Source organism: Argopecten irradians, chromosome 15 (assembly GCF_041381155.1).
Source record: "Argopecten irradians isolate NY chromosome 15, Ai_NY, whole genome shotgun sequence".
NCBI classification, from domain to species: domain Eukaryota; kingdom Metazoa; phylum Mollusca; class Bivalvia; order Pectinida; family Pectinidae; genus Argopecten; species Argopecten irradians.
The window spans coordinates 23,548,314-23,670,302 of NC_091148.1; the positions used below are offsets into that span (position 1 = coordinate 23,548,314).

The 121,989-nt window shown below is 33.8% G+C and overlaps 3 protein-coding genes and 2 pseudogenes across 4 annotated transcripts; 1 reads left to right on the top strand and 4 right to left on the bottom strand.

Annotated features, from left to right (window-relative positions):
• Nucleotides 1–32,869: 32,869 nt before the first annotated feature.
• LOC138308687 (uncharacterized) lies at nt 32,870–46,593 on the bottom strand (annotated as a pseudogene).
• Nucleotides 46,594–54,777: 8,184 nt separating this feature from the next.
• On the bottom strand, nt 54,778–56,361 carry LOC138308688 (uncharacterized). Its single transcript, XM_069249721.1, has one exon. The coding sequence runs from the start codon at nt 56,359–56,361 to the stop codon at nt 54,778–54,780; it is 1,584 nt and encodes a 527-aa protein (XP_069105822.1).
• A 10,289-nt stretch (nt 56,362–66,650) lies between these two features.
• On the bottom strand, nt 66,651–68,583 carry LOC138308689 (uncharacterized; annotated as a pseudogene).
• Nucleotides 68,584–81,242: 12,659 nt separating this feature from the next.
• LOC138309654 (FAS-associated factor 2-like) lies at nt 81,243–103,427 on the top strand. Its single transcript, XM_069250871.1, has 14 exons — nt 81,243–81,326; nt 85,998–86,066; nt 88,029–88,144; nt 88,753–88,867; nt 90,689–90,719; nt 93,871–93,971; nt 95,444–95,529; nt 96,043–96,134; nt 96,793–96,891; nt 97,855–97,933; nt 98,935–99,016; nt 100,139–100,228; nt 100,647–100,790; nt 102,754–103,427. Exons 1-14 carry the CDS (start codon nt 81,270–81,272, stop codon nt 102,931–102,933), a joined length of 1,341 nt encoding a protein of 446 aa, XP_069106972.1. The 5' UTR covers nt 81,243–81,269; the 3' UTR covers nt 102,934–103,427.
• Nucleotides 103,428–115,625: 12,198 nt separating this feature from the next.
• LOC138309019 (uncharacterized) lies at nt 115,626–121,599 on the bottom strand. 2 transcript variants are annotated; one of them, XM_069250113.1, is made up of 2 exons: nt 121,447–121,599; nt 115,626–116,622 (listed from the first exon to the last, which is right to left on the bottom strand). In XM_069250113.1, the coding sequence occupies exon 2, from the start codon at nt 116,610–116,612 to the stop codon at nt 115,947–115,949; it is 666 nt and encodes a 221-aa protein (XP_069106214.1). In that variant the 5' UTR covers nt 116,613–116,622; nt 121,447–121,599; the 3' UTR covers nt 115,626–115,946. The 2 variants fall into 2 exon arrangements, with proteins under 2 accessions (XP_069106214.1, XP_069106215.1); XM_069250114.1 differs by lacking the exon at nt 121,447–121,599 and adding an exon at nt 120,950–121,028.
• Between the last annotated feature and the right edge of the window lie 390 nt (nt 121,600–121,989).

A 121,989-nucleotide genomic window follows, 5' to 3' on the forward strand; every position in this document is an offset into this window, starting at 1 on the left:
GTATGTTAAATGTAATATTAAAGTGAACACAAGTCGTAAGGTATAGTAATCAGAGGGTATACAGTATGTTAGAAATGGTAATATTAAAGTGAACACAAGTCGTAAGGTATAGTAATCAGAGGTATACAGTATGTTTAAATGGTAATATTAAAGTGAACACAAGTCGTAAGGTATAGTAATCAGAGGTATACAGTATGTTAAATGGTAATATTAAAGTGAACACAAGTCGTAAGGTATAGTAATCAGAGGTATACAGTATGTTAAATGGTAATATTAAAGTGAACACAAGTCGTAAGGTATAGTAATCAGAGGTATACAGTATGTTAAATGGTAATATTAAAGTGAACACAAGTCGTAAGGTATAGTAATCAGAGGTATACAGTATGTTAAATGTAATATTAAAGTGAACACAAGTCGTAAGGTATAGTAATCAGAGGTATACAGTATGTTAAATGGTAATATTAAAGTGAACACAAGTCGTAAGGTATAGTAATCAGAGGTATACAGTATGTTAAATGGTAATATTAAAGTGAACACAAGTCGTAAGGTATAGTAATCAGAGGTATACAGTATGTTAAATGGTAATATTAAAGTGAACACAAGTCATAAGGTATAGTAATCAGAGGTATACAGTATGTTAAATGGTAATATTAAAGTGAACACAAGTCGTAAGGTATAGTAATCAGAGGTATACAGTATGTTAAATGGTAATATTAAAGTGAACACAAGTCGTAAGGTATAGTAATCAGAGGTATACAGTATGTTAAATGGTAATATTAAAGTGAACACAAGTCGTAAGGTATAGTAATCAGAGGTATATACAGTATGTTAAATGGTAATATTAAAGTGAACACAAGTCGTAAGGTATAGTAATCAGAGGTATACAGTATGTTAAATGTAATATTAAAGTGAACACAAGTCATAAGGTATAGTAATCAGAGGTATACAGTATGTTAAATGTAATATAAAGTGAACACAAGTCGTAAGGTATAGTAATCAGAGGTATTCAGTATGTTAAATGGTAATATTAAAGTGAACACAAGTCGTAAGGTATAGTAATCAGAGGTATACAGTGTGTTAAATGGTAATATTAAAGTGAACACAAGTCGTAAGGTATAGAATCAGAGGTTTACAGTATGTTAAAATGTAATATTAAAGTGTACACAAGTCGTAAGGTATAGTAATCAGAGGTATACAGTATGTTAAATGGTAATATTAAAGTGAACACAGTCGTAAGGTATAGTAATCAGAGGTATACAGTGTGTTAAATGGTAATATTAAAGTGAACACAAGTCGTAAGGTATAGTAATCAGAGGTATACAGTATGTTAAATGGTAATATTAAAGTGAACACAAGTCGTAAGGTATAGTAATCAGAGGTATACAGTATGTTAAATGGTAATATTAAAGTGAACACAAGTCGTAAGGTATAGTAATCAGAGGTATACAGTATGTTTAATGTAATATTAAAGTGAACACAAGTCGTAAGGTATAGTAATCAGAGGTATACAGTATGTTAAATGGTAATATTAAAGTGAACACAAGTCGTAAGGTATAGTAATCAGAGGTATACAGTATGTTAAATGGTAATATTAAAGTGAACACAAGTCGTAAGGTATAGTAATCAGAGGTATACAGTATGTTAAATGGTAATATTAAAGTGAACACAAGTCAATAAGGTATAGTAATCAGAGGTATACAGTATGTTAAATGGTAATATTAAAGTGAACACAAGTCGTAAGGTATAGTAATCAGAGGTATACAGTATGTTAAATGGTAATATTAAAGTGAACACAAGTCGTAAGGTATAGTAATCAGAGGTATACAGTATGTTAAATGGTAATATTAAAGTGAACACAAGTCGTAAGGTATAGTAATCAGAGGTATACAGTATGTTAAATGTAATATTAAAGTGAACACAAGTCGTAAGGTATAGTAATCAGAGGTATACAGTATGTTAAATGGTAATATTAAAGTGAACACAAGTCGTAAGGTATAGTAATCAGAGGTATACAGTATGTTAAATGTAATATTAATTAAAGTGAACACAAGTCGTAAGGTATAGTAATCAGAGGTATACAGTGTGTTAAATGTAATATTAAAGTGAACACAAGTCGTAAGGTATAGTAATCAGAGGTATACAGTATGTTAAATGTAATATTAAAGTGAACACAAGTCGTAAGGTATAGTAATCAGAGGTATACAGTATGTTAAATGGTAATATTAAAGTGAACACAAGTCGTAAGGTATAGTAATCAGAGGTATACAGTATGTTAAATGGTAATATTAAAGTGAACACAAGTCGTAAGGTATAGTAATCAGAGGTATACAGTATGTTAAATGTAATATTAAAGTGAACACAAGTCGTAAGGTATAGTAATCAGAGGTATACAGTATGTTAAATGTAATATTAAAGTGAACACAAGTCGTAAGGTATAGTAATCAGAGGTATACAGTATGTTAAATGGTAATATTAAAGTGAACACAAGTCGTAAGGTATAGTAATCAGAGGTATACAGTATGTTAAATGGTAATATTAAAGTGAACACAAGTCGTAAGGTATAGTAATCAGAGGTATACAGTATGTTAAATGTAATATTAAAGTGAACACAAGTCGTAAGGTATAGTAATCAGAGGTATACAGTATGTTAAATGGTAATATTAAAGTGAACACAAGTCGTAAGGTATAGTAATCAGAGGTATACAGTATGTTAAATGGTAATATTAAAGTGAACACAAGTCGTAAGGTATAGTAATCAGAGGTATACAGTATGTTAAATGGTAATATTAAAGTGAACACAAGTCGTAAGGTATAGTAATCAGAGGTATACAGTATGTTAAATGGTAATATTAAAGTGAACACAAGTCGTAAGGTATAGTAATCAGAGGTATACATATGTTAAATGTAATATTAAAGTGAACACAAGTCGTAAGGTATAGTAATCAGAGGTATATAGTATGTTAAATGGTAATATTAAAGTGAACACAAGTCGTAAGGTATAGTAATCAGAGGTATACAGTATGTTAAATGGTAATATTAAAGTGAACACAAGTCGTAAGGTATAGTAATCAGAGGTATACAGTATGTTAAATGTAATATTAAAGTGAACACAAGTCGTAAGGTATAGTAATCAGAGGTATACAGTATGTTAAATGTAATATTAAAGTGAACACAAGTCGTAAGGTATAGTAATCAGAGGTATACAGTATGTTAAATGTAATATTAAAGTGAACACAAGTCGTAAGGTATAGTAATCAGAGGTATACAGTATGTTAAATGGTAATATTAAAGTGAACACAAGTCGTAAGGTATAGTAATCAGAGGTATACAGTATGTTAAATGGTAATATTAAAGTGAACACAAGTCGTAAGGTATAGTAATCAGAGGTATACAGTATGTTTAATGTAATATTAAAGTGAACACAAGTCGTAAGGTATAGTAATCATCAGAGGTATACAGTATGTTAAATGGTAATATTAAAGTGAACACAAGTCGTAAGGTATAGTAATCAGAGGTATACAGTATGTTAAATGGTAATATTAAAGTGAACACAAGTCGTAAGGTATAGTAATCAGAGGTATACAGTATGTTAAATGGTAATATTAAAGTGAACACAAGTCGTAAGGTATAGTAATCAGAGGTATACAGTATGTTAAATGTAATATTAAAGTGAACACAAGTCGTAAGGTATAGTAATCAGAGGTATACAGTATGTTAAATGGTAATATTAAAGTGAACACAAGTCGTAAGGTATAGGTATAGTAATCAGAGGTATACAGTGTGTTAAAATGTAATATTAAAGTGAACACAAGTCGTAAGGTATAGTAATCAGAGGTATACAGTGTGTTAAATGGTAATATTAAAGTGAACACAAGTCGTAAGGTATAGTAATCAGAGGTATACAGTATGTTAAATGTAATATTAAAGTGAACACAAGTCGTAAGGTAGGTATAGTAATCAGAGGTATACAGTATGTTAAATGGTAATATTAAAGTGAACACAAGTCGTAAGGTATAGTAATCAGAGGTATACAGTATGTTAAATGTAATATTAAAGTGAACACAAGTCGTAAGGTATAGTAATCAGAGGTATACAGTATGTTAAATGGTAATATTAAAGTGAACACAAGTCGTAAGGTATAGTAATCAGAGGTATACAGTATGTTAAATGGTAATATTAAAGTGAACACAAGTCGTAAGGTATAGTAATCAGAGGTATACAGTATGTTAAATGGTAATATTAAAGTGAACACAAGTCGTAAGGTATAGTAATCAGAGGTATACAGTATGTTAAATGGTAATATTAAAGTGAACACAAGTCGTAAGGTATAGTAATCAGAGGTATACAGTATGTTAAATGTAATATTAAAGTGAACACAAGTCGTAAGGTATAGTAATCAGAGGTATACAGTATGTTAAATGGTAATATTAAAGTGAACACAAGTCGTAAGGTATAGTAATCAGAGGTATACAGTATGTTAAATGGTAATATTAAAGTGAACACAAGTCGTAAGGTATAGTAATCAGAGGTATACAGTATGTTAAATGGTAATATTAAAGTGAACACAAGTCGTAAGGTATAGTAATCAGAGGTATACAGTATGTTAAATGGTAATATTAAAGTGAACACAAGTCATAAGGTATAGTAATCAGAGGTATACAGTATGTTAAATGGTAATATTAAAGTGAACACAAGTCGTAAGGTATAGTAATCAGAGGTATACAGTATGTTAAATGGTAATATTAAAGTGAACACAAGTCGTAAGGTATAGTAATCAGAGGTATACAGTATGTTAAATGTAATATTAAAGTGAAACACAAGTCGTAAGGTATAGTAATCAGAGGTATACAGTATGTTAATGTAATATTAAAGTGAACACAAGTCGTAAGGTATAGTAATCAGAGGTATACAGTATGTTAAATGGTAATATTAAAGTGAACACAAGTCGTAAGGTATAGTAATCAGAGGTATACAGTATGTTAAATGGTAATATTAAAGTGAACACAAGTCGTAAGGTATAGTAATCAGAGGTATACAGTATGTTAAATGGTAATATTAAAGTGAACACAAGTCGTAAGGTATAGTAATCAGAGGTATACAGTATGTTAAATGGTAATATTAAAGTGAACACAAGTCGTAAGGTATAGTAATCAGAGGTATACAGTGTGTTAAATGTAATATTAAGTGAACACAAGTCGTAAGGTATAGTAATCAGAGGTATACAGTAATGTTAAATGGTAATATTAAAGTGAACACAAGTCGTAAGGTATAGTAATCAGAGGTATACAGTATGTTAAATGGTAATATTAAAGTGAACACAAGTCGTAAGGTATAGTAATCAGAGGTATACAGTATGTTAAATGGTAATATTAAAGTGAACACAAGTCGTAAGGTATAGTAATCAGAGGTATACAGTATGTTAAATGGTAATATTAAAGTGAACACAAGTCGTAAGGTATAGTAATCAGAGGTATACAGTATGTTAAATGTAATATTAAAGTGAACACAAGTCGTAAGGTATAGTAATCTCAGAGGTATACAGTATGTTAAATGTAATATTAAAGTGAACACAAGTCGTAAGGTATAGTAATCAGAGGTATACAGTATGTTAAATGTAATATTAAAGTGAACACAAGTCGTAAGGTATAGTAATCAGAGGTATACAGTATGTGTTAAATGTAATATTAAAGTGTGAACACAAGTCGTAAGGTATAGTAATCAGAGGTATACAGTATGTTAAATGGTAATATTAAAGTGAACACAAGTCGTAAGGTATAGTAATCAGAGGTATACAGTATGTTAAATGGTAATATTAAAGTGAACACAAGTCGTAAGGTATAGTAATCAGAGGTATACAGTATGTTAAATGGTAATATTAAAGTGAACACAAGTCGTAAGGTATAGTAATCAGAGGTATACAGTATGTTAAATGGTAATATTAAAGTGAACACAAGTCGTAAGGTATAGTAATCAGAGGTATACAGTATGTTAAATGGTAATATTAAAGTGAACACAAGTCGTAAGGTATAGTAATCAGAGGTATACAGTATGTTAAATGGTAATATTAAAGTGAACACAAGTCGTAAGGTATAGTAATCAGAGGTATACAGTATGTTAAATGTAATATTAAAGTGAACACAAGTCGTAAGGTATAGTAATCAGAGGTATACAGTATGTTAAATGTAAATATTAAAGTGAACACAAGTCGTAAGGTATAGTAATCAGAGGTATACAGTATGTTAAATGTAATATTAAAGTGAACACAAGTCGTAAGGTATAGTAATCAGAGGTATACAGTATGTTAAATGTAATATTAAAGTGAACACAAGTCGTAAGGTATAGTAATCAGAGGTATACAGTGTTAAATGGTAATATTAAAGTGAACACAAGTCGTAAGGTATAGTAATCAGAGGTTTACAGTATGTTAAATGGTAATATTAAAGTGAACACAAGTCGTAAGGTATAGTAATCAGAGGTATACAGTGTGTTAAATGGTAATATTAAAGTGAACACAAGTCGTAAGGTATAGTAATCAGAGGTATACAGTATGTTAAATGGTAATATATTAAAGTGAACACAAGTCGTAAGGTATAGTAATCAGAGGTATACAGTATGTTAAATGGTAATATTAAAGTGAACACAAGTCGTAAGGTATAGTAATCAGAGGTATACAGTATGTTAAATGGTAATATTAAAGTGAACACAAGTCGTAAGGTATAGTAATCAGAGGTATACAGTATGTTAAATGTAATATTAAAGTGAACACAAGTCGTAAGGTATAGTAATCAGAGGTATACAGTATGTTAAATGGTAATATTAAAGTGAACACAAGTCGTAAGGTATAGTAATCAGAGGTATACAGTATGTTAAATGTAATATTAAAGTGAACACAAGTCGTAAGGTATAGTAATCAGAGGTATACAGTATATTGAATGTAATATTAAAGTGAACACAAGTCGTAAGGTATAGTAATCAGAGGTATACAGTATGTTAAATGTAAATATTAAAGTGAACACAAGTCGTAAGGTATAGTAATCAGAGGTATACAGTATGTTAAAATGTAATATTAAAGTGAACACAAGTCATAAGGTATAGTAATCAGAGGTATACAGTATGTTAAATGGTAATATTAAAGTGAACACAAGTCGTAAGGTATAGTAATCAGAGGTATACAGTATGTTAAATGGTAATATTAAAGTGAACACAAGTCGTAAGGTATAGTAATCAGAGGTATACAGTATGTTAAATGGTAATATTAAAGTGAACACAAGTCGTAAGGTATAGTAATCAGAGGTATACAGTATGTTAAATGGTAATATTAAAGTGAACACAAGTCGTAAGGTATAGTAATCAGAGGTATACAGTATGTTAAATGGTAATATTAAAGTGAACACAAGTCGTAAGGTATAGTAATCAGAGGTATACAGTATGTTAAATGGTAATATTAAAGTGAACACAAGTCGTAAGGTATAGTAATCAGAGGTATACAGTATGTTAAATGGTAATATTAAAGTGAACACAAGTCGTAAGGTATAGTAATCAGAGGTATACAGTATGTTAAATGTAATATTAAAGTGAACACAAGTCGTAAGGTATAGTAATCAGAGGTATACAGTATGTTAAATGGTAATATTAAAGTGAACACAAGTCGTAAGGTATAGTAATCAGAGGTATACAGTATGTTAAATGGTAATATTAAAGTGAACACAAGTCGTAAGGTATAGTAATCAGAGGTATACAGTATGTTAAATGGTAATATTAAAGTGAACACAAGTCGTAAGGTATAGTAATCAGAGGTATACAGTATGTTAAATGTAATATTAAAGTTAACACAAGTCGTAAGGTATAGTAATCAGAGGTATACAGTATGTTAAATGGTAATATTAAAGTGAACACAAGTCGTAAGGTATAGTAATCAGAGGTATACAGTGTGTTAAATGGGTTAATATTAAAGTGAACACAAGTCGATAAGGTATAGTAAAAATCAGAGGTATACAGTATGTTATAATGTAATAATTAAAAAGTAAACACAAGTCGTAAGGTATAGTAATCAGAGGTATACAGTATAGTATGTTAAATGGTAATATTAAAGTGAACACAAGTCGTAAGGTATAGTAATCAGAGGTATACAGTATGTTAAATGTAATATTAAAGTGAACACAAGTCGTAAGGTATAGTAATCAGAGGTATACAGTATGTTAAATGGTAATATTAAAGTGAACACAAGTCGTAAGGTATAGTAATCAGAGGTATACAGTATGTTAAATGGTAATATTAAAGTGAACACAAGTCGTAAGGTATAGTAATCAGAGGTATACAGTATGTTAAATGGTAATATTAAAGTGAACACAAGTCGTAAGGTATAGTAATCAGAGGTATACAGTATGTTAAATGGTAATATTAAAGTGAACACAAGTCGTAAGGTATAGTAATCAGAGGTATACAGTATGTTAAATGTAATATTAAAGTGAACACAAGTCATAAGGTATAGTAATCAGAGGTATACAGTATGTTAAATGGTAATATTAAAGTGAACACAAGTCGTAAGGTATAGTAATCAGAGGTATACAGTATGTTAAATGGTAATATTAAAGTGAACACAAGTCGTAAGGTATAGTAATCAGAGGTATACAGTATGTTAAATGGTAATATTAAAGTGAACACAAGTCGTAAGGTATAGTAATCAGAGGTATACAGTGTGTTAAATGGTAATATTAAAGTGAACACAAGTCGTAAGGTATAGTAATCAGAGGTATACAGTATGTTAAATGTAATATTAAAGTGAACACAAGTCGTAAGGTATAGTAATCAGAGGTATACAGTATGTTAAATGGTAATATTAAAGTGAACACAAGTCGTAAGGTATAGTAATCAGAGGTATACAGTATGTTAAATGGTAATATTAAAGTGAACACAAGTCGTAAGGTATAGTAATCAGAGGTATACAGTATGTTAAATGGTAATATTAAAGTGAACACAAGTCGTAAGGTATAGTAATCAGAGGTATACAGTATGTTAAATGTAATATTAAAGTGAACACAAGTCGTAAGGTATAGTAATCAGAGGTATACAGTATGTTAAATGTAATATTAAAGTGAACACAAGTCGTAAGGTATAGTAATCAGAGGTATACAGTATGTTAAATGGTAATATTAAAGTGAACACAAGTCGTAAGGTATAGTAATCAGAGGTATACAGTATGTTAAATGTAATATTAAAGTGAACACAAGTCGTAAGGTATAGTAATCAGAGGTATACAGTATGTTAAATGGTAATATTAAAGTGAACACAAGTCGTAAGGTATAGTAATCAGAGGTATACAGTATGTTAAATGGTAATATTAAAGTGAACACAAGTCGTAAGGTATAGTAATCAGAGGTATACAGTATGTTAAATGGTAATATTAAAGTGAACACAAGTCGTAAGGTATAGTAATCAGAGGTATACAGTATGTTAAATGTAATATTAAAGTGAACACAAGTCGTAAGGTATAGTAATCAGAGGTATACAGTGTGTTAAATGTAATATTAAAGTGAACACAAGTCGTAAGGTATAGTAATCAGAGGTATACAGTATGTTAAATGGTAATATTAAAGTGAACACAAGTCGTAAGGTATAGTAATCAGAGGTATACAGTATGTTAAATGGTAATATTAAAGTGAACACAAGTCGTAAGGTATAGTAATCAGAGGTATACAGTATGTTAAATGGTAATATTAAAGTGAACACAAGTCGTAAGTATAGTAATCAGAGGTATACAGTGTGTTAAATGTAATATTAAAGTGAACACAAGTCGTAAGGTATAGTAATCAGAGGTATACAGTATGTTAAATGGTAATATTAAAGTGAACACAAGTCGTAAGGTATAGTAATCAGAGGTATACAGTATGTAAAATGGTAATATTAAAGTGAACACAAGTCGTAAGGTATAGTAATCAGAGGTATACAGTATGTTTAATGTAATATTAAAGTGAACACAAGTCGTAAGGTATAGTAATCAGAGGTATACAGTATGTTAAATGGTAATATTAAAGTGAACACAAGTCGTAAGGTATAGTAATCAGAGGTATACAGTATGTTAAATGGTAATATTAAAGTGAACACAAGTCGTAAGGTATAGTAATCAGAGGTATACAGTATGTTAAATGGTAATATTAAAGTGAACACAAGTCGTAAGGTATAGTAATCAGAGGTATACAGTATGTTAAATGTAATATTAAAGTGAACACAAGTCGTAAGGTATAGTAATCAGAGGTATACAGTATGTTAAATGTAATATTAAAGTGAACACAAGTCGTAAGGTATAGTAATCAGAGGTATACAGTATGTTAAATGGTAATATTAAAGTGAACACAAGTCGTAAGGTATAGTAATCAGAGGTATACAGTATGTTAAATGGTAATATTAAAGTGAACACAAGTCGTAAGGTATAGTAATCAGAGGTATACAGTATGTTAAATGGTAATATTAAAGTGAACACAAGTCGTAAGGTATAGTAGTAATCAGAGGTATACAGTGTGTTAAATGGTAATATTAAAGTGAACACAAGTCGTAAGGTATAGTAATCAGAGGTATACAGTATGTTAAATGTAATATTAAAGTGAACACAAGTCGTAAGGTATAGTAATCAGAGGTATACAGTATGTTAAATGGTAATATTAAAGTGAACACAAGTCGTAAGGTATAGTAATCAGAGGTATACAGTATGTTAAATGGTAATATTAAAGTGAACACAAGTCGTAAGGTATAGTAATCAGAGGTATACAGTATGTTTAATGGTAATATTAAAGTGAACACAAGTCGTAAGGTATAGTAATCAGAGGTATACAGTATGTTAAATGTAATATTAAAGTGAACACAAGTCGTAAGGTATAGTAATCAGAGGTATACAGTATGTTAAATGGTAATATTAAAGTGAACACAAGTCGTAAGGTATAGTAATCAGAGGTATACAGTATGTTAAATGGTAATATTAAAGTGAACACAAGTCGTAAGGTATAGTAATCAGAGGTATACAGTGTGTTAAATGGTAATATTAAAGTGAACACAAGTCGTAAGGTATAGTAATCAGAGGTATACAGTATGTTAAATGGTAATATTAAAGTGAACACAAGTCGTAAGGTATAGTAATCAGAGGTATACAGTATGTTAAATGGTAATATTAAAGTGAACACAAGTCGTAAGGTATAGTAATCAGAGGTATACAGTATGTTAAATGGTAATATTAAAGTGAACACAAGTCGTAAGGTATAGTAATCAGAGGTATACAGTGTGTTAAATGGTAATATTAAAGTGAACACAAGTCGTAAGGTATAGTAATCAGAGGTATACAGTATGTTAAATGTAATATTAAAGTGAACACAAGTCGTAAGGTATAGTAATCAGAGGTATACAGTATGTTAAATGTAATATTAAAGTGAACACAAGTCGTAAGGTATAGTAATCAGAGGTATACAGTGTGTTAAATGTAATATTAAAGTGAACACAAGTCGTAAGGTATAGTAATCAGAGGTATACAGTATGTTAAATGGTAATATTAAAGTGAACACAAGTCGTAAGGTATAGTAATCAGAGGTATACAGTATGTTAAATGTAATATTAAAGTGAACACAAGTCGTAAGGTATAGTAATCAGAGGTATACAGTGTGTTAAATGTAATATAAAGTGAAAATTAAAGTGAACACAAGTCGTAAGGTATAGTAGTAATCAGAGGTATACAGTATGTTAAATGTAATTATTAAAGTGAACACAAGTCGTAAGGTATAGTAATCAGAGGTATACAGTATGTTAAATGGTAATATTAAAGTGAACACAAGTCTAAGTAAGGTATAGTAATCAGAGGTATACAGTATGTTAAATGTAATATTAAAGTGAACACAAGTCGTAAGGTATAGTAATCAGAGGTATACAGTATGTTAAATGGTAATATTAAAGTGAACACAAGTCGTAAGGTATAGTAATCAGAGGTATACAGTATGTTAAATGGTAATATTAAAGTGAACACAAGTCGTAAGGTATAGTAATCAGAGGTATACAGTATGTTAAATGTAATATTAAAGTGAACACAAGTCGTAAGGTATAGTAATCAGAGGTATACAGTATGTTAAATGTAATATTAAAGTGAACACAAGTCGTAAGGTATAGTAATCAGAGGTATACAGTATGTTAAATGGTAATATTAAAGTGAACACAAGTCGTAAGGTATAGTAATCAGAGGTATACAGTATGTTAAATGTAATATTAAAGTGAACACAAGTCGTAAGGTATAGTAATCAGAGGTATACAGTATGTTAAATGGTAATATTAAAGTGAACACAAGTCGTAAGGTATAGTAATCAGAGGTATACAGTATGTTAAATGTAATATTAAAGTGAACACAAGTCGTAAGGTATAGTAATCAGAGGTATACAGTGTGTTAAATGGTAATATTAAAGTGAACACAAGTCGTAAGGTATAGTAATCAGAGGTATACAGTATGTTAAATGTAAATAATTAAAGTGAACACAAGGTCGTAAGGTATAGTATCAGAGGTATACAGTATGTTTAAATGGTAATATTAAAGTGAACACAAGTCGTAAGGTATAGTAATCAGAGGTATACAGTGTGTTAAATGGTAATATTAAAGTGAACACAAGTCGTAAGGTATAGTAATCAGAGGTATACAGTATGTTAAATGGTAATATTAAAGTGAACACAAGTCGTAAGGTATAGTAATCAGAGGTATACAGTATGTTTAATGTAATATTAAAGTGAACACAAGTCGTAAGGTATAGTAATCAGAGGTATACAGTATGTTAAATGGGTAATAATTAAAGTGAACACAAGTCGTAAGGTATAGTAATCAGAGGTATACAGTATGTTAAAATGTAATATTAAAGTGAACACAAGTCGTAAGGTATAGTAATCAGAGGTATACAGTATGTTAAATGGTAATATTAAAGTGAACACAAGTCGTAAGGAGTAGTAATCAGAGGTATACAGTATGTTAAATGGTAATATTAAAGTGAACACAAGTCGTAAGGTATAGTAATCAGAGGTATACAGTATGTTAAATGTAATATTAAAGTGAACACAAGTCGTAAGGTATAGTAATCAGAGGTATACAGTATGTTAAATGGTAATATTAAAGTGAACACAAGTCGTAAGGTATAGTAATCAGAGGTATACAGTATGTTAAATGTAATATTTAAGTGAACACAAGTCGTAAGGTATAGTAATCAGAGGTATACAGTATGTTAAATGGTAATATTAAAGTGAACACAAGTCGTAAGGTATAGTAATCAGAGGTATACAGTATGTTAAATGTAATATTAAAGTGAACACAAGTCGTAAGGTATAGTAATCAGAGGTATACAGTATGTTAAATGGTAATATTAAAGTGAACACAAGTCGTAAGGTATAGTAATCAGAGGTATACAGTATGTTAAAAATAATGGTAATATTAAAGTGAACACAAGTCGTAAGGTATAGTAATCAGAGGTATACAGTATGTTAAATGTAATATTAAAGTGAACACAAGTCGTAAGGTATAGTAATCAGAGGTTTACAGTATGTTAAATGGTAATATCAAAGTGAACGCAAGTCATAAGGTATATAGTAATCAGAGGTATACAGTATGTTAAATGGTAATATTAAAGTGAACACAAGTCGTAAGGTATAGTAATCAGAGGTATACAGTATGTTAAATGGTAATATTAAAGTGAACACAAGTCGTAAGGTATAGTAATCAGAGGTATACAGTATGTTAAATGGTAATATTAAAGTGAACACAAGTCGTAAGGTATAGTAATCAGAGGTATACAGTATGTTAAATGGTAATATTAAAGTGAACACAAGTCGTAAGGTATAGTAATCAGAGGTATACAGTATGTTAAATGTAATATTAAAGTGAACACAAGTCGTAAGGTATAGTAATCAGAGGTATACAGTGTGTTAAATGGTAATATTAAAGTGAACACAAGTCGTAAGGTATAGTAATCAGAGGTATACAGTATGTTAAATGGTAATATTAAAGTGAACACAAGTCGTAAGGTATAGTAATCAGAGGTATACAGTATGTTAAATGGTAATATTAAAGTGAACACAAGTCGTAAGGTATAGTAATCAGAGGTATACAGTATGTTAAATGGTAATATTAAAGTGAACACAAGTCGTAAGGTATAGTAATCAGAGGTATACAGTATGTTAAATGTAATATTAAAGTGAACACAAGTCGTAAGGTATAGTAATCAGAGGTATACAGTATGTTAAATGGTAATATTAAAGTGAACACAAGTCGTAAGGTATAGTAATCAGAGGTATACAGTATGTTAAATGGTAATATTAAAGTGAACACAAGTCGTAAGGTATAGTAATCAGAGGTATACAGTATGTTAAATGGTAATATTAAAGTGAACACAAGTCGTAAGGTATAGTAATCAGAGGTATACAGTGTGTTAAATGGTAATATTAAAGTGAACACAAGTCGTAAGGTATAGTAATCAGAGGTATACAGTATGTTAAATGTAATATTAAAGTGAACACAAGTCGTAAGGTATAGTAATCAGAGGTATACAGTATGTTAAATGGTAATATTAAAGTGAACACAAGTCGTAAGGTATAGTAATCAGAGGTATACAGTATGTTTAATGTAATATTAAAGTGAACACAAGTCGTAAGGTATAGTAATCAGAGGTATACAGTATGTTAAATGGTAATATTAAAGTGAACACAAGTCGTAAGGTATAGTAATCAGAGGTATACAGTATGTTAAATGGTAATATTAAAGTGAACACAAGTCGTAAGGTATAGTAATCAGAGGTATACAGTATGTTAAATGGTAATATTAAAGTGAACACAAGTCGTAAGGTATAGTAATCAGAGGTATACAGTATGTTAAATGGTAATATTAAAGTGAACACAAGTCGTAAGGTATAGTAATCAGAGGTATACAGTATGGTTAAATCAGGTAATATTAAAGTGACACCAAGTCGTAAGGTATAGTAATCAGAGGTTATACAGTATGTTAAATGTAATATTAAAGTGAACACAAGTCGTAAGGTATAGTAATCAGAGGTATACAGTATGTTAAATGGTAATATTAAAGTGAACACAAGTCGTAAGGTATAGTAATCATAGGTATTACAGTATGTTAAATGGTAATATTAAAGTGAACACAAGTCGTAAGGTATAGTAATCAGAGGTATACAGTATGTTAAATGGTAATATTAAAGTGAACACAAGTCGTAAGGTATAGTAATCAGAGGTATACAGTATGTTAAATGTAATATTAAAGTGAACACAAGTCGTAAGGTATAGTAATCAGAGGTATACAGTGTGTTAAATGGTAATATTAAAGTGAACACAAGTCGTAAGGTATAGTAATCAGAGGTATACAGTATGTTAAATGGTAATATTAAAGTGAACACAAGTCGTAAGGTATAGTAATCAGAGGTATACAGTATGTTAAATGTAATATTAAAGTGAACACAAGTCGTAAGGTATAGTAATCAGAGGTATACAGTATGTTAAATGTAATATTAAAGTGAACACAAGTCGTAAGGTATAGTAATCAGAGGTATACAGTATGTTAAATGGTAATATTAAAGTGAACACAAGTCGTAAGGTATAGTAATCAGAGGTATACAGTATGTTAAATGGTAATATTAAAGTGAACACAAGTCGTAAGGTATAGTAATCAGAGGTATACAGTATGTTAAATGGTAATATTAAAGTGAACACAAGTCGTAAGGTATAGTAATCAGAGGTATACAGTATGTTAAATGGTAATATTAAAGTGAACACAAGTCGTAAGGTATAGTAATCAGAGGTATACAGTATGTTAAATGGTAATATTAAAGTGAACACAAGTCGTAAGGTATAGTAATCAGAGGTATACAGTATGTTAAATGTAATATTAAAGTGAACACAAGTCGTAAGGTATAGTAATCAGAGGTATACAGTATGTTAAATGGTAATATTAAAGTGAACACAAGTCGTAAGGTATAGTAATCAGAGGTATACAGTGTGTTAAAATGTAATATTAAAGTGAACACAAGTCGTAAGGTATAGTAATCAGAGGTATACAGTATGTTAAATGGTAATATTAAAGTGAACACAAGTCGTAAGGTATAGTAATCAGAGGTATACAGTGTGTTAAATGGTAATATTAAAGTGAACACAAGTCGTAAGGTATAGTAATCAGAGGTATACAGTGTGTTAAATGGTAATATTAAAGTGAACACAAGTCGTAAGGTATAGTAATCAGAGGTATACAGTATGTTAAATGGTAATATTAAAGTGAACACAAGTCGTAAGGTATAGTAATCAGAGGTATACAGTATGTTAAATGTAATATTAAAGTGAACACAAGTCGTAAGGTATAGTAATCAGAGGTATACAGTATGTTAAATGTAATATTAAAGTGAACACAAGTCGTAAGGTATAGTAATCAGAGGTATACAGTGTGTTAAATGTAATATTAAAGTGAACACAAGTCGTAAGGTATAGTAATCAGAGGTTATACAGTATGTTAAATGGTAATATTAAAGTGAACACAAGTCGTAAGGTATAGTAATCAGAAGGTATACAGTATGTTAAATGGTAATATTAAAGTGAACACAAGTCGTAAGGTATAGTAATCAGAGGTAATACAGTATGTTTAAATGGTAATATTAAAGTGAACACAAGTCGTAAGGTATAGTAATCAGAGGTATACAGTATGTTAAATGGTAATATTAAAGTGAACACAAGTCGTAAGGTATAGTAATCAGAGGTATACAGTATGTTAAATGTAATATTAAAGTGAACACAAGTCGTAAGGTATAGTAATCAGAGGTATACAGTATGTTAAATGGTAATATTAAAGTGAACACAAGTCGTAATGTATAGTAATCAGAGGTATACAGTATGTTAAATGGTAATATTAAAGTGAACACAAGTCGTAAGGTATAGTTAATCAGAGGTATACAGTATGTATAATGTAATATATAAAGTGAACACAAGTCGGATAAGGTATAGTAATCTCAGAGGTATACGTGTATTGAATGTATATTAAAGTGAACACGAGTCGTAAGGTAATTTCAGAGTCGTAAGGTATAGTAATCCAGAGGTCATACAGTCCGTTCAAGGTTCCGAATGTAATATTAAAGTGACACAAGTCATAAGGTTATAGTAATCAGAGGTATTACAGTATGTTTAAATGTAATATTAAAGTGAAAACACAAAGTCGTCAACTCAGGTATAGTAATCAGAGGTATTACAGTTATGTTAAATGGTAATATTAAAGTGAACACAAGTCATAAGGTTATAGTAATCAGAAGGTATACAGTATTTATTGAATGTAATAGTAAATGAACACAGTAAGGTAGAGTAACGAGGGTACATGTTAAATGTAATATATTAAAGTGAACACAAGTCATAAGGTATAGTAATCAGAGGTATACAGTAGTGTTATGTTAAATGGTAATATTAAAGTGAACACAAGTCGTAAGGTATAGTAATCAGTATACAGAGGTTCTACAGTATGATAAATGTATATATTAAATGCAAACACAAGTCATAAGGTTATAGTAATCAGAGGTATAAAGTATTAGAATGTAATATTAAAGTAAACACAAGTCGATAAGCGTACTAGTAACAGAGTATACAGTATATTAAATGTAATATTAAGTGAACACCCCAACAAGAGTAAGGTATAGTAAATCAGAGGTATACAGTGTGTTAAATGGTAATAATATTAAAAGTGAAACACAAAGTCATAAGGTATAGTATCAAGTATACAGTTATTAATATGTAATATAAATTAAAGTGAACACAAGTCGTAAGGTATAGTAATCAGAGGTACATTACAGTATGTTAAATGGTAATATTAAAGTAAGTATATTAATTCCACCATGTATAAGGTATAACAGTAATCAAAGGTATACAGTACAAGTTGAATGTAAAGTATATTAACCTCTGTAATACAGAGTCGTAACATAATCAGTATAGTGTACTATACCTTACACTTGTATAGTAATACAGAAGGTAACAGTATTTAAATGTAATATTAAAGTGAACACAAGTCGTAAGGTATAGTAATCAGAGGTATAACTGTAAATGTAATACAGTATGTGTTCACTAATACATTTAACATACAGAGGTATACATACCTTACGACTTGTGTAACTTTAAGTCGTAATTTAACATATAGTAATCAGAGGTATACAGTGTATTTAAATGTAATATTAAAGTGAACAAACAAGTGTAAGGTATAGTAACAGTAGAGTATACTAAGTACACACAAGTCGTAAGGTACTTAAAATGTTAAATTATAATAGTGTAACACACTCATACTATAGTAGGTGTACTTTTAATATTACCATAAATTTAACACTATACCTAAGATTATAGATCAGGTAAACAGTATGTACAACATTACATGTGTATATAATATAAACTGTTGTAAAATATTGTGTGTTAACATAAAGTTTAACATATATACAGAGGTATACAGTATATTAATATTTAGTGAACAATAAGTACTAATACCTACTTGTTTCACTTATATACCATTAAAGTTATTACTGTTACTATACACAGTTATGTTACAGTATACAGTAATGTAAATGTAATATTAAAAGTAACTTTACGACAAGTGTTCACACTTTTAATTAACATTTAAGTACTGTATAAGACTATGTATTATCAGAGGTTTAACACAAGTTGTAACTTTAATGTGTAATTAATAAAGTGAACACATTAAGCAAGTATATATTACTAAGTGTACTTTAATATACAAAATAAATGTGTATAACACGTTTATATACCTATATGTGTAAAAATGAACACAAGTTAAGGTATTACATACAGTATGTACACATAAATTAATATAACAACATACTGTAAGTTCAGAGGTATTACTTATGTGTTCAATTTAACATTACAAGTCTTAAAATTCTGATTACTATACAGTGATACCTCTAAGGTATAAATATAGTAATAGTACAGTATGTTAACTGTGTATTAATGTTAAAAACATAAGTATAGTAATAGTAAGTTCAGGTAATATTAAAGTAACACAGTGTAAGGTATATAATTACAGTATATAATATATTTTCCATTAAAATATGTACACAAGTCGTAAGGTATAGTAATATACATAGGTATACAGTATGTTACAAATGTAAAACCTCTGATAACTATAACACACTTGTGTCTAAAACTCTAACTATACCTTAAAGTAGTAAGGTATTAACACATGTGTAGTTAACACACTGTATTGTATTTATACCTTACATTGTAATATTAAAGTGAATTCTAAACCTATATTAATCAGGTTACACTTGTGTTCACTTTAAATGGTAATATTAAAGTGTAACCACTGTACTATACTTAAGACTTGTGTTATTAAATATTACAAGTAATACAGACTCTGATACAGTATAAATAGGAAAAAGTTATATACCCTATACATAAATATAATAAAGTAATACTATATGTAATGTAATACTAAGTAACACAAAGTCGAAGTGTTCACTAATATAAAACTGTATAATATAATACAGTATAAATGGTAATGTAACACAAGTCAAATACCTTACTTGTGAACACACAGTAAATATTTTTAAAGTAACAGGTAATATAATCACAGGTTATGTAAAGTATATTAAAACAAGTAATATTAAAGTGAACACAATCATAAGGTATAGTGTTTAATTGAGGTATAATAATTACAGTAACTTTAATATTACATGTAACAAATGTAAATATTAAATGAACACAAGTGTAATTTAATATACACAAGTCGTATAGTATCAGAGTGTATATACCTTAGTATGTGTTATATAATATTAAATGTAAACATATTAAAGTGAAACACAAGTCGTAAACTGTATTTTAATTTAGAGGTTAAACAGTACTATATACAGTTAAATATTATTAAAGTGAACCTAAGGTATAAATTAAGACTTGTGTTACTTTAATATTACATTTAACATACTGTAACAAGTATAGTATTTAGTAAATATTACATTAAACAAGTATATTAAATTTACTACTTAAATATACATTTAAACAAGTCTATACTAGTAATAAGGTACGACTTGTGTTGTTTAATATTAACCATTAGTCCTTAAGTTACAGTATATAATATTAGTAGACTTGTGTTCGACAATATTACCATTTAACACAGTGATTAGTACCAGTTTATATTACATTAACATACTGTAATTAAAGATTACATACATAAATTACAATTTATACAGTTGTATATTTTATTATTAAAAACATGATGTAACATTAAATAAGTTACTTTAATAATTAAATTATAACATACTGTATAGTATACTATACCTTACGTTGTGTTCAACTTAAAATATTTAGTAAATACATACGACTTGTATATATATTACATATATACAAGCCTTACACTTAAAAGTTACAATTACCTATGGAAGAAATAATTATAAATTTGTAATATTAATGTACACTGGACCAAGGTATAGTAAGCATTTAACTATTTTGTATACAGTATACTAAATACCTAAAGTGTTCAGTAAAGTAATAGTATCACACTGTATATTACAAAATATTAACAGTAATAAGTATTAACACAGTGTAACCTCTGTTACTATGTAATATTTACTAAGTACACAAGTTCACTAAGTAGTAGCTACTGTATACTTGATTACTTTTAAATAATTACAAGTCTGTATAGTAACATACCTTAACTTGTGTTCAAATTATATTAATTTAAAGTATACACTCTGTTAATATACCTTAATGTAATATTAAATGGATACAAGTAACATACTGTATACGTAACTGTATACTATACCTAAAAGTATACAGTATATTACTAATTAATGTTAATATAATTTAACACTGTAACCTCGTATAACAACTTTAATATAACATACCTCTGAATACTATACCTTACGACTTGATTATAGTATAGTATAGTGTTCAGTGTGTATAACATATGTAATATTACAGTACCTATGTAACACATAATAATCAGTAACATACGTATTACTATACCTTACGACTTGTACTAATATTAATATGTAACATTTTGATACCTTATATATATAATTACAACTGTGTACTATTAATTAACATACAAAACAAGTTCTGATTACTATACCACAGTATACTGTACTTTAATGTAATACAGTTGTAATACAGTATATTAAAGTGTGTGTTAACATAATAGTAATCATGAAAACACTATCGTAAGTAATACAGAATACTGTAAGTCTGATTACTATACAAACTGTGTTTCACTAAATATTACCATATAGTAATCCTCTGATTACTATACCTACGACTAAAATAAGTTAAAACACAACAAGTATTACTAAGTATAGTAATCAATACTGTAAACCTCTGATTACATACCTATATTTTTAACATATACCTTTAAATGTAATATACTATAACTACAAGTACTAAACATAATATACAGTATGTTAAATTAACATAAACTATAGTAATATAGAGTTTACTTGTAATATTAAATTTAACACAAAACCTATACTAGTAATTACGAGGTAACACTATAATAAAGTCAACACGAGTGTTAAGGTTATATATTAATTAATCAGAGATTACTAATGTACAGTATGTAACATGGTAACACATTAAACCTGAACAACAAGGTTAGTAATTGTGTATACAATATGTAGGTATACAAGTAATTATCAGTTCATAATATTACATTTACAGTATACCTTAGTGTTCACTTTAAATTAAAGTAACATTACTATACTCGATATAAGTACGAATAACACATCAGTTTGTTACTATTTAACAGACGTTTAAATAATAAGTCAGACACAGTACATACTTAGTATTAATATTAATTTATATTTATACCTCATGAGTATAATGTATTAAAAAAGTAAACAAGTTTAAGGTATTATCAGATTACTATACCTTACGACAGTTGATAACGAATATTTGAAAAACATACTCGTAAGGTATAGTAATTTACAGATTGTGTATGAACTTTATTAAGTAACACAAGTCGTAAGGTATAGAATGAGTATATACCTATTAAAATTGTAACACAAGTCATAAGGTATAATAATCAGAGGTTACTACATATGTTAAATAATATTAAAGTGAACACATTTAATAAGGTATATAATAGATTACTATACATTATTTAATATACATGTAACATATATACCTCTGTGAACACAACCTTACGTTGTGTAAAGGTATATAAATGTAAAGTAAAGTATAGTAATCAGACTTACATAATAATTTAAATTGTAAACATAGTACTATACCTTACGACTTATACTTTAAGTAAACAGTATCTCCTGTATATAATATAAAGTTGTGTACACATGTTAATTTAATATACCTTATAAGTGAACATTAAGTCGTAAGGTATAGTAATCAGATGGTTTAATAATACACGACAGTATATTACATTTAACAGCTTAAATTTAATAGTAACCTCTGATTACATAATATTAACAAGTACTGTAAGGTATACCTTACGACTTGTGTTCACTTTAATATTACCATGTACAGTATACCTCTATTACTATACCTTAGAGGATTAACAGTATGTTTAATGTAATATCTGTAAGTGAACACAAGTATACCTGTATTACCATAAAGTATAGTATATCAGAGTATCAGTTAGTGTTCACTTTAATATTACATTTAACACATACTGTAAACCTCTGAACTATAACACAGTTAAGTATTAAATTAAAGTGAACACAACCTCTCGTAGTAGGTATACCTTAATTAGTGTATTTACAGTATTGTAAATTGAACTATACATTTAAATATTGAACACACTATATTAGTGTCAAGTACATAAGTAATACAGAGGTAACACTTTAAATGTAATTAAAGTACTGTAATCAAGTATTATACAGAATTACAGTACTTTATTAAATTAAATCTGTAAGTAACTATACTAACTTGTGTTATTAATTAATATTAACACAAGTCGTAAGGTATAGTAATTACAGTAGTACCTTACACTGTACTTTAATATTACAAACTAGTATAGGTATACCTTACGACTTGTGTTAAAGTGAACTAAAAATGTTAATACCTTAAAGTGTGTTCACACAATATTACATTTAAGGTATACTAATCAGAGGTATACAGTATGTTAACCTAACTAATATTAATTTGAACACAAGTCTGGTATAGTACCTTAAGGTTTAATATTACATTAACACAAGTCGTAAGTATAAATCAGATTACTATACCTTACGTTGTTAAATGGTAATATTAATAGTGTGTAACACTTTACATAAATCTGTATCTGATTACTATACCTTAGGTATACATTCACTTTAATATAACATTATTGTGAACACAAGTCGTACTATACCTATAAAATATACAGTGTACATACTGTAACGACTTGTGTTAAAGTAAACACAAGTGTATACCTCTGATTACTATACCTTAATCAGAGTTCACTTTAGTTATATTTAATACTGTAATGTTAATAATTACGACTTGTGTTCACTTTAAGTCGTAAAGGTATACCTAATACATAGAGTATACTAACAGTAAGTTAAATGTAATATTAAAGTGAACACTTTAATATAAGTAGTAATCAGAGGTATACAGTATGTATAAATGTACCATAATATATAAAGTGATTACTATACACGACAAGTGTTCACTTTAATATAGTAATCAGAGGTATACCTCTGATTACTATACCTTACGACTTGTGTTCACTTTAATATTACCATTTAACACACTGTATACGTAAACCTCTGATACTATACCTTACGACTTGTGTTCACTTTAAAGTATTACATTTAACATTATCTGTATACCTCTTACTATACCTTACGACTTGTGTACTTTAATATACATAATACTGTAAAGTTACTATACCTTACGACTTGTGTTTAATTTAATATTAATATTGAACACAAGTAACCTATGTAATTACTATACACTTAACGACTATACCTTACGACTTGTTCACTTTAATATTACCATTTAAGTATACCTCTGATTACTATACCTTACGTTGTACTTTAATATTACATTTAACATACTGTATACCTCTGATTACTATACCTTACGAGTGTTCACTTTATATTACATTTAACATTTAACCTCTGTAATAGAGGTTACAGTTAATATTACATTGAATACAGTATACTGATTACTATACCTTAACTTGTGTTACTATTACATTTAACACACGTAAGTATAGTAACCTCAGATTACTATATTACTTACGACTTGTTACTATACCTTACGACTTGTGTTCACTTTAATATTACATTTAACATACTGTATACCTCTGATTACTATACCTTACGACTTGTTCACTTTATATTACATTTAATACCTCTGATTACTATACCTTACGACTTGTGTTCACTTTAATATTACATTTAACATACTGTATACCTCTGATTACTATACCTTACGACTTGTTACACTTTAATATTTCACTTTAACATACTTTTACTATACCTACTTGTGTTCACTTTAATATTACACATACTATACTCTGATTACTATACCTTACGACTTGTGTTCACTTTAATATTACATTTAACATACTGTAAACCTCTGATTACTATACCTTACGACTTGTGTTCACTTTAATATTACCATTTAACACATACTGTATACCTCTGATTACTATACCTTACGACTTGTGTCACTTTAATATTACCATTTAACATACTGTATACCTCTGATTACTATACCTTACGACTTGTGTTCACTTTAATATTACATTTAACATACTGTATACCTCTGATTACTATACCTTACGACTTATTACATTTAACATACTGTATACCTCTGATTACTATACCTTACGACTTGTGTTCACTTTAATACATTACCTTACTGTAACCTCTGATTACTATACCTTACGACTTGTGTTCACTTTAATATTACTTTAACATACTGTATACCTCTGATTACTATACCTTACGACTTGTGTTCACTTTAATATTACCATTTAACATACTGTATACCTCTGATTACTTACCTTACTTGTGTTCACATATTAATACTGTATACCTCTGATTACTATACCTTACGACTTGTGTTCACTTTAATATTACATTTAAACATACTGTATACCTCTGATTACTATACCTTACGACTTGTGTTCACTTTTAATATTACCATTTAACATACTGTATACCTCTGATTACTATACCTTACCTTGTGACTTTAATATTACCATGTTCACTTTTACTATACCTATTTGTGTTCACTTTAATATTACATTTAACATACTGTATACCTCTGATTACTATACCTTACGACTTGTGTTCACTTTAATATTACATTTATACTGTACCTTTAACATACTTATACTTGTGTTCACTTTAATATTACTATACCTCTGATTACTATACCTTTTTGTGTTCACTTTAATATTACCATTTAACACTACTGTATACCTCTGATTACTATACCTGATTGTGTTCACTTTAATATTACATTTAAACATACTGTATACCTCTGATTACATACCTTACGACTTGTGTTCACTTTAATATTACATTTAACATTTAATACCTACTGTATTCCTCTTTAATATTATTACTATACCTTCTGATTACTATACTTGTGTTCACTTTAATTACCCGTGTTTAAACTAGTGACTATCTTGCATCCTTACATATACACCTCTTAGGTGCCACTTTGACATGATGAAGTTTTTACGTATTACTGTGTACTCGTTAAGTGGCCAAAGGAACCTAGTGTGTATTCTTTTGTAAAGTCGAATTCGGTCAAAACAAAACGCTTCCTTGTACCTGCCATAAGACACGTTTTATAATAGTAACAAAATGCCATGGAGATATTCTGGTTTTAAAGAAATACTAGTAAAACCTATTCCAAAACCCTGCCTATTTTTCGTTAAAGTATACATTTTTCGCGATATTTTGCCAAAATTGACAAGCTACACAACAATATAACGAGTCTCTATCATACTTAAAGTTAACCTCTGTCCATACATAGTTTGCAGTTTTGGTCAATATTGACCAATGTTTGTGAGTGCTTGGAAACCCATACAGCGCATCCTTGAACTAACTTTATATGTCTCCAAAACCTGTATCTTAGTTGGTAAATACGCTGTACATAATCTCAGTAAATATTAAGTTGGGTAATAATTTTGCCTTTGTATTGTTTCTGATTTGACAATATTTTATTATTTTATGATTTATACTATGTTTATAATTCTAGTAATAACAATAAAATATTTTGAAATAGAAATGCTCAATTTTCACACATCAAAGAGTCTTATAGTATTAATCATATGATACAGAACAACTTACCCTTTTATAGTCTATACTTCCAAACAGTGTGTACGACACTTTCGTTTGTTAGTCCCCAGGATGACAAAAATGGAATAACCTAATTATACACCTGTTTGCTCTGTAAGAAAAAATGTCATAATTCTTTTTAAGTGTTTAAAGGCATTTGTCTTATTTTAGACTTAAACCTATTACCAATATCTCACCGATCGCCTTGAGGGGCACTTTTTCATCCCACGAGGACCGTGTGATATACATATACTTTTGTAGTAAATACTGTTGAGGATTCATACTGCTATTTGTTTTCTTATTAACAATGATTCAATATGTTTCAGGACACAAAGTCAGTTGAATAGATAACAGTTATGGGATAAAAAGGTTAGTGAACTTAGGCAAACGCTCGTTATGGACGAGCGGACCCGTAATGCCCTCAAGGTTTTGTTGTAATTCGTTCTTCTGCGTTTGGGGCCGTGGTGACCGACTGTTAAGATGCCCGACATGTTACCGCAAACCCTTCATTTGTGGGGGTAGTTCCCAAGTACTGACAGCTAGTCGGTGGTTTTCTCCGACTATTCCCGCATGACCATGGCTGTTTATAGGACGTTAAACTAATAAAAACCCAACCCAAACTCCTTGCACTTGTAGCTTTCTATAAATTGATGATTTCTGCAAACGTCAACTCATTTCAAAACAACATTTTATGATGAAAAAGAAAAAAGGGACGGAAACCCATTGGTACCTAATTTGATATGAAACATAGAAAAAAGATTGCAATAAACCTAATTATTGCGAATAAATGCAATATGTCAGCGAAGACATGCAAATTATTTGTAAACATAGCGTTTATTCGCAATACTCGTTTTTATTTTCGTGTCTAAATAGGCCCCAACGGGCTTTCATGAAAGATGAAATAAGGAAAGTAAAGAGGCAAAGAGTAGCAGTTTGTTTGAAATATATTTTATCCAATAGAGATATGCGCAGTACAAAAAAAAACATTAATTAACATGAATAATATAATAACAGTAATTGTTACGACAAAGAAAAAGTACCTGATTCCTCATTTGACCTACATCTATATCATATATAATCATATCTAAATGCAAACCTACACTTACAGTGCATTGCCTTACAAACTTCCTTAGTTCGGGGTATCCAGCCAGTATTCACAGGTAAGTGTGCTTCCTGGCGCACAATAATACAGAAATGGTTGTTGTTTCATACTGTGGTAGACTTTAGTCAGTAAGGTTGTTCTTCGTTAGTTTCCAGTGAACAAATGTAATTTTATAAAAAAAAAATACATTAAGATGATCTACCACGTACACAGGATAGAGCCACTTATACAGTTATCTTTAGATTTTGTAACACTATATTTTGTACATAATAAGCTGAAACAGTTGTAACTAGCAGTCTTTTCTGTTGGTAATCTTTTCTATTGTTTCCGTGAAATAGTTTTCCTAATCATTATGAATAACACATTGAACTTAACGGTTGACTGTGCGTTCAATTCATAAATCAATAGTATATGTTTCATTTTCTTAAAGTCTCAAAACTCACATTACATAATAAAACAATAGATAAGATTTAAAATAAATAAATGGGTGTATATCATTAGCCATGCATATTGATCACATAATATCAATAGCCATAGCGTGATCCCTAACATGAAGTATTCAGACGGCGGATATAGGCTTACATTTTATCCAAATATATGTTAAAATATATTCTTATGAAAATCATCAATACTATAATTAAAATATTTTTGTAAGATAAATATATATATCAACAGTTTTAACAAAAATAATCAAAACTAGATTTGATCAACATCTGGGCTCGGTTGTTCAAAAAAGCTTTTAAATAAAATTAATAGGAGTTTAACGAAATTAAAAAAATAATAATAATAATAATAATAATTTGTTAAGCTACAAGTTGTAATTGGTAATTTGCATAACATGCGAGCTAAATATCTAAAAGAAACGCCCACCTGGTATTATGATAGTCAGGATATCAGCGACATTTCAAATGACATAAACAAAGGGAGATAACTTCTGCTGCCTGTACAGCCTTCATATGTGTGGCGGTTGGAGTTACAATATTGCAACATTAAAGTTATATGTGCCGTACCTGGACAAAAATTTTAACATGTTATGTTTTCTTCTGTAACCTATTGAAAATTATAATGTTTGAAGAATTAAGCTGTGAAAATCATTGAAATGGGCAGACAAACATGTGTAATGCCTTATAAACACAGAATTTATGCACTGTAAAACTCATGCTCTGTAAGCCTTATGTATGATAGAATCAAACATGTAGAAATAACTTTGAAATTACTAACAACACTGTCAAAATGTGACATGAAATTATATAGCACAAAAAAAAAGCTTCATTGTTTGACTGTGTGTACTCATTTCACAAACTTGTAATTATATACCACCAATAAGCTACAGATTTGACCGTACATTGTATATACTCATTTCACTACACAATAGATGTAAATATAATGATTTTTGGATGTTCTGCCAAAAATACATTCTGAGCTCTTATTTGTACTTGCAAAATTAAAACCAATGCATTGTAAGTATTGTTATTCTCAAAACATTGGTAACTTTTGGTGGTGAATAACCTATTAAAACTTGTCCTTTATTTGTGAGTATTATAATTATGGCACAGATAACTAGAAATTGTAATTGGACAATTTGGCGTGCTTTCCACCAACAATGAATTGTATACAACTTTGGATGCAGAAGAGTAATAAAAATCAGAACAAAGACAATAGGTCTTTTCATCCATAGGCTAACAGCCTTTTATCAATAGTCTAAAATGAGGATAATCAGTGATAATCAACTAATGCACGGTAATTAGGACGACGGCGGAAACATATTTACGACCCGGCTTACGAAAAAGTAGCATTCAATTTATTTTTATTAAATTTCTTTCAGAAAGTGGTGATAAATTAAGCTAATACCTTTTTTGCGACTCTTCAAAATTGTCATTTACATTCCCATTTTAAAAATAAAAAGCAATTTCTGAACGGAGTTTGTAGATGATGCCAAAACCCTATTTTCATATAAATATTATACAAACTAGTTGAATTTGTCTTGTTTATTTGTTAGTATTGTCATGTAAATCAAGGTTTAAGACCCGCACGGTGGAGAACATTAACGGAGTCGCCGGATATGCGTATCCCAGACTAAGGTGCGTTTTATCAATCAGGCGGCATTAGGGTGAGCTCGAAGCTAGGCTGTACCAGTGTACATCAACTTTTGTCTGGAGCTTCTCAAAGCGATATTATAGTAGTGTGTTTGCCTTGTTAGGTGAATGATCTTGTTTGAAAAATGATGATCAACTCTCGGTGGCTATCAATTTCATTTGTTGAATTTGCGTGAAGCTGGCTTGGATATCACCTTAAATACCAAATGATTATTTAACGGGTAAGAAAAAAAATGGACGATTCTTGGCGCAATTACTCTTCTCCATTGTCTCTGTCGTATTGGATACATGTATACATATACATGAATATTGGTATGGGTCACTCTGGAGAATCATGGTCATCCTATTTGTCATCAAACTTTGCAGCATTTGTTTCTTTCAAAATAAAACTACTTTCAAGTCTTGTAAGTCTCACCCTCTACACTAGTGTACCGGTCGTGTACGTGATGGGGGTATCTGTGTATGTGTTTTTATGTTATTGTAAATTACGTTTTGTTGGAATGTATATAATCATGCATCTTTTCTGGCGAAATGTAAAGTTAAAAGAAATAAAAAAAATTGCAAGTCTTGCACTAACAACCAGTGCATTTGCATATACAGTATTACTATTAGTATTAAGACAGTGATGAACATTTATGTAAGAGAACAAAATTAGCAATAAATGTGAACACCGATACTTTGTATTTAGATAATAGAAAATACTGGACATGGTAAGTATACATAGTTTTTATTTCATTTTATTTTGTGTAAAAGGAGCGAGTCGATGTGGTTTGTACATATTGTTAAATACGGTCTCCTACTGACTGTCTCCTTTGTAAGACTATATAGAGATGTGCTGAGGTGACGGGCCTCCTATGTTAGACTATATAGAGATGCGCTGAGGTGACGAGCCTCCTATGTTAGACTATATAGAGATGCGCTGAGGTGACGAGCCTCCTATGTTAGACTATATAGAGATGTGCTGAGGTGACGGGCCTCCTATGTTAGACTATATAGAGATGCGCTGAGGTGAAGGGTTTCCTATGTTAGACTATATAGAGATGCGCTGAGGTGACGGGCCTCCTGTGTTAGACAACATAGAGATGTGCTGAGGTGACGAGCCTTCTATGTTAGACAATATAGAGATGTGCTGAGGTGACGGGCCTTCTATGTTAGACTATATAGAGATGTGCTGAGGTGACGAGCCTCCTATGTTAGACTATATAGAGATGTGCTGAGGTGACGAGCCTCCTATGTTAGACTATATAGAGATGTGCTGAGGTGACGGGCCTCCTATGTTAGACTATATAGAGATGCGCTGAGGTGACGAGCCTCCTATGTTAGACTATGTAGAGATGCGCTGAGGTGACGGACCTCCTATGTTAGACTATATAGAGATGCGCTGAGGTGACGGGCCTCCTATGTAAGACTATAGAGATGCGCTGAGGTGACGGACCTCCTATGTTAGACTATATAGAGATGCGCTGAGGAGACGGGCCTCATATGTAAGACTATATAGAGATGTGCTGAGGTGACCTGCCTCCTATGTTAGACTATATAGAGATGTGCTGAGGTGACGGGCCTCCTATGTAAGACTATATAGAGATGCGCTGAGGTGACGGGCCTCCTATGTTAGACTATATAGAGATGCGCTGAGGTGACGGGCCTCCTATGTTAGACAATATAGAGATGTGCTGAGGTGACGAGCCTCCTATGTTAGACTATATAGAGATGTGCTGAGGTGACGGGCCTTCTATGTTAGACAATATAGAGATGTGCTGAGGTGACGGGCCTCCTATGTTAGACTATATAGAGATGTGCTGAGGTGACGGCTCCTATGTTAGACTATATAGAGATGCGCTGAGGTGACGGGCCTCCTATGTTAGACTATATAGAGATGCGTTGATGTGACGGACCTCCTATGTTAGACTATATAGAGATGCGCTGAGGAGACGGGCCTCCTATGTAAGACTATATAGAGATGTGCTGAGGTGACCTGCCTCCTATGTTAGACTATATAGAGATGTGCTGAGGTGACGGGCCTCATATGTAAGGCTATATAGAGATGCGCTGAGGTGACGGGCCTCCTATGTTAGACTATATAGAGATGCGCTGAGGTGACGGGCCTCCTATGTTAGACTATATAGAGATGCGCTTAGGTGACGGGCCTCCTATGTTAGACTATATAGAGATGTGCTGAGGTGACGGGCCTCCTATGTTAGACTATATAGAGATGTGCTGAGGTGACGAGCCTCCTATGTTAGACAATATAGAGATGTGCTGAGGTGACGAGCCTCCTATGTTAGACTATATAGAGATGTGCTGAGGTGACGAGCCTCCTATGTAACTTAAGGAGATACGCCGAAAACTGTACTATATGTTTGAGAGGGTACAGCAACGAGGTTTGTAAGGTCCGAGTGCTGTTCCCTCCCACACATATAGTACAGTTTGAGGCTGATCTCTAACTTAAAAACAGTTCCTTTTGTGTTAATAAAACTCTACTATACAAGGCATTCATCACTTATAAAACAGGTGGGTAGCATATGCTGAAAATAACAACAATGTGCATTCATTCATATCATTCTATTCATCACATGTTATACCATTAACAGGTAAAGCATGCACATTTTTACTCATGTGTTTATGTGTTCAGTCAACCGTAGCAATGCATTCATCACATATAAACCTGGAGCACCTAAAATACCCATAGTCACCCTTCTATTAACCCCAACAAATTATGTGCATTGGATTTATCGGAATGTACTCAGCTGTTCTAACAGGTGTGGTTGCAGGGCTTGTAGGAGCTTACATAATGTAAAATGATGTGGAAACAATGTTGAAATGCAAATGGCCAAAGATCACCATATGTTGTGTACATGTATGTGCAGCATGGAACACGCTCGTGCAGAAGAAAGCAGGACAGGATGCGTTCAAAAATGTTAGACTGTATAGAGATACGTTGAGGGGACGGGCCTCCGATGTAAGACTACAAAAGGAAGCGCTGAAGTGACAGGCCTTCTAGGTGACAGTCCTGTTATTTAAGACCATATAAATAATACGGAGACAATATAACCCTAACGCTAGACAAACAGAGAAAGTATTATCCTAACACCAGACATACTGAGGTAGTATAACACAAACACCAGAGAAAATTCAAACATTAATTAATGGGAAATATAATCATTTAATTTACACTGCCTTATAACGATCAAATTCACTGAACCATATCAATCACTGGGATGTCAAAACAATTATAATACTCATGAATCATCCCCATACAATTATAAACACAAGCAAATGGGGGTGCATGTATCTTAGTGTTTGTGATGCGGAGATAACAACGTGTATTTCTTATAGTTGATGACAACGTCTGAAGTAATATAAAAATCCATCCAAGTAAGTTCAGGATGGGTATACAGCAAAGATACGTGTTATGTTGGTGTGGCATTATTTATAAAGTTCGAAGATGATAATTGATCTCGACAATAGCAATATCTCTCCAATACCGCCATAGTCTTATAACTAGAGACACAATACGATTCTCTCTCGTATTTATTTGTACGTAATATATCACCAAGTAGAAAGAATCTCTCTCCATAATACATGACGGTGACCTCAAAATCAGCATGGCTCGGTAGAACACTGAACTGTATTACGTAGTCCCCATGAAGCGGTGACGTAACATTAGTTGTATTCATAGACTTCCACGCATGACTGATATTATTCAAGGCCAAATCTACACATACAGGAACATTCACTAGCATCGTGTTAATTTCTTTCACCACCCAAAGTGATATTTCACGGACGATTTTTGATTCAGTGGAATAAATACTGTAGAAGTTCTGGCAGACACTGAAGTGTGTTGGTATCTTTAAATCCTCACATGTTCTGTTCGTCCTAATATTCCTCAGAAGGCTGGTTCCGCATTTCCCATTGTAACTCGGCGCTATGTGGCCTTTACCTATTTCTAGTATATCCTGAAGTGTAGCATATATATCGATGTTACTTGTTAATTTCTTTCTATTACATTTCAGATTTTCATATAATTCACGTTGTTCTTGACGAAACCAAAGCGAAAGGGAGATAAACAGCACTGGCATGTTTTCCTCTATTCTCCCTTGATATGTATTTCTTATGTTACCGTATCGACTACCATGATCCCCAAAGACAATCAGCACGGTATTGTCCAGGGCTCCACGTTTGTGGAGGCTCGTAAGTGTCCTCGCGAGAGGTAGATCCTCAATGCCTAGCCCATTAGCGTTATCGTGTGTCGGTTTACAAATGTTAGAAAATGCAAACTTTTGGGACGTCATGATATGTGGTGATGAACTCGGATAACTGATCAAACACAGCCTGTAATATGAGTGAATTTCCCGAACAGAGTTTATTTGTTTGATTTCTGTTGGTTGATTCTAATCCTGATATAAACTGCCGCATGTAATAGTCTACAGGTAAATATCTAAAACCGCTGTTAAGGTAGTTAAATATCCCGAAAGAAGACGCATCCTCGCTAAAAAATGTCAGATAGCCAGCGTTCATTGTAGTCTTTCCAGACAAATGGATATTTATCGAAGTATCCATGAGAGATATTCATCTCCTGCAGCGTCATGCCTGTGAGTATGGGGGCTGTGTTCGGTAACGTGTTAAGGCCTGCCTTATTGTACCCTAACATGTCTACAGTAGAGATACTATCCAGGAAGGCCTTCGTATAGTTCATCTGACGGAGAAAATTCAGTCTGGATGTCGACTCGAGACCACCCATAACGACATCCATGGGTCTTCCTAACGCTGGGTTAGCGATATCAGACCGATATCCTTGTCTTAACTTCATCAACGTTTCATTTCCTATGACAGATGCAAAGTGTTGCTGTCCTAGCAACGTTTTCTATGTATTGAGACAACTAACCATGCAAAACTGATCAGTGATATCAATAGATTCGTTAAATGTTCGGAATCTTTCGAACAACTTTGTACTATCGTGTTCAACCTCCTTCACATAAGGTTGATAGGAACAGTTTGCAAATAACGGATAGTGAGAAGTGACTGTTTTATTAACGATGATTTTCATCCCTTCCTTGTATGTAATCAGATTCCATCGACCACAGTAATGGTGCTTTCGTACTTTTACGAATCGTTTTACTTCCGGTCCGCATGGCTCAAGATTCGGAAAGTAACATATCCCTGAGTTGTGTTCCGATGCACTTTTTGCATATGCCTTGTGTACACTTGTCTTCAGTTCGACAGAGAAATTATCTTGAATCAAATATGCTTGGAGATGTAAATATTGTCTGTATTCGTAAAGAAGTATAAAATTATAACCAGGAAAACCATTGAGCAGGCGAACAATCCACGGTAAATTAGCATCATCTGAAATTAAAAAAAAAAATAATGCATTAAAACATAAATTATTTCCTGGTTTATAAAATCTCATTTTGTTTCAATGTTTAAGGTAAATCGACCTTACCCGAAAAGGCTTTTATTTTTCTAAATGTGAATGTTGCGAGAGCTCAGCTTCTGTGTTGGTCGTATCAACTCTAGCCACGTCAACTTGGCTATCGTCATGATAACATGATCTACTTCAATCATGCGGGTCCTGGGTTGTTATTAATTACATTTAGAATTTGTTATTCACGTTATATTACTCGTCAATACAATATTATTTATTTAACATAAATAATATAGACTATTACATAGATATATAGACTATTACATAGATATATAGACTATTACATAGATATATAGACTATTATATAGATATATAGACTATTTTGTAAATGGTGACTAAATAATTTTCTACTGAGGATCTGTAGATAAATGACGGGCGTTTGTCTTATTTTAGACCTAAACCAATAAAATTATCTCACTGTTCTTGCCTTTCGCCTGCACGAGCACTTTTTCAACCACGCGAGGAACGGTAGGTATACATATACCTTCGTAGTAAATGGTGTCAAGGATTCATACTGCTATTTTTTCGTATTAGCAATGCTTCATTTTTTCATGAAACAATGTTCTATGACATTTATGGGTTAATCACGGTAAGTGAACTTAGGCAAACGTAAGCTCGTTCTTAAAACAACAGAGAAGTATTATCATGGGCGAGCAGACCAGCGGTGCCCTCAAGGTTTTGTTGCTATTCGTTCTTACGCGTGCAGCTTTCGATAAATTAATGAATTCTGCAGTCGTCGACTCAGTAAAACATTCTATGATGAAAAAGGAACAGAAACTCATTGGTAGACAACACGGGCACAAAGGGCCCGAATCTGTTATCTGGTAATCATGGTGCATACTCAAGATATATTAGAGAGTCAGTATGAATGATCCGGTAATATCAAATGTTTTAACCTCTTGAAACTTGATCAATGTCATTCATTTGAACAAACTTAGTATTCATTCATCCCAGCACGCCACAGACCCCATATTAGATCTCTTGGCATCTTGGTTATATGTATTTAGAAGAAGTCATTAAAATATTTTAGACTATCTTACCCCTATGACCTTGAATGGAGGTCAGGGTCATTCATTTGAATTGACTTTATAGCCCTTCGTCTCAGCGTGCCACAGGGCTAACATCAGATCTATAATCATCTTGGTTACATGTATTAAGAAGTTGTTTAAAGATTTGAGCCTATTTAACGCAGGGCCTTGAATGAAGGTCAATGTCATTCATTTGAAAAAAAACTTGGTAGCCCTTTATCGTAGTGTGACCCAATATCAGGTCTCTAGGCCTCTTGGTTATTAGGAGAAAGTTATTCAAAGATTTTAGCTTATTAAACCCATGTGACCTTGAATGAAGTTCAAGGTCATTCCTTTGAATAGACTTTATAGCCTTCATCCCAGCATGCCACAGGCAAAATTTCAAGTCTCTTAGCTTCATGGTTATTAGGAAGAAGTCGTTTACATATTTCAGCCTATTTGACCCATGTGACCTTGAACGAAGGTCAAGGCCAATGTGAAGCATAACTTCTATAGACCTCTGTCCATGCTATGCCTTTACAAAGCAAAAATTCAACTTTATATGTTAAATATTAAAGGCTCTGAAACTAACATTTTGTCGGGAAAAAGATTAAATTTCCATTTTCAAAGGGGTCTATCTCCGCCATTTGAGATGTAATGGCCTTGAAATGGGCTATTATATGTGCCTGAGAGTTTGCTCTTTCTTATGCGCCCTTCAAACATTTACATGTTAATGTTAATTTTTTCACTTAAGTATGACCTCATTTGATGTAAATAACCAAACGTATACGTTGTTTCGTTCGAGATATACAGATAGAGGCGTGTACTAAATTATATAAAGCACTTGTGCACATTGGTACATTGGTGCTCGTCATGATTCTGTATCTGCGCTATACATCTGCCCTTGTTGGTAGGTATCGCCTGTTACGCCATTTGATTGCAAGGGTGGTAACGTCGACAAAACGGCGTATTTCATCCACAAAAGCATTACATCATAATCGATACCTATATAAAAGGGCAGATAACTTTATAAAGAATACAAATGCACTAATCACATACTATATATGTAAGTTTACAAAATTGTATCACTAACTGTTGTTTTAGTATGATGTCTATGACGAATTTTGAATTTACAGTCATCTAAGGAAAATATTGATTTTTAAGAAAAACATCATGTCTACATTTCAGCCTATGAAATGTTTTTTCCTGGATTTCATTTTTTAAAGAATCGGGAAAAAGATTATATCTAAAGCGGGTTTTTAAAATGGTATGAAAGTGAAAACAAAATCGATCACACGCAAGTATTTCGAGCAAATCCAATATCTCAAATTTTATCCTGCAATATTTTTTTATTTATTTAAATCAGTTTATGTTAAAATTGATAAATAAACAAAATCATCAATGGGTATAAAATAAAGAATGAAGTATCATTTATTAACAAAAATAGTAAGTCCCCTTGACACATACCCAATGTTTTGTTAGAAAATATTACCTTCTGCCCTTTATGCCTTTTTAGAAAATACAAAATAGATAAAAAACACATATATAAATTAATTACATACCTAGACCTTTAACACTGCAAACTTTGGAAAAACATCGGAGCGTGGGCGGATTTTACAACCCCACCTTTAAACTTCTTTTTCAGAAACTAGGTTGGTTTTGTTAAAAAGCATGCAGACAACAAATTTATTATGTACGGAGAATTGATTTGCAGTCACGTTTTTTTTCCAAACTTATTTCAATTGCAATTAAATGTCGAGGTAAGAGAAAAAAAAAGAGAGAAAAAAAACACTCTTTCATATGTAGAAATGAAGGATTAATAGAATCTTACATGGGCCTGTCAGGTGGACAGGGATATCTCAACCGAGGATTGCTGGTTAAAGTCTTCCACGAAGGTTGAGATATCCCTGTCCACCTGCCAGGCCCTTGTTTGATTTTTTCTCCTATACATTAATGAGAAATGGTGAAAATACAGTTGATATGAACATCCATCTGCGTAAAAATGGTCGCCGCAAGTATGATGACGTCACTGTCCAGCACGTGTGAGCTGTCTTTTCCCTACCCCGGTAAAAGACAGGGTTGTCTTTTCCCTGCCCCGGTAAAAGACAGGGTTATCTTTTCCCTACCCCGGTAAAAGACAGGGTTATCTTTTCCCTAGCAACCGCTGGATAACCCTGTCAAGAATGGAAGAAAGGGATAGTCTACCCTTTAAATTGGAAAAGAGTAGTATAGTTGGCTGATCCATCCGATAATACTTTATTATTTTATGATTTATACTATGTTTATAATTCTTGTATTTCCAATAAAATATTTTTGAAAAAAACTCCTTCATATCCACATATTAAAGAGTATTATAGTATTGATCATGTGATACAGAATAGCTTACCCTTTTATAGTATATACTTCCACAACACTTCCGTTTGTTAGTCCCCCAGATGGCAATAGTAGAGTAACTCATTCATTAATTCATTATACACCTGTTTGCACGATATGAAAAATTGTCCAATTTATTTTGCTGTTTAAGGCATTTGTCTAATTTTAGACTTAAACCCATTACCAATATCTCACCGATCGCCTGGAGGACCGTGTGACAAACATATACCTTTGTAGTAAAAGCTGTTAAGGATTCATACTGCAGGAAAAATATTTGGTTTTCTCTTGGTGAATTTAACAATGATTCAATATACTTCATCGGAAAAATATCAGTAGTATTGGTAACCTTTACGGGTTTAAAAGGTTGGTGAAGGTTTTGTTTTCGTTCTGACGCGTAAGGGAGGCAAACGTAAACTCGTCGTCTTAGAGCTACAATTACATAAAGATGTTTGTGTATTTCGTCTGTATGCATTTTATTTTACTTGTTTGATATCTCTTATATCAAATTCACAGCGAGACATTAATTTTTCACATATAAATATGATTGTCTTTTCAAAGGAAAATTATACGGAAGGTCTACAAATTATAGCATGAATTTGACTATGAATTTGACGTCTTATGAGTGGTAAAGTAGATATGTTAAGGATGGCCGTTTGAACTTAATAACAAAGTATAGAGAAATATTGAAATCTCCTATTTGGTACAACCCGGCTCTAAAAATAGGCCATGTGTCCTTCTTCCAGAATGAATGGTAGCAGAAGGGAGTGAAATATGTATCTGATTTTTTAGATGCAGGTCAAAAAAGTTTAAGTTTTACAAATTTTAAGTAAATATTTAATGGAAAATCTTCAAATTTCTTGTTTTATAGAAGAATATGTGAATCAATTAAAAGTGCCTTAAGATTAGACGAAATTAGATAAAAAGAATCAAGTTGCATTATCAATAAACCTTTTATTCCACATCATATGCAAATCCTTGAAACAAGAAGAGATGTAAGGATATATATAGAAATCTGACAAAATCAAATCAAAATAATAACACTGCAGAATTAAAATGGCTTTTAAATCCCAAAATTCAAATAGAAAATTGGAAAAATATATACACAAATATCTTGAAATGGTTCAAAAATAGGCTGCAACACAGAATTCTTCCCCTTAATATGTACTTAAAAGACAATGGAGTAAAGAATTGCAACACATGTAATTTATATAAAATAGAAACTGAATGCATCACACATTTATTTGGGGAATGTGATGAAACTAAATTCTTTGGCAACACCTAATTAGATGGATTAAAAATGCAATGATAAAAATGTAGAACTAGATCTAATGTCAATCCTATTTGGGAGACACAACAATTATCAAACTTACTTTCCTCTAAATTTTTTTTCATACAAAAAACTTCATACAAAAGCTTACTTTCTCATACTTAGATATCGTTTCTTCACAGAAATATTAGTATTGATCACTTCAACAAATCATGGGAAGGCTGGCAAAACCATCTTCAGTTCATGATTTCTCTATCTATATCCATGTGATTAGTATTGAGTTTGCATATTGGTTTCTATATTATTTTTTTTTTTTGATATCTTATTAGCAAATCAATATGTTGTCTCATATATACTTTGCTATAGGCTCTATTCATTTGTGATGTATGTCTACTTTATTTATATACTGTTTTTTCGCTGTCTTTATGGCCTGAGTAAAGTCCATCTCCTATTACTATTATTACTATTAGCTGTTCATTAGCAATCAAAATACACGTACAAGGACATACTTATTTTCTCAAAGATTTCTAATAGCCGGCAAAACTTATTTTATAGTAATTCGCAAATTTTCTTCACCAAAATATTTCAAACAGTTGTTTTTTCCCACGTACAAGTACTTTCAGCATGCTATGCTATGTTTTTTATTATTATTATATAATTTTTTGTAATAGACATGTAATGCATATGTCCTGTTAATTTATGTTTATGTCCCATTTATTTGTTAATGTGTTATATGCTTTATGCAAAAATGAAAACAAAAATGAAAAAAATGTTAAAAAAAGAATGGTCGTTATGTTTCTTTTGGACAAAAATAATATATTAATGATATGTATACGCTTGGAATAATTGGAAACCTACAACACAAAGTATAGAACTGTGAACGAGTGATTTTCTGAGGCAGTGCTCCACTTAGACATATAGGGACCATTTCGTACCTGGCCGAAAGGTATAGGTAGGCCGGGTAGTACGTATATTCTTTCTATGCAATGTATAGACATATCGGAAGTAAACCAATTTCTCATATCACTGATGATATGATAGCAAATGTCCAACATTCCTGCTTCCTCGGTCTCTAACGCTTTGGTGGTGCGACGTCTTGTATGCCGAACCCGAGGCTGTGCCAGTGTACATCAACTTTTGTCTGGCGCTTCTCAAAGTGATACTATAGTAGTGTGTTTGCCTTGTTTAGGTGAATGATCTTGTTTGAAAAAATGATTATTAATCAACTCTCGGTGCCTATTAATTTCATTTGTTTGATTTGCGTGAAGCTGGCTTGGATATTACCATATATACCAAATGATTATTTAACGGGTAAGAAAAAAATGGACGATTCTTGGCGCAATTACTCTTCTCCATTGTCTCTGTCGTATTGGATACATGTATACATATACATGAATATTGGTATGGGCCACTGTGGAGAATCATGGTCATCCTATTTGTCATCAAACTTTGAAGCAGTTGTTTCTTTCAAAATAAAAATACTTTCAAGTCTTGGAAGTCTCACCCTCTACACTAGCGTACTCGGTCGTGCTACGTGATGGGGGTATCTGTGTATGTGTTTTTATGTTATTGTAAATTACGTTTGTTGGAATGTATATAATCATGCATCCTTTTTCTGGCGAAATGTAAAGTTAAAAGAAATAAAGAAAATTGCAAGTCTTGCACTAACAAACCAGTGCATTTGCATATCCACAGTATTACTATTAGTATTAAGACGTGATGAACATTTATGTAAGAGAACAAAATTAACAATAAATGTGAACACCGATACTTTGTATTTAGATAATAGAAAATACTGGACATGGTAAGTATACACAGTTTTTATTTCATTTTATTATTGTGCAAAAGGAGCGAGTTGTGATGTGGTTTGTACATATTGTTAAATACGGTCTCCCTACTGACTGTCTCCTTTGTAAGACTATATATAGAGATGCGCTGAGGTGACGGGCCTCCTATGTTAGGCTATATAGAGATGCGCTGATGGTGACGAGCCTCTCTATTATGTTAGGACTAATATAGAGATGCGCTGAGGTGGACGGGCCTCCCTATGTTAAGACTATATAGAGATGTGCAGAGGTGACGGGCCACTATGTTAGACTTATATAGAGAATGCGCTGATGGTGACGGGCCTCCTATGTTAGACTATATAGAGATGCGCTGAGGTGACGGCCTCCTATGTAAGAGGCCTATATAAAGAGATGTGCTGAGGTGACGGACCTTGTATGTAAGACTATATAAGATGCGCTGAGGTGACGGGCCTCCTTTGTAGGACTATATGGAGATGCGCTGAGGTGACAGACCTCCTATGTTAGACTATTATAGAGATGCGCTGAGTATGACGGGCATCCTATGTAGGGACTTGTATAGAGATGTGCTGAGGTGACGGGCCATCCTATGGTAGGCTATATAGAGATGCGCTGAGGTGACGGGCCTCCTATGTTAGACTATATAGAGATGCGCATGAGGTGACGGGCTTCCTATGTTAGACATCATAGAGATGCGCTGAGGTGAAGGGTTTCCTATGTTAGTAATTATAGAGATGCGCTGAGGGTGACGGGCCTCCTAGGTTAGACTATATAGAGATGTGCTGAGGTGACGGGTCTCCTATGTAAGGCTATTATGGAGATGCGCTGAGGTGACGGGCCTCCTATGTTAGGGGACTATATAGAGATGCGCTGAGGTGACGAGAACTCCTATGTTAGACTATGTAGAGATGCGCTGAGGTGACGGACCTCCTGATGTCAGGGACTATTATAGATGATGCGCTGAAGTGACGGACCTCCTATGTATTAGTGGAGATACGCCGAAAACTGTAGTATATGTTTGAGAGGGTACAGCAACGAGGTTTGTAAGAGTCCGATGGCCAGTGCGGTTCCCTCCCACACATATAGTACAGTTTGAGGCTGATCTCTAACTTAAAAACCAGTTCCTTTTGTGTTAATAAAACTCTACTTTACAAAGGCATTCATCACTTATAAAACCAGGGTGGGTTAGCATATGCTGTAAAATAACAACAATGTGCATTCATTCATATCATTCTATTATCATCACATGTTATACCAATAACAGGGTAAAAGCATGCACATTTTTACTCATTGGGTTTATGTGTTCAGTCAAACCGTAGCAATGCATTCATCACATAATAAACCTGTGAGCACCTAAAAATACCCATAGTCACCCTTCTATTAAAACCCCAACCAAATTATGTGCATTGGATTTATCGGGAATGTACTCAGCTGTTCTAACAGGTGTGGTTGCAGGGCTTGACGGAGCTTACATTATGGTAAAATGAGCGTCGAAAATTCTTTATGTTGAATTTGCAAATGGGTAATCAGATCAATTGTTGTGTACATGTATGTGCTGCACATGGTGACACGTAACACATGAAGAGAGCAGGAAGTGATTCTACGTAAACTGTGTTTTAGACTGTATAGAGCTACGTTGGAGGTGACGGGGCCTCCTATGTATGACTACAAAAAGGAAGCGCTGAAGTGTCTGGACCTTTCTAGGTGACGGTCCTGTTATCTATGGACCATATAAATAATACAGAGGACAATAATAAACCTAACGCTAGACAAACAGAGAATGTATTATCCGAACAACCAGACACCACTGAGTTAATATAACACATACACCTCAGAGGAAAATTCAAACATAAATTAATGGGGAAATTGTACTAATGTAATTTAACACTTCCATATATCTTTTATATATCACTTATTATCGATCAAATTCTACATGAACCATGGGATGTCCACTACAACCTATGATACTTTTTGATTCTTCCCCTTACAATTATAAATCAGAAGCTATTGAGGGTGAATATATCTTAGTGTTTGAGATTTGCGGAGATTATAAAACATGTTATTTATTATTAGTGCATGCATATCGTCTGAAGTAATATAAAAATCCTAACCAAGGTTAAATTTCGGATGGGTTTACAGCAAAAGACTACGTATCTCTGTCGGTGTGGAACTATTTAATAAAGTTCGAAGATGATAAATTGATCTCGACTAATAGCACAGTATTGTCTCTCCACACCCGCATTAGTTTTATGAGAACTAGAGGACCACAATACGATTCTCTCTCGTATTTATTTGTACTTAATATATCACCAAGTAGAAAGAAATCTCTTTCCATAAATACATGGAGGGTGACCTCAAAATTCAAGCATGGCTCGGTAGAACAATGAACTAGTATTACGTAGATCCCCATGTAAGCGGTGACGTAACATTAGTTGTATTAATAGACTTCCACGATGACTGATAGTATTCAAGGCCAAATCTAACACTTACAGGAACATTCACTAGCATCGTGTTAATTTTCTTTCACCCACCCAAAGTGATATTTCACGGACGATTTTTTGATTCAGTGGAATACAATACTGTAGAAGTTCTGGCAGACACAGGAAGTGTGTTGGTTTCTTTAAATCCTCACATGTTCTGTTCGTCCTAATATTCCTCAGCAAGGCTGGTTCCGCATTTCCCATTGTAACTCGGCGCTATGTGGCCTTTTACCTATTTCTAGTATATCCTGAAGTGTAGCAATATATATCGATGTTACTTGTTAATTTTCTTTCTATTAGAATTCAGATTTTCATATAATTTCACGTTGTTTCTTGACGAAACCAAAGCGAAAGGGAGATAAACAAGCACTGGCATTTGTTTTCCATCTATTTCTCCTTGATATGTATTTCTTATGTTACCGTTTTTATCGTATCGGACTACCAATGATTCCCAAAGACAATCAGCACGGTATTGTCCAGGGCTCCACGTTTTGTGGTGGGCTCGTAAGTGTCTCCTCGCTAGAGGTAGATCCTCAATGCCTAGCCCATTAGCGTTATCGTGTGTCGGTTTACAAATGTTTTAGAAAATCGCAAACTTTGGGGACGGTCATGATATGTGGTGATGAAACTCGGATAACCTGATCAAAGAACAGCCTGTAATATGAGTGAATTTCCCGAACAGAGTTTATTTGTTTGATTTCATGTTGGTGATTCTAATCCTGATTATAAAACTGCCGCATGTAATAGTCTACAGGTAATATTTAAAAACCGCTGTTAAGGTAGGTAAATATCCCGAAGAAGACGCATCCTCGCTAAAAAATGTCAGATAGCCAGCGTTCATTGTAGTCTTTCCAGACAAATGGATATTTATCGACCCCCGAAGTATCCATGAGAGATATTCATCTCCTGCAGCGTCATGTCTGTGAGTATGGGGGCTGGTGTTCGGTAACGTGTGTTAAGGCTGCCTTATTGTACCTAACATGTCTACAGTAGAGATACTATCCAGGAAGGCCTTCGTATAGTTCATCTGACGGAGAGGAGGAAAATTCAGATGCTGGATGTCGACTCGAGACCACCCATAACGACATCCATGGGTCTTTCCTAACGCTGGGTTAGCGATATCAGACCGATATCCTTGTCTTAAACTTCATCAACGTTTCATTTCTTATGACAGATGCAAAGTGTTGCTGTCCTAGCAACGTTTTTCTATGTATTGAGACAACTAAACCATGCAAAACTGATCAGTGATACCGAATCAATAGATTCGTTAAATGTTCGGAATCTTTCTTTTCGAACAACTTTGTACTATCGTGTTCAACCTCCTTTCACATAAGGTTGATAGGAAACCAGTTTGCAAATAACGGATAGTGAGAAGTGGGACTGTTTTATTAACGATGATTTTCATCCCTTCCTTGTATGTAATCAGATTCCATCGACCACAGTCATGGTGGCTTTCGTACTTTTACGAATCTTTTTTACTTCCGTCCGCATGGCTCAAGATTCGGGAAAGTAACATTATCCCTGAGTTGTGTTCCGATGCACTTTTTGCATATGCCTTGTGTACACTTGTCTTCATTTCGACAGAAGAAATTATCTTGAATCAAATATGCTTGGAGATGTAAATATTGTCTGTATTCGTAAAGAAGTATAAAATTGATTAACCAGGAAAACCATTGAGCAGGCGAACAATCCACGGTAAGTTAGCATCATCTGAAATTTAAAAAAAAAATAATGCATTAAAACATAAATTATTTCCTGGTTTTATAAAATCTCATTTTGTTTCAATGTTTAAGGTAAATACCTTACCCGAAACTGCTTTTAGTTTTTCTAAATGGTGAATGTTGCGAGAGCTCAGCTTCTGTGTTGGTCGTATCAAAACTCTAGCCACGTCAACTTGGCTATCGTCATGATTATAACATGATCTACTTCAATCATGCGGGTCCTGGGTTGTTATTAATTACATTTAGAATTTGGTTATTCACGTTATATTACTCGTCAATACAATATTATTTTATTTAACATAAATAATATAGAGACTATTACATAGATATTATAGACTATTACATAGATATATATACTACTTTATGTATAGGGACTATTTTGTAAATGGTGACTAAATAATTTTTCTACTGAGGATCTGTAGATAAATGACGGGCGTTTGTCTTATTTTAGACCTAAACCAATAAAAACATCTCACTGATCTTGCCTTTCGCCTGCACGAGCACTTTTTCAACCACGCGAGGAAAACTATAGGTATACATATACCTTCGTAGTAAATGGTGTTCAAGGTTCATACTGCTATTTTTTTCGTATTAGCAATGATTCATTTTTTCATGAAACAATGTTCTATGACATTTATGGGTTCAACACGGTAAGTGAACTTAGGCAAAACGTAAGCTCGTTCTTTTAAAACAACAGAGAAGTATTATCATGGGCGAGCAGACCCGTGGTGCCCTCAAGGTTTTGTTGCTATTCGTTCTTACGCGTGCAGCTTTCGATAAATTAATGAATTCTGCAGTCGTCGACTCAGTAAAACATTTTATGATGAAAAAGGAACAGAAACTCATTGGTAGACAACACGGGCACAAAGGGCCCGAATCACCTGTTATCTGGTAATCATGGTGCATACTCAAGATATATTAGAGAGTCAGTATGAATGATCCGGTAATATCAAATGTTTTAACCTCTTGAAACTTTATCAATGTCATTCATTTGAACAAACTTAGTATTCCTTCATCCCAGCACGCCACAGACCCCATATTAGATTCTCTTGGCATCTTGGTTATATGTATTTAGAAGAAGTCATTAAATTATTTTAGACTATCTTACCCCTATGACCTTGAATGGAGGTCAGGGTCATTCATTTGAATTGACTTTTATAGCCCATCAGTCTCAGCGTGCCACAGGGCTAACATCAGATCTATGATCATCTTGGTTACATGTATTAAAAAGTTGTTTAAAAGATTTGAGCCTATTTAACGCAGGGCCTTGAATGAAGGTCAATGTCATTCATTTGAAAAAACTTGGTAGCCCTTTATCGTAGTGTGACCCAATATCAGGTCTCTAGGCCTCTTGGTTATTAGGAGAGAAAGTTATTCAAAGATTTTAGCTTATTAAACCCATGTGACCTTGAATGAAGTTCAAGGTCATTCCTTTAAATAGACTTTATAGCCTTCATCCCAGCATGCCACAGCAAAATCTCAAGTCTCTTAGCTTCATGGTTATTAGGAAGAAGTCGTTTACATATTTTTCAGCCTATTTGACCCATGTGACCTTGAACGAAGGTCAAGGCCAATGTGAAGCATAACTTCTATAGACCTCTGTCCATGCTATGCCTTTACAAAACAAAAATTCAACTTTATATGTTAAATATTAAAGGCTCTGAAACTAACATTTTTGTCGGGAAAAAGATTAAATTTCCATTTTCAAAGGGGTCTATCTCCGCCATTTGAGATGTAATGGCCTTGAAATGGGCTATTATATGTGCCTGAGAGTATGCTCTTTCTTATGCGTAATAACCAAACCCTTCAAACATTTTACATGTTAATGTTAATTTTTCACTTCTAAGTATGACCTCAAACTTGATACAGTAAATAACCAAAGTATTTGTATACTTTATTGAAGTTCGTTACGTACATTATATAAAGCACTTGTGCACATTGGTGCTCGTCATGATTCTGTATCTGCGCTATACATCTGCCCTTGTTGGTAGGTATCGCCTGTTACGCCATTTGATTGCAAGGGTATCGTCATGACAAAACGGCGAATTTTATCATCATAGCAGATGCCTATATAAAAGGGCAGATAACTTTATAAAGAATACAAATGCACTAATCACATACTATATATGTAAGTTTACAAAATTGTATCACTAACTGTTGTTTTATTATGATGTCTATGACGAATTTTGAATTTACAGTCATCTAGGGAAAATATTGATTTTTAAGAAAAACATCCTGTCTACATTTCAGCCTATGAAATGTTTTTTCCTGGATTTCATTTTTTAAAGAATCGGGAAAAAGATTATATCTAAAGCGGGTTTTTAAAATGGTTTGAAAGTGAAAACAAAATCGATCACACGCAAGTATTTCGAGCAAATCAAATATCTCAAATTTTATCCTGCAATTTTTTTTTATTTATTTAAACCAGTTTATGTTAAAATTGATAAATAAACAAAATCATCAATGGGTATAAAATAAAGAATGAAGTATCATTTATTAACAAATATAGTAAGTCCCCTTGACACATACCCAATGTTTTGTTAGAAAACATTACCTTCTGCCCTTTATGCCTTTTTTCGAAAATACAAAATAGATAAAAAGCACATATATAAATTAATTACGTACCTAGACCTTTAACACTGCAAACTTTGGAAAAACATCGGAGCGTGGGCGGATTTTACAACTCCACCTTTAAACTTCTTCTTCAGAAACTAGGCTGGTTTTGTTATAAAGCATGCAGACAACAAATTTATTATGTACGGAGAATTTATTTGCAGTCACGTTTTTTCCCAAACTTATTTCAATTGCAATTATACATTTATGAGAAATGGTGAAAATACAGTTGATATGAACATCCATCTGCGTAAAAATGGTCGCCGCAAGTATCGATGACGTCACTGTCCAGCACGTGTGAGCTGTCTTTTCCCTACCCCGGTAAGACAGGGTTGTCTTTTCCCTACCCCGGTAAAAGACAGGGTTATCTTTTCCCTAGCAACCGCTGGATAACCCTGTCAAGAATGGAAGAAAGGAGTATTAGGGTATTATAGTATTGATCATGTGATACAGAATAGCTTACCCTTTTATAGTATATACTTCCACAACACTTCCGTTTGTTAGTCCCCCAGATGGCAATAGTAGAGTAACTCATTCATTAATTCATTAAACACCTGTTTGCACAATATGAAAAATTGTCCAATTTATTTTGCTGTTTAAGGCATTTGTCTTATTTTAGACTTAAACCCATTACCAATATCTCACCGATCGCCTGGAGGACCGTGTGACAAACATATACCTTTGTAGTAAATGCTGTTAAGGATTCATACTGCTATTTGTTCTCCTATTAACAATGATTCAATATACTTCAGGAAAAATATCAGTTGTATTGGTAACCTTTACGGGTTTAAAAGGTTGACGAATTTAGGCAAACGTAAGCTCGTTCTTAAAACATCGGAGAAGTATCGTGATGGACGAGCGGTTCCGTGGTGCCCTTAGGTTTTGTTGCACTTCGTTCTGACGCGTAAGGGACCGCGGTGGCCAAGTGGTTAAGATGCCCCAACATATATGCAATATTGTAGCTCAAAAGACTGTTAGACAAATAATGGTGTCGTCTTTAGAGCTACAATTAGTGCTAATGGAGTAAAGAAATGTTTGTGAAAACAATTATTTAAACGTCTGTATGCATTTTATTTTACTTGTTTGATATCACTTATATCAAATTCACAGCGAGACATTAATTTTTCACATATAAATATGATTGTCATTTCAAAGGAAAATTATACGGCAGGTCTACAAATTATAGCATGAATTTGACTATGAATTTGACGTCTTATGAGTGGTAAAGTAGATATTAAGGATGGCCGTTTGAACTTAATAACAAATTATGGAGAAATATTGAAATCTCCTATTTGGTACAACCCGGCTCTAAAAATAGGCCATGTGTCCTTCTTCAAGAATGAATGGTAGCAGCAGGGAGTGAAATATGTATCTGATTTTTTAGATGCAGGTCAAAAAAATTTTAGTTTTACAAATTTTTAGTAAATATTTAATGGAAAATCTTCAAATTTCTTGTTTTATAGAAGAATATGTGAATCAATTAAAAGTGCCTTAAGATTAGACGAAATTAGATAAAAAGAATCAAGTTGCATTATCAATAAACCTTTTATTCCACATCATATGCAAATCCTTGAAACAAGAAGAGATGTAAGGATATATATAGAAATCTGACAAAATCAAATCAAAATAATAACACTGCAGAATTGAAATGGCTTTTAAATCCCAAAATTCAAATAGAAAATTGGAAAAAAAATATACACAAATATCTTGAAATGGTTCAAGAATAGGCTGCAACACAGAATTCTTCCCCTTAATATGTACTTAAAAGACAATGGAGTAAAGAATTGCAACTCATGTAATTTATATAAAATAGAAACTGAATGCATCACACATTTATTTGGGGAATGTGATGAAACTAGAGTTCTTTACCAACATCTAATTAGATGGATTAAAAATTCAATTGATAAAAATGTAGAACTAGATCTAATGTCAATCCTATTTGGGAGACACAACAATTATGAGACTTACTTTCCTCTAAATTTTTAAAACTTCATACAAAATACCTCATCTATGTTTCTTCCAGAAAAGGTAATAAGCTTACTTTCAATGATATTAAAACATACTTAGATATCGATTTAATCTTGAAAAAACAATTGCACAGAAAATATTAGTATTGATCACTTCAACAAATCATGGGAAGGCTGGTAAACCATCTTCAGTTCATGATTTCTCTATCTATATGATAGATTTATATTGAATTTATTGTTAAATTTATGTTGAAGTCCCATGTATTTTTTTGTTTGTTTGTGGTTTTTTTTTTTTTTTTTTTTTTTTTTTTTTTTTTTTTTTGACAAAAATAATATATTAATGGATGTATACGCTTGGAATAATTGGAAACCTACAACACAAAGTATAGAAACTGTGAACGAGTGATTTTCTGAGGTAGTGCTCCACTTAGACATATAGGGACCATTTCGTACCTGGCCGAAAGGTATAGTAGGCCGGGTATACGTACGTACGTATATTCTTTCTATGCAATGTATACACATATCGGAAGTAAACCAATTCTTATAGTATCTTATATCACTGTGATATGATAGCAATTGTCCAACATCCCTGTTTCCTTGGTCTCTAACGCTTTGGTGGTGCGACGTCTTGTATGCCGAACCCGAGGCTGTGCCAGTGTATATCAACTTTTGTCTGGCGCTTCTCAAAGTGATACTATAGTAGTGTGTTTGCCTTGTTAGGTGAATGATCTTGTTTGAAATATGATGATCAACTCTCGGTGGCTATTAATTTCATTTGTTTAATTTGCGTGAAGCTGGCTTGGATATCACCATAAATACCGAATGATTATTTAACGGGTAAGAAAAAAATGGACGATTCTTGGCGCAATTACTCTTCTCCATTGTCTCTGTCGTATTGGATACATATATACATATACATGAACATCGGTATGGGCCACTGTGGAGTATTATGGTCTTTCTATTTGTCATCAAACTTTGCAGCATTTGTTTCTTTCAAAATAAAAATACTTGCAAGTCTTGGAAGTCTCACCCTCTACACTAGCGTAGCGGTCGTCTACGTGATGGGGGTATCTGTGTATGTGTTTTTATGTTATTGTAAATTACGTTTTGTTGGAATGTATATAATCATGCATCTTTTCTGGCGAAATGTAAAGTTAAAAGAAATAAAGAAAATTGCAAGTCTTCCACTAACAACCAGTGCTTTTGCATATACAGTATTGCTATTAGTATTAAAGGGACAATTCAATGAGGCAATTCGTTACATAACCACGAAGCAAAATATGGCATAAATGTATTGTTCTACATTCCTTATTAACCATATGACAAGAAATAGTGGCAAATTCCACAACATTGTTAAGTATTTTGATTAATACCATTGAAATTCCAAATCGTTGATCAATACGATTAAGCAGGTACAACATTTACGCTGTACCCTTACCCGAGTCAAAGTCACGCACCAACAACCAGTGAATTTGCATTTGCATATACAGTATTGCTATTAGTATTAAGACAGTGATGAACATTTATGTAAGAGAACAAAATTAACAATAAATGTGAACACCGATACTTTGTATTTAGATAATAGAAAATACTGGACATGGTAACTATACATAGATCTTATTTCATTTTATATTGTATAAAAGGAGCGAGTCGATGTGGTTTGTACATAGTGTTAAATACGGTCTCCTAATGACTGTCTCCTTTGTAAGATATAGGGGTGACGGGCCTCCTATGTTTGACTATATAGAGATGCGCTGGGGTGACGGGCCTCCTATGTTTGACTATATAGCGATGTGCTGAGGTGACGGGCCTCCTATGTTGGCTATATAGAGATGCGCTGGGGTGACGGGTCGCCTATGTTTGACTATATAAGGATGCGCTGGGGTGACGGGCCTCCTATGTTTGACTATATAGCGATGTGCTGAGGTGACGGGCCTCCTATGTTAGACTATATAGAGATGTGCTGAGGTGACGAGCCTCCTATGTTAGACTATATAGAGATGTGCTGATGTGACGGACCTCCTATGTTAGACTATATAGAGATGTGCTGAGGTGACGGGCCTCCTATGTTAGACTATATAGAGATGTGCTGAGGTGACGGGCCTCCTATGTTAGACTATATAGAGATGTGCTGAGGTGACGAGCCTTCTATGTTAGACTATATAGAGATGTGCTGAGGTGACGAGCCTCCTATGTTAGACAATATAGAGATGCGCTGAGGTGACGGGCCTCCTATGTAAGACTATATGGAGATGCGCTGAGGTGACGGGCCTCCTATGTTAGACTATATGGAGATGCGCTGAGGTGACGGGCCTCCTATGTTAGACTATATAGAGATGCGCTGAGGTGACTTGCCTCCTATGTAAGACTATATGGAGATGCGCTGAGGTGACGGGCCTCCTATGTAAGACTATATGGAGATGCGCTGAGGTGACGGGCCTCCTATGTAAGACTATATAGAGATGCGCTGAAGTGACGGGCCGCCTATGTTAGACTATATAGAGATGATGCGCTGATGTGACGGGCCTCCTATGTTAGACTATATAGAGATGCGCTGAAGTGACGGACCTCCTATGTTAGACAATATAGAGATGTGCTGAGGTGACGGGCCTCCTATGTAAGACTATATAGAGATGCGCTGAAGTGACGGGCCGCCTATGTTAGACTATATAGAGATGCGCTGAGGTGACGGGCCTCCTATGTTAGACTATATAGAGATGCGCTGAGGTGACGGACCTCCTATGTTAGACTATATAGAGATGCGCTGAGGTGACGGGCCTCCTATGTTAGACTATATAGAGATGCGCTGAGGTGACGGGCCTCCTATGTAAGTTAAGGAGATACGCCGAAAACTTTACTATATGTTTGAGAGGGTACAGTAACGAGGCTCGTAAGGTCCGAGTGCTGTTCCCTCTCACACATATAGTACAGTTTGAGGCTGATCTCTAACTTATAACACAGTTCCTTTTGTGTTAATAAAACCCTACTATACAAATCATCCATCACTTATAAACCAGGTGGGTAGCATATGCTGAAAATAACAACAATGTGTATTCATCCATATCATTGTATTGATCACATGTCATACCAATAACAGGTAAAGCATGCACATTTTTACTCACGTGTTTATGAGTTCAGTCAACCGTACCAATGCATTCATCACATATAAACCTGGTGCATCTAAAATACCCATAGTCACCCTTCTATTGATTAACCCCAACAAATTATGTCCATTGGATTTATCGGAATGTACTCATCTGTTCAAACAGGTGTGGTTGCAGGGCTTGTAGGAGCTTACATTATGTAAAATGAATGTGGAAACAATGTTGAAATGCAAATGGCCAAAGATCACCATATGTTGTGTACATGTATGTGCAGCATGGAACACGCTCGTGCAGAAGAAAGCAGGACAGGATGCGTTCAAAAATCATTTTCAAAGATGGAATTAATACATTCAGCTTGAAATTCTGAATGCTGTCAATATTGTCTATAATGTGTATGTTGTTCAAGACACAAACATGTATCTCTTATAAAAGTGTTTTGAAACTCTTCTGGAATTACTTATGCCTTGACACTTCGAGCTGTGCTCAGGATTTACTTCCAAACTGATTTATAAGTGACAGTCCAAAAATATTTAACAATTAAAGGATTGTTAGATTGCATTTATTGGAGACATAAATGCAATCTGGGTAGCAGATAAATAGAATAGCGCCCGTTAGGGCACTATGATTATTTATCTGCCACCCAATAAATGCATTAAAACAATCCTTTAATTGTTATATTTACATTTTACTTTCTAGTTCAAAGTAAAACATAATTTTGGATGCGAGTGAACATTTGAATTTCCCGCTTCAACCATCTAACCTCAACAGCCAAGTTCAATGTGATAAAATATAGTCCCAAAAAAATTGAAAAGATAACAAAATTTCAATGTTTTTCAATAGCTTTTCAGTTTAATTTCAATTATCCAGACATTTAAAAGATTTTTTCATAAGTTTCATAACCAAAATGGTTCATTCAACTTTAATGTTAATGTCCTGTTATTTAAGACCATATAAATAATACGGAGACAATATAACCCTAACGCTAGACAAACAGAGAAAGTATTATCCTAACACCAGACATACTGAGGTAGTATAACCCTTACACCAGACAAAAATGAAACATTAATTTATGGGAAATATAATCATTTAATTTACACTGCCTTATATCGATCAAATTCACTGAACCATATCAATCACTGGGATGTCAAAACAATTATAATACTCATGAATCATCCCCATACAATTATAAACACAAGCTAATGAGGGTGTGTCTTGGTGTTTGCGATGCGGAAGATAACAACGTGTATTTCTTATAGTTGATTACAACGTCTGAAGTAATATAAAAATCCAACCAAGTAAGTTCAGGATGGGTATACAGCAAAGATACGTGTTATGTCAAAGTGGCATTATTTATAAAGTTCGAAGATGATAATTGATCTCGACAATAGCAATATCTCTCCAACACCGCCATATTCTTATGACTAGAGACACAATACGATTCTCTCTCGTATTTATTTGTACGTAATATATCACCAAGTAGAGAGAATCTCTCTCCATAATACATGACGGTGACCTCAAATTCAGCATGGCTCGGTAGAACACTGAACTGTATTACGCTAGTCCCCATGAAGCGGTGACGTAACATTAGTTGTATTCATAGACTTCCACGCATGACTGATATTATTCAAGGCCAAATCTACACATACAGGAACATTCACTAGCATCGTGTTAATTTCTTTCACCACCCAAAGTGATATTTCACGGACGATTTTTGATTCAGTGGAATAAATACTGTAGAAGTTCTGGCAGACACAGAAGTGTGTTGGTATCTTTAAATCCTCACATGTCCTGTTCGTCCTAATATTCCTCAGAAGGCTGGTTCCGTATTTCCCATTGTAACTCGGCGCTATGTGGCCTTTACCTATTTCTAGTATATCCTGAAGTGTAGCATATATATCGATGTTACTTGTTAATTTCTTTCTATTAGATTTCAGATTTTCATATAATTCACGTTGTTCTTGACGAAACCAAAGCGGAAGGGAGATAAACAGCGCTGGCATGTTTTCCTCTATTCTCCCTTGATATGTATTTCTTATGTTACCGTATCGACTACCATGGTCCCCAAAGACAATCAGCACGGTATTGTCCAGGGCTCCACGTTTTTGGAGGCTCGTAAGTGTCCTCGCGAGAGGTAGATCCTCAATGCCTAGCCCATTAGCGTTATCATGTGTCGGTTTACAAATGTTAGAAAATGCAAACTTTGGGACGTCATGATATGTGGTGATGAACTCGGATAACTGATCAAACACAGCTTGTAATATGAGTGAATTTCCCGAACAGAGTTCATTTGTTTGATTCATGTTGGCTGATTCTAATCCTGATATAAACGGCTGCATGTAATAGTCTACAGGTAAATATTTAAAACCGCTGTTAAGGTAGGTAAATATCCCGTTAGAAGACGCATCCTCGCTAAAAAATGTCAGATAGCCAGCGTTCATGTAGTCTTTCCAGACAAATGGATATTTATCGAAGAATCCATGAGAAATATTCATCTCCTGCAGCGTCATGCCTGTCAGTATGGGGGCTGTGTTCGGTAACGTGTTAAGGCCTGCCTTATTGTACCCTAACATGTCTACAGTAGAGATACTATCCAGGAAGGCTTTCGTATAGTTCATCTGACGGAGAAAATTCAGTCTGGATGTCGACTCGAGACCAACCATAACGACATCCATGGGTCGTCTTAACGCTGGGTTAGCGATATCAGACCGATATCCTTGTCTAAACTTCATCAACGTTTCATTTCTTATGACAGATGCAAAGTGTTGCTCTCCTAGCAACATTTTCTTTGTATTGAAACAACTAACCATGCAAAACTGATCAGTGATATCAATAGATTCGTTAAATGTTCGGAATCTTTCTTTTAAGAACAACTTTCTACTATCGTGTTCAACCTCCTTCACATAAGGTTGATAGGAACAGTTTGCAAATAACGGATAGTGAGAAGTGACTGTTTTATTAACGATGATTTTCATCCCTTCCCTGTATGTAATCAGATTCCATCGACCACAGTCATGGTGCTTTCGTACTTTTACGAATCTTTTTACTTCCGGTCCGTATGGCTCAAGATTCGGAAAGTAACATGTGCCTGAGTTGTGTTCCGATGCACTTTTTGCATATGCCTTGTGTACACTTGTCTTCATTTCGACAGAGAAATTATCTTGTATCAAATATGTTTGGAGATGTAAATATTGTCTGTATTCGTAAAGAAGTATAAAATTGATTATAACCAGGAAAACCATTGAGCAGGCGAACAATCCACGGTAAGTTAGCATCATCTGAAATTAAAAAAAAAAATAATGCATTAAAACATAAATTATTTCCTGGTTTATAAAATCTCATTTTGTTTCAATGTTTAAGGTAAATACCTTACCCGAAACTGCTTTTATTTTTCTAAATGTGAATGTTGCGAGAGCTCAGCTTCTGTGTTGGTCGTATCAACTCTAGCCACGTCAACTTGGCTATCGTCATGATAACATGATCTACTTCAATCATGCGGGTCCTGGGTTGATATTAAGAACATTTAGAATTTTTTATTCACGTTATATTACTCGTCAACACAATATTATTTATTTAACATAAATAATATAGACTATTACATAGATATATCGACTATTTCATAGATATATAGACTATTACATAGATATATAGACTATTATATAGATATATAGACTATTTTGTAAATGGTAACTAAATAATTTTCTACTGAGGATCTGTAGATAAATGACGGGCGTTTGTCTTATTTTAGACCTAAACCAATAAAATTATCTCACTGATCTTGCCTTTCGCCTGCACGAGCACTTTTTCAACCACGCGAGGAACTGTAGGTATACATATACCTTCGTAGTAAATGGTGTTAAAGATTCATACTGCTATTTTTTCGTATTAGCAATGATTCATTTTTTCATGAAACAATGTTCTATGACATTTATGGGTTCAACACGGTAAGTGAACTTAGGCAAACGTAAGCTCGTTCTTAAAACAACAGAGAAGTATTATCATGGGCGAGCAGACCCGTGGTGCCCTCAAGGTTTTGTTGCTATTCGTTCTTACGCGTGCAGCTTTCGATAAATTAATAAATTCTGCAGTCGTCGACTCAGTAAAACATTTTATGATGAAAAAGGAACAGAAACTCATTGGTACCAAATTAGATTCGAAAAAAAAGAAGCTAAATTTGATTGCGCGTAAAATACGGGATTTCCATCCCGGTTATCGATCGCTTTTTCCCTTAGCTTCAAATACAGGGAATCAACGAGGGCACGACCGAAAGAAAGAAATAACGAGTGAACGGAAGAACAAACGAACAAAAGAAAGATCAATAAACGACCAAACAAAAGAACGAACGAATACAATAATGATTATAGCTGCACATGTGTATTTATGTGTCCTTCCTGTCATCCGTTTGTAGTCTTCGTATGTGCCCTTACCGAGAGGACGAACGGACAGCGCTGAAATAGACAACACGGGCACAAAGGACCCGAATCGCTCACCTGTTATCTGGTAATCATGGTGCATACTCAAGATATATTAGAGAGTCAGTATGAATGATCCGGTAATATCAAATGTTTTAACCTCTTGAAACTTGATCAATGTCATTCATTTGAACAAACTTAGTATTCATTCTTCCACACGCCACAGACCCCATATTAGATCTCTTGGCATCTTGGTTATATGTATTTAGAAGAAGTCATTAAAATATTTTAGACTATCTTACCCCTATGACCTTGAATGGAGGTCAGGGTCATTCATTTGAATTGACTTTATAGCCCTTCGTCTCAGCGTGCCACAGGGCTAACATCAGATCTATAATCATCTTGGTTACATGTATTAAGAAGTTGTTTAAAGATTTGAGCCTATTTAACGCAGGGCCTTGAATGAAGGTCAATGCCATTCATTTGAACAAATTTGGTAGCCCTTTATCGTAGTGTGACCCAATATCAGGTCTCTAGGCCTCTTGGTTATTAGGAGAAAGTTATTCAAAGATTTTAGCTTATTAAACCCATGTGACCTTGAATGAAGTTCAAGGTCATTCCTTTGAATAGACTTTATAGCCTTCATCCCAGCATGCCACAGGCAAAATCTCAAGTCTCTTAGCTTCATGGCTATTAGGAAGAAGTCGTTTACATATTTCAGCCTATTTGACCCATGTGACCTTGAACGAAGGTCAAAGCCAATGTGAAGCATAACTTCTATAGACATTTGTCCATGCTATGCCTATACAAAACAAAAATTCAATTTTATATGTTAAATATTAAAGGCTCTGAAACTAATATTTTTGTCGGGAAAAAAATTAAATTTCCATTTTCAAAGGGGTCTATCTCCGCCATTTGAGATGTAATGGCCTTGAAAGGGGCTATTATATGTGCCTGAGAATATGCTCTTTCTTATGCGCCCTTCAAACATTTACATGTTAATGTTAATGTTTCACTTAAGTATGACCTCATTTGATGTAAATAACCAAACGTATACGTTGAAGTTCGTTCGAAAAATTATTTTTACATTATTGTAAAAATCGAACGTACGTTTCAAGAACTCTTGTATGTCCAAAGTTGAGTGCCGTAGCTTGTTCCGTTTGTGAGAGCCTAGCTCTAAGCATATGGTGTTTTAAACATTTCTAATGCAAACTTGTGAAACTACAGATATACAGATAGAGGCGTGTACTAAAATTAAGTATTTGAAACCTGCAAGAAATTCTTTATGTTTCATTTGTGTAACTATATATACTGTATGAAGCAATCAATCAAATATGGCTTATGCTATGTTACATAATTTGAAGCACTTGTGTACATTGGTGCTCGTCATGATTCTGTATCTGCGCTATACATCTGCCCTTGTTGGTAGGTATCGCCTGTTACGCCATTTGATTGCAAGGGTGGTAACGTCGACAAAACGGCGTATTTCATCCACAAAAGCATTACATCATAATCGATACCTATATAAAAGGGCAGATAACTTTATAAAGAATACAAATGCACTAATCACATACTATATATGTAAGTTTACAAAATTGTATCACTAACTGTTGTTTTATTATGATGTCTATGACGAATTTGAATTTACAGTCATCTAGGGAAAATATTGATTTTTAAGAAAAACATCCTGTCTACATTTCAGCCTATGAAATGTTTTTTCCTGGATTTCATTTTTTAAAGAATCGGGAAAAAGATTATATCTAAAGCGGTTTTTAAAATGGTATGAAAGTGAAAACAAAATCGATCACACGCAAGTATTTCGAGCAAATCCAATATCTCAAATTTTATCCTGCAATTTTTTTTTTATTTATTTAAATCAGTTTATGTTAAAATTGATAAATAAACAAAATCATCAATGGGTATAAAATAAAGAATGAAGTATCATTTATTAACAAAAATATATAAGTCCCCTTGACACATACCCAATGTTTTGTTAGAAAACATTACCTTATGCCCTTTATGCCTTTTTAGAAAATACAAAATAGATAAAAAAGCACATATATAAATTAATTACGTACCTAGACCTTTAACACTGCAAACTTTGGAAAAACATCGGAGCGTGGGCGGATTTTACAACCCCACCTTTAAACTTCTTTTTCAGAAACTAGGCTGGTTTTGTTATAAAGCATGCAGACAACAAATTTATTATGTACGGAGAATTGATTTGCAGTCACGGTTTTTTCCCAAACTTATTTCAATTGCAATAAAAAGTCGAGGAAAGAGAAAAAAAAGAGAAAAAAACACTCTTTCATATGTAGAAATGAAGGATTAATAGAATCTTACATGGGCCTGTCAGGTGGACAGGGATATCTCAACCGAGGATTGCTGGTTAAAGTCTTTCACGAAGGTTGAGATATCCCTGTCCACCTGCCAGGCCCTTGTTTGATTTTTTTCTCCTATACATTAATGAGAAATGGTGAAAATACAGTTGATATGAACATCCATCTGCGTAAAAATGGTCGCCGCAAGTATCGATGACGTCACTGTCCAGCACGTGTGAGCTGTCTTTTCCCTACCCCGGTAAAAGACAGGTTGGTTGTCTTTTCCCTACCCCGGTAAAAGACAGGGTTATCTTTTCCCTAGCAACCGCTGGATAACCCTGTCAAGAATGGAAGAAAGGGATAGTCTACCCTTTAAATTGGAAAGGAGTTGTATAGTTGGCTGATCCATCCGATAATACTTTATTATTTTATGATTTATACTATGTTTATAATTCTTGTATTACCATAAAATATTTTGAAAAAAAAATCCTTCATATCCACATATTAAAGAGTATTATAGTATTGATCATGTGATACAGAATAACTTACCCTTTTATAGTATATACTTCCACAACACTTCCGTTTGTTAGTCCCCCAGATGGCAATAGTAGAGTAACTCATTCATTAATTCATTATACACCTGTTTGCACGATATGAAAAATTGTCCAATTTATTTTGCTGTTTAAGGCATTTGTCTTATTTTAGACTTAAACCCATTACCAATATCTCACCGATCGCCTGGAGGACCGTGTGACAAACATATACCTTTGTAGTAAATGCTGTTAAGGATTCATACTGCTATTTGTTCTCCTATTAACAATGATTCAATATACTTCAGGAAAAATATCAGTTGTATTGGTAACCTTTATGGGTTTAAAAGGTTGGTGAATTTAGGCAAACGTAAGCTCGTTCTTAAAACATCGGAGAAGTATCGTGATGGACGAGCGGTTCCGTGGTGCCCTTAGGTTTTGTTGCACTTCGTTCTGGACGCGTAAGGGACCGCGGTGGCCAAGTGGTTAAGATGCCCCGACATATATGCAATATTGTAGCTCAAAAGACTGTTAGACAAATAATGGTGTCGTCTTTAGAGCTACAATTAGTGCTAATGGAGTAAAGAAATGTTTGTGAAAACAATTATTTAAACGTCTGTATGCATTTTATTTTACTTGTTTGATATCACTTATATCAAATTCACAGCGAGACATTATTTTTTCACATATAAATATGATTGTCTTTTCAAAGGAAAATTATACGGCAGGTCTACAAATTATAGCATGAATTTGACTATGAATTTGACGTCTTATGAGTGGTAAAGTAGATATTAAGGATGGCCGTTTGAACTTAATAACAAATTATAGAGAAATATTGAAATCTCCTATTTGGTACAACCCGGCTCTAAAAATAGGCCATGTGTCCTTCTTCCAGAATGAATGGTAGCAGAAGGGAGTGAAATATGTATCTGATTTTTTAGATGCAGGTCAAAAAAGTTTAAGTTTTACAAATTTTAAGTAAATATTTAATGGAAAATCTTCAAATTTCTTGTTTTATAGAAGAATATGTGAATCAATTAAAAGTGCCTTAAGATTAGACGAAATTAGATGAAAAAGAATCAAATTGCATTATCAATAAACCTTTTATTCCACATCATATGCAAATCCTTAAAACAAGAAGAGATGTAAGGATATATATAGAAATCTGACAAAATCAAATCAAAATAATAACACTGCAGAATTGAAATGGCTTTTAAATCCCAAAATTCAAATAGAAAATTGGAAAAAAATATACACAAATATCTTGAAATGGTTCAAAAATAGGCTACAACACAGAATTCTTCCCCTTAATATGTACTTAAAAGACAATGGAGTAAAGAATTGCAACACATGTAATCTATATAAAATAGAAACTGAAAGCATCACACATTTATTTGGGGAATGTGATGAAACTAAAATTCTTTGCCAACACCTAATTAGATAGATTAAAAATGCAATGATAAAAATGTAGAACTAGATCTAATGTCAATCCTATTTGGGAGACACAACAATTATCAAACTTACTTTCCTCTAAATTTTTAAAACTTCATACAAAATACCTCATCTATGTTTCTTCCAGAAAAGGTAATAAGCTTACTTTCAATGATATTAAAACATACTTAGATATCGATTTAATATTGAAAAAACAATTGCACAGAAAATATTAGTATTGATGACTTCAACAAATCATGGGAAGGCTGGCAAACCATCTTCAGTTCATGATTTCTCTATCTATATGCATGTGATTAGTATTGAGTTTGCATATTGGTTTCTATATTTTTTGGTTTATTAGATATCTCTAGCTTCGCAAATCAATATGTTGTCTACATATATACTTATGCCTAGAAGCTCCTATTCATTTGTGTACTATGTATGTTTGTTTTTATTTTTATCTATATATATATTATTTTTTTTAATTTTGTTGGTTTTTGTTCTGTTTTCCCTGTCTTTATGGCTGCTGAGTAAAGTCAATCTGGGTTACCTCCCCTTACCAATACTATTATTAGTATTAGCTGTTCATATGCAATCAAAATACACGTACAAGGACATACTTTTTTATCTGTAAAGATTCTAATAGCCGGCAAAACTAATCTATCAAATATAGTAATTAGCAAATTCATCTTCACCAAAATATTTCAAACAGTTGTTTTCCCACGTACAAGTACTTACTCAGCATGCTATGCTATGTTTTTTATCATTATTATTATTATATTTTTGTAATAGACATGTAATGTAAATGTCCTGTTAAATTTATGTTGAAGTCCCATGTATTTTTTGTTTGCTTTTTTTTTTTTTTTTTTTTTTTTTTTTGGACAAAAATAATATATTAATGCATGTATACGCTTGGAATAATTGGAAACCTACAACACAAAGTATAGAAACTGTGAACGAGTGATTTTCTGAGGTAGTGCTCCACTTAGACATATAGGGACCATTTCGTACCTGGCCTAAATGTATAGTAGGCCGGGTACGTACGTATATTCTTTCTATGCAATGTATAGACATATCGGAAGTAAACCAATTCTTATAGTATCTTATATCACTGTGATATGATAGCAATTGTCCAACATCCCTGCTTCCTCGGTCTCTAACGCTTTGGTGGTGCGACGTCTTGTATGCCGAACCCGAGGCTGTGCCAGTGTACATCAACTTTTGTCTGGCGCTTCTCAAAGTGATACTATAGTAGTGTGTTTGCCTTGTTAGGTGAATGATCTTGTTTGAAAAATGATGATCAACTCTCGGTGGCTATTAATTTCATTTGTTTGAATTTGCGTGAAGCTGGCTTGGATATTACCATAAATACCAAATGATTATTTAACGGGTAAGAAAAAAATGGACGATTCTTGGCGCAATTACTCTTCTCCATTGTCTCTGTCGTATTGGATACATGTATACATATACATGAATATTGGTATGGGCCACTGTGGAGAATCATGGTCATCCTATTTGTCATCAAACTTTGAAGCAGTTGTTTCTTTCAAAATAAAAATACTTTCAAGTCTTGGAAGTCTCACCCTCTACACTAGCGTTACCGGTCGTGTACGTGATGGGGGTATCTGTGTATGTGTTTTTATGTTATTGTAAATTACGTTTTGTTGGAATGTATATAAACATGCATCTTTTCTGGCGAAATGTAAAGTTAAAAGAAATAAAGAAAATTGCAAGTCTTGCACTAACAACCAGTGCATTTGCATATACAGTATTACTATTAGTATTAAGACAGTGATGAACATTTATGTAAGAGAACAAAATTAGCAATAAATGTGAACACCGATACTTTGTATTTAGATAATAGAAAATACTGGACATGGTAAGTATACATAGTTTTTATTTCATTTTATTTTGTGTAAAAGGAGCGAGTCGATGTGGTTTGTACATAGTGTTAAATACGGTCTCCTACTGACTGTCTCCTTTGTAAGACTATATAGAGATGCGCTGAGGTGACGGGCCTCCTAGGTGACGAGCCTCCTATGTAAGACTATATAGAGATGCGCTGAGGTGACGAGCCTCCTATGTTAAACAATATAGAGATGCGCTGAGGTGACGGGCCTCCTATGTTAGACTATATAGAGATGTGCTGAGGTGACGAGCCTCCTATGTTGGCTATATAGAGATGCGCTGAGGTGACGAGCCTCCTATGTTAGACTATATAGAGATGTGCTGAGGTGACGGGCCTCCTATGTTAGACTATATAGAGATGCGCTGAGGTGACGAGCCTCCTATGTTAGACTATATAGAGATGCGCTGATATGACTGACCTCCTATGTTAGACTATAAAGAGATGCGCTGAGTAGACGGGCCTCCTATGTAAGACTTTATAGAGATGCGCTGAGGTGACGGGCCTCCTATGTTAGACTATATAGAGATGCGCTGAGGTGACGGCCTCCTATGTTAGACTATATAGAGATGCGCTGAGGTGACGAGCCTCCTATGTTAGACTATATAGAGATGCGCTGAGGTGACGGGCCTCCTATGTAAGACTATAGAGATGCGCTGAGGTGACGGGCCTCCTATGTTAGGCTATATAGAGATGCGCTGAGGTGACCGGCCTCCTATGTAAGACTATATGGAGATGCGCTGAGGTGACGGGCCTCTTATGTTAGACTATATAGAGATGCGCTGAGGTGACGGACCTCCTATGTTAGACTATATAGAGACGTGCTGAGGTGACGGGCCTCCTATGTGAGACTATATAGAGATGTGCTGAGGTGACGGGCCTCCTATGTTAGACTATATAGAGATGCGCTGAGGTGACGGGCCTCCTATGTAAGTTAAGGAGATACGCCGAAAACTGTACTATATGTTTGAGAGGGTACAGCAACGAGGCTCGTAAGGTCCGAGTGCTGTTCCCTCTCACACATATAGTTCAGTTTGAGGCTGATTTCTAACTTATAACACAGTTCCTTTTGTGTTAATAAAACCCTACTATACAAATCATTCATCACATATAAACCTGGTGCACCTAAAATACTCATAGTCACCCTTCTATTGATTAACCCCAACAGATTATGTCCATTGGATTTATCGGAATGTACTCAGCTGTTCTAACAGGTGTTGTTGCAGGGTTGTAGGAGCTTACATTATGTAAAATGATGTGGAAACAATGTTGAAATGCAAATGGCCAAAGATCACCATATGTTGTGTATGTATGTATGTTCAGCATGGAACACGCTCGTGCAGAAGAAAGCAGGACAGGATGCGTTCAAAAATCATTTTCAAAGATGGAATTAATACATTCAGCTTGAAATTCTGAATGCTGTCAATATTGTCTATAATGTGTATGTTGTTCAAGACACAAACATGTATCTCTTATAAAAGTGTTTTGAAACTCTTCTGGAATTACTTATGCCTTGACACTTCGAGCTGTGCTCAGGATTTACTACCAAACTGATTTATAAGTGACTGTCCAAAAATATTTAACAATTAAAAGAATTGTTAGATTGCATTTATTGGAGACATAAATGCAATCTGGGTGGCAGATAAATAGAATAGCACCCGTTAGGGCACTATGATTATTTATCTGCCACCCAGATTGCATTTATATCTCCAATAAATGCAATAAAACAATCCTTTAATTGTTATATTTACATTTTACTTTCTAGTTCAAAGTAAAACATAATTTGGATGCGAGTTAACATTTGAATTTCCCGCTTCAACCATGTAACCTCAACAGCCAAGTTCAATGTGATAAAATATAGTCCCAATAAAAAAATTGAAAAAGATAACAAAATTTCAATGTTTTTCAATAGCTTTTCAGTTTAATTTCAATTATCCAGACATTTAAAAGATTTTTTTTCATAAGTTTCATAACCAAAATGGTTCATTCAACTTTCATGTTAATTTTCCCGCGCGGACTAACATGGTGTCAGTAAACAAGACTCACATTCATTTATGTAGATATTACTACACCAAGTCTAGGCTGCATTTATTGGCACATAATGCAGATCACGATTATCATTAGAGTAATGGGAGTCACAGTGGCAAAATGTAAATATTCACATATGAACCGGGCAGCGGTCGAAAATCTTAATATAAACCGGCTACATGTCATTCGACCAGTTATGGGTACATCCTGTACATCACATGAAATATAACACCGAAAGAACAAAAGGATTTACGTAAACTGTGTTTTAAGACTATATAGAGATGCGCTGAGGTGACGGGCCTCCTATGTTAGACTATATAGAGATGCGCTGATCATGAGGGGACGGGCCTCCGATGTAAGACTACAAAAGGAAGCGCTGAAGTGACAGGCCTTCTAGGTGACAGTCCTGTTATTTAAGACCATATAAATAATACGGAGACAATATAACCCTAACGCTAGACAAACAGAGAAAGTATTATCCTAACACCAGACATACTGAGGTAGTATAACCCTTACACAGACAAAAACAAACATTAATTAATGGGAAATATAATCATTTAATTTACACTGCCTTATATCGATCAAATTCACTGAACCATATCAATCACTGGGATGTCAAAACAATTATAATACTCATGAATCATCCCCATACAATTATAAACACAAGCAAATGGGGGTGCATGTATCTTAGTGTTTGTGATGCGGAGATAACAACGTGTATTTCTTATAGTTGATGACAACGTCTGAAGTAATATAAAAATCCATCCAAGTAAGTTCAGGATGGGTATACAGCAAAGATACGTGTTATGTAGGTGTGGCATTATTTATAAAGTTCGAAGATGATAATTGATCTCGACAATAGCAATATCTCTCCAAAACCGCCATATTCTTATGACTAGAGACACAATACGATTCTCTCTCGTATTTATTTGTACGTAATATATCACCAAGTAGAGAGAATCTCTCTCCATAATACATGACGGTGACCTCAAATTCAGCATGGCTCGGTAGAACACTGAACTGTATTACGTAGTCCCCATGAAGCGGTGACGCGTAACATTAGTTGTATTCATAGACTTCCACGCATGACTGATATTATTCAAGGCCAAATCTACACATACAGGAACATTCACTAGCATCGTGTTAATTTCTTTCACCACCCAAAGTGATATTTCACGGACGATTTTTGATTCAGTGGAATAAATACTGTAGAAGTTCTGGCAGACACAGAAGTGTGTTGGTATCTTTAAATCCTCACATGTCCTGTTCGTCCTAATATTCCTCAGAAGGCTGGTTCCGTATTTCCCATTGTAACTCGGCGCTATGTGGCCTTTACCTATTTCTAGTATATCCTGAAGTGTAGCATATATATCGATGTTACTTGTTAATTTCTTTCTATTAGATTTCAGATTTTCATATAATTCACGTTGTTCTTGACGAAACCAAAGCGGAAGGGAGATAAACAGCGCTGGCATGTTTTCCTCTATTCTCCCTTGATATGTATTTCTTATGTTACCGTATCGACTACCATGGTCCCCAAAGACAATCAGCACGGTATTGTCCAGGGCTCCACGTTTTTGGAGGCTCGTAAGTGTCCTCGCGAGAGGTAGATCCTCAATGCCTAGCCCATTAGCGTTATCATGTGTCGGTTTACAAATGTTAGAAAATGCAAACTTTGGGACGTCATGATATGTGGTAATGAACTCGGATAACTGATCAAACACAGCTTGTAATATGAGTGAATTTCCCGAACAGAGTTTATTTGTTTGATTCCTGTTGGTTGATTCTAATCCTGATATAAACTGCCGCATGTAATAGTCTACAGGTAAATATTTAAAACCGCTGTTAAGGTAGTTAAATATCCCGAAAGAAGACGCATCCTCGCTAAAAAATGTCAGATAGCCAGCGTTCATGTAGTCTTTCCAGACAAATGGATATTTATCGAAGAATCCATGAGAAATATTCATCTCCTGCAGCGTCATGCCTGTGAGTATGGGGGCTGTGTTCGGTAACGTGTTAAGGCCTGCCTTATTGTACCCTAGCATGTCTACAGTAGAGATACTATCCAAGAAGGCCTTCGTATAGTTCATCTGACGGAGAAAATTCAGTCTGGATGTCGACTCGAGACCAACCATAACGACATCCATGGGTCTTCTTAACGCCGGGTTAGCGATATCAGACCGATATCCTTGTCTTAACTTCATCAACGTTTCATTTCTAATGACAGATGCAAAGTGTTGCTGTCCTAGCAACGTTTTCTTTGTATTGAAACAACTAACCATGCAAAACTGATCAGTGATATCAATAGATTCGTTAAATGTTCGGAATCGTTCTTTTAAGAACAACTTTCTACTATCGTGTTCAACTTCCTTCACATAAGGTTGATAGGAACAGTTTGCAAATAACGGATAGTGAGAAGTGACTGTTTTATTAACGATGAGTTTCATCCCTTCCCTGTATGTAATCAGATTCCATCGACCACAGTCATGGTGCTTTCGTACTTTTACGAATCTTTTTACTTCCGGTCCGTATGGCTCAAGATTCGGAAAGTAACATGTCCCTGAGTTGTGTTCCGATGCAATTTTTGCATATGCCTTGTGTACACTTGTCTTCATTTCGACAGAGAAATTATTTTGAATCAAATATGCTTGGAGATGTAAATATTGTCTGTATTCGTAAAGAAGTATCAAATTGATCATACTCAGGAAAAGCATTGAGCCGGCGAACAATCCACGGTAGGTTAGTATCATCTAAAATTTTAAACAAACTGTATTAATATATGAATTATTTACTGGTTTACAACATCTCATTTTGTTCCGAAGTTAAAGGTACATAAGTTAACCGAAACAGCTTTTACTTTTCTAATTGTGAATGTTGCTAGAGCTCAGCTTCTGTGTTGGTCGTATCAGCTCTAGCCACGTCAACTTAGCTATCGTCATGATAACATGAGCTACTTCAATGATATACTAACTACTTAGAAATCAATTGCAAACATAAAAAGTTTACAACATAGAAGCTAATTACCTAGTACGAAAGCCGATTGAGCTCATTTTGGTAAAAGAAAAAAAATCGCGTAATTACGCGAAACTATCGCCTTATTACGCGCAACTTTTGGCGTAATTACGCGAAGCTTTTGACGTTATTACGCGAAACTTTTGGCGTTGTTACGCGAAACTGTTAGCGTTGTTACGCGAAACTTTCGCGTTATTACGCGAAAAATACTGTTTATAATAGCATGTTTGAGCACTCGGATGCCATATTTTGATTCCAGAAGCCACATTTGATATGGACGAGCAAGAATTTTGTCATCTATACACATGAAGTTGTCCGGAACGCTAAAGTTCACTCAGAATAAATGTTTAAACATCGTTTAAATCTGAAAACTGTTTCCATGTTGTTAATTTATATCTGATGGTCTTTTAATAACTTTCAGGCGTTAAGCTACAATTTACTCCCGTACTCACGTGCATCCACAAAATTTCCATGTTCATTTTAGAAAAGGTTCTGATTACCATTTTACACACAATTTATACGAAGCAAATTCTTTCTTTTCTAGTATCTATACTGTCGCTAAAATAACTCCCATGAGTATCTATACTTCCTAACAAATCCATCGATAAACAACGAATTTTATTTTAACGTCCGTGTTACTGCTTATGACATTTTATTATTGGAAATCCAAATGTATAAGACAAAAATTTCCACTAATCCTAAAGTCACGCGGAGGTCGATGTATAGCAAATTGACTCGGATCTTTTTTTTAGAAACATCAGTCTAATATTAGTGTAGTGTCATAGTCGCATCGATATTGCACTTTTAAATTCCACTATCCAAAACACTGAGTTCATCAGAGTAGTGTCTTATGGCCAACCTTTTTCTTCCTAACAAGCACCTCAAATAATCCTATTGATACTTTACAGAGAAAATTCTTATCTTATACAAATAAGAGGCCTTTGATTCGCTTAATGTGCATATAGGTGTTATACTGCCTCGGTACAATATATGATAAAGACTTCCGATTATGTACATTCGGGTGGCATAACATAATAAACAAAATATTAATTGTTCAAAAGTTTCGCGTAATAAGGCAAAATGCTTCGCGTAATGACGCGAAAGTTTCGCATAAAACGCGATAGTTTCGCGTAATAATGTATTTTGTTTTAAAGAAATATGTTGGTTTTGTTATAAAACATGCAAACAACGCGTCACGATTTTTCAAAACTTATTTCAATTGCAATAAAACGTCGAGGTATGAGAAAAAAAGTACTCTTTCATATCTGGATAGGATGGCGAGGGTTAGTCTACCCTCGCGATCACATAATGTAAAACCCTCGGCAAACCGTCATTCATATTGGAAATGATTGTATAGGCTTTGCTTGTTGTCTGATCCATTTGACAATATTTTATTATTTTATGATTTATACTATGTTTATAATTCTAGTAATAACAATAAAATATTTTGAAATAGAAATGCTCAATTTTCACACATCAAAGAGTCTTATAGTATTAATCATATGATACAGAACAACTTACCCTTTTATAGTCTATACTTCCAAACAGTGTGTACGACACTTTCGTTTGTTAGTCCCCAGGATGACAAAAATGGAATAACCTAATTATACACCTGTTTGCTCTGTAAGAAAAAATGTCATAATTCTTTTTAAGTGTTTAAAGGCATTTGTCTTATTTTAGACTTAAACCTATTACCAATATCTCACCGATCGCCTTGAGGGGCACTTTTTCATCCCACGAGGACCGTGTGATATACATATACTTTTGTAGTAAATACTGTTGAGGATTCATACTGCTATTTGTTTTCTTATTAACAATGATTCAATATGTTTCAGGACACAAAGTCAGTTGAATAGATAACAGTTATGGGATAAAAAGGTTAGTGAACTTAGGCAAACGCTCGTTATGGACGAGCGGACCCGTAATGCCCTCAAGGTTTTGTTGTAATTCGTTCTTCTGCGTTTGGGGCCGTGGTGACCGACTGTTAAGATGCCCGACATGTTACCGCAAACCCTTCATTTGTGGGGGTAGTTCCCAAGTACTGACAGCTGGTCGGTGGTTTTCTCCGACTATTCCCGCATGACCATGGCTGTTTATAGGACGTTAAACTAATAAAAACCCAACCCAAACTCCTTGCACTTGTAGCTTTCTATAAATTGATGATTTCTGCAAACGTCAACTCATTTCAAAACAACATTTTATGATGAAAAAGAAAAAAGGGACGGAAACCCATTGGTACCTAATTTGATATGAAATATAGAAAAAAGATTGCAATAAACCTAATTATTGCGAATAAATGCAATATGTCAGCGAAGACATGCAATCTAATTGTAAACATAGCGTTTATTCGCAATACTCGTTTTTATTTTCGTGTCTAATTAGGCCCCAACGGGCTTTCATGAAAGATGAAATAAGGAAAGTAAAGAGGCAAAGAGTAGCAGTTTGTTTGAAATATATTTTATCCAATAGAGATATGCGCAGTACACAAAAAAAACATTAATTAACATGAATAATGTAATAACAGTAATTGTTACGACAAAGAAAAAGTACCTGATTCCTCATTTGACCTACATCTATATCATATATAATCATATCTAAATGCAAACCTACACTTACCGTGCATTGCCTTACAAACTTCCTTAGTTCGGGGTATCCAGCCAGTATTCACGGGTAAGTGTGCTTCCTGGCGCACAATAATACAGAAATGGTTGTTGTTTCATACTGTGGTAGACTTTAGTCAGTAAGGTTGTTCTTCGTTAGTTTCCAGTGAACAAATGTAATTTTATTAAAAAAAATACATTAAGATGATCTACCACGTACACAGGATAGAGCCACTTATACAGTTATCTTTAGATTTTGTAACACTATATTTTGTACATAATAAGCTGAAACAGTTGTAACTAGCAGTCTTTTCTGTTGGTAATCTTTTCTATTGTTTCCGTAAAATAGTTTTCCTAATCATTATGAATAACACATTGAACTTAACGGTTGACTGTGCGTTCAATTCATAAATCAATAGTATATGTTTCATTTTCTTAAAGTCTCAAAACTCACATTACATAATAAAACAATAGATAAGATTTAAAATAAATAAATGGGTGTATATCATTAGCCATGCATATTGATCACATAATATCAATAGCCATAGCGTGATTCCTAACATGAAGTATTCAGACGGCGGATATAGGCTTACATTTTATCCAAATATATGTTAAAATATATTCTTATGAAAATAATCAATAATATAATTAAAATATTTTTGTTAGATAAATATATCTATCAACAGTTTTAACAAAAATAATCAAAACTAGATTTGATCAACATCTGGGCTCGGTTGTTCAAAAAAGCTTTTAAATAAAATTAATAGGAGTTTAACGAAATTAAATAATAATAATAATAATAATAATTTGTTAAGCTACAAGTTGTAATTGGTAATTTGCATAACATGCGAGCTAAATATCTAAAAGAAACGCCCACCTGGTATTATGATAGTCAGGATATCAGCGACATTTCAAATGACATAAACAAAGGGAGATAACTTCTGCTGCCTGTACAGCCTTCATATGTGTGGCGGTTGGAGTTACAATATTGCAACATTAAAGTTATATGTGCCGTACCTGGACAAAAATTTTAACATGTTATGTTTTCTTCTGTAACCTATTGAAAATTATAATGTTTGAAGAATTAAGCTGTGAAAATCATTGAAATGGGCAGACAAACATGTGTAATGCCTTATAAACACAGAATTTATGCACTGTAAAACTCATGCTCTGTAAGTCTTATGTATGATAGAATCAAACATGTAGAAAAAACTTTGAAATTACTAACAATAGTGTCAAAATGTGACATGAAATTATATAACACAAAAAGCTTCATTGTTTGACGTATGTACTCATTTCACAAACTTGTAATTATATACCACCATTAAGCTACAGATTTGACCGTACATTGTATGTACTCATTTCACTACACAATAGATGTAAATATAATGATTTTTGGATGTACTGCCAAAAATACATTCTGAGCTCTTATTTGTACTTGCAAAATTAAAACCAATGCATTGTAAGTATTGTTATTCTCAAAACATTGGTAACTTTTGGTGGTGAATAACATATTAAAACTTGTCCTTTATTTGTGAGTATTATAATTATGGCACAGATAACTAGAAATTGTCATTGGACAATTTGGCGTGCTTTCCACCAACAATGAATTGTAAACAACTTTGGATGCAGAAGAGTAATAAAAATCAGAACAAAGACAATAGGTCTTTTCATCCATAGGCTAACAGCCTTTTATCGATAGTCTAAAATGAGGATAAGTAGTGATAATCAACTAATGCACGGTAATTAGGACGACGGCGGAAACATATTTACGACCCGGCTTACGAAAAAGTAGCATTCAATTTATTTTTATTAAATTTCTTTCAGAAAGTGGTGATAAATTAAGCTAATACCTTTTTTGCGACTCTTCAAAATTGTCATTTACATTCCCATTTTAAAAATAAAAAGCCATTTCTGAACGGAGTTTGTAGATGATGCCAAAACCCTATTATCATATAATTATTATACAAACTAGTTGAATATGTCTTGTTTATTTGTTAATATTTACATTTCCGTTTTCTCTTTGCTATATAACCTTACCAACTGCGAAATCGTTTACACTTGCGTAAACGCAGTGGTTGCCGCGCAAGAATACACACACCGGAACACTGACTTCCGGTTAGGCCTATTGTTTCTGTATGAAAACATCTTCAATAGATTGCATGTATGACGCGCGTCATTTAAAATATCTGTACAAAAAATGCATTTTACACACCAGTAAACAACAAACAATAAAAATCATTCCTTAAGTATTGTCATGTAAATCAAGGTTTAAGACCCGCACGGTGGAGAACATTAACGGAGTCGCCGGATATGCGTATCCCAGACTAAAGGTGCGTTTTATCAATCAGGCGGCATTAGGGTGAGCTCGAAGCTAGGGAATGGCATGCGATAGTTGCACACAATCACGAATGGCGATCATAGACATAGATTTTGAGAGGAAAGTTGTTTAAAACCAACAATTTTGCATGTATAATGAATTCCATTCTATCGATGAGATGTGTTGATTGAAGCAAAGGATGTGCGATTCGTTCAAGCTAAGCCACATAAGCTAGTTGTGGCGACAGGTGATTTTTCGCTTTCAAACTACGAAGCACTCGGTGGTTTTACGTAGTTTACAGTCAAGAATTAGACGAATGAAGATTTTCATTAACGTTAAAAGGCGCTGGTGGATGTGAAATTCTTCCATGAGTTGCAAAATGGGTGAAATTTGCGTAAAATTGTCCCACTTTAGCGAGGGACGGGATCCCTATTTCAGTTAGTAATATCCAGAATATTAATGATCACATTGATCACTTAAAGTAAATTAATTAGTCTTATTTGTACACAACAAGTCATCTAGGTCCTTGTGTTTGGCGATATTTAAACCAGAGGATTCATCTCTTTTAAAAATATGTTTATTCAATCATTTTATATTTTGTACATAGATTTAATTTTTCGTTAGTATTTTCATTTTGGGTGGTACACCTATCGACATAAGATCTACATTGAAAACATGCAAAAGCTGCAGATAATTATAACATTAATTATAACATTTATTTTCATTACTGTTATTCATTTTCTTAACTACTCGTTATATCAAAATTAATGTTTTCAGAAACATTTTAACTGTCAATATGTTATATATAGAATAATCACTTGTTTTATTCCTACAGTCAGTTTATATCATTGACTTCTGAACCATATCATGACCTAGCTGTAACCGATGTTAAGACATGACCATACAGATACAGATTGGGATACAGATGTAGCTGTCATATATTTAGATACCTATCTAAATCTTACTATCTATAGGCACATGCCTGTACACACGTCTATCGTCGTGGCCACCTTCCAACCTCTACCCTCCAAGGAAAAATCTCTCTGTGTAACGTTATAACGAAAGTCGACTTATAATTAACTGTACATTTATTTAACACCTAGCTATTTAATCATTGATGAATGATTATTTATTTATTTTTTAAAGTGTATTTTTATGACGTCACATATGTGGTAACGCCGTAAATACATTAGTTATTTTTTGTATTGTTCCTCCTTTATTAAGATGTTTGTTACGAACTTACACGTCAAGGAATTCTTTATATATTTATGTGTATGGGATTGTCCTCCGCCATCTTGTATATTATATGTGAATTTTTTATTTAATATACATGTAATTATGTATATTGTTGCCTATATACTGTATTGCATTTGGTTATAATAAAACTTGAAAACTTGAAAACCCTCATTCGAGTCATTCCCTGGGGTGATTCCCCATCCCAACTCCAAATATAACACCGTACCTGATATGATGATCAGTCAAGCGTCATAGCTTGTACAAGTATATCCTACAGGTATTATCTCTAGAGGGTCCGTTCATAGTATTCAATTAAATTGATCTCATACTGTGACAACCTCTGTACCAGTATAGTCTAACTAGTAGAATAAAGTCTACCAGACTACCCCATGTGGTTATGTTTTAAACAAAAACAAAATAAAATAATGATTGTTAACCTACTTGTTTTATGAAAATTGTGTACTTTATTTCATTTGAAAATGTAGGCAAATGTCGTTATTATATTTTTTTTCAAGTATTACTATACAAACAAGTACAATATATGTTCAATCAAGACAATACCCCCTGTATTAGCTCCCACATGATCCCGTATCCCCACCCAAACCACACTGACAGTTTTAGCTATATATCTACTGTAACTAACATCCGGACTCCGGTATGCCTGATTGAGTGAATGATAGTTTATTAAAACACACACGTATCCCACAACAAGTTTCGTGTATAGGTGGAATATCGAATAATTGCAATTTCTTAATGAGGCCACATGACAATAGTTTATACTTTATTAACCTTAACAAATTTCCAAATAGCGGCAAAATAACCCTCCTTTTCTCATAATGAAACTCACGGACGTGCTCACCGTGGGCGTTGTTACCGACTCCCTGCCTCCTCACCCATACCTCCGTCCCCAATATATTCACTATTTCATTAATTAAATCGCCGACTCCCTGCCTCCTCACCCATACTTCCGTCCCCAATATATTCACCATTTCATTAAATCGCCGTTAAATTACACCTTCAATTTCTTTGCAAATAAATCGACAAACATCTAGCATCAATTATACATCTTTACACACAATGTTAAGTACGTAAGTCTTAAGCTCACTATTGGATGGTTTAGAGAATACAGATTTGAATTAGTTAAGTACTATTTCCGCTTTCCTTTTATTGTCTCATTTTGGAGGTGTGCCATTTATCAGTAGTCTTGTCGGTTTGATTTCACGAAATTTCAAAAGGGTTCGGTGTTGTTTTCTAGGCCATAGTTCGACCATTTGACTGGTTTTCCACAAGGGACCAACTCAATGAAAATGAATGTTGTCATACATTTTTTTGTGTTTGGTGGATGGACTGATGAGCATATATGACAGTCATGTGATTTTTTTCGAAAAATACGAGATTTGAAAAATTATTAAAAAATCGGGATATTCACTATAAAACTGTTTTATAGTAAATATCCCGATTTTTTAATAATTTTTCAAATCTCGCATTTGTCGAAAAATATCACATGACTGTCATATATGCTCATCAGTCCATCCACCAAACACAAAAAAAAATGTATGACAACATTCATTTTCATTGAGTTGGCCCCCTGTGTGGTTTTCGTGCTTGTCTGTGTAGTAGTTGTTTCTTTTTTTCAGAATTTTACGATATTTTCGATCCAAGGTACGGAGTTCTTAGGCTTCACTTCCTTACTTGGTTTGTCGTTGTCTATGGTGCTTAAGACATTTTGTTTGAATGTCTCCCAGAGTTGTCGAACATTGGCATCCTGCTTTTGTTGTCATCGGTCATGGTATCTTCAAGGTCTTGGTGGATGTTCTCTCAGTTTGACATATATATGTGGCTTAGCTTTAACGAATCGTACATCCTTGGCCTCAATCAACATATTTCATCGATAAAATGGAAATAACTGAACATGCAAAAAATGTTTTTTTTTTCCTCAATATCCGTATCTACGACATGCCGTTATGTTAAATAGTGTTTATATCATGTAGTAGGAGCGATTGTTTGACCGTATTTGACTTCACAAAATCATAACTGAAAATCGTTAAAACGGGGTCTTAATGTGAATCTTTTCAGATGGTCAATCTCAGTGTGAAATCTCCAATGTTCATCATATGAACATTTTCCGATGCCTTCCTGAAGTGGATGATATCATTTTCCTTTTGCGAACTTACTGCCTGTATATAATAGAATTTTTCTGTGTTAATTCTCATTGTGAAATTCCCAATGATCACCATACATATATATACAAATGGTAATCATCTGAGATCATCCAACATCAGTAGTTACCCTACTGTAGGGACTATGCCAGGAAGGCATTTAGAGTTTATTTCAGTTAAAGATGCTCCACCGCTGACAAATGGTATTTTTTCACTATTAAAAACAGGAGCAGACGATTTAGTATTTTTCATCAGTTACAAAAGTTACTTACTTTACACCATTACCACCATTGAAAAGTTTGAGCTTCTAATTTTACTTCAAGTTAAAAATATAAAAAATAATTAATTGCATCCCGAAAAAATTCCGTGCCGTTATATCCTATATGGAATGAAGTACTGATTTCCCATGCATCATGGTAATATCTGACCACTTAAAATGTTTCTTGAGAAATTAAAGTGCTCTTATAGATAATTTATAAATGTAATGAAAAATATTACAACCTAGAACAATTGGAGATATTACTGACAGCTTTTATCATTATGGGTATTTACCCAGTAAATGACACATAAGAAAGAGAATTTTGATCATATATTTAAACATTTAGTGTGTATGCATACAAATAAGCAAAAAAGCACACTATAAACAAATAAGAGAATAAAATGACAAATTTATTACTATGAATTGCTTCTCAAATGCACAAGACGAATTGGCAAATCAAATTATTTTGTCCAAAATTGGCATTCATGTACATCTCCTTCAAAATGTGAGAAAGTATGAGATGTCATCCAACATGTACAGTATTCTAGCTTATGGCAATTTATGTCCTAGAGTAACTATCAAAATAAAGATATTTATTCAATATAAATTGTTAGGGATTACCTATAGGCTAGCCTTGGGAAGTTTGACAAGCATTTAACACAAAAACTTCAACTGAAGAGCAATTCCATAATATTACACCTGAAATTAAAAAGTACTATTTCATTGAGGTTAAAGATGCTCAAGAATATGATGTCACACTACTGTAGAATTCAACTCCAAGCTGACTTTGAAAATTTTTGATCACACTATGGCTATGTAATATTATAAAATTTATTAATCTACTCCTAAACAGCCACTTTCCACATTTTTCCATAGACTCAATCGATGCAGCATCAAAACTATATTCCGGGATAACATACAGGTAGGAACGCATTATTAAAACTTTTCATAAGACCAGACATTTACTGATTTATTTAAAAATAGTTAAAAACAAATGAACACATAGAGGTACTTCAATGGTGTTAAATTTACTTTATTTTATAAATGAAAATAAGTCTTCCAGCCTGCATCCATAATTGTACCATCCCTGATAATAGACATAATATACAATTAAACACCAATTAATGTTCAAATGATGAATATCATTTATGCTCTGTCGGCGGTGGAACATCTTTAATAAAACCCGCCGTCTGGGCTCATTTCAATGAGTTGGGACGAGTTGTAAATAATCTTGTGTACATCTTGTTCTTTTTTCTACACTTAGTGACATTTGTTTTCTTTTTTTTTTATTATGGTGTAATACTTAAATTTAAGGATTTGTACAGCCAAAAATGATAATTATTATCATAAAAATGATAATTATTATCACGTGTAGAAACCTCTCCGTGCCGCGCGCGACCGGAATAACCTGTACGCCGTCGATATCGAGGTTAAATGTTCTCACCACCCGATTATGCATATTTTCTAGTCCTAAACCGAAAGTGACGTTAAAATAGTCCGTGGCTTATAGCTGTTCTATAACTCACCGTGGAGAAGGTTAACGGAATCGGGGTTCGCACGAGTTGCGTACCTCTGACTTAGGGGGCGCTTCGGCGGTATTGGGGGGAGGGGGGAGCTTGAAGCGAGAAAATGGCCGACGGTAATTGTTTACAATTTTTTTCAATGCGATCAATAGACACAGATATTGAGAGGAAAATTTTAAAAACCAACAATTTTAACAACAATGTAGAGGGATTTCCAGTCTACCGATGAGATGTGTTAATTGATGTCAAGGATGCACGATTCGTTCAAGCAAAGCCACATATGTCATGCGAGTAGGGGCGACGGGTGATTTGTTTACATGTACATTTTCTCTGTCAAAATTGTAAACGTTATGGATAAAGTTTCAAAGGCAACAATATAGATATACTTAATATTTTGGTGTAAGTTAGGTACTGTTATTTCAATATATCATAACTGACAACCGTCCACATTTTATTTTTGCTCAAAAACTGTGCCGTGTTTGCATCGTTATGGCAGAAGTTTGAAATAAAAACAAGCATTCTAGATTTATATCAATGCTTATTCTTATGATTTTACTCGTAAAAAGATAGTGCTACATTATACTGATTTTATTACACAGAAATTTACATAATAGGCTATCTAAATCTCAGTCCAGACTGATCCGAACATCATTTTGATATCGCTATCAAATTGGACTGGTCTAAAGTTTGATATATATGCTTGTTTGAATGTTTGAAATGGTGTAAATGGAATGTTTTGAAAATGAAAATATCTACATCACAAAGCTAGAATAACCTTTCACTCGAAAAAATCAAATTGTAGTTCTAACGTATACGTATATGTGCTGTATAAATGTATAGTACTAGGCTTACCTCGTGTAGCCGCGGACTACTGTGACATCACAAGACCACGTGACCGCCTAGCTCATTATCTCAGAACCGTAGTTGATACTACCCGTAAATCACGACCAAAACCAACCGATAGCGCTAAAAGCTATGTGTTTCGTTGGGTGGGACTTGATTTTTCATTCATCCAAAGCAATATCCTGACGTATTATCAAAAACTTATCATAACTTAGCGGACAACTGTAACACGCATAGGCCTACATGTATGTATGGCCAGAAACATATATACATAGAAATTGGCAACTCCGCCATTTTTATGATCGGCAGATGTACCTCTGTATGTGCTTAGGGTTTTTTAAATAAACTTTTAAATAGTTATATGCAGCAGAATAACTTTGATATGTTATAAAAGTTCAATAATTTTCAGATGGATTGAGTACGATTTTGGATAGAAAAATAATATATTAACTTATATATTAATAAAACAAAATGCACTTCCGGTTTTGAATGTATGATTTTCCAAAAAAAACAGGTAAAATTGCTGATTTTCATGCTTTCAAATATCATATAAGATAACATCAATCGGGAAAACTGGTCACATCAAACCATGATATAATGTTTAAACTTTGTGTTTATGCAAAAATATCATTTTTAAATGAATACACTTAAAGGCCCACTACCATTCCGAAATGGCTTTTATTTTTTTAAATGGGAATGTAAAACAAGATCGACAATTTTGTAGAGTCTTAAAAATTATTAACTTACCGTTAATACTACATTTATCATCACCTTCTGAACTATTTGATTAAAATAATTAAAATGTTTATTTTCATATTATGTTTTCCGCCGTCGTCCTAAATACCGCGCGGTAGTTGACTATCACTGCGCCAGACGGCAAATCAGTGAATTGACTCTCCACTGTTTTCATATATTACGCAGGAAATCTTGCATATGTTTGGTGTCGTAACCTTATTTTAGGTAATCGGTATGCATTTTCTGATGTTATTAATGTTTTTTAAGAAACCTTTATTTTTTGCCCCGGAAAGGTTATGTGCCTTTAAAAGTATAGTTAGCCAAGGGAAAATGCCTATAAACCGGAGTTCCCGCTGCCTTTTAACAAAGACAAAAAGGAGTTTCCAATCTCTATGTAGTTCTATATGTGTTTCTGGTATGGCAACAACCTGCCTATATTATTATTTTTTTCCTAATATATGACATTGAAAAACTTTTCATTTCAAAACGTAGTGGAAGTGATCATTTTGAACAATGGATGGTCGGCAATCATTAAGGTTCTAAATAATTCACCCTATAATTGATTATTTTTGACATCAAAATGGACTTCAACTTCACAACTCTATCGATGAACTAGATTCGGTAATCTTCGTAAAACATTTCCGATGATTGCCGGAATATTTGCGACTTGTTAGAGTTATGCCCCTTCCAGGATATTGCAGACGGCGTAGACACCGGAAGCAGCTTATGGACAGTCATGGCCGACAACGGAGAGTTGACCGCAGAACAGACTGAGAAACTTATCCAATTTCAGGTTTTCCGACTTTGTTTATGATCTTTGTTTTACATATCATAATCACTAAATGTTTTTTAATCAAACCACGGCCATTTTATGAATGCGTCAGGCGTTGGCCGATCTTGATGACCAACAAGTTCCAAGTTTGTTCTAATGTTCCTTTTCCAGTTTCACTTCAAGTTCTTCAAATTAATATCGTTTGTCTTCGCTTTCTAAATAACGCTTGAACGATGTCGTTATGACTACTTATTATACAAATTTTTGTGTTAATATTATAACTTAAGTGTCATGATTTGTTCGATCACTAAGATTAGATTCATTATTTTTGTATGCGATATGTACAGACCACAACATGTACAATGTAGGCTTAGCTGAGGTTTGTATTAAATTGTATGCGTCACGAGGTAAGAATAGAAATGATCAGACTAGCAATCGTGTAAATGTTAAGATCATCAATAAAACGAAAGACCAATTATCTGATTAATTATCACAACAAAAGAATCGTTTTTATGTTATCCCATTAATTCTAGATATAAAAATGAAATATATTTATATTGCATATTAAAATCATGATAATAGGTGCATCACAGGAGTTTGACGTTCTGTAAATAATATCTATCATAACTATATGTAGATATCTCCTAGATACTATATAAAAACACCAGGAATGCAATTCATTGCTGACCATATATTTTTCCCCATCTTTGGAAAAATTTCTGTAAAATTTATTCTGACCGATGTCTGTATAATCATGCCGATAATGCAATAAGATAGTATTGACCCACTTTGCGGCAGGAAAATAAATAAGTATATTTGATAATTTAATTCTGAAAAAAAATGGTACAATTTCCTTGTCAGTTTTTTACATTATATTTGATGACCCTGGATATACAGGATCACTTGGAATCAAAATCGCGGTCACACTTAATAACGACAACAAACGACAACAAACGACAAGAAACGACAACAAACGACAACACGTTAAATACAAGGAAAAGTTAGTGACAACACAGGATATGTTATTCAGTACATTAAAATGAATATTTCTACCAAGTTTTATGAAGATTGGAGCAAAAATGAAGGAATTAGAGCGATTTGAATATTCTGAAAATCGGCCGCTGGTCAACGATAGATCGAGTGACAAGAGGTTTGCCGTACGGTATACCGACAACACATTGTAACATCGAAAATGTTTTGAAAACCTAACGACAACAGAAGATATGTTTTTTGTCATACTATAATGCATCTATGTACAAAATTTCATTAAGATTGGAATAAAAATGAAGACTTTATACCTGTTTTAATGTTACGAGATCGGCGACTGGTCAGGTTTACTACCGACAACAGATCGACGACTCACACACACCTGTACACGCGTTTGTACGAGTGCATGGGGTCTCGATACTGTTTGTCTAAACCATTGTTGTTTAAACATCATTATAGTCGGTGTAGAACTCTCGGCCATACTCAATACACGAATATGTTTCCAGACCCTACGAACGGACGTGGTTCTTCTCAGGGTCCTTTATATGTTGGTGTAGCTAATCTAGTATTTAGGGTTTTTTTTGTGTATTTTTAGCTGCGTAATATTTTTTCATATTAATTCACTATTTTATTTACACGGTAACTTTGACTTTATTTAGTACGTTTTATTTGAAAGATTAAGTTTTAATATCTTGAATCCCGTCCTGCGGGCACACAAGATTTCGCTTGCGTATCGTAAGTTTTAATTTCTTGAAGCTTACAAATATTACGTTTATTTAACACTTTTTATTACTGAACTTACATATTTCATTTATTGAATGATTTTTACTGACACATACATACGTGTAATTCATTTGAAAAGTAGTAGAGGTAAACGAATTTTAACTGTACAACATCTTGAATCCTGTCCTGCGGGCACACAAGATTTCGGAAACATATCGTAAAATGTCCAACTGATTATTTCGCAAACGTATCGTTTAAAGTCTAACTGTTTAAGAGAAACACAATCCTTAAATATCTTGAATCCCGTCCTGCAGGCACACAAGATTTCGCTAAGACATTTTTTTCTGTTTAGACGGACCGTGCGATTCTGTTTGATTTCCACGCACACGTTTTCGCGTACCCGGTTTTTTCGAGATGGCTGCAGTTTTGGGAATAGTTAGCATTCCATTAGTGGAAGATAAAAGTTCCTTTTACTGCTTCACAAGTTTCAAAAACTTGTGCACTTTCCGTTATCTTTTCTACAACGGGCAGTTCTCTCCAAAATACTGAACTTATTTTTAAATGTTGCGCATGCGAGTTATTTCGTACTCTCCTATTCCTTGAAGCGATCTGCGCTCGTGGTTGTACTGCGTGTTTTGTATGTACTCTAATCGTTTTATCAAATCTGGAACTTTCGAAATTTTCCTGTCACCAACAAGCTTTATGATGTGATTCATTGATTCGCAGTTGTTGTTTTTCCAGCCTTTGGGTATATGGAGGCATCGTGCTCGGGCCTCAACCACCCTGCGCCGGATATAGTTGGTAAAGTTTTTTTCAGACCAATATGTACCCATACGTTCACCATACATATCGTCGATTTTGCTTTATACTGAATCAAATTCTTTGATAGTATCCGAATTGATCAGTCCATCCTCGCCAAAGATAGACAACATTATCGGCGCTTTTTCTTTGTCGTTCATTCATGCTCTCGAAAATATACGCAAATGTTTTATACAAAAATGTACAATAAAAAAAATAAACATATAATAGTGTATTTCTTAAGATAACATATGGGAAGTATATATAAACACCATATGTTTACATAACAATAAATACAATCGCGAACTGTAATCACACACACGTGTGTGCTTCTATGTATACTGTATGCAAGCCGTCGGTCTACTGAGAATTTCAATGATCATTACTCATTCAAATCTTCATCAATAGTCATTACAATTGGCATGAATTACTTTCTTTAGATATACTATAGGTTACATATATTATTATTTGCGGTAACATTACTGCGTAATTTCGTAAAATATTTTGTGTTGTCGGTCGGATCTAGATCTGTACATGTAAGCTTGGCTTACACACATGTATACACTCTGCGTCTCTTCATATTTGAAATCGTCATTACTCCGGTATTTTTACTCCAATCTTAATGAAATTTTGTACAGATATGCATTATGGTATGACAAACAACATATCTTATGTTGTCGTTAGGTTTTTGTAATATTTTTTAATGCTAATGATGTGTTGTCGGTAATACTGAACATACACACTAACCTGACCAGTCGCCAATCTCGTAACATTAAAACAGGTATAAAGTCTTCATTTTTATTCCAATCTTAATGAAATTTTGTACATAGATGCATTATAGTATGACAAAAAACATATCTTCTGTTGTCGTTAGGTTTTCAAAACATTTTCGATGTTACAATGTGTTGTCGGTATACCGTACGGCAAACCTCTTGTCACTCGATCTATCGTTGACCAGCGGCCGATTTCAGAATATTCAAATCGCTCTAATTCCTTCATTTTTGCTCAAATCTTCATAAAACTTGGTAAAAATATTCATTTTAATGTACTGAATAACATATCCTGTGTTGTCACTAACTTTTCCTTGTATTTAACGTGTTGTCGTTTGTTGTCGTTTCTTGTCGTTTGTTGTCGTTTGTTGTCGTTATTAAGTGAGACCGTCAAAATCAATGTTTTTATTTTATCATAATGAACATGTTTGCTGCCTTCCATATATCTAACCTTCCTGAGTAGACACTTGGCCATTTAATCTTTATATCAGCTGACTTTAAAGACAAATGCAAGTTGTACATGGAAAGGTTCTTCCAGATCTGACGACATATGACCAAAAACTCTGTGTAAAGGCCAGCTTTACTCTGAAATAGAAAATGAATAGAAAGAAGTTTGACAGACCATTTTCAGGCTTTGAAATTTCTATAGCACGTACCTCTCCACATAAACAAAACATATTGAACAATTTTATTTTTGCATTATCCACAAATGAAATCAGACAAAATCTCAGAAAAATATCTTCAACCTGTGATAAAGGTCATTCTTTGGGGTTGAAATTTAGCAATTGGAGAATGAGAAAAACACTAAATGTATTTAGCTTATAGCTTGATAGCTTATTGATTATTAAACCAAAATGTAAAATATTCGGCGAAAAAAAGTCAGTCATATATCAAATTGTTTGGTACTCATGGTAAATTAATCTGTTATAACAATAAAGTGAGTATAAACATGCAAATGCCTTTTATCATTTAAGACACATTATCATTTCGTGATTCACATGTAAAGGATTCACAATTAGTTCATGTAATATGGGATAAAATTCTGATGTTAGAAGCATCACATGTTGTAAAACAACATTGTTTAATAACTCAATGGAATTTGGGCGTTTATACAACTTAAATTTTTCTCCAGCAAAGGGGATGGACTCTAATTTCGGCTAATTTGGTACAGTAAACCTTTGTTTTAACAAAATTTAATAAATATTGATGGACCAGTTCATATTATCCGAAATTATGCTTCAGGAAAAATGTATGTATCTTTTAAAATCAACCTTAAAAATACAAGATGAGAACTGATGTAGACCCATCAGGGCTATTTTACACTTTCACTTATTTGCTCTAATTATGTTTGAATATGAAATCTTGATGTTTTTAGCATGTTCTCCTTTTGATGTATAATTTCTAAATGTTGCAGGATCTGTCTGGAATTGAGGAGATTGGAAGATGTCAGGAAATCCTTCAACGACACAACTGGGACATTGAGGTAATTATATAAGTATTCAGGTTTATGTGTCCTATTAAAGATGCTCCACCCCTGACAAATGGGGTTTTTTCTTTATCGAAAACAGGAGTAGACGATTCAGTATTTTTCTTCAGTTGCAAAAGCTACTTACTTTACACTATTACCACCCTTGAAAACTTTGAGCATCTTATTTTACTTCAAGATGAAAATATTAAAAATAATTAATTGCATCCTGAAAAAATTCCCTGGCATTATGTCCTATATGTAATCAAGTACTGATTGGGCATGCACTAAAAGCAAAATATTTTATTTTGTATTATTTTTTGTGCTAATTAGACATATACACACACGATTAAACATCAATTATTGTTAAAATAATGAGTATAGTTTATGTTATGTCGATGGTGGAGCATCTTTAATTCAAAAGTCAGGTTCATCTTGGCTCACACTAACTAGTGATGGGAATCATGTGGAAATTGATAATTGATTAATCAGAATAATTGGACAGCATCCATCAATAATTTTTAATTAAAATCGGGTACGGATAAATTTTATAATAACTCTTTTATTTAGCATTCAACAGTCTTTTTTTAAATTACTCTGTTACCTACTGATGGTAAAAAACTGTAAATTGCTTTGGTCGTATCAAAATTTAAGTTAACTGTTGGAATATTTCTTGATTTTAAAATCAAAACTTTTATGGCCAGAGGTAGTTGCCAGGTATTGACTCTAGATGTCCTGAAATATTAATGATCCCTGCTGTTTTCGGTTTGGAGATCCGTCATATCTGCAGTTCCACAATAGGTCCGATATTGTTTGTTGTACACATAAGTGACCTCCTGGATACTCAGCACTGTAAGACATATACACCTGTTAGCAGATGACATGAAAATATTCAGAGTTATCACTGAAGAAAATGATCAAACCATTCTACAAGAAGATCTAAATAATAATGTAGCATGGTGAGATGCGTGGCTCTTGAAATTGCGTCCTGGGAAAATATGTACACATGCATTTAGGGAGGACAAGTGTTAACAATTGCAAATACCACCTTGCTGATACAACTCTAAAGAAATCACAAGTGGAAAAAGACTTAGGATCAGTAACGATCGATAGCAGTCTCGAAAACCATATATTTGAAAAAATCAAAAGAGCAAATATGATGATGGCAATAATAAGAGAGCATTTATAAATTTGGACAAAGAAACCTTTCTATTATTATATAAATCATTAGTGAGAACTCATCATGATTTCGCATGTGCTATCTGGTTTCCGTACAATGCGAAATACATCGAAAAAATTGATGGAGTACAATGAAGGGCAACAAAGCTCGTCGCTGAAATAAAAACCTTAAATAAATAGACATGACTAAAAAGACTACGGAACAAAAAACGATCAATATTCAGATACAGCGAAAAGATAAATAGAGATTTACAAAAAATCAAAAGAATGGAATATCATGAAGTTACAGGATTGTTTGAAGATGTTGGAAAGATGTTTCATTGCGAGAGATATTTGATAAAATTTAGACAAAAGCTAACCCCAACCAAGTAACAATATAAAGAGCAGAGAAAAACAGTGATTTCATCATGATGTGGCACAGACTGGCAGTGGTCATGGGTGCGGAACTACTGCAGACAATGTTTTTTGATTGAAAAATTGCTTTAAAAAGTATACTACCTCAACATTGGTAACAATGCTCAATTTATTTGAAATTAAAAGTGCTAATTTCACTCCATAGAGATATTACAATCAATCTTAATCATTAAGTATGTCTGTGAGTCTGGACAGGGATATCTTACCATGAGAGAATCTGTCATTTTGATTATCCAAAATACGATGTAACAAAATCAAATTGCTTTGACACTTTTAATCGGCCTGAAAATCTATTAACGAAAAAGTAAATGGCCCATAGTTCTTAAAGGAATGCAAGTCAATCTGCATAAAAAAGTTCCAGTTATGAACATTAACAAATTGTTACAGGTCGCAGTACAAGATACCTTCAATGAGAGAGAAGGTGCCCCGTCTGTGTTCAATGAACCCCCTGCCCCTCCCGAACCCAGGCAACCAACAATGAATTTACAACCACCAGACCAAAGGTAAGAGAGTCTTTTATTGAATAACTAGCTCTTTCATGTGTGTCATATGGTCATGTTATAAATATAAAATATCATAACGTGTGTAATAACACCATTTGACGGTGATTGTGACTTCAATATGTTAAATTTCATGATTTTCCCTCTAGATGAAAATGACACATGCTACATGCTACTAGACGGTAAAGTTTTCTTTAAATTTCCACCAATATTAATTATTTGGATATTTAAAATCTTGAATTCCTTGCAATGACGTACTAAAAAATTGTCTTTTTTGTGAAACAATTCTCTTTTACCTATAACCATAATCGATCCAATAAGCGCCCAGGGCGTTTAAGATATTTAAAAAAATGAGAAAGTGCTTAATAAGACAAAACTGTTTCAAACCAACAGTTTTGATCTTTATTGATGCCCAGGCAATTGAAATTGAGGCCTCAAAAGTGTGAGCGGTGCTTGGGCACTGATTGGGTCAAATACGGTATGTGACCTAAGGGAATTAAGATATTTGAATAAAAAGTATTTTTTGGCACAAATAAAAAAAACTAAAATCACTCAATCGTATTTATTCATCATCATCATAAATTCTTTATTTATGATTTTCTTACTTACAGAGTGTTCACTGTAGCTCGTCGACCTCCACAGGGGTTTATCCAATGGACTTACTACATTGTCATGTTTCCTTTTCGGTTTGCTTACACCAGTATTATAGATATTTTAAAATTTGTTTGTGAGTATATAATTATATATATATATATATATAATGTCTATAGCTATCCTTACTGTTCAGCAGGGGGTCAGTTTTTGGGGGTCATTAAATTCAGGTTCAATTAAAAAAAGATTCAGTTTAATCTTGGAAATTTCCTCTCCAAATGAGTAAAAACAAGTAAATAGATTATTGAATAAGTCCTCAGCTGCATTTCTGTTGCAAAAAAATAAAATCACAGTAGCATAATTTTGACATCAGAGACATCCGATTTTCAGAACTTCACAGTGTTATCATTTTTGTTAAATGTTGTATATTTCTAAGTTTATGATAGATGTTACACTTTGTGTGGTGGTCATAGAGATTATACAAAACATTAACAATAAAATTTATTCAGTGCCTTTTGGGGCTAACATTGGGCCCCATTTCCAATTGAAAATGGCCATAGTTTCCCAATTTGTTGCTGAATTGTCCAATTGATACTTCAGATTTATAATTTATGTGTAGATTTTAAATGATAAAATATTAACAAAAATTATATTAATGTACAACTGATTTCCTTTGAGAAAAGTAGAAACAATAGCATGTTTATTAGGTTCACAATTTCACTGCAATGTGTTTATGTTTTTAAGTTCCCAATTTAAAAGACCCACTTTTTAATAAAGATGAAAGGCCCTGCTACTTTTAAAGCATTATATGATAATTACACCAGTCATTTATCTGCTATTTACTGTAAATGATAATTACACCTGTCATTTATCTGCTATTTACTGTAAAATGATAATCACACCTGTCATTTATCTGCTATTTACTGTAAATGATAATTACACCTGTCATTTATCTGCTATATACTACTGTAAATGATAATTACACCTGTCATTTATCTGCTATTTACTGTAAATGATAATTACACCTGTCATTTATCTGCTATTTACTGTAAATGATAATTACACCTGTCATTTATCTGCTATTTACTGTAAATGATAATTACACCTGTCATTTATCTGCTATTTACTGTAAATGATAATTACACCTGTCATTTATCTGCTATTTACTGTAAATGATAATTACACCTGTCATTTATCTGCTATTTACTGTAAATGATAATTACACCTGTCATTTATCTGCTATTTACTGTAAATGATAATTACACCTGTCATTTATCTGCTATTTACTGTAAATGATAATTACACCTGTCATTTATCTGCTATTTACTGTAAATGATAATTACACTTGTCATTTATCCGCTATTTACTGTAAATGATAATTACACCAGTCATTTATCTGCTATTTACTGTAAATGATAATTACACCAGTCATTTATCTGCTTTTTACTGTAAATGATAATTACACCTGTCATTTATCTGCTATTTACTGTAAATGATAATTACACCAGTCATTTATCTGCTATTTACTGTAAATGATAATTACACCAGTCATGTATCTGCTATTTACTGTAAATGATAATTACACCAGTCATTTATCTGTTTTTTTACTGTAAATGATAATTTAACCAGTCGTGTATCCGCTATTTACTGTAAATGATAATTACACTAGTTATTTATCTGCTATTTACTGTAAATGATAATTACACTTGTCATTTATCTGCTATTTACTGTAAATGATAATTACACCAGTCATTTATCTGCTATTTACTGTAAATGATAATTACACCTGTCATTTATCTGCTATTTACTGTAAATGATAATTACACTTGTCATTTATCTGCTATTTACTGTAAATGATAATTACACCAGTCGTGTATCTGCTATTTACTGTAAATATACCATGAAAACACTCTATCTGGAATGTTTTATTTCACACAATTCCTGGTTCTTTTACAGTTTCGTTTAATTCGTCCAGATCCAAGAAGAAGTAAGTCATTCTTTATAAATTTTAAAGATTCAATCAGTTAAGAATTTACTAAATAATTCTAATTTTGTATTACTGGGGTACATTTTTAGGTCATCTGACCCGAAGGGTCAGGATGACCTATTGTCATCATGCACCGTCCGTCGTCGTGCTCCGTGCGCCGTGCGCCGTCCGCCGTGCGCCGTGCGTAAACTTTTTATTCAAACGACTTCTTCTCAAGAACCAAAAGGCCCAGGGTACTCATATTTGGCGTGTAGGTTGCTGGGATGGAGAGCTACCAAGTTTGTTCAAATGAATGACCTTGACCTTCATTCAAGGTCACAGGGGTCAAAAAGGCTAAAAATTTTAAAACAACTTCTTCTCAAGAACCAGAAGGCCCAGGGTACTGATATTTGCCCTGTAGGATGCTGGGATGAAGGGCTACCAAGTTTGTTCGAATAAATGACCTTGACCTTCATTCAAGGTCACGAGGGTCAAATAGGCTAAAATCCTTTAAACAACTTCTTTTGAATAACTAAGAGGCCTAGAGACCTGATATTAGGCCTGTGGCATGCTGGGATGAAGGGCTACCAAGTTTGTTCAAATAAATGACCTTGACCTTCATTCAAGGTCACGAGGGTCAAATAGGCTAAAATCTTTAAACAACTTCTTCTCAAGAACCAGAAGGCCCAGGGTACTGATATTTGCCCTGTAGGATGCTGGGATGAAGGGCTACCAAGTTTGTTCAAATAAATGACCTTGACCTTCATTCAAGGTCACAGGGGTCAAATAGGCTAAAATCCTTTAAATAACTTCTTGTGAATAACTAAGAGGCCTAGAGACCTGATATTAGGCCCTGTGGCATGCTGGGATGAAGGGCTACTAAGTTTGTTCAAATAAATGACCTTAACCTTCATTCAAGGTCTCGAGGGTCAAATAGGCTAAAATCTTTAAACAACTTCTTCTCAAGAACCAGAAGGCCCAGGGTACTGGTATTTGCCCTGTAGGATGCTGGGATGAAGGGCTACCAAGTTTGTTCAAATGAATGACCTTGACCTTCAATCAAGGTCACAGGGGTCAAAAAGGCTAAAATCTTTAAACAACTTCTTCTCAAGAACCAGAAGGCCCAGGGTACTGATATTTGCCCCTGTAGGATGCTGGGATGAAGGGCTACCAAGTTTGTTCAAATAAATGACCTTGACCTTCATTCAAGGTCACACTGGTCAAATAGGCTAAAATCCTTTAAATAACTTCTTGTGAATAACCAAGAGGCCTAGAGACCTGATATTAGGCCTGTGGCATGCTGGGATGAAGGGCTACCAAGTTTGTTCAAATAAACTGACCTTGACCTTCATTCAAGGTCACGAGGGTCAAATAGGCTAAAATCTTTAAACAACTTCTTCTCAAGAACCAGAAGGCCCAGGGTACTGATATTTGCCCTGTAGGATGCTGGGATGAAGGGCTACCAAGTTTGTTCAAATAAATGACCTTGACCTTCATTCAAGGTCACGAGGGTCAAAAAGGCTAAAATCTTTAAACAACTTCTTCTCAAGAACCAGAAGGCCCAGGGTACTGATATTTGCCCTGTAGGATGCTGGGATGAAGGGCTACCAAGTTTGTTCAAATAAATGACCTTGACCTTCATTCAAGGTCACGAGGGTCAAATAGGCTAAAATCTTTAAACGACTTCTTCTCAAGAACCAGAAGGCCCAGGGTACTGATATTGGGACTGTGACATGCTTGGATGAAGGGCTACCAAGTTTGTTCGAATAAATGACCTTGACCTTCATTCAAGGTCACAGGGGTCAAATAGGCTAAAATCCTTTAAACAACTGCTTGTGAATAACTAAGAGGCCTAGAGACCTGATATTAGGCCTGTGGCATGCTGGGATGAAGGGCTACCAAGTTTGTTCAAATAAATGACCTTGACCTTCATTCAAGGTCACGAGGGTTAAAAAGGCTAAAATCTTTAAACAACTTCTTCTCAAGAACCAGAAGGCCCAGGGTACTGATATTTGCCCTGTAGGATGCTGGGATGAAGGGCTACCAAGTTTGTTCAAATAAATGACCTTGACCTTCATTCAAGGTCACGAGGGTCAAATAGGCTAAAATCTTTAAACAACTTCTTCTCAAGAACCAGAAGGCCCAGGGTACTGATATTGGGACTGTGACATGCTTGGATGAAGGGCTACCAAGTTTGTTCAAATAAATGACCTTAACCTTCATTCAAGGTCACGGGGGTCAAAAAGGCTAAAATCTTTAAACGACTTCTTCTCAAGAACCAGAAGGCCCAGGGTACTGATATTTGGCCTGTAGGATGCTGCTGGGATGAAGGGCTACCAAGTTAGTTCAAATAAATGACCTTGACCTTCATTCAAGGTCACAGGGGTCAAATAGGCTAAAATCATTTAAACAAATTCTTGTTAATAACTATGAGGCCTAGAGACCTGATATTAGGCCTGTGGCATGCTGGGATGAAGGGCTACCAAGTTTGTCCAAATGAATGACCTTGATCTTCATTCAAGGTCACAGGGGTCAAATAGGCTAAAATCTTTAAATGAATTCTTCTTAAGAACCAGAAGGCCCAGGGTACTGATATTGGGCATGTAGCATGCTGGGATGAAGGACTACCAAGTTTGTTCAAATGAATTACCTTGACCTTCAATCAAGGTCACAGTGGTCAAATAGGCTAAAATCTTTAAACGATTATGTTGTATTGTACTAATAGTCAGATGACCGTTAAGGCCCATGGGCCTCTTGTTTATTTATATTTTCTATTGTTACTCTTAAATATTCAGTAAATTTCCTTAAAAACTTTTCTGATGTAATGATCACAAATGACAGTAAATTCTACATTGGCACTGTCTGGAAAAATTCTATTGTGGAAAAATATGGGAATGGATCTGAATCCACATATAGATCACCTAATGAACAAGAAAGTACCGGTAAATATCTCTGGAAATCAAAATAATTTACATCATTGAAACTGACAATACAACTTAAAGCTTGATTTTACCCTTTTGTTGAAATTACTGCTAAACTATAGCTGTCTGTGTGAATGATCCAATTTTCTTAGATATTTGATTAAAACATACAAATGTAAATTAATCTTTTTTAATTTCTGGTAAATATGTTTGAAATGAATTATAATATTGTAAATTGCTTGCACTTTCAGATGTAACAGATCCCACTGGAGATGTAGAAAGATTTATAAACAAATATCGTGAATTATATGGTGCAGAGCATCCAGCCTTCTACCGCGGCTCTTATAGTCAGGTAAACATCTAACATTCTACTTCAGTTCTTATAGTCAGGTAAACATCTAACATTCTACCTCAGTTCTTATAGTCAGGTAAACATCTAACATTCTACCTCAGTTCTTATAGTCAGGTAAACATCTAACATTCTACTTCAGTTCTTATAGTCAGGTAAACATCTAACATTCTACTTCAGTTCTTATAGTCAGGTAAACATCTAACATTCTACCTCAGTTCTTATAGTCAGGTAAACATCTAACATTCTACCTCAGTTCTTATAGTCAGGTAAACATCTAACATTCTACTTCAGTTCTTATAGTCAGGTAAACATCTAACATTCTACTTCAGTTCTTGTAGTCAGGTAAACATCTAACATTCTATCTCAGTTCTAATAGTCAGGTAAACATCTAACATTCTACTTCAGTTCTTATAGTCAGGTATAAACATCTAACATTCTACCTCAGTTCTTATAGTCAGGTAAACATCTAACATTCTACTTCAGTTCTTATAGTCAGGTAAACATCTAACATTCTACTTCAGTTCTTATAGTCAGGTAAACATCTAATATTCTACCTCAGTTTTTATAGTCAGGTAAACATCTAACATTCAACCTCAGTTTTTATAGTCAGGTAAACATCTAACATTTTACCTCAGTTTTTATAGTCAGGTAAACATCTAACATTCAACCTCAGTTTTTATAGTCAGGTAAACATCTAACATTCTATCTCAGTTCTTATAGTCAGGTAAACATCTAACATTCTATCTCAGTTCTTATAGTCAGGTAAACATCTAACATTCTACCTCAGTTCTTATAGTCAGGTAAACATCTAACATTCTACTTCAGTTCTTATAGTCAGGTAAACATCTAACATTCTATTTCAGTTCTTATAGTCAGGTAAACATCTAACATTCTATCTCAGTTCTTATAGTCAGGTAAACATCTAACATTCTACCTCAGTTCTTATAGTCAGGTAAACATCAAATATTCTACTTCAATTCTTATAGTCAGGTAAACATCTAACATTCTACCTCAGTTTTTATAGTCAGGTAAAAATCTAACATTCTACTTCAGTTCTTATAGTTAGGTATTAATATCTAAAATTCTACTTCAGTTCTTGTAGTCAGGTAAACATCTAACATTCTACCTCAGTTCTTATAGTCAGGTAAACATCTAACATTCTACCTCAGTTCTTATAGTCAGGTAAACATCTAACATTCTACCTCAGTTCTTATAGTCAGGTAAACATCTAACATTCTACCTCAGTTCTTATAGTCAGGTAAACATCTAACATTCTACTTCAGTTCTTATAGTCAGGTAAACATCTAACATTCTACCTCAGTTCTTATAGTCAGGTAAACATCTAACATTCTACTTCAGTTCTTGTAGTCAGGTAAACATCTAACATTCTATCTCAGTTCTTATAGTCAGGTAAACATCTGGCCTTCTACCGCGGTTCTTACAACCAGTCAATTCACCACTTTGTGTTTCAGGCCTTAAATGATGCTAAGCGAGAGTTACGGTTCCTGTTGGTTTATCTCCATGGTGACGACCACCAGGATACATCTTCATTTTGTAGGTAAGTTGTCACTAAAACTTGTACCATTTACAGGTAAGCATTATTCAAGTAATGAATATGGAGGTCAATTGAATGCAATTATTTGATGAAGTTAAATGTATATTTGTATCGTTATACCATAGATTGCCATTTGAGCTTCAATATGATAGTCAAGGGCAGTTCATAGCAGAGTATTGCTTAAATAATGACTGACTTTTTGTTTTGTTGTCCAGGTAGTTCCAGGTTTTTGTGGTTTTAGGTTAATGATAATGTGGAATTAACCAAGTTTTCACCTTGAATCCACAATCTAAGTCATTTTGAAGATTTTGGCCTTTTTGACCCCTGTGGCCTGAAATGAAGGTCAAGGTCATTCATTTGAATAGACTTGGCTAATTTTCTTTCTATCACACTACAAATCCAATATCAGGTTTCTAGGGCTCGGTAGTTGTTGACAAGATGTAATATAAACATTTTTTACTATTCGACCCATTATAAATATATGCCATACTTAAAAAATGTTGTTTAATTTTCTAGAAATACTTTAGGAAACCCTGATGTACGAGACTTCATCAATGGGCGGTTATTATTTTGGGCATGTAATACAAATAGTCCAGAAGGGTATAGAGGTAAGAAATGCACAAGGAACACTTCATTTGTTTTCATATTTTCGTTTGTACCAAATGATGTTTAATTCTTATTTCACAGTATGTATACTGTATTTGTAAAGTAACCTGCAAAATAATTAACTATTAGTTAATAAATTATCTTGTATATATCTTCAGTTTGAAATAATTCTGAGAAACAAATTACTTTAATAACAAATACTTCAAGGTAATCAATATTATGAAACCCAATGAAACTACAAAAGTCAAACATATTTACGACGCATGAAAATTCAGGGTAAACATGTGGTCACCTAATTTTAAGCTTGAACACAGAAAAAAAAAATGAAAATCCATGTATTCACAAAGCAATTTACTGTAATGTTAAATGTGATTCATGTTTAGAACCTGTGGTGATCTGGTAATCATTTGAATATGTCGGTTTCACTTTCAAGGTCCAAAGACGATGTGGGTAACGATCAATTTACCATCGATTAGTCCCACTTCTGGTGATTGTGACGTCATCTTTTGATGTGAATTTTGTGACGTCATAAGTATTGGATGGTTGGACTAATTGTTGATAAATTGTTCTTTACCCATGTCGTTTTTGGATCTAAAAATCCTTGTAATTATTCATTTTAATTGGAATTGTCCTTACTATTGATGTATGTGTGTGTTTCAGTGTCTAGAGCCCTGAGAGAGAATACTTACCCTTTCTTAGCTCTCGTGGTACTACGACAGAATAAAATGACAGTAGTGGCGCGGATAGAGGGACCTGTAGGTTAGTAAACAATCACTGCAAACGTTTTATATTTCAACGATAATGTACCAGTATATGGATTCTAAATTCAGATTTATTACTGTAAACCAGTTTTATTTGACGTTCGATTAACTTTTGTGAATAACGAAAATCATAGTAAAACTGCAAAAGTTGATCTCTGCAGATTAATATAGAAACTATGTATTTTGAGAGAAATTTTTATTCCTTTTTTTTAATCCATGAATTTTAATCTTTGCGAACTTGTTTTGAAATGGAAATTATAAAATTTAGAAGTCACAAAAAATGTTGATTTACAGAATCAGGTTGTGTTTTTTGTCTGTACGAGTTTGTAAATAGTTGTAAACATTTTGTTGATGTTGAAATTTAGCAGAGTGACCGTTAATAATGTCAAACTTAATTGAATATGGATGAAATCATTTGTTTACTGCCGACCTAATATTACCTTAAATGGTTTTGGTTGATCACTACATCAACGGACTGTTGCTACTGCTTGGCATGCTGTCGCTACACTCTCGATAATGTGGTCACAGTGTGGGTGATGTTATCTCACTGGTACCACCAGATGGCGCTGTTACATTATACGCATAATGTTGGCAGTAAAAACATTCTTGGGGACTTTGGTACATACAATGCGTCCCAAGAAAATAGTTCTAAGAAAATTAGTTTTTGTTTCAAATGTCTTCTTCACTTGTAATTCAAATTTAACTTTCTCAAGAAGTAAGATTGAGAAATATATTTATCAATGTGCGGGTTACATGTAAGATAGATGTTTTGTGTGACAAAAACGTGTCAAAAATACATGGCATGATTAGTATGCTCAATGGTTTATTTTCAATTGAACTTATCCATCCCTGGAAACTTTTTTGAACTCTCCTATTTCAGAGATTGGATCAATCAATTTTGAAATTTTAGGGGTGGGTGAGTTGATCTAGATGTAGGGTGTGCAATATTTTCTCTTTACAGATGGGCCAGAACTCACAGAAAAGTTGGAGCGTGTGATGAACGAAAATGAGACATCACTTGTTGCTGCAAGGGCAGAAAGGTACACTGTCGTTGAGAATAGACTAGTGTTTATAGATGTTACATGAAAAAGTGGTGTTGGTTATGGTAGTTATTTCTCACTCAGAGTTTCTGTGGCATAAAAGGGTGCAAAAATATCACATTTAACAAGCAGGGAAAACAAATATTTTCGCCACTTGCAAATTTCACCATGTGTACTCGAAATAGAATATTTAATTTTCACCACCAGATTTAAGCATTGATCTAACTATTTTTTAACTTATTCACGTAAAAGTTCACAAAAGTTTGCAAACAAAATTTATTTCATAACCAGATGAAGTTAATGTGACCCTAGGATGTAATCATCTTAAGCAGGTTATGTCAAGATCCTTATGCAGTACTAAACATTAATTTCAAGCTATCAAATCTTTGAAAAATCCTAGTTTTCAGCAAAAATATTAAAGTTTTTAAAGCTAAAATAGAATAAATGCTTAACTAGGTCACTGTGACCTACTTTTTGAACTTTTCATTAGTTTTCTGAACTGAACTTCACAAACCCAATATTTACATGCAAAATTTGTAAAAAATGTTATCTCTATTCTAATATTTAATAAATTAGAAATTAAACAATGAAAATGAGAATTTTCACCCTTTGACCTTTAAACTCTGCAATAACCATGAATGCAGAAAAAATTGGATATTCTGAGTAGCAACATGCAGCAGTCCTTAAGGTATCTTCATGCAAAATATTTTGCTTATCACTGCATAGCTATAAAACGGCCCAAAGTAATACCCCTCCTTTGACAAACTAAAAAAGAAAATTCAAGCCAAGCATGTGATGAAGTATAGTAAGAAGGCATTCTTGAGAAAATTAAACAAATCCTATTCTTCTCTACTACTACCTTTTGATTTATTTGTTTGGTTGAAAATAGGTTTTAAATTTTGTGAACTGAAAAACCATGTACAAAGTGATTAAATGATTAACTGTGTATAGAAAAGTCATACAATCACACTGTTCAACTACTTCTTGGTCAATAATTTCAGAGAAGAAAGAAACTTCACACAGACTTTAAGACGGGAGCAGGACGAAGCTTACCTAGAGTCTTTACGGGCAGATCAGGAGAAGGTTTGATATATATCAGTTTTAACTTATTATGATTAATACATTCAATGGGAAATCAGTTGTAAATAGGAACAAGTGTCACTGGTGGTGGGCCTCTATCCTTTCACATAGCTGGCCGGGTTTGATCAAGTGTCACTGGTGGTCGACCTCTACCCTTTCACATAGCCGGCCAGGTTTGATCAAGTGTCACTGGTGGTGGGCCTCTATCCTTTCACATAGCTGGCCGGGTTTGATCAAGTGTCACTGGTGGTCGACCTCTACCCTTTCACATAGCCGGCCGGGTTTGATCAAGTGTCACTGGTGGTGGGCCTCTACCCTTTCACATAGCCGGCCGGGTTTGATCAAGTGTCACTGGTGGTCGACCTCTACCCTTTCACATAGCCGGCCGGGTTTGATCAAGTGTCACTGGTGGTGGGCCTCTACCCTTTCACATAGCCGGCCGGGTTTGATCAAGTGTCACTGGTGGTCGACCTCTACCCTTTCACATAGCCGGCCGGGTTTGATCAAGTGTCACTGGTGGTCGACCTCTACCCTTTCACATAGCCGGCCGGGTTTGATTGATTGTCACTGGTGGTCGGCCTCTACCCTTTCACATAGCTGGCCGGGTTTGATCAAGTGTCACTGGTGGTCGACCTCTACCCTTTCACATAGCCGGCCGGTTGGATCAAGTGTCACTAGTGGTCGACCTCTACCCTTTCACATAGCCGGCCGGGTTTGATCAAGTGTCACTGGTGGTCGGCCTCAACCCTTTCACACAGCCGACCGGGTTTGATCAAGTGCCACTGGTGGTCGACCTCTACCCTTTCACATAGCCGGCCGGGTTTGATCCTCAGTACAAACTTTAGTATGCTAGCAGTTATAATTAATACTGTTGTTTCCACCCCTGGACTACTGTGTATGTCATAGAGAAATAAACAGATCAACCAAAGGCCTACAGGTGCCTCTTTCGAAGATTACAAAGGGCTGATGCCAAACTTCATAGTCCATACAGTTTACCATTAGAATTTCTTTTTGGGATCATGGTGACAGTGGTTAAGATATCTGGACATATTACAACAAGTCCTTCACCTGTGGCTTGCAAGTTCAAATTCCATAAAAGATAAAAGAAATATTTTCATTCTGTAGGAAAGAACTCGGCGTGAAGGACTGGAGAAACTGGAACAAGAAAAACAGAAAGTTGTGGATGCAGAGCTGGAGAGGCAAAGATTGATTGAGGTAACATTGAATTGTATATTCAGATTTCTTGTTTGTAGATATCAAGAGTCATGAAAAGTTAATCATCCAATTTCGTGATATACAAATTTTCGCATAATTTTGGGAAAGGCTCGAACACAAATTGAAATGTTTTGCGCATAATTGTAAAAACATAGATATGATTGCACAATTATCAGAAAGAACCATTTCTTTATCAAATTTATTTGTGAATAAATAGAAAAAAACAACATTGATGTAAAATATCATATACGGTATGTGAAAATAACGTGTTTGTTTTACTCTAGTCAATTTTCTTTTGATTACTTGTAATCATAATCCATTACAGTGAAAAATTACTATATAATTATGGAAGTTTTTTCCAAGTTATACAGTGAAAGCAGAGTTTGTATAAATTTAATTTTTCAATGTTAAACTTCAGGAAAGAGAACAGAGAAAAGAGGATCTGAGGAACAGTATACCCGAGGAGCCAGCACCTGATCACCCTGACAGGGTACAGATCGTACTAAAACTGCCACATGGGGATCGTGTACATAGAAGGTTTCTCAAGTCTGACTCACTTAAGGTATAAATACAGATCGTATAACCTCTTTAACTCAAGTCTGACTCACTCAAGGTATAAATACAGATAGTATAACCTCTTTAACTCAAGTCTGACTCACTCAAGGTATAAATACAGACAGTATAACCTCTTTAACTCAAGTCTGACTCACTCAAGGTATAAATACAGACAGTATAACCTCTTTAACTCAAGTCTGACTCACTCAAGGTATAAATACAGATAGTATAACCTCTTTAACTCAAGTCTGACTCACTCAAGGTATAAATACAGATAGTATAACCTCTTTAACTCAAGTCTGACTCACTCAAGGTATAAATACAGACAGTATAACCTCTCTTTAACTCAAGTCTGACTCACTCAAGGTATAAATACAGATAGTATAACCTCTTTAACTATCTCAAGTCTGACTCACTCAAGGTATAAATACAGATAGTATAACCTCTTTAACTCAAGTCTGACTCACTCAAGGTATAAATACAGACAGTATAACCTCTTTAACTCAAGTCTGACTCACTCAAGGTATAAATACAGACAGTATAACCTCTTTAACTCAAGTCTGACTCACTCAAGGTATAAATACAGACAGTATAACCTCTTTAACTCAAGTCTGACTCACTCAAGGTATAAATACGACATTAAATGACCTTTTTAACTCAAGTCTGACTCACTCAAGGTATAAATACAACAGACAGTATAACCTGTTTAACTCAAGTCTGACTCACTCAAGGTATAAATACAGACAGTATAACCTCTTTAACTCAAGTCTGACTCACTCAAGGTATAAATACAGACAGTATAACCTCTTTAACTCAAGTCTGACTCACTCAAGGTATAAATACAGAAGTATAACCGCTTTAACTCAAGTCTGACTCTCTCAAGGTATAAATACAGACAGTATAACCTCTTTAACTCAAGTCTGACTCACTCAAGGTATAAATACAGATAATATAACGTCTTTAACTCAAGTCTGACTCACTCAAGGTATAAATACAGACAGTATAACCTCTTTAACTCAAGTCTGACTCACTCAAGGTATAAATACAGACAGTATAACGTCTTTAACTCAAGTCTGACTCACTCAAGGTATAAATACAGACAGTATAACGTCTTTAACTCAAGTCTGACTCATCACTCAAGGTATAAAATACAGACAGTATAACGTCTTTAACTCAAGTCTGACTCACTCAAGGTATAAATACAGACAGTATAACGTCTTTAACTCAAGTCTGACTCACTCAAGGTATAAATACAGACAGTATAACGTCTTTAACTCAAGTCTGACTCACTCAAGGTATAAATACAGACAGTATAACGTCTTTAACTCAAGTCTGACTCACTCAAGGTATAAATACAGACACTATAACCTCTTTAACTCAAGTCTGTCTCACTTAAGGTATTAATACAGATAGTATAACCTCTTTAACTCTAAATTGCATTTCTTGAATACCCCCATTCCTCTAACTGATCGCATGGTCAAGATCTTTCCCCTGTATACTCTATGTTACAAAACCCTGGATGACTCGAACTGCTATTCGTCAAATATCCGACATTCTTCGAACAGAAATATATCCCCTTCCATTCAAATGCATACTAAAGAAACTATCTTTTCTACAAAATTATGTTTGTCAAATAAAATAACTACAAATATATACTAAAACTACCACACATGGACCGTGTACAGAGGACAGGCATTGTTTATCAATAAATGTTAGATATATGCAAATACCTTCCAGGGGATGTTGTCAATTATTTCCTACCTCAATTGGAAAAAATTAAAATCACAAATTAACTGTCTTGTAATTTAAAGAAATAGTTTTTAATGTGAAAAACATTTCACAAAATATATAAAAACAACAAGAAAATAAAGGGAAACTTTACGAAAATTTCTTGTGCACCATTTGGCTTGATTTGTAACTTTGTACAAGTGTTTTATTATCATTGAGTTTTTCTTTTCATTTTGTTTCAGCACCTGTACAATTTCGCGTTTTGCCATGAACAATGTCCAGATGACTTTCATATAGTAACAAATTTTCCACGGAGGACATTACCGTGTGAACCGACGGACGAAGTGCCAGAACCGCCCTCGTTTTGTGAGGTGGGACTAGGAAGGACAGAAATGCTGTTTATACAGGATAATGAGGCATAGTACAAAAGCAATACACATTTAAATAATTCCAGGTTCGTGTGTGTCGGACGACGAGGTGGCAAGGTGGAGATCACTTAGTTGGATTGCAGAAACAGATTTTATAAATTAAAATAGATTTGTTGTCGAGAGAAGATTGTGATGTGATTTATTACTTGTATGGAACAGGAAGGTAATTCTATGTGAAATGTCGATCTAACATTTACACCCCTGAAGACACTTTTGAACTCTTCTAAATTCAATGCCTGGAAGAGTTAATTATTTATTCCAAGGGGTCAATGAGTTGAAGAAAACAAAGAGATGTTGATATTGAAATGATTTGTGATGAGTTTTTTATCACAAAAGTGTCGGAAAAATTCCATTCATCTCAAAGAATTTTTTTTTTTTTTTTTTTTTTCTAGGTTACACAATTTTATCGGTTAAGGTGGTTGTCTAACATTAAGATGTTTGCCAGGCATTCCTAAATAAACATTAGACCTGAATTTTACCATTTTCAATCAGTTTTGTCTCAGTTTTGTGTACCATATTTGACCAAATAAGTGCCCCCATCCCTCAAATTATATCCAGACCGACCATATGAAAACCATTGGTTTCCCTGTTTCATTACTTTTTCAAAATGATCAATGGCTTATTTTGTGCAATGATTTTATGAAGTTAGTACAAATATGGTTCTACTAAGCATTTTTTTTTTTCGGAAATGATTTATATGTTTTGGGTGCTTATTGGATAAAATACGGTGTAAAAGAAAAAAATCCAAATTTGAACAGAAACTTAAGATTGATTTTAAGGAATGATTTCAATACAGTTTGAGTAAAGTCACAATATACATCCAATTTGCTGCATCAGAATGTAAGATAATTGTATGATAAAAGATGCTCCACCGCTTACAAATAGTATTTTGTTCTCAATGAAGAGCAGAAGCATACAAATTTGTATTTTTGTCAAGTTACAAAGGTTACTTACTTTACACCATTACCATCATTGAAAAGTTTGAGCTTCTAATTTTACTTCAAGATGAAAATATCAAAAATAATTAATTGTGTCCTGAAAAAATTTGTGGCACTATGTCCTATATGGAATGAAGTACTGATTGTACATGCACCAAAAGCAAATAGATTATTTGATATTATTTTATGTGTTAATTAGACATGATTAAACGCCAATTATTGTTCAAATGATGGGTATCGTTTATGCTCTGTATGCCCTGAAGCATCTTTAACATAAAGTGGTAGAGAAATATAAACATATTATGGAGATAAACAAAGTTATTCCTAATATTGAATGTTAATGCATTAATATGTTTATGTATAATTGTATTTTACCCAGCCATCAACAGATGTGCTCTGTCCCTTGAACTCCCTTTGTCTATTAAACATTCTAGTTATAATCAGTATTTCTCAGAAAGCACTAAAGAGATCAGCTTCAAACTGCATGTGTACTGAGGTTCCCATTAGATTCCCAGCAACAACTTAATCGTAAATGTATTCTCTGCACACTTTTCAAGATGCTTATTTGTTTAATTTTTCTATAAATCCAGGAAGAATTCGGTTGATTTTCGAAATATTGAGAAATGGTCAATTACATATCTTCTATGTATTTTGAAAATCAGATTGTAAAAGTTAAAAACAAGCTAAATTTAAAAGAAGGGAACAAAGGAGACGAAATAGACAGAACAGTATAAATATCAAGGAAGGGGGATAACTCTTTCATTCTTAAGGGATAACTGTGTAAGTCTGAATATTACTGTACATCAGTATCATGTATAAAGCGGTTGGAGTACGACAACCAAAGATTGTATACACATCAAATCAAATAATGAGAGTAATTCACATACCATGTGATACCTGATAACATTTGTGCAGGACTATTGTTTCTATTGGTGATGGAATGACGTTAAAAGATGATATCCCGCGCTAACCTCATTTCAGCGGGAAGATTTCTCAGAGTTATGTTCCATCACCCCTGGAGATATTAGTTGCGCACAAACATTATCGGGGTATGACATTAGTTCCATTCATAGTTAACCTTTATATGTTTTTATTCTAGTCTTAGTGGTGCTGTGCTGTATTTCACTACTAATCAAATTTGATTTGGACTCTGTGTAATGTCCTGATTTATGAAGGTGGCAAAGACAAAATCTATAATCCAAACTAAAGGGCGTAAATAGTACAGTCCAAACTCGTTTTCTCGAAATTCAACGGACCAACGAAAATAATTTGATTTATCCGGAATTCGACTCAAACGTAATGTCATTATGTTTGATCAGAACATGTTTTTTTAACGGTCCTTATATTATGACTATTACAACTGGGTACGTGCCTTTTACCGTGATCTTATATGGTTTGTATTAGAACAGCCGGCAGATTGGAAATCTGTCATCATGTTGATAATGACGATAGAAATTATGTATATTTACATAATTGATCATTTTTTAATTGATATTTTGACTGAAATTAAATTAGAGATAGCGACTATTTTTTTTGCTGAATATCCGTTATAGGGACCAGGAATTGACTTTGACTCAACCGGAGTTTCGAGTCATCCAAGCTTAAAATACATATACATAGAAGGGGAAAAAACGGAACTTCAAGATTAAATTCGACTGAACCGAAATTTCGAGTCAAGTGATTTTGAGATAATGAGTATAGACTGTAGTTTTGTTTCTCAAGGTTAAATATGTTAAGTCTTGTGAGTTACCATACATATTTACATACCGGTACATTTTGGGACCAAAATATTGTGTAGGAAAAGCAGAAAAAAAATATTGTAATCCCAATATAATATAAATATATGTCAATTTGTCTCTCTTTTAAAACAAGACATGGTATATATCATTTCAAATTTTATTTTATCATATAACTGGCCCGTTCAGCCATGTCATACGGCCATGTCATAAATATTGTAAGACAGATGTGTAATAACGCTATTATGAGGTAACATGTGGTTTTGACGTCGTAATATATATATGACGTCACATGATTGTCTCAGTAGATGGAAACATCACATCCGAGCCAGATTTCTACCTTGTTATATAGAGACGAAATTAAAAGTTTACTTACATTACAATTAATTCATTTTAGTGATAAATAGAATCTTACACTCGTTACTATGTGATATAAAATTTATCAAACTCGTTAATAATTTGATATGCCACTGGCCTAAAGGCTCTTGGGATATCAAATTATTGGACTCGTTTGATAAATTTCATATCACATAGCCACTCATGTACGATCCTTTTTGTATAGTGATGCAAGTTTAGTATTCAATAATTCAATAATTATTTAGTTTTGGTGTAAAGTGAAAGAAAAAGCACTGAATACTGAGAAAGATACAGGTTAATTTGTGATAACATATCATTTACAATACTGGGTTTGAATTTGAGTTGGAAATTTAATGTGTAAAGTTAATAGACAATTTACAATTTAGATTAGTTGATTTTACACGATAGCTTGAAACATCTCTGATAATTTTCGTTAAAGGCACCTGCTTATATAAATTGTATTTTACCTAATAAGTTTACAGCTTATGAAGAGGCGCTTACATAGGACCAAATACTAAAATAAGCCATTCATACAATTGTAAAGAAGTCAGAGAAACCTACACAGGTTCCAGTGTCAGTCAGCATTTCATTGAAGTGTGTGAAATTGCGGCACCAAGGGAGGGGCACTTACAGGGAAAGAGGTGCCTATTAGGTCAAATACGGTAATTAAAAATGTTCATAATCAAGTAACTTTGATGTATTTATTGTAATCCTCAGACCCTTTCCCTACCTATACTGCCCTTGACTTTCCACAGTCAGATGATTCCTTGCATTGTATCTAAATGAAAAGTTAATTGTCATACATATATAACAGGAGGTTTATCAATATTGTTCATAAATAGGGATGAATATGAATTCATTTTTGGTAGTTTTGGTTTCATTTTGAATAGCACTTTGCATTTTAAGCAAAACTGTATGCATTTATAGTAAGTGTTTGTTCTTTTCATGTCATTATTTTTGTTACAGTTGGGTATAACTTCAGATTTTTGCTTCATTATTTATTAAAATCTGATGTACATTGTGTAATTGTTAATACAGCAATATTGAGAGACTATTTTAATGTCATTGTAAGTATATCATATAGATATATCAAAGTTCATGTCAACAAACAATCTAAAACTGTATGAAAAAAAGACTGCAGCATTCCTCCAATCCAGAGTTTTGGTGACTGAGTGGTTAAAATGTCTGATGTTCTACCACTAGCCTCCACCTCTAGGCTGTGTTGTGAAAGTAGTTAATTGTACGACATTCTACCATTATCCCTATATCTCTTTGGGCTATGGTAGCTGAGTGGTGAAGGTATCTTGACATTCTACTACTAACAGAGGGTCACAGTAACTGAGAAATTAAGGTGTTATACATTCTACCACTAGTCCTCTACCTCTTGGTCATGGTGGCAAAGTAGTTAAGATGTCTAAAATTATACCACTAGCGCTCTACCTTTTGGTCAGGTGGCAAAGTAGTTAAGATGTCTGACATTCTACCACTAGTCCTCTACCTCTTGGTCATGGTGGCAAAGTAGTTAAGATGTCTAAAATTATACCAGTAGCCCTCTAACTTTGGTCCACAATGGCCCACTGATTAAGTTGCGAGACTTCTACCACTTGATCATGACCAAAAGCCTTCTTCCTCCGACATTCTACCACTAGCCCTCTACCTCTTGGTCATGGTGGCAAAGTAGTTAAGGTGTCTTACATTCTACTTCTAACCATTTACCTTTTGGTCATGGTGGCAAAGTAGTTAAAATGTCTGACATTCTACCAATAGCCCTCCACCTCTGGGCTATGGTGACTAAGAGGTTAAGTTGTCTGACATTCTACCACTAGCCCTCTACCTCTTGGTCATGGTGGCAAAGTAGTTAAGGTGTCTGACATTCTACCACTAGTCCTCTACCTGTGGGTCATAGTGGCAAAGTAGTTAAGGTGTCTGACATTCTACCACTAGCCCTCTACCTCTTGGTCACAGTGGCTGAGGAGTTAAGGTGTCTGACATTTTACCACTAGTCCTCTACCTCTTGGTCACAGTGGCTGAGGAGTTAAGGTGTCTGACATTCTACCACTAGTCCTCTACCTCTTGGTCATGGTGGCAAAGTAGTTAAAATGTCTGACATTTTACCACTAGTCCTCTACCTCTTGGTCACAGTGGCTGAGGAGTTAAGGTGTCTGACATTCTACCACTAGTCCTCTACCTCTTGGTCACAGTGGCTGAGGAGTTAAGGTGTCTGACATTCTACCACTAGTCCTCTACCTCTTAGTCACAGTGGCTGAGGAGTTAAGGTGTCTGACATTCTACCACTAGTCCTCTACCTGTGGGTCATAGTGGCAAAGTAGTTAAGGTGTCTGACATTCTACCACTAGCCCTCTACCTTTTGGTCATGGTGGCAAAGTAGTTAAGGTGTCTGACATTCTACCACTAGCCCTCCACCTCTGGGCTATGGTGACTAAGAGGTTAAGTTGTCTGACATTCTACCACTAGCCCTCTACCTCTTGGTCATGGTGGCAAAGTAGTTAAGGTGTCTGACATTCTACCACTAGCGCTCTACCTTTTGGTCATGGTGGCAAAGTAGTTAAAATGTCTGACATTCTACCACTAGCCCTCCACCTCTGGGCTATGGTGACTAAGAGGTTAAGTTGTCTGACATTCTACCACTAGCCCTCTACCTCTTGGTCATGGTGGCAAAGTAGTTAAGATGTCTGACATTCTACCACTAGTCCTCTACCTGTGGGTCATAGTGGCAAAGTAGTTAAGGTGTCTGACATTCTACCACTAGTCCTCTACCTGTGGGTCATAGTGGCAAAGTAGTTAAGGTGTCTGACATTCTACCACTAGTCCTCTACCTGTGGGTCATAGTGGCAAAGTAGTTAAGGTGTCTGACATTCTACCACTAGCCCTCTACCTTTTGGTCATGGTGGCAAAGTAGTTAAGGTGTCTGACATTCTACCACTAGCCCTCCACCTCTGGGCTATGGTGACTAAGAGGTTAAGTTGTTTGACATTCTACCACTAGCCCTCTACCTCTTGGTCATGGTGGCAAAAGTAGTTAAGGTGTCTGACATTCTACCACTAGCGCTCTACCTTTTGGTCATGGTGGCAAAGTAGTTAAAATGTCTGACATTCTACCACTAGCCCTCCACCTCTGGCTATGGTGACTAAGGAGGTTAAGTTGTCCTGACATTCTACCACTAGCCCTCTACCTCTTGGTCATGGTGGCAAAGTAGTTAAGGTGTCTGACATTCTACCACTAGTCCTCTACCTGTGGGTCATAGTGGCAAAGTAGTTAAGGTGTCTGACATTCTACACTAGCCCTCTACTCTCTTGGTCACAGTGGCTGAGGAGTTAAGGTGTCTGACATTTTACCACTAGTCCTCTACCGTCTTGGTCATGGTGGCAAAGTAATTAAGATGTCAGACATTGTACCACTAGTCCTCTACCTGTGGGTCATAGTGGCAAAGTAGTTAAGTTGTCTGACATTCTACCACTAGCCCTTTACCTAGATCTGGGCTGAGTTGTGGCCACATGGTAAAGATGTCAGACATTCTACCACCAAGCCCTCTAAATTTGGTCCACAGGGCCCACTGATTAGATGCAAGACATTCTACCACTTGACCTCTGTTTTCCCTTGAAGATTGTTTGATCTGTCACATTTAGAACTCACAGTTAAACATATTCAATTTATCTGGACTTGTGATTTATTTAAATGAAACATTTAGAGCTCACATTTTAAATGTTTATTCTGGACTTGTGATTTATTTATATGAAATATTTATTTGCAGGTCTACCTTTTAATCATGTGACATTTGTTGAAGATGTAAAAAAAAAATCCTGTTCATTTGGATAATCCCTTAATGTTTAAAAAGTACCATAAATATATTTTATGTACAAATGATGTTCTAGCAGTGAAAGATGAATAAAGATTTTGTATCTTCATCAATTTCTAAAAACCAGTGTTAGTTTTTATTACACTTTCAACATCAAAGATGTTTAACATCAAGATCTGAATTGAAAATGGGTAAACTAGAAACAAAACATTTGGCACAGAGAGGAGGTGTTAGTGAGTCGAGTTTCGATTACATATGTGCTTTAGTCCCATATTACATATGTGCATTAATCCTCTAGTTACATATGTGCTTTAGTCCCATATTACATAATGTACTTTAGTCCCATATACATATGTGCTTTAGTCCCATATTACATAGTACCCATTACATATGTGCTTTAGTCCCCATACATAATGTGACTTTAGTCCCATATTACATATGTGCTTTAGTCCCATATTACATATGTGCTTTAATCCCCTATTACATATGTGCTTTAGTCCCATATTACATTACATATGTACTTTAGTCCCATATTACATATGTGCTTTAGTCCCATATTACATAATGTGCTTTAGTCCCATATTACATAATGTACTTTAGTCCCATATTACATAATGTGCTTTAGTCCCATATTACATAATGTGCTTTAGTCCCATATTACATAATGTGCTTTAGTCCCATATTACATAATGTGCTTTAGTCCCATATTACATAATGTGCTTTAGTCCCATATTACATAATGTACTTTAGTCCCATATTACATAATGTGCTTTAGTCCCATATTACATAATGTGCTTTAGTCCCATATTACATAATGTACTTTAGTCCCATATTACATAATGAACTTTAGTCCCATATTACATAATGTACTTTAGTCCCATATTACATAATGTACTTTAGTCCCATATTACATAATGTACTTTAGTCCCATATTACATAATGTACTTTAGTCCCATATTACATAATGTACTTTAGTCCCATATTACATAATGTGCTTTAGTCCCATATTACATAATGTGCTTTAGTCCTGTATTATATATGTGCTTTAGTCCCATATTACATAATGTACTTTAGTCCCATATTACATAATGTGCTTTAGTCCCATATTACATATTGTGCTTTAGTCCCATATTACATAATGTGCTTTAGTCCCATATTACATAATGTACTTTAGTCCCATATTACATAATGTACTTTAGTCCCATATTACATAATGTACTTTAGTCCCATATTACATAATTTTGTACTTTAGTGTCCCATATTACATAATGTACTTTAGTCCCATATTATATAATGTACTTTAGTCCCATATTACATAATGTACTTTAGTCCCATATTACATAATGTACTTTAGTCCCATATTACATAATGTACTTTAGTCCCATATTACATATGTACTTTAGTCCCATATTACATAATGTACTTTAGTCCCATATTACATAATGTACTTTAGTCCCATATTACATATTGAACTTTAGTCCATATTTACATATTGTGCTTTAGTCCCATATTTACATAATGTGCTTTAGTCCCATATTTACTTTAGTCCATATTACATAATTGTACTTTATGTCCCATATTACATAATGTGCTTTAGTCCCATATTACATATGTACTTTAAGTCCTATATTACATAATGTACTTTAGTCCCATATTACTAATGTGCTTTAGTCCCCCATATTACATAATGTGCTTTGTCCCATATTTATGTAACTTTAGTCCCATATTACATAATGTGCCCATATTACATATGTGCTTTAGTCCCATATTACATACTTTGTGCATTTTAATGTCCCATATTACATGTCCATATTACATTAATTAAGTCCCCTATTACATAATGTGCTTTAGTCCCATATTACATAATGTGCTTTAGTCCCATATTACATAATGTACTTTAGTCCATAATTTACATAATGTACTTTAGTCCCATATTACATATGTACTTTTAGTCCCATATTACATATGTGCTTTAGTCCCATATTACATATGTACTTTAGTCCCATATTACATAATGTACTTTAGATCCCCATATTACATAATGTACTTTAGTCCCATATTACATACATGTACTTTAGTCCCATATTACATATGTACTTTAGTCCCATATTACATAATGTGCTTTAGTCCCATATTTACATAATGTGCTTTAGTCCCATATTACATAATGTGCTTTAGTCCCATATTACATAATACTTTAGTCCCAAATTACATTGTGAACTTTAGTCCCATATTACATAATGTGCTTTAGTCCCATATTACATATGTGCTTTAGTCCCATATTACATAATCCCATATTACCATAGTCCCTCAATCGTAACTTTAGTCCCATATTACATAATGTACTTTAGTCCCCATATTACATAATGTGCTTTAGTTCCATATTACATAATGTACTTTAGTCCCATATTACATAATGTGCTTTAGTCCCATATTACATAATGTACTTTAGTCCCATATTACATAATGTACTTTAGTCCCATATTACATATGTACTTTAGTCCCATATTACATAATGTACTTTAGTCCCATATTACATAATGTGCTTTAGTCCCATATTACATAATGTGCTTTAGTCCCATATACATATGTGCTTTAGTCCCATATTACATAATGTACTTTAGTCCCATATTACATAATGTACTTTAGTCCCATATTACATAATGTAACTTTAGTCCCATATTTTTAATGTGCTTTAGTCCTATATTACATATATGTGCTTTAGTCCCATATTACATATGTACTTTAGTCCCCATATTACATAATGTGCTTTAGTCCCATATTACATAATGTGCTTTAGTCCCCATATTACATAATGTGCTTTAGTCCCATATTACATAATGTACTTTTAGTCCCATATTACATAATGTGCTTTAGTCCCATATTACATATGTGCTTTAGTCCCATATTAACATAATGTGCTTTAGTCCCATATTACATAATGTGCTTTAGTCCCATATTACATAATGTACTTTAGTCCCATATTACATAATGTCCATATTACATAATGTCTTTAGTCACTTTAGTCCCATATTACATAATGTACTTTAGTCCCATATTACATATGTACTTTAGTCCCATATTACATAATGTAACTTTAGTCCCATATTATTACATAATGTACTTTAGTCCCATATTACATAATGTACTTTAGTCCATATTACATATGTCTTTAGTCCCATATTACATATGTGCTTTAGTCCCATATTACATAATGTACTTTAGTCCCATATTACATATGTACTTTAGTCCCATATTACATAATGTACTTTAGTCCCATATTACATAATGTACTTTAGTCCCATATTACATAATGAACTTTAGTCCCATTTTATATTTATCCCATATTGTGAACTTTAGTCCCATATTACATAATGAACTTTAGTCCCATATTACATAATGTACTTTAGTCCCATATTACATAAGACTTAGTTACATATGCTTTATCTTTAGTCCCATATAACATAATGAACTTACTTTAGTCCCATATACATAATGACTTTAGTCCCATATTACATAATGTACTTTAGTCCCATATTACATAATGTACTTTAGTCCCATATTACATAATGTACTTTAGTCCCATATTACATAATGAACTTTAGTCCCATATTACATAATGAACTTTAGTCCCATATTACATAATGAACTTTAGTCCCATATTACATAATGAACTTTAGTCCCATATTACATAATGTACTTTAGTCCCATATTACATAATGAACTTTAGTCCCATATTACATAATGTACTTTAGTCCCATATTACATAATGTTACTTTAGTCCCATATTACATAATGTACTTTAGTCCCATATTACATAATGTACTTTAGTCCCATATTACATAATGTACTTTAGTCCCATATTACATAATGTACTTTAGTCCCATATTACATAATGTGCTTTAGTCTTTAGTCCCATATTACATAATGTACTTTAGTCCCATATTACATAATGTACTTTAGTCCCATATTTAATGTACTTTAGTCCCATATTACATAATGTACTTTAGTCCCATATTACATAATGTACTTTAGTCCCATATTACATAATGTACTTTAGTCCCATATTACATAATGTACTTTAGTCCCATATTACATAATGTACTTTAGTCCCATATTACATAATGTACTTTAGTCCCATATTACATAATGAACTTTAGTCCCTTACATAATGTATTTAGTCCCATATTACATGAACTTTTAGTCCCATATTACATAATGTACTTTAGTCCCATATTACATAATGTACTTTAGTCCCATATTAACATAATGAACTTTAGTCCCATATTACATAATGAACTTTAGTCCCATATTACATAATACTTTAGTCCCATATTTACATAATGAACTTTAGTCCCATATATTACATAATGAACTTTAGTCCCATATTACATAATGTACTTTTAGTCCCACATTTCATAATGTATTTTAGTCCATATTACATAATGTATTTAGTCCCACATTTCATAATGTATTTAGTCCCATATTACATAATGGCTTTAGTCCCATATTACATAATGTACTTTAGTCCCATATTACATAATGAACTTTAGTCCCATCAGGCATGTTATCTTTACATTAATTAACTTGCTACATGTACAACGATTAATTAACAAGTTAAAACATTAGAATATCATGTTAAAACTCCGATTTTAAAATGTTTAAAGGCTGAATATGCTTAGAATTAAGTTTATGTGTTTTTTTGCTGGGAGGGGGGGATAAATAATGATAATGTAAATTATGCATCAAAATAAACAAACAATAGTAACAATATTGTAGGTAGAGCACAATATGCAGAATTTGTTTTGGAAAATATTGGAGCAAACCAAGGGTAAATTATGGTTAAGAATATTGCAAACCAAAAAAAGTTTAGAAAATGCAGAAAAATGAACGAATTATTAGTAAAAGGTAAAGACTTTGTGTTGTAAGATTTATGTCAAAAAGATTCAAACGGTTTAGTGGTTTATTTAGAGAACACACAGATTATTGGGTTATATCTCATTACATAAAAATATCTTAAAATTATTTATATAATCTCTTCAAAATTTCAAATTTATTGAAGAATGTCTTTGTATATCATCTAAATTTTTCATTCAAACGACTTCTTCTCAGTAACCTAAAAGCCCAGGGTACTGATATTTGGCCTGTAGCATGCTGGGATAGGCTACCAAGTTTGTTCAAGTTAATGACCTTGACTTTCATTCAAGGTCACAGGGGTCAAACAGGCTAAAATCTTTAAACGACTTCTTGTGAATAACTAAGAGGCCTAGATACCCGATATTGGGCTTGTGACATGCTGGGATGAGTGGCTAGTCTGGCTACCAAGTTTGTTTAAATGAATGACATTGACCTTCATTCAAAGTCACAGGGGTAAACTAAGCTAAAATCTTTTAACAACTTCTTATGAATAACTGAGAGGCCTAGAGACTTGATATTGGACTTGCAGCATGGTGGAGATCAAGGGACCTTCATTCATAGTCTAATTCATCAAATATATCACAACCGGAACTTCTTCTAATAAAAGACTTCTTTTGTATTGCCTTAATTGTTTGCTACTACTATATTCTTTGATGTGTTTTATTATGTCAATAGTCAGATGACCGTCAAGGACCACGAGTCTCTTGTTAACTTGATGTAACCCTGGTCAATACTAGCCGCAATATTTCGCTAGAGAGAACTTCTCTTTAGCTCGATCGGTTGAGCGTCAGACTAGTAATCCAGAGGTCCCGAGTTCGATCCCTGGCAGAGGCAGGTATCAAATTTATTGTAAATCCTGCACCCTGTTACATTGATAACTGTTTTTCAAACATCGGGAACAGATGAATATCTCGTCAAGAATTAATATAATCAACTGACATTTATTTTACTTCCCATATGCGAGAGTTTAGCTTTATATTGCTATAGTGTAATATACAGTGTAGTTAATTAATAAGTATCCGTTTTAGTTGATTAATGATTGTTTGTACAATTGAACCAGACATAAGTCGTGTGGAGCCTTTGATTGTAAGTAGATAAAAATGGTTCATATGCCAGTCCCTCTCTTGGTATCACATCATATATGTTTGAAGCAGTATATAATATTTATTGAAGCAATCTGTATAGTTCGACAAAAGTTTTAAGCTTTCTTAAAAGTAAAGTCGTATTAATAATTGCGTCTTATCACTCAAGGGTTAGAGGAACAGAGAGAAATTTACCAAATTCGTCAACCGTGTCAAGGTTTACGCATGCGTGAACGGCACCTTGTTTGTTCTTAAAAATAGCCTTATCACTAGCTGAGATCATCGGCTGATGCCAGATGTTGGGCCGGATGTGAAATCCGAAACTGCCATCGGAGTAGAACGCGATGAAGTCATCCAACTTGACGTCATCACCAGGGAGAGCAAACAGCGCCACAAACGGAAGTTTGTCTTTTGGATAGAAACACTGACTTCCGTCCGGATGGTAGTTGGCCTCCCGAACCAACACACTGGTCTTGTTTCCCAGATCCTGTCCCTTTCCTAAACGGCAAACAAAAAAGTCGCTGTCCATACCCCAGCCCATCGCCATACTCATCGCTTTACATTTGTCACCAACCCATTCGTGAAGAAAGTCTCCCTCGGTTACTCCGCCAAACGTGCCAGTACCACTACACAGAGGTCTTTTGCCAGCCACGGGCCAAGGGACAATTTCAACCTGTTCGGCGTCAAAGTCGGTCACTAGATTGCCATACTCCTTGAAGTTCTCCTTGGTTGCTGCCACGATGGGAACTTTGTGTGGTTCTCCGTATTTGGGATCATGTGCACCGTCTAAGTCCACAATCCAGTCAAGTGAGTTTTGGGACACCATTCTTGTTCGACTGTAAAATAGGACAAAATTACCGTTAACATTGCATTTCGAATACAAATTAGCAATTTGTACATGCTGCCTCCAATGCTTTTGTACATGCTGCCTCCACTGCTTTGTCATGTCCCCTAAAAGGATCGAGAAACGCAAATCTATATAAAGCGATTGGAATTAAAACTATGCTGAAATATCTAATTCACTTCAGCATATGAATTCATATAAACAAACATGCTTAATAAGCTTCGTTTAAAATTACATGGGTCCCATTCCATGATATGCAATATTTCAAACAGATATTTTATATTGTAATTTCGAACTTTGATAAAGCATACTTTACAGCTTCGTATATGTAAATGTTTTACGTTTTATATATCCGACAACACCTGTTATGTATACTATACCTTTATGTAAAGTCACACTGCTGCGTGCAATAAAAAGAGAGAGAGAGAAAAAAAAAAGAAAGAAAAAAAACTTTTCAGAATATCGTTATGAAAACCTATTTACCCTGTAACTTTATAGTCTACAGCTGGTTTGGACTTTAAGACTTGACGTCCTGTTAACATTTAAGGACGGTCATGCACGCTATACTATGGTCTGAGAACCTCCATGATGACTTTGTTTACTTCCTATTTCTAAGTTGTTCCTACAGAACAATGTTTCCAGCCTTTTATACCAGTTACATTTGAACTAATAAATAAGAACGAAAAAGGTTGTAGAGACATGTATAATATTTTTATTTCAAGAATTTATTACCCAACTAGATATATCGAAAAATAGTCAAACATACCTGATGTAAAAGTAAGTGAAGTAAAAACTTGTAAAATATTACTCTGAGTACAACAAAGGATGTTACTCTAAAATGGTTCCAGTATAAAATCACACATACAATATTGGCGACTTATGTTTTTTACCAAGAAATAATATCAACTTTTCAAAAAACACTGCAATGCAGATCGTTAAGTACTATATTGAAAGTGTTAGGAAAGATATTAAGAATAATAATTCTGAAAGGTTCTCTAACCTGTGCAATGGCAAACTAAATGTGTTTAATCTTAAAATTTAATGTCAAGTGATGACTGAAACCAAAGCATTCACAATATACTAAATACTATAAGTGTGAGAGTGAAAGAGATGTTTCTTTTGTATTTGTCGTAGTATACTGTAAAAAAGCAAATAAAAATGCGTTTAAAGTGAAAAAAATGCAAGGACGGCCTGCCATATGTACAATGTGTACAAGACAGCGGAATATTCGTATTGTCTCTCCTTGTAATAACAGACTTTTTGCCTTTTCCAGTGCTATCTCACTGGAGCTACCGTCCGCATTATACCAATCGATTAAAATCATATCTTCGATTCGCTTGATACTCTACGCTCCATACTGGAGCGTAGTATCAGAGCGTAATCGAAGATATGATTTTAATCAGATTGGCATTATACTGGCAACGGACAAACCAGTCGTCTCACTCCCTTTCAAACCAGTCGTCTCACTCCTTTTATGTCGAGCGCTAAGCAAGAGTAGAAACTACTTCAACAGACTAAATGGTGTGTCTCGGCCAGGGAACTGAACCCAGAGCCTTCCTCACAGGGGCGAACGCTCAACAAAGGGCCAAAAGTGAGATGGTGTCAAGGGAGGCATTAGGGGAAAAACGTCGGTTAGGAAGAAAAGAAAAGATAATGTCCTAAATTTAGTCACCTTTTACCATCATGAGCCGCCCAGCGTCCCTAAAATTCTTAAGAAAATCAGTTTTATTAAAATTCCTAAAAATTAACAAAATTCCAGGCAGTTTCTGAAAAAGTCCTTATTTTTCATGCTAATTCCTAATCTTTAGGTCAACTGAGGTAATGTCAGATGACTTAGATACATTGTATTTGACAGCCGCCACTTAGATACATTGTATTTGACAGCTGCCGCTTAGATACATTGTATTCGACAGTCACCACTTAGATACATTGTATTTGACAGCCGCCACTTAGATACATTGTATTTGACAGCCGCCACTTATATACATTATATTTGACAGCCGCCACTTAGATACACTGTATTTGACAGCCACAACTTAGATACATTCTATTTGGCAACTGCCACTTAGATACATTGTATTTGACAACCACAACTTAGATACATTGTATTTGACAGCCGCCACTTAGATACATTGTATTTGACAGCTGCCACTTAGATACATTGTATTTGACAGTCACCACTTAGATACATTGTATTTGACAGCCGCCACTTATATACATTATATTTGACAGCCACAACTTAGATACATTATATTTGACGGCCGCCACTTAGATATATTGTATTTGACAGCCGCCACTTAGATACATTGTATTTGACAGCCGCCACTTAGATACATTGTATTTGACAGCTGCTACTTAGATACAGTGTATTTGACAGCCACCACTTACATACATTGTATTTGACAGCTACCACTTAGATACATTGTATTTAGCAGCCGCCACTTAGATACATTGTATTTGACAGCCACCACTTAGATACATTGTATTTGACAGCTGCCACTTACATACATTGTATTTGACAGCCACCACTTAGATACATTGTATTTGACGGCCGCCACTTGGATAAATTGTATTTGACAGCCGCTGTAATGATGAAAATGGACCCCCGTTGAAAGCTGACCTCGGGTCATTTTTCAACGTTGAAAAATGACCCCGAAAACCGTTGAAAACTGAACTTTCAGCGCACTTTTTACACCGACCCGTTGAGAATAGACCCCGTTGAAAAGTGACCCCATTAGGACTCGTTTTTACACAACAACACAACACACACGAAACACACAACATCACACAGCACAGCAACACACAACAACACACACACAACACTACACAAAACAACAACACTACACAAAACAACAACACACAACAACACATCACACCACACAACAAAACACAACAAAATAACACAACATCACACAACACAACATAACACAACACAAAAACACAACACAACAACACATAACACAACCACAACACAACACACGACACAACAACAATACAACACCACCTAACAACACAACAATACACAACAACACAACACCCGACAACAACACAACATCACACAACATAATGCAACAACACATCACAAAAACATCACGTAACAACACATTACACAAACACGGAACAACAACACAATACACAATAACACAACAAAACACAAAACACAGCCACACAGAACACACAACACAACAACACACCAATGACACACAACACAATAACATGACACAACCACACATAACAACACAACACAAAACACAGCAACACAACACACAACAACACAGCACCACAAAACATAACAACACAATATCACACAACAACAAAACAACACACAACAACACCACACAACAAACAACACACAACCACAAAACAACACAACAACACCACACAACACACAACCACAACACAACACAACCATACGCAAAACACAACATAACTGGTCCATACGCAGATATATAATACATTCATTCTTGTATTGCAGGGAATAAATATATATTAACAGTTACTGAATATCTGACAAACGTTAAATCGTCGAAAATATAATCATAAAAACTCATTAAGAAACAAATTAATAATATCCCATAATTATAGTTTTGTAACACAACAACACAACACTGGTACTCGGAAGTGAACACCATATAGTACAAACTTTGCATGCAGTCGATAACAACAATTCCTTTTTATTTACTACGTTACCTCAGTGTTATATAGCATTTCCTCAGTTTGAGAACAATCAAATTTTCATTATCTACACGGACGAACAAAATGACTATAGAAAAAATGAAAGTTTTGTAGTGCCGTATTCTCCATAATAAACATACAAGCACCTAAAATATTTAAATGAGGTATTTGTTACGATGATAACAATACCAAATTTCAATTCAAATCGAGGTGATTACGTAATTTAAATACCAGCACAGAAGAGTCGCTTATATTAGAAATGGCGATAACAGAATTCGAGAACTATGTTTGTGCAACAGTTATATATGTGAATGTACTAGAGTCATATTTCAACAGACCATCCGTTGATAGTTTGCCAAGGTCATTTTTCAACAGACCTGTCGTTGAATTTTGACCCTAAACACTCTCAATTTTCAATGGCATGTTCAATTTTCAACGGCATTCGGGGTCCGTTTTCAACGTTGAAAACTGACCCGAGGTCAATTTTCAACGGAGGTTCATTTTCAACGTTACACCGCCACTTAGATACATTGTATTTGACTGCCGCCATATAAGTATATGTAAATATGTAGTGGCGTCAAAATTTATCAATGTGAGCCCAAGACACTTCCGTACAGGATAAGTTTTTACGTTTGAAAACCCACCTTTATGGAAATCTTTAATGAGCAAGTTCAGGATGAAATTGGTGAAGTATATATATCCAGCTTTTGTGTGATGGTTATGCTCCGCTGTACCCATCAAACAGAACTATATATATGATAATGACAAGCAATAAACACCTAGTATTCATGTGACACCTGCCCTTTATCATAACCAGGTTATGACATGCTTCAGGTCACCTGAACAGCCATAAAGGTCAAGGTATTTGTAAATGTTTGAAAATACGTTATAGGTAAATGTATGTCATACGATGCACCGTCCTTGCTTGATAATTCCGTTTTCGTTCGACGAAAGTCGAATTCTGCATCAATGTACATATAGATTCTGCATCGCTGACAAAACCAAAGGAAGGTGATAGAAAATTAAGATCTAACGCACAATTGGTATTGAACGAACATATAACGAGATAAAAAGGATGCAGCATTAAACACAATATGAATAAACAATTACGCTTTATTATATTTATATAGGAAACACTCACCTTACGTGGTCCTCAGTCCAAGGGTCGAGTCGAGCTTGATGATCGAGTCGAGGTTCCGATTATAACCGAGTCTAGTACACGTCGAATCGCGGTAGGTAGAGAGAGTACACATGTATGTGTATAGGAGATTTCAGAAAAGATGGCGTGACGTCACAGAAAGTTTATATCCGGGTTTACATCCGACTGGTCCTCAAAATTTGTCATGGTATTATTTTCTTTTATCGTCATATCAATCGATGTTAGCATTATTTGATTTGGTGACACATATATTTGACTTACATCTATCATTGTTTTATTTTGGTGGTATTATTGTATTATTTTCATTTTATCGTTATTTTATTTGATTTCATCTTTATTTGAAGTGAATAGCCATACAATGGAATAGTAGTAACCATACAATGGAATAGTTTAACCATACCAATGGGGCATTGTAGTATAAACCATATAATGGCTAAAGTATAACACATATAATGGTAAAGTATAAACCAAATTATAATGGAAACGTATTATAACCATACAATGGAAAAGTATAACCATACAATG

Coding starts and splice junctions, on each gene's coding strand:
- LOC138308688 (XM_069249721.1), bottom strand. CDS start 56,361: ATGAAGACAAGTGTACACAAGGCATATGCAAAAAGTGCATCGGAACAC.
- LOC138309654 (XM_069250871.1), top strand. CDS start 81,270: ATGGCCGACAACGGAGAGTTGACCGCAGAACAGACTGAGAAACTTATC. Junction 88,868..90,688: donor TAGATATTTTAAAATTTGTT/TGTGAGTATATA, acceptor GTTCTTTTACAG/TTTCGTTTAATTCGTCCAGA. Junction 100,791..102,753: donor TCAAGTCTGACTCACTTAAG/GTATAAATACAG, acceptor ATTTTGTTTCAG/CACCTGTACAATTTCGCGTT.
- LOC138309019 (XM_069250113.1), bottom strand. CDS start 116,612: ATGGTGTCCCAAAACTCACTTGACTGGATTGTGGACTTAGACGGTGCA.